This window comes from Lynx canadensis, chromosome D4 (assembly GCF_007474595.2).
Source record: "Lynx canadensis isolate LIC74 chromosome D4, mLynCan4.pri.v2, whole genome shotgun sequence".
In the NCBI taxonomy this organism is placed as follows: Eukaryota; Metazoa; Chordata; class Mammalia; order Carnivora; family Felidae; genus Lynx; species Lynx canadensis.
The window spans coordinates 8,702,535-8,846,713 of record NC_044315.2 but is presented as its reverse complement, the minus strand read 5'-3'; the positions used below and the strand labels follow the sequence as shown (position 1 = coordinate 8,846,713).

Sequence of the window (144,179 nt, the reverse complement as noted above, 5' to 3'; positions counted from 1 at the left end):
AGAATGTCCGTAGTACCAGGGATCGTTATATTGAAATAATCCAAATTTTCATAAATAAAAGGAATAAATTGTTTTATCCATACAATAAGAGTATAATTTTATAATGAACAAACTACAGCTAAGTGCAACAACATGAATTCATCTCACAAATTAATCTTGAGCAAAAGAAGCAAGATGAAAAAATATCATATGGTATGCTTGCTTCTATTCTTAAGTTCAAAAACAGGCAAAACTGAATTATACACTTCATCAACATTTAGGTTCTAAAACTATTGAGTAAAAAAAAATCATCACAAAAGGCAACATAGTGGTTACAGATCGGGTTTTGGATGAGAAGGGCATAGAGGAGTCTTTCAAAATGCTGGCAATGCCCTTGTCCTTGATCTAGGTCAGAGGTCAGAAGACTTTATCTGTAAAGGGGTAGATAGTAATTATTTTAGGCTTTATAGGCCAGATGGCTTCTGTCACAACTACTTCACTCTACAATGATAGCCTGAAAGTAGACTATAATATGTGCAGATTTGGGCCTGGAAGAGTTCAGATAAAACTCTGAGAGGGGCCCCGGGCTCAGTTGGTTAAGCGTCCAACTTCGGCTCAGGTCATTATCTCATGGTTGGTGACTTGAGCCCTGCATTGGGCTCTGTACTGATGGCTCAAAGCATGTGGCTTGCTTCAGATTCTGTGTCTCACTCTCTCTGTCCCTCCCCTGCTTCTACACTCGCTCTCGCTCGCCCTCGCTCTCTCTCGCGCTCTCGCTCTCTCTCAAACATTAAAAAAATCCTTAAAAAATTTAAAAAAATTTATTTGAAAAAATAAAAGGCAGTGGGTTGGATTGGGCCAATGGGTCATATTTGCCAACCCTTGTTCTAGATGATGGTTGCATGGATGTTTGCTTTATACTTATCTGTTTGATGCTTTTTTTTTTTTTTTTTCTGGTATGTGTGTCCTACTTCACAAAAGTGATTCAGACCCAAGAAAGAAAATTAGCTCAGGAGTTAAGCTTTAGGGCTGTGGAAGTAGAAAGACTTACCCACTCAAAATGTATTGGACCTTGGACAAATATATAATGTATACCTATAAAACTATGGTCACAATAGTACTTACCCAATATGTTTGTTAGAGGGTTAGCTGAGATGGTGAGGTTAGGGGCTTGGTAGAGCAGCTAGCATATAGTGAGTGCTCAAAAAAATTTTTTTTCTCAGCGTATAATTAAGACATTAACCACTCTTAATAAGACTTTAAAGAAATTCTTGCTGTTCATAAAAACTATCTCCTAGGGAAGGAGTTTATGGATGAATAGGAAATATACATAATCCTCTCTATATATAATATGGAAATCACAAATAAACATCACAAGCAAAAATAGTATGCTGCCTACTATTTCTTGGAGAGCACTTTTCCTCAGCATACTTTGGGTGCTCAACAGAGGACGTGTGGAAAAATTATTTTTAAATGTGTTCCAAATGTAAATTATAAGAAGGAAAAAAAAAATAGTGTGAAGGAAAAAGTTCATTCCAGATTCCCAAACCAGAATGACTGGGCTTTATACTTCAAGGAAGTCTTACTGAGGGGATAAACACCTGATTTTGTCTACGAAAGAGTAGATAGAGATTTTCATACCCTGATTTCTAGAGACTGAATATGTTCCCTTACCTGACAAGGGAGACTTTGCAGCTGTAAGTAAGCTAAGGATTTTGAGGTAGAGAGATTCTCCTGGATTACCTGAGTGTTTTTAATGTAGCAAAAGGGTCCTTATAAGAGAAGGAGGGAGATGGGAAGATCAGAGTAAGATTGGAAATTACTATGCTCTGGCTTTAAAGAAGGGAAAAGGGGTCACAAGCCAAGGGTTGGAGGACTCAAGATGCTGGAAAAGGCCAGAAATGGATTCTCACCTAGAACCTACAGAAGAAATGCAATCTGCCCTCCCTGTAACTTCAGCCTACTAAGAGGCATTTCAGACCTGTGACCTGCAGAATTCTAAATTGTGTTGTTTGAAGATACAAAGTTTGTGGCAATTTGTTCTAATAACACATGGAAAACTGGGTGGAGTATCTGAGTGGACCAAACATAACTCCTTAAATTCCTTGCAAAATTTTTGGTTACTCCTTTTTATTAAAATGAATTAGCGACTTCCTGGATGCTGAACTCTGGGGTTACAGAGCTCAATAACCATGGTCTCAGTCCCCAAAGAGCTTCTAGAACAGTGTTGGAAACAGTCTTTGGTGTTTTGGTGCAGCATGTGGGCAGAGGCACTGATGGTTTTTGGTCAAGACTCTCTTTAAAGGAAATCTGTCTGTATAGCGAACAGCCTTGGAAGATACAGTGTCTACATCCAGGGCACGGGCCAGACAGGCTTGGAGGCCAGTATAAAGGATTTAGGTTTCCTAAGCTCAGGGTTTCTTATAAGGCAACCCACTGTGTGAAAGTATCATCTGGCCCGCTTTGTGCTGCCCTGTGAGAACTGGGATTGGAAAACCAGCTCAAGGAAATGTTGATGGTCTGGCTGCTGCCATTTCTGTGAGTCAATGGTCCTTTGTCCCTGACCCCAGGGTTTTAGGTCTTCCCTCTGCATCCACGAAACTGAAATAGGTTAACTTGTTAGCTTACAAATAGGGTAAAGTGTCAGATCTTTCACAGTCGCTGACCAGCAGTAACCAGCAATGTACAAATCTCTATGGTCACCATGGGTCAGGGTCTCCAAATATATTTATAATCGATATGGAAAAGAGACACTATGTCTATCAGATTCCAACTACTCTGCTAATACTTAAATACTGGTTGAGTGTCGACAATGTTCTGTAAGAGATCTACCACCATTTTACTGGCCACTTAGATGTCAGCTACAATAACCTAGTTACTTATAATTCAGGTAAAATTGACTCTCCACATCCTAAATGCCTCATTCATCACATGTCCTTTAGAAAATCCAGAGCCCCCAGAAGAGTTCTGAACAGTGGTTCTCAAAGGAAGTGATTTCCCCCTTGCCCCACTTGGCAATGGCTGAAAACATTGTGGTCACAACTTGGAGTAGGAGTGATATTGGCATCTAGTGGCTAGAGGCCAGGAATCCAGTCACACATCCTATAATTACGGTAAGAGCTACCACAAAAAGAGAATTATTCAGTCTAAAATGTCAGTGGTGTGGGAGCGCCTGGGTGGTTCAGGTGATTAAGCTTCCAACTTCGGCTCGGGTCATAATCTCACCGTTCGTGAGTTTGAGACCCGCATCGGACTCTGTGCTGACTGTGCAGAGCCTGCTTCAGATCCTCTGTTCCCCTCCCTCTCTGTCCCTCCCCTGCTCTCTCTCAAAAGTAAATAAACATTTAAAAAATAAAAACAGGGGTGCCTGGGTGGCTCAGTCGGTTAAGCATCCAACTTTGGTTCAGGTCATGATCTCATGGTATGTGAGTTCGAGCCCCGCATCAGGCTCTGGGCTTAATAGCTCAGCCTAGACCCTGCTTCAGATTCTGTATGTCCCTCTCTCTGTACCCCTCCCCTACTCGCACTCTACCTCTTTCAAAAATAAATGTTAAAAAATTAAAAAATTAATAAAAAATAAAAATAAAAAATGTCAGTGGTGCTGAGGTTAAGAAGCCCTTAGAATATAATCCTCTCTGACTCTAATTTCCTGCCTTCATTGTTATCTTTTGCCCTGTTCTTTATCCATTGGTTTCTCTATCCCACCTTGGTGTGTGTGCGTGTGTGTCTGTGGATACAGATTTATCTCCAAATGTCCAAGGTCCCACTAATGTGGGGTTACTGCATGCAGAAGAAATCTTACTAAATCTTTATAGGTCAAAGGGAGAGGGTGCGAAATCACATTGCATAGCAAATGAGCCAAATCGTTCATAAGGTGACCCTGCTCTTGACCCCTTTCAGCCACTGCATCGTTGGAGTGAGGGGGCAGGAGGTGTCGTCATGCAACCACTTGTCTTCTTAGCACCCTGCTGGCTCCAGTCTTCTTATATTCCTTTCCCAGTCTGTACTAGGAACTCCAGATTCCTCTCACTCTTTCTAACAGACCATCATTCCATTCTTGTGAGCTTCCACATCGACATTCACATCCAGGCCTTCATTTACCTACACGAGTGGTTCCAAGTGTGAGCAAGTATCTGAGTCCCCCAGAGCCTTATGTAGGACACACCTTTCTGGATTTTAAGTCTATAGAGGAGGATGAGACGTTGCATTTCTTACGTGTTCCCAGTTCCCAAGTAACGAGGATGCCATTGGTGTGGGAACAACACTTTGAGAACCACTACATATTTAAAAAAAAAAAATCCAAAAAAAGACCCATTGATTTATGTGCCAAAGGACCTACAGAAGCCCTAAGATGAATGTCTTTCCCCTTAACCTTGATCTGCCTACTTCAGAAAGTAGTATAATTCTGTATAACATTCCCCATTCTCCTGAGTTACAGACAGAAGAGGAATTTGGGGCTCAGGGAGGTTAAGTGAGTGTGACCAGGAGAATATGACCCAGAACCAAGATGTGTCGGGTGGTGAAGTCCTGGCCTGTGTGAGTGGTATTCAGCGGGAGGTAAGCAACAGAGTCTTATTAGACAATTATAAACTGTTCAACAGTGTGACACAGGTGTGGTAGGTAGACTTCACAGATATAACGCAGAACTGCCTGTAAAATTAGTTTATATACTAGCGGTGATGATGTGAACCCTTTCTTTTAGGTTTCATGATAAATCATTCCTTAGCACAAGTAGGACAGCAGTGCAAACAAATGGATGGCACTTGGTGAGAACCTGTGGGGTGGTCTTCAGTGACAGCCTGTGGACCTACACGTGCTTGTGTTGTAGGTAGGAGGAGCTGCCCTCCATGGTTAAAATTTCTCCCAAACCTTTGGGTATTAGGCATACATGATCTTCAAAATGAAGACTGAACAAATGACAGGATATCAGGACACGATGTATCCTTTTCAGAGAAAACAGGCTACTGATGTTCCTCCCTCTGGTCCCCCAAAGAAAACCAGGTTAAGTTTATTGTCTGGGTCACTGGAGTAATTCAATTTAACCCTGACTGGGAATTTGGCTTCTAAGATCAAGATTGATAACTCGGAACACAGTACTTTTTGGAAAGTACTGCTTTCTAGGTAGTCTGATATGTTGCTTTGGATTTTTCGGAACACAGTACTTTTTGGAAAGTACTGCTTTCTAGGTAGTCTGATATGTTGCTTTGGATTTTTTTCAGCTATAGTCTTGACAGGTTTCTACATCAAAGTGATCTCATATGTAATTCTGACTGCCAAGATAAAAGTCAATTGCTGTCAACATGAAAAAGTCTATTTAATTATTAAATGGGCAGAAAGCAAAATGGCTTGGAGGTGCTTGATTATCATAGATAATGACATTATTGATAGTGCATCGAGTGTACAGAATTCAATTCTTTTTGAGGCAAATGTTTTGTATGCACTCATTTCTTAGAAGGTGCTTGTCCAAATGTGAGTTTGGATGGGCACTAGATACTACATGGATTCAAATTTTTAGAAATAAAGCAGACAGGCTGGCTCTGGTAATGGCTAAAGTATAAAGAATCCCAAAACATAATGACCAATTCAAGGGTTCTCCAGCCAAGATTTTTCTCCTCTTTGGAGGTTCACTGGGGTCTGGATTATTTCACTGAAGACATTGATCACATGTTTGACTATTCAATGCACCCAAAGCAGAGGACAGAAATATAGGTGGTCCTAGGACAAGAAAGGTCAGAGGAAAGAAGTAGGGGAAAAAAAAAAAAAAACAAACAAACAAACCTGGGCATGGAGCGTGAGAAATCAAGAGCTTGGGGAAGGAGTCAGATATATTCATTTCCTAGAGCTGCTGAAAAAAAGTACCACAAATTTGGCAGCTTGAACACCGGAAATACATAGTGTGATGGTTTTGGAGGTTAGAAGTTTGAAATCGAGGGCTCAGCAGGATTGGTATCTTCAGAGGGCTGTGAGGAAAGTGTCTCTTCCATGTCCTTCTTCCCTCTTCTGGTAGCCTCAGGCATTCCTTGACACAAGATGGCGTTCTTCTTGTGTCTTCACATTTTCTTCATTGGGTCCCAATGTCTCCTTTTATAAGGACACTATACTATAGTGTCAAATCATATGGGACAAATAATAAATCAGGGCCCACCCTAGTGACGTGATTTTCACTTCAATGCTTCTGATACACCCTATCTCCAGATAAGGTCACATTCTGAGTTACTGGGGGTTAGGAACGTCAATATATCTTCCTTATTTGTGTGTGTGAGGGGTGTGGTCGACACGACTCAACCCCTGAGAGGAAGAAAGAGGAAATTGTGAGTAGGAGAAAAGAAGAAGGGGAAGGGTGTGCTAAATGGGGAAAGAGAAAGAAAAATGAGCAGAGAAATGGGTGAAATCATGAAGAAAGAGCAATTTCCTTACCAACCGTTATCATCCATGGCACCTGGCCAGCTGCCAACACTCAGGACCACTGGTAGCCCATGTCCAGTGATTGTGCAATGTAGAGTCCGGCTTCCTCTTGGGAACATGGCATCTATACTAACTAAAACAGTACTGTGAACTCCATTTCCTAGCGGCTTAAGTGACAGAATTGTCATTTTTAAAAAGCCAATAAATGAAAATACTGTGCAGAATTTTCTAGTACTTGGATTATAAAACTTAGGACCTCTGGAGATTTTGGTTTGATCCAAGGAGCCACCACTGAATGGGATATATGGTGCTATTCATCCATCAGTCTGTTTTTCACAAGTGAAAATATATGCCAGATTGAGAGCTTTTAAATATTAATAGGTCCTATCACCGCCTATATGACAGATACATAAATAGAAGAGAAATCTCAGATTTCAAATGACCACTTCCTGGCTCACCAATTTTCAAATACACAGTGAAAGTGGGGGAAGTTCCATAGGAAGGAAATATTTATTTTTAAGATGCATTTGAAATTGTGTGAAGGGCTAAAAAGCTGAGCGCCAAAGCTGGAACAGTAGAACTGTATAGCTGGACAGACTTCCTGTGTAGGTCATATACAAAAACTGTGTGTTTTATATAGTTGTGCAAGTGTACTCTATACAAAGTGGGATCATGCTATGTGGATTGATTGTCCATTTTAGAAAGTCTGGAGAACAGCCAGAGTAGAAAGGAGTGGAAACCTATCCATAGCTTATTATACGTCCCAAAGCCAGCCCCTGGGAGTAATGGGTATATTTTCTGGTGGTCTTTCTCTTATCACACATACTTGGTTTGTTTTAATCATGATCCGACTGAGCGTTATCCCTGTTATCATTGGCATACAAATCCTATACGTTCAGGGTAAAAATTCAATTAAAAAGCAGGACCTATAGCTGAGCAAACGAAATAAAAATTACCTAAATATCTGTCCCTAAAACTACATTTGTTGTTTATGTTTTTGTGTATGTCACAAAGGAATTTTTAACATATTTTGATTTCAGCAGAAAAGGTTAAATATCACCAACACATCCGTGTAGCTTGGTCTATTTATATAAGACATCTGCATATAGCTCTAATTCTTGAGAAAAAGGGCTAACTTTCAAACCTACAATTATCATAGTTGGCACCTTAAGATCAATCCCTTCTTCCTATTCCCCTCCCCCCCCCACCGAATCCAAGAGCCTTTCAGAGAAGGGGATCTTTGCCACCTTTTCATCTCTTAGAGGTATTGTTGAGGTGTTTTGTTGGTCTTCTAATCAGGTAAAAGCAAAGAGTATATAATTACACTTGCAGGTAGATCAGAAGAAGAATTTCTGACTTGAGAGCAAGATGTTTGCTTTCACTGACTTTTAAAAAGCAGATGTCTTTTCAAGCCTCTTTAAACACCCAGATTTTTTTTTGAAATTTCCATACTGCATTCCACATAAACCCATATATCCTTTCTCACCCTATCACTAAAGTGTTTAAGGTACACTAAATAATATATTTTTAAATGTTTTTTTCTGGCAATAAACACTCATCATTTAAACATTAAACATTATAATTCATCCTAAGTATAGGATGAATTTCAGGGGCGCCTGGGTGGCTCAATCAGTTAAGCGTCTGACTTCAGCTCAGATATTGATCTCAGGGTGCAGGGGTTCAGTCCTGTATTGGGCTCTATGCTGACAGCCTGGAACCTGCCTCAGATTCTATGTCTCCCTCTCCTTCTGTACTCCTCCCCTACTCATGCTCTGTCTCTCAAAGATGAATAAATATGTTTCGAAAAAAGATGAACTTTAAAACTCCTTATTTAAACACTCATTATTATTATTAAAGAATCACCCATAATCCTACTTCCTAGGGATAATCATCGTTAATATTTTGGCGTATTCTACATGATTCAATGCACATATATGTTTGTAGTCATAATGTATACATGATTTCAAGTGCTACATAGTTTTTCATCATATATTATGAATGCTACCTTTTTTTTTTTTTAACGTTTATTTTTGAGAGAGCATGAGCGGGGGGAGGGGTAGAGAGACAAGGAGACACAGTATCTGAAGCAGGCTCCAGGCTCTGAGCTGTCAGCACAGAGTCTGAAGAGGGGCTTGAACTCACCAACTGTGAGATCATGACCTGAGCCGAAGTTGGAGGCTTAACTGAATAAGCCACCCAGGCGCCCCTATGAATGCTACCATTTTAATAGAAATTCAAAAATCAGCTGAATTAAAAAAATATCTAGCTAAACATTAACATTTCTTTGCTCAGTTTATTCCCATCCTGATGAACTTGATCAGTAGCTGTTTTTAGACTCCTCCTCTTGGCTCTTAGCCCAAAACTCTGGGGTTTCCATTTTTTTTTTCTTTTTTTTTTTTTCAACTTTTTTTTTTTTTTTTTTTTTTTTTATTTTTGGGACAGAGAGAGACAGAGCATGAACGGGGGAGGGGCAGAGAGAGAGGGAGACACAGAATCGGAAGCAGGCTCCAGGCCCTGAGCCATCAGCCCAGAGCCTGACGCGGGGCTCGAACTCACGGACCGCGAGATCGTGACCTGGCTGAAGTCGGACGCTTAACCGACTGCGCCACCCAGGCGCCCCTCCGTTTACTGTTTCAAAGACTTCAGTAGACTTTCCTTCCCATCTCCAAGCTACAGACATTGAAGGGTGTGTGTGTGTGTGTGTGTGTGTGTGTGTGTGTGTGTGTGTGTGTGTGTGTGTTTTCATTTTAATTAATTTATTTTAGAGACAGAGGGCGGAGGGAGAGAAGAATCTCAAGCTGAGTGTGGAGCCTGATACGGGGCTTGATCCCACAACCCTGGGAACATGACCAGAGCTGAAATCAAGAGTCGGTTGCTCAAAACGACTGAGCCACCTAAGCGCCCCTGATGTTTCATTTTTGTCTAACATGCAGTCTCTCTCCCGCCTACTTTTCAGTAGCAATAGCTAAGCAAGGTGTTTTTGCCTTTACCAGGGTCCTATTTATTTAACTTCTATTCCCTCCACCTCTCTCTGCAAGACTGCAGAAGAATCAGAATCCTGACTGGTCTCTGGTCTCTTCATGTCTCCCTTCTCTGTTTCATCCTCCAACATGTCTTACTGGGCACCTATGAAATGCAGGCTTTCGTTCAGATGCCCAGCTGTAGCATTAACTAAGACCCCCACCAGCTTGGTGCCTCGGGTCTGAAAGGCTACGCTACTTACCCAACTGTAAGCTGCTTAAAAACAAGATCTATGTCTGTTCCATCTGGGAGCTCCTTTGTCACAGTAGTAACTTAATACTGTAGCTATTTGCCAAATGAAGGGATGAAAGTAAATTGCTTTGGAAAATAAGTGAGTTTTGCCACAATCCTTGCAGACGTATTTCTTTAGATGAGGGCCATCCACTCCTAGTAAAGAAAATATAAATATCTCTAGGATGAATCATAGAAAAACACCTCTAGCCATTAATAGGTTAGCGGGAATAAATTTTCCAACCAACTTCAAAATTTGAACCAGGAGAGAAAAAGGCAACACCTGCTTTGAATTGTCAAGGGGTGCTTAGGAGAGACCTGGGAGCAGTTTGGGAGTAACCAGGGAACAAATCATGGTGCCTAGTAGGGCCAGAGTGAAGGGTAGGAAAGCTTAGAGGGCTAACTTCCCTAGTCTGGCAATTATATTCTCAAAATTCTTAAAAAGGGAAAGGTACCCAACCCAAAGAGTATTAAAAATGCCTGTAAAGGGCCTCTGGCAATAACAAATCCTATGCCTTGGCCCGCTTGGGATTTGGGAAGCAAAGATAAAATGAGGTTCCTTTCCCTGGTATCCTGTTGCAGAGAAAGATCCTGCCCTGGAAACACACATACTCATACTGATTTATCTTCATGGTTTACAGAAAGTAACCCACTGGGAAATTCTCTTAGAAGCAGTATTCAGCTGCTTGAATTTGGGATTTGGGGAAAGCCAGAATGTCCTCAAACTCAGAAATATCAGCAGTGGAGGTAAAAACCACAGCTTGGAGGTGAGCTACAATGTGACATCCTTGTAAATAAGCCCCATAATTTCTCCTCATTGAGATCCTGTTTGTTAATCACTCATGTAAACCTTAATGGAAAACAGATGCAGAAGCAATTTGCAAGAACTGGCATCCATTAAAAAAATCTATAAAGGTACTTTTACTATGGTGACAAAAACACACAATGATAGACCCTAAATCTTTTTAAAAATTTGGAGCAGAATTGGCATGAGAACTGAGTATGGAAAGAGTTAGAACACGTTTCCTGTAGGATCTGGTAAGTTTCCAAATGACCTATTGACTCGCCAGCTTGAAAGTTGAGTATCTTAGGTTTCATTTTTCTTTTGGAAGCTTTTGATTGTCTTTGGCCAAGTGACTTTATCTCAGTGTCTGGAGCAAGAAAAAAAAAATGAAATAAGGGAAGACAAAGAACATTTCAAATTTTTTGGAAGCATACATGCGTGTATATTTACACAAACACTGACAGACAAGAGCATACAAACATTTAATCTTGCGCTTATTAAAATGTCTTCGTATAGTTTAAGGTATCTATCTAGAGAACCAGGCCAGCTTTTTAAAATTCAGGTTTAATTACTTTATTTCCCTACTTAAATCTTCCAGGGATCCCCACTGACTTTGGATTAAAGTTTATATTCTTGACATGTTATATCTTTTATAATCTACTCTTTACCCTATCCTCATGGGCAACCCCCATCTCCACCATGGCCCTGGCTGCCTTTTTCTCCCTGCCATATATAGTACCTCTTCTGGAAAGTCTATCCTGAATTTCCATATTGGGCCGAATGCCTCCCCTGTAGATCCCCACATGACCCTCTGCATAGTCTATCTTATTTCGTAGTGATCTGTCCTCATGTCTGTCTTCACTAAGCCATGTGTTCCCTAAGAGTACAGATGCTGTCGGGGTGCCTGGGTGGCTCAGTTGGTTGGGCGTCCGACTTCGGCTCAGGTCATGATCTCACGGTTTGTGAGTTCGAGCCCCGCGTCGGGCTCTGTGCTGACAGCTCAGAGCCTGGAGCCTGCTTCGGATTCTGTGTCTGCCTCTCTCTCTGCCTCTAACCCACTTGCATTCAGTCTCTGTCTCTCTCAAAAATAAATAAACATTAAAAAAATTAAAAAAAAAAAGAGTACAGATGCTGTCTATATCATCCCTGTAGCTCTAGGGATGTAGCCCAACACAGCATAAGTTCAAAATAATTGTTAAACTGAACAGAATTGAATTCATTAAAGCACTTCCTGTATATAGGTGGCTAAAAGCCACCCAAGTGGATTGGTAGCTAGGGTGACCCTGTGATATTGGCAAGTGTCCACCTGGGCAGTCAACAGGAAGCAGACATGCACTAGAACAAAGACAGGCTAGCCACAAGGTAGAGGCAGAACTGACCGGTTCCATTTTCTTTTGTTTCTTGTATCTTGTCCTGTTCTCTCTGCCTCTATTCCCTGCACTATTTTCCATCCAAACACATGTGTATCCACAGGCATGCACCCACAGTAAAATGGTCAGCTGGCCCCTAGTCTTGGCTTGAGTGTGGGAAGAATTTAGTGACCAACTGGTTTGTATAGAAAGCTGGCTTCGATCAGGGGACATAGACTTATATGACTTCAAGAGATGAGCAGATGTGACTATGTGAAGAACATTCAAACCCAGACTTAAATGTATAAATATATATTGTAGGCTGCTTCTATTTCAATGATTGGTTGACTAGTTGGAAACTTCTGGTCTAGACTCTTGAGGAGACCTCCAACGGTAGTTGCAGGGAACTTAAGCCAAAACTCAAATCACAAATGGCAAGTATTTTAAGGCCAAATGTGGTGAAAGAAAAAAAATAGATCCTGGCATAAACATAGTTGGAGGGAATGTGCCTCCTACATATAAAATGATCCTACGTTGAGCACTGGGTGTTGTATGGAAACCAATTTGTCAATAAATTTCATATATATATTAAAAAATAAATAAATAAATAAATAAAAAATTAAAAAAAATGATCCTACGTTGAAGATGGTGATACTGGGATGGAGAAGTAAATAGACGTGATTGCTCTCCTCAAGGTCTTACAGGCTAGTTGAGGAAGACAGATATCTACGTTAAAAAGTTTATTGAGGGGCGCCTGGGTGGCGCAGTCGGTTAAGCGTCCGACTTCAGCCAGGTCACGATCTCGCGGTCCGGGAGTTCGAGCCCCGCGTCGGGCTCTGGGCTGATGGCTCAGAGCCTGGAGCCTGTTTCCGATTCTGTGTCTCCCTCTCTCTCTGCCCCTCCCCCGTTCATGCTCTGTCTCTCTCTGTCCCAAAAATAAATAAACGTTGAAAAAAAAATTAAAAAAAAAAAAAAAGTTTATTGAAATGTTAGAGGGAACAGTGGGGTCTATGGTAGAGAGTGATCATTCCTGCCTGGGGAAGTTTGGACAAGTCTCCCCAAAGGGATAATCCTTGTGTTGAATCTTTATAGATGAATGAATAGGATTTCCTAGGGAGATAGGGGCCACACTGAGAGAAACTTAAATGTAGTTGCTTAAACATGAAACAGGCTTAGAAGAATATGGGATTACTAGTAGTTCTGAAGGGTTAGGGAGAGAAAGACTAGCAAAGTAGACAGAATCCAGGTTATGAAGGTCTTAGAAGTCTAGCTACAAATTTTGAACTCTATTCTGTAAAAGAAAAAAAAAAAGAGTATTTGAGGGTGTGGCAAGATAACTTACTCTGATTATTAACTTGCATTTGCCTTTTGTAACAACCCTACTCCACCCCACTCTTCTTTCCAGAAGGTAGCCTGAGCTTTTCTCTTTCCTTACCCTGGGGCATTGGCAGGGCCCAAGGAGAAGCTATTGGAAGACCAACATTCTTTTTTTTTCCAAAGACTCCTGTCTTGGATGAGATTATGCTCATTATCCTGGGTGGGGAGGGAAAGAGAGTCCCTCTGCTGGGAAGAGAGTAGAGGTTGGACTTCTCAGTTGTTGGCTTCTGGCGCTCCTCTAGGGAAAGAGGAGAACCTCCATTAAGTATGCTGATTGAATTTCCTGCCAGCTGTAACAATAGGGGCTTAGAATTGGATTTAACTGGATTTTTAAAAATGTGATATTTCTCAAACCACCCAAGTCTGTGGAGTAACATTTAAGGAGTAAAACCACAAAGTATTTTCGAAAGGAAAATAACATCATCAGATTAGCGTGACAAAAGGATAATGATTGAGAGGATTTATCCAATATCTGAACTTTACTGCAATTGGAGAATCAGATTTTTCCACAAACTGGTAAAAGGGGACAAAGGAACAGAAGTTGCACAAAGAAAAAAATATTATTCTTCTAGAAAAGTCAGCCCTTCCCAGGTAGGGTGAGCACATCTTAAAGACTGTGCCCAAGGAATGAGAGATCAGAGATGGAGACCAGCTTTGGGTGCACCCTCAACAGCTTAGAAAATGCCACTGTCACGCAACTCAATTCAGTTCAAACTTCAAGATGTGTCTCCAGTAACATACATGTTTACATGGTGGTCAAAGGATCCAAACTTTCAGTTAAAAGATGACTAAGTTCTGTAATGTACTGTAATATAATATATCGTATACTTGAAAGTTGCCAAGAGCGTAGATCTTAAGTGTTCTCACTCTCAAAATAAGAACAAAACCAAAAGCTATGGAGAAGTCATGGCCATATTAACTAACTTGATCATGGTAATCATTTTACAATGTATAACTATATGAAATCATCACTTTGTACACCTAAATATATATAATTTTTTGTCAGCTGTACCTATATGTACCTGAAAAAACAAAATTAAAAATAAGTTTTAATAATAGGCCTTTAATAAAAATAAACCTGGCTGAGATACATATACATCACATACAAATACATGGAAGTTTCAGATGTGATCATAGATCTAAAAAAAGAATCTCAGTATTATTGGTCCAAGCTCTTTCCTTCAGGTATAAAGTATTATTATTCCCATTTTAGAGATAAAAGTATCCAGTCTCAAATATTAAGTGCATTCACTGAAGCATTTTTTCAGTGAAAGTAGACTGATCCCCACCCTCTTCTAGATACTTTACTAAGAACTGCCATTGAAGAAGTCTATAGATGGGAAACAAATGAGTAAAAACGGGTTATGTATTTACATAGATAGATATATGTAAGTCCTGAACACTTGTACACTTCCTTTGGAGCATCTGCCCTCCACAATGACCCCATTTCTCTGAGAACTCTGCTTTTACTCTCCCCTCAGTATTGACCCCTGGCAGATGTGTTTTGCAACTTAATCCAACACTCTGGTTTTAATTGTGTCTGGTGTGGTTGCTGGACTAAAGAGAGGGCCGATTGAATTCTCTCTTCAGGGAATTTAGAATTGGGCTTGAGAAATAGTGTCTTGGTCTGAGTTTGCCTCTCAGGTCAAAGATATTTTTAGCAAATTATGTATTTCTTTGAATTTCATCAAAACTTTCTAAATTATTCACACAAAATTTAGAATAACTTATCTTTTTAATATCTGCAGCATCTACACTGGTAGCCTCTTTGATGTTGATATTGGTTATGCCTTATTTCTCTTTTCCTAGACTGCTCTTGCTAGAGGCTTGTCTATTAGCTTTTCAATAAACCAATATTTGGATTTATTAATCCTCTCTATTTTATGCCTCTTCCATTTTATTAAATTCTTTCCTTATGATTTCCTTCCACTTTCTTTAGGTTTGTTTTATAGTTTTTTTTTTTTTTAATATCTTGAGAAGGATGCTTTGCCCATTAATTTTTAACCTAACTTCTTTTCTACTACAGGCATTCAAAGCTATAAATTTCTAAGTGCCACCGAAATTGCATCCCATTTTGTTATGGTTAAGCTGAAAATGTTTTTCGTATCCGTTAAGATTTCTGCTTTGACCCCTGGGCTATTGAGAGAGGTATTTTTAAATTTCCAAACATGTAGAAAAATTTCCAGGTATCTTTTTGTTACTGACTACTAGCTTTATGGCACTATGGTTAGAGAATACTGTTTTGATCCCTTGAAATTTGTGAAGAGATGTCCAGGATATGGCTAATTTTTGTGAACGTTCCAATCTTGCTTGAAACAAGTATTCTGCAATATCTAGCACAACATTCTATAAGTATCCATTAAGTCAAATTTGTTAATCATGTTGTTAAAATATTCTGAATACTTACAGCTTTAGTTTTTTGTTGATCTGTGTTCCATTAGTTCTTGATAGAGGTGTGTTAATATCTCCTAGTGCAATTGTGGATTTGCTTATTTCTTTTTGGAATTCTTTTGTTCTTTACTTCATATGTTTTAAGGCTGTGTTACTATGTACATGTACTAAAATGTTATATCTTCTTGGTAAATTGAACTTGTATTATGCAGTGACAGCTAACTTAAGTAATTCTTTTTGCCTTTAGGTTCATTTGCCTGATATTAACATACATACACATTTTTATTCTAACTTCTGTTAGCATGATGTATCTTTATTCTTTAACTCTTTAACCTTTATATATCCTTTTATTTTAGGTATCTTATAAAAAATTTGTGTTTGGATTTCTTTTTATAAAGCCAGTAGGATAATCTTTATCTTTTAAGTAGAGTACTTGGTTCATGTACAATTAATACACATATTCCTTTGTTTGGATTTATTACGTACTATCATATTTTGTGTTCTCCATTTTGTTTTCCTTTGGCTTTAAGTATTTTTTTCTTATTCTTTTTTGTCCCTGTACTTGTTTGAAAGTTGCACATTGTATTTCTATTCATTTAATGATTAACCCACAAATAACAACAAACAGATTTAGCTTATCAAATCTATATTTAATCAATACCATTACCATCTCCCTTACAAGTTCTTAGACCTTTTGAAATTTATTAGCTACCACCATCCCCTAACTGAAATGCCATTTATAGTCAATATTTGTTTAGATATCCCACATATTTCTATTTCTTTATTCTTCCCTTCTTGCACCTCAAACTTTCCATTTTAGATCACTTTCATTTCCAATGACCAGCCTTCAAAATATCCTATAGTGAAGATCGGTAATGGCATATTTTCCCAGTACTTGTTTCTTGAAGATACTGCATTTTATCTTACTGGTGGAAGATATTTGGATTGCTATAGAATTCTAGGTTGGACTTCATTATTTCTCAGCACCTTAAAGATATCACTCCAGCAGGGGCACCTGGGTGGCTCAGTCAGTTGAGCATCTGACTTTGGTTAAGGTCATTATCTCACAATTTGAGAGTTCAAGCTCTGCATCGAGCTCTATGCTGGCAGTTTGGAGCCTGGAACCTGCTACAGATTCTGTGTCTCCCTCTCTCTCTCTGCCCCTCCTGTGCACTTTGTCTGTCTGTCTCTCTCGAAAATAAGCATTAAAATTTTTTTTCTTAAATTAAAAAAAGATACCACTCCAGTATATTCTAGCATTCATTTTTACTGTTGAGATATCAACTGTCAGTCTTTTACTCCTAGAGGATACTATGTAATTTTTTTTGTGGCTGTTGTTAGATTTTCTTTTTGTCTTTAGTGTCTTACAATTTTTCTGTTCTCTTTCTGTCTATTCTCTGTCTTTCTTTTTGTGTACCCTGTTTGGGATTCATAAGAAAACAAAACAAAACTTATCAATTGTGATAAGTATTCTGCTGTTAAACCTTTAGATATTGCCACTACCAAATGCTCTTTTTCCTTCTTTCCATGAAATCTAACATAAATATGTATTTTAGAACTTGTTATTCTTCTCTTCAAGTCCTTTAAGTTCACTTTTACTTTTCCGTTTTATACTCAGTGTTGCATCATAGATAAATTTTTTGAGAATTCAAATTCATCAACTCTGCAGTTAAATTAATTTGCTATGAAATCTGACATTTTACATTTAAATCATTCTATTTTTTATTTCTAGAATCTCTGGGGGTTGAAAAACAGCTACTTGGTTATATTCTTGTTTCCTGTAGATGTTTTAAACTTTGTCTTTTATGAGGTAAAAAATAGTAGACATAATTATTAAAATTCTGTTAGTGATAATACCAATATCTGAAATACTTGAGTTCTTTTTCTGTTAATATTTTTGTTCATGAAGCATTATTTCCTTGTGTTCTTAAAACTTTTCTACATTTGTTGTAGAGTTTCCTTGGAGAAATTATTTCTGGAAATTCTTTGAGAATTGTGGTAAAGATGCATTCCTCTGGACCAAATTTGCTTTTCCTTTGCGATAAACCCACGAGTACTACCAGTTGAGGTTCCTTTAATAATGATATTTTTAAAAGGTTGATGGTTGGTGGTTATTTTGGATTTTCTTGGTGATTTGAATTGGGGCTGCATATTGACATGAGGTAGTTTATTTCCTGGCTGCTCTTATATTGAAAGTATAGCCATTTGGGGGGTATTCCAGCCTTATGGGAGATTTACCTCTTAGACTTACTACTTTGGAAAAGTCTGAGATTTATCTTCTACCCCTTATTGATGATCCCATGAATACTTAAACCGAAGTTCATTAGATCTGATAAATGCCCTCAAGGCAGAAGCAACTTTCAAGTTCCTCTTGCATCTATGGGTCTCGACCTTTACTAAGATTTAGTACTGATAAAATCTTTTTTCCTTTTTCCTCTTAGATATTTTCAAAAGGCATATTTTCTATACATGATCATTTATTTTAATGGTCAACATTAGAAGAGTTAGCCCCAATACCAAGCCAAATCTATTTACCAGAAAGAGAAGTTCCAATTTTACCTTGGAATGGTAATTTAGCTGTTAATCTTTGAAGGTAATTTTCTATTTTCTTTAGAAATCTGGGATGGCAATTATTTCCCACAAAATTGCAGATATTATTTGCTACGTATTGTTATTTATTACTTTCACTCAATTTTTGGTAATGTTTAATATTACTAATGTTTTAAGGCTCATTACTACATCCTCTGCCTAGTTAATTTTAAGATTTTTTTTCTTTGTCTTTAAAATTCTATCACAGCGCTCTTTTACCTATACACCACAAGTTTTAATATGTTTTATTTTCATCATAATTAATATATTTTCTAAAATTCATTGATTTTTCTCCCTTTTGTCCTATGTGGTATTTAGAAGTATATTGCTCAATTTGAAAACGTTTGGGAATATTCGACTTACCTTTTGTTAGCGATTTCTAACTTCCACTGTGGTAAGAAAATATACTCTATTTTTCAATTGTTAAAATAGGTTACTACTTGCTTCATGGTCAAACATAAGACTACTCTATAGAGGAGCCCTTGTGGCAAGGAACTGACAGAGGCTTCTTCTGGCCTACAACCAGAGAGGAACAGAAACCCTAAGCCTAACAGCTGGTGAGGAACTGAACACTGCCAATAATCACATTGGAAGCAGATTTTCCCCCAGCTGGACCTTCAAGTAATATTGCCCTATGAGAGATGTTAAGTCAGAGAACTCTAAGCCTTACCATGATTCATGATCTACTGAAACTGAAATGATAATTACTCTTTTAAGCTGCTACTTGCTTAAAGTACTTACTTAATACCTGCTACATCTTGGGGCCATTTGTGATACAGTAATAGATAATGCAAGAGAGATTTCATGGTGGAATTACCTACTGTATCGTGTTTATAAATTTTTTTAAATTTTATTGCAAAATCTACGTAACAGAATTCTCCATCTTAACCATTTTTAAACATACATTTCAGTAGTGTTAAGTATATTCACATTGCTGTGCAACCAATCTCTGGAGGAAAACTGAAACTCTATATCCGTTAAACAATAACTCTCAATTTCCCCCTTTCCCTAGCCCTTGGCAACCATTATTCTACTTTCTGTCTCTATGGATTTGATTCCTTGAAGAACTTTATATAAATGGAATTGTACAATATCAGTCTTTCTGTGACTGACTTATTTCACTTAGCATGTCTTGAAGATTCATCAGGGTTGTAACATATGTCAGAATTTGCTTCCTTTTCCCGTTGTATGTACATACCACATTTTATCTATTCATCTATCAGTGGGCACTTGAGTTACTTCTAGCTTTTGTTAATAATGCTACAGTGAACATGGATGTACAAATATCTCTTTGAGACATTGCTTTCAATTCTTTTGGCTCGACAGCTAGAAATAGAATTCCTAGATTATATGCTAATGCCATATAATCTAGGAAAATTTACATTTTTGCTAAGCTGTTTTTTATAGTAGCTGCACTATTTTACATTCCTACCAGTGGTACCTGAGTGTTGTAATTTCTCCACATTCTTGAAAACACCCGTTACTTTTTCTTTTTTTTAAATTGTAGCAATGCTAATGGGTGTGAAGTGAATTCTGTTACTTTTTTGCTTTATATATTTTGAAGCTATGTTAGTAGGTGCACAAACATTTATAAAGGATTTATTGACCTTATAAATTACAAAATACCCATTTTTCTCTTTAATGTTTCCTTTTTTAGAGGATACTTTGTCAGTAATAATGCTATTGGACTTCTTCTCATTGGTGTTTTATATTTTTCTATGTTATTTTCATACCCTGTATCTTTATATTTTTTAATTAAAAAAATGTTTATTTATATTTGAGAGAGAGAGACAGTGTGAGTGGGGTAGGGGCAGAGGGAGAAGGAGACACAGAATCTAAAGTAGGCTCCAGGCTCTGAACTGTCAGCACAGAGCCCAATGTTGGGCTTGAACTCACAGACCTGGAGGTCATGACCTGAGCTGAAGTCACATGCTTAACCAGCTGAGCCACCCAGGCACTCCAAACCATATGTCTTTGTGATCCAAATATAGCAGATAATGAGGCTGATACATTAAATATCTAATCTGATAATCTTGGTCTTTTGTAATTGAAATGTTTTGTTCACTCACATTTAGTACGATTACTGATGTATTTGGATTTTGTTTTCTCTTTGTTTTCTATTTGGCCATTTCATTGGGTTTTTAAACTATTACTATTATTTAAACTATTAAACTATTAACAAGTTCTATTTGGTTCTGCTTAGTCTCTTTTTATAGTATTCTCTTCTTTCACTGTGTTTTCCTTTAACTTTGTTGTAATGATTAGGAACACCTTTATTTTATAATTTCTTGAACCTTACTACCTCACTTTTTAGGGGGAGTACAAATTCCACTTCATTTTATCAATTCTTCCTTGTGGTAGGTACGTTTATATGTTTTATGGTTTATAGATTTACAAGTTTTATATTGAGTGCATCAGGTTTTTTTCCCCTTTCCTACTTTTCCCCTTAGAAAATCCATATGCACTAAACAAAAAATATTTTATTTCGGATGAAATAGGAATTTTCTTCAACCAGGACCCCAGGTTGGGTTTTATTTTACCAGAACCAATTCACACATTAACTCATCTGCTTAGGATTTTCATACCACATGGGTAATCTAAATGAGGATATCATACCTGTATTTTATATGGTGTATGTATACTTGAGCTTTTTTTTAATGTGTAATAGGAAATTTTTAGTCCAATCTCAAGGTCAAGAGAAGAGATTTCCTGCCACTTTCCTAGGCCAGAGTATAGGGTTTTTCTAATCTTTCTTCTACGAAGGGGATAACCATTTGGTATCCTTGCTTTATGAAGTTTTGGTGCAGGTTTCCTACTCCACTTGAGCTATAGACTATGTCTCCTATCCTTGCATGTATGTTACAATTCTAGGCAAGTCTATGTCTTTCCAATAGGACCCATATCATAGCTTAATACCACCTTGGGTGTCCCACCATTAACTTCTAAAGTCATCATTCTAGACATATACTCTAAGTATTATTCTTTTTATCAAGCTCAGTTATTTTCACTGTTTTTTTTTTTTTTAATCTTGCTCTTAGACATATTTGTATCAGGAAGGGGAATGGAGAAATCCACATTCAATTCATGATGATGCTGGAACTGTAAATCCCATGCCAACAAAACAAGGGATCTGTGTGGATCCAAAGTCCCTTGTATGTTGGAAATTCTATTTGTGGTGTTCACATTGACTCTGATGTATGTATATTCATGTTAAATTCTGTGGTCTTTACCTGTTACTGATTCATTAAGACCAGAAAATTTTATCTTAGGAGTTTCAACCACAAGCCTCTTAGCAAACTTAGGATAGTGTGACTGACTACCTTGTCTATCTTCCTTTCCAAAGAGGAACCTCTGTGCTGGCTATCATAGTCACTAAATCTGTTCACAGTGATTTCCTCTCTTTTGTCTTTGAAGCCTATGGTAGGATCGTTATACTCCTCTCTCTTTAGCTTAAATGTGGCCATATGACTGGTAGATGATACTCTTTCTTGGAAGCTATAAGAGTTAATGTGTGCTTTACCACATTCTTTTTCCTCTTTCATAGAAACAGACAATGGGCCAGATAGTGCTGCTGCTTTGGCGTAGGTTCCAGTATGAGAACTTAGCAGAGTTTCTATCTGAATTGACACGGAGTCTGGGTGAGAAATAAGCCTTTGTTGTCTGAGGATTTAGGGTTGTGTGTTACTGCAGCATAACCCAACCTTTCTTGATGGATTCGAGTAAGTGGGATAGCTTATTTTTCATTGTCTTTTCCGTATCCTAGCACGAGTCCTGGAACAATAAGTGTAGATTGTTGAGTCAAAGTTGAGAACCAGAGCTCTCTAAACCCAGTAGTGACACTGCAATGATGGGGTCTCTGATCTTCTGTGAGATTTGGTTGTGAATCCCCAATATATTCCATCCACCTTTCCAGCCGAAGAGAGGGATAATTATAGTTGACTTAGCCACAAATGAAAATCATTTTGTTTGGTACAAAGCCCATTGGAAAAAGCAATACAAAAGATGAGTCACCTGCTACAGTATTTCCTAAAAACACTAGATGTTCTATTGGCCTTTGAGAAATGATTCTAGGTAAGAGAAGAGGTAAGGTTTTTGTCTTTTAGCTCAAAAGAATGAGGAAACATCTCTGACTGGAGAATTATGTGCGTGGGAAACACTTGGGCATTCATTGAATCCATTCCATTCCCTACAAGTAATCTATCTCAGAAAGGGTATTTGATTTTCAGAAGATATGAGGCCATTCTTGTTCTATGAAATAAGATGATTGGATCTACCAAGAGAATGTCCTAGTCTCTTGGTCACACACATATCTTACGGATTTCTTTTTTCTCACATGGGTGGAAGAGCCATATTATTTATTTCCAGACATAGAGATGTTTGAGAATGAAAGATTATACCAGGAAAACTAGCATAAACTGATGTTTGCCAGAGTAAATGGTTAGGAACACCTTACAAACCACGACCTTGACAAATGTGAATTTCAAGACATAGAATTAAAGCATTAAGCCCTTTATTCTAAGGGAAGCCAGCTGAGGGACTGATGAGCCAAGGGAAGGAAATTTCATCCCCCGTTACCTGTTGAAATGGGTAACATCATTTTTCCATTAGCTGATTATCACTAAATTTTTTCACATATACCCCTAGTGATTTGATACCTTTGTAAAAATGCCTGAACTATTTGCCTGGCATGAAAAGCCCATTCTTGCCCAGGAATCCCTTGTGCCAAGACCCAGATGAAGTGTTACTTCCTCTGGAAAAGCTTCTCTAACATCCCCTAGATGTAGCAAGGCTTTGGCAACTGGGTTTCCCCAGCACCATGTGGATACTTCTGCATCGCACTTAAAACATTACAATTTAATTTCCCTTTTATGTCTGCCTTCCCTCATGGGCTGCTCAAGGGCAAAAAACCACATGTCATTTTCTCTTTCTAAGAAAAACCTTTTTTCCCCCCCTAAAGTAACTGCTCAGTAAATTATTCCAAGTGTGAACCCAGAGAACTATTTATTTAGGAAGAGATTATGCTTAGAAGGCCTTCCCAGCTTGAACATGAGCTAAAAGAAATAAAAAGGATGAACTAGTTTACCAGCTGTTTCCTGATTCATAGGGGAAGAAATACAGAGTGATTCTGAGCTGAGGGTGAGGGAGAAATAAAACTCAGTTCTTTCATTTTAATTACATTTGGCTGTGGCACCATTTCAGGATGAAACTCACCAAGTTGTAACTGCTTGAAGCTGTGTGTTTATTATGTAAGGGAAAACAAGGTAATGCAGTAATCGTTGAGGGTTTTTTTTTAAAAAGACTTTTGTGGCATAGCTTCTAGGAATAAAAATGAATGTAGATCATATTCCCCAAGTGGTAATTACAGAAATTAGAGATGCAGAAAATTCATCTGGTCAACTCCCCAGCACAGCGTGCATTTTTATGTAGCTCCTGTCACTTCCCAGAAGTAGGCAGTACTCTGAGGGGGTCAGAGCAAATGGCTTCAGATATATAAGGCAGATACTTGGCTCCTTATGCTAAATGGCCTTTGTGTGAGGGATCGGGAATTGACTAATGCTAAATTAGCAGAATTCTCCAAGCCAGGAGTTAAGACTGAAGCCTGAACAATTGAGAAGTCGTATATATTTAGGCAGAAGGAGAGCCCGCTCTTCTCGGCCAAGAAGTGGGTGGGTTAAAGGTACACGAGCCTTCTTAAGCTGTTGTGCAAGATTGGAAGAGCTGATCGCACCAAGGCACGTGACAGGACAAGGCAGCTCTTCTCAGAATCAGAAGTAGTATGGTCTATAAAGGATGGCATGGGCACAGAGACTCATGGGGGTTACTTTGGGTTTTGATTTGGGGCTGACATCTGAGTGGGGTGGAAGAATTAATTGTTTGTGTTTTTGTCCAGGGCTAGAGTTTTCATAGCACTAGGCTGGGGAAGGAGTCTCGGTAACCAGGGGTGGTGGCGGCAGGAGATAGCACAGAAAGGGCATCAGATACCTCTCCCTGCACTGAGCGGCATCTGCCCCTATTATCAGCCTCTTACTCCCTTCAACAAGTATACCCCAGGCCTCCACTAAGCTCGTGGCATGGTGCCAAGCTGTCATGGCAAAAATGACAGCCTTGCCTTTCAAGATCTCCCAGTCTCTAGGAGAAGGCATCTACAAAACCAGATCATCACCATTCACTGCCATGGGTTTGCTATTGGAAATGCGTACGGGAGGTTGTGAGAATATGGAGGAGGAAGTTGCTTGTTCTGTGTGGTTAATTATAGAGGAATTGAAATTTGGAGAAGCCTTCACATATGGCTCCCATTACAGACCCCAACCCTTTCGGTGGGGCATTCTAGGGTCTCCAATACGTGTGTGCTTTTCAGTTTGGGCTGCTGTAACCATTCCATATACAAATACCATTTACTGCGTGGTATAACAAATACCAAAGACCTGGGTGGCTTACAAACAACAGAAGTTTATTTCTCATAGTTCTGTGGGCTGAGAAGTCCAGGATCATGGCACCGGCAGATTTGGTATTTATTTGGTCAGGGCTTCCTGGTTCATAGACTGCTCTTTTGCCTGTGTTCTCACATGGCAGAAGGGACAAAGGCTTTCTCTGTGGTCTCTCTTCAAAGTGCACTAGTCCAGGATACCTGGGTGGCTCAGTTAGTTAAGTGTCTGACTCTTGATTTCAGATTAGGTCATGATCTCACGGTTTGTGGATTCCAGCCCCTCACTGGGCTCTGTGCTAACAGCATGGAGCCTGCTTGGGATTCTCTCTGTCTTTCCCTCTTTGGCTGCCCCTCTTCCACTCTGTCTCTCTAAATAAATAAATAAATTAATTAATATACACTAGTATTCCAAAGGCCCCACCTCCTAATACCATTATCTTGGCCATTAGGTTTTCAACATATGCATTGTTAGGGGAGACCAACATTCAGTCACTGTGTCTACCCTAGTCCAATTTCACCATCCACGATGCTTGACACAATCTCTTGACTCCACTCAGCTTGTGTTATTCTCAGTTTTGTCCTCTTTATTCCCCAGTTGGATGTCCCACTTCTCTTTACTAATCCTGAATCTTCTCTCTCAAAGATCAGCTTATGTCACACCTCCTCTGTGAAGCCGCCTTTGATTAATACAGCCCTCAGTGGTCTCCCCAGTCTGAACGCATCGTTTAGAATCCTACTTTGACACCTGGTTTTGTCCTGCATTGTAACCTCTCTTGTGTTGTTATGGAGGTCCTCTGTTACTGATTTAATAGACACACTTCCTTTTCTGTTCAACTGAAATTAAAGGCATGATGTGGCAGAAGACATTATCCAATATGCTGTATTAACTGTAGTAAAGCAGAAGACACTGCAGTCAGTAAATATTCGTTGAATGAATGAATGGGAAAATACAGGCATTTTGTTCCTTAGGGGAGATTCAGGATGAAACTCTTTTTTCTGTTTTTAGCACCCACGTTCAATATGAAGAGTCTTCCTCCCTTGTGGCTATTAATTGGCTAATGGTATATTTCCCTGAAGGCCATACATCCATTTACCCATCCATCAAATATTTACTCGGGACTTCACTGTGAGCTACTGCTTGGTTCCCCTGAAGTGAATACGCTCCAAGAACTGATGTCTAAAGGGGAAGGGCCAGCATGTAAAGGGATTTATATCTGTCAGGGTGGGGATACAGAGGACTGAAAGTCAAGGGGAAGTAATAATTTCAAGAGTCAGGGGATGTTCATTCCTGTGCTTGCCGGGGAATGATGTGATTGGACTGGGGGCTTGGATGGGGAAGAAGTGTGAACAAAGGAGGAGAGCTCTCTAGAACTTAAGGCAGCCCAGGACAACTACCCACCTCACAATTCTTACACCCAAGTGAGGAGCCTCATCGTCAGCTGGTCGCCTCAGTTTGTGGTGCCTTCCTTTTGCATTTCTGAGCTAATTCCATTGCAACCTTGCACATCTGAATATGGCTTTATTCTATCCTTTGTAGATTGATACTTTGGCAGGAGATAACAGTTCATGATGGGAAGTTTCCTTCAGAATTCTTATGGCATTGCCCACTTATTCCTGGCTTTCACTATGGGAAGAGTTATATGCCATTTCTGATTCTTCATATTTTTTTCAATTTTTTTTTCCATTTGTATTTATTTTTTGAGGGGGAGAGAGGATGAGCTGGGGACGGGCAGGGAGAGAGGGGGAAAGAGAATGCCAAGTAGGTTCTGTGCTGAGGGGCTTGATCTCATGAACCATGAAATCATGACCTGAGTCAAAATCAAGAGTCAATGCTTAACTGACTGAGTCACCCAAGAGCTCCTGATTCTTTGTTTTTTATACGTGACCTTTTCCTCTGCCATTGGCCCCATTTGTTAGTATCATCTCTTTGCCCCTCGTATCAATGATAATGTACCTTAATATGTTTAGTTATTTTGTTGATGTTGTTCTTTTTTGATTCCTGCTTTCATCCATTTTAAATTAATTTTTTAATTTGCATCCAAGTTAACATATAGTCAACAATGATTTCAGGAGTAGATTCCTTAATGCCCCCTACCCATTTAGGCCTTCCCCTCCACCCACAACCCCTCCAGCAACCCTCTGTTTGTTCTCCATATTTAAGAGTCTCTTATGTTTTGTCCCCCCTCCCTGTTTTTATATTATTTTTGATTCTCTTCCCTTACGTTCATCTGTTTTGTATCTTAAAGTCCTCACATGAGTGAAGTCCTATGATATTTGTCTTTCTCTAATTTCAGTTAGCATAATACCCTCTAATTCCATCCACGTAGTTGCAAATGGCAAGATTTCATTCTTTTTGATTGCCGAGTAATACTCCAGTGTGTGTGTGTGTGTGTGTGTGTGTGTGTGTGTGTACACACACACACACACACACACACAACATCTTCTTTATCCATTCATCTGTCAATGACATTTGGGTTCTTTCCATACTTTGGCTATTGTTGATAGCACTACTATAAACATGGAGGTGCAAGTGCCCCTTCCAAACAGTATACCTGTATCCCTTGGATAAATACCTCATAGTGCAATTGCTGGGTCTTAGGGTAGTCCTACTTTTAATTGTTTGAGGAACCTCCAATCCGTTTTCCAGAGCAGCTGCACCAGTTTGCATTCCCACCAGCATTGCAAAAGAGATCATCTTTCTCCACATCCTTGCCAACATCTGTTGTTGCCTGAGTTGTTAATGTTAGCCATTCTGACAGGGGTGAGGTGGTACCTCTTTGTGGTTTTGATTTGTATTTCCCTGATGATGAGTGATGTTGAGCATTTTTTCATGTGTCTGTTAGTCATCGGGTTGTCTTTGGAGAAGTGTCTATTCATGTCTTTTGCCCATTTCTTCACTGGATTATTTGTTTTTTGGGTGTTGAATTGGATAAATTCTTTATAGATTTTGGATACTAACCCTTTAATTGATATGTTGTTTGCAAATATCTTCTCCTATTCCATTGGTTGCCTTTTAGTTTTGCTGATTGTTTCTTTCACTGTGCCCAAGCTTTGTATTTTGATGAGGTGCCAGTAGTTCATTTTTGCTCTTGTTTCTCTTGCCTCTGGAGACATGTTGAGTAAGAAGTTGATGAGGCCAAGGTCAAAGAGTTTTTTGCCCACTTTCTCTTCGAGGATTTTGATAGCTTCCTGTTTTAAGTTTAGGTCTTTCATCCATTTTAAGTTTATTTTTGTGTATGATGTAAGAAAATGGTCCAGGTTCGTTTTTCTGCATGTCACTGTCCAGTTTTCCCAGCACCATTTGCTGAAAAGATGGCCTTTATTCCATTAGATATTCTTTCCTGCTTTGTCAAAGATTAGTCGGCCATACGTTTGTGGGTCCATTTCTGGGTTCTTTATTCTGTTACATTGATTTGAGTGTTTTTTGTGCCACTGAGTTCTCTAATTCTTTGATCATGCTCTTTGATCATGATCTTCCTCTTTTTTTCAGCTTCATTATTCTCCATATGTTTGTCCTCTGTATCTGTGATTCATTGCTCTACTTCATCCATCATTGACACCCTGGTATCCATATGAGATTGCAGCTCAGTTATGACATTTTTTTATTTTATCTTGACTAGCTTTTACCTCCACAGAAAGGGATTCTAATCTGTTTTCAACCTCAGCTAGTATTCTTATCATAGTGATTCTAAATTGTGGCTCAGACATCTTGTTTGTATCTTGCTTGTTGATTAGGTCCCTGGCTGCCATTTCTTCTTGTTCTTTGTTTTGGGGTGAATTCCTTCATTCTGTAATTTTGAAGGAAGAAAAGGAATTAATAAAGTTTTAAAAAATTAAATGCATAAAATTTATAAAAATAAATTTATAAAATTTATAAATTTATAAAAAAATTTATAAAAATAAATAAGAAAATTAAATACATAAATAAATAAATAAACAAAGTTAACACACAAAAAAATCAAAGGATGCTTTATCCTAGGTGTATTTCGGTCTGGTTGTTGAAAGAAGCTTGATAGATTAGAGAAAAAAGGGAAAGATAAGGGGAAAAAAGGAAAAAAAAGGAAAACATTTGAAAATTTGAAAACATGAATACAATAAAATAGAATAAAATAAAATGATGGAAGTAAAATAGAATTTTAAAAATTTACAAGAAGATAAAAAATGTAGAAAAAAATGAAAAACCTTTTTGATAAAAATGAAAAATAAAAATAATTTTTTTCTAATTCTGTATTCAAGAATAAGACAAGAAAAAAAAAATTGAATAGATGGACCAGCAAACAGAATGAAATACTATTGAAATTACAACCGGTTTCCCCTAGAAGTCATACGATGAAGTACCTTATCGTCCATAAACTAAGCAGGCAGAGAGACTTGTGCTGCTCCTCAAGTGCCCAGTTGGCCCAGTTGGGCGGGGCTTAGTGTAACAGCTCCGTTCTCCACTAGATGGCGCTGCTTAGCTTACTGGGGTGGATTGTTGTGGTGCATGTATGTGCCTATGCACATGAGCGGGAGGGGTGAAAATGGCATCACCGAGATACTCAGTCTCTAGTATCAGAACTCTGTGCTCTCCCTGACAGGCAATCAAGCGCTATTCCTTTGTCTCTAGTTTCTGTCCGCTCTCTGCTTCTACACTGTCTGTGACCAAGCCCTTAGGCTGCCAGGAAGCATTTGCCTCCTGAGTTTTATCTGTGTTTTCTGACCCCTCACTTCTGAGGGACTGTGGCTTTGACCTGTTCTGACCCTTTGGGTCAGGTCTCACTGAGCAATGGCCAGGTGCCAGCCCACCCCCAAGAATGTCCATGAGACTGTGCCAATGCCCAGAGACTGTGGCTGGGTGCCAGCCCACCCCAGAAAAAGTGCGATCGTGTAGCAGCAGCATTTCAGGGATTATGGCAAATCACACCTTGTCTCTGTCCTCTCTCCAAAAGCAAAACAGCTCCCTGCCCTCCATGAGGTCTCTCTCCCCCAGTTCACCTTTGTGCACCATGTGTGTGCTGAGTTCTGTGGTTCAGGTTGTGCAGATTGTGTTAATCCTCAAATCAGTTTTCTAGGTGTGCAAGATCGTTTGGTGTTGATCTGGCTTCATTTCAGGGATTAGAGACACACAAAAAAACATTCCATATTGTTCTGCCATCTTGGCCCCCTCCCTCTGTTTAGTTGTTTTTAAGTCATGACTTTAATTCAGTTAAATTAAAAATTGGATTTTTTTTTAAAACTCTTGATCAGCCCTTTGAAAATTGAGATTCATGTTCTTATTTTGTTTGTTTCAAATAATTTACCCTTCTCCATTTTTCTCCCTTTTTCTTCCTGGAATTTCTATTGGGTAGAGGTCTAATACAAACTGTTTCTCTAGTTTTCAGCCCCCTTTCCTATTTTTCATCTCTTTGATCACTTGTTCTTTCTGAGGTTTCTTTAACTTGGCCTTCTGATCATCTTACAGAAGGTTTTCTGTTACCCCATTTTTTATTTTGTATTATTTCTTGCTCTGAATCTTTTTTAAAAAATGATGCCTCATTGTTTCCTTCATGCAAAACCTTCTCTTATTTCTCTGAGATTACTAGTTAAAATTTTCCTGAAGGTTTTTCGTAGGCCCTTTTATCTTTTTCTGTTAATTTTGGGGTCTCTCTCCCATTTTTGAAAGTTTCCCTAAATATCATTCACCCCTGGTGGCCCATCCCTGGCTAAGAATATGGTGAGAAGCAGAATGAGTGATCTATCTGCAAAGGCAGGGCTTGGCTGATGGCAGGTAGTATGGTAAAGCGATAGGTCAGGGATCCAGTAATTTTCCTGTGAATTGCTCGCAAATCAGTGGATGTTTTCCCCTAAGCTAGAGTACTGGAAATCTGAAGGAAGGGAGTGGGCATCTTAGCATTTGCGGTGTGGACCTAAGTATTGTGTTTTCAGCAGTATTGTGTTTTCTTCCATGCTTTTCTGTGCCTGATGTGTTCAGCTACAAAGCCTATCCTGTTCCTGTCCTCCAATATACCTGCCAGTTCCTCTGAGTTTGGGGCAGTGAAGGTGTCTGGGCATGACTCACTTCTAGGCAGACTAAGCCTTCCCCACCCCCAATGCCTTCTGAGGCCCCTGGGTTCCCCTAATTCCTGGACTTTCTAGATTTTTTGCAGCTTTAATCAGTTTCTCCCCCTGCAGGCTTTATCCACTATGTAGTCAGTTACCACTATTACTGTCTATCTCCTCCAATTTTTCAAAATCTGTCATCTACTGTCATGCCCTACTCTATTTGCCTTCATAACTTGGGGATTTTCTTCTTTATTCTCTGTCATTGTGAAAATTTTCCTGGACAGAATTGAGATAGACTTGCAATGTTCAGATGGCCATATTTAACTGACAGTTCTTTTCCCTACACTGACCCCTGGATTTCTACTCCTGACTGTCTTTGGAGGCCCCCCTCATCCTCACCTTCCACCCCACACCCAGCGCTATGGAATAGAGTTGACAGGTTTGGCAAATACAAATACAGGATGTCCAGCTGAGTTTGAACTTTAGAGAAACAAATACTGCATAGAACATAGTTCAACTAAAAAAAATTATTGTTTTCCTGAAATTCAAATTAACCTGGTCATCTTATATTCCATTTGGCAACCATGCTAGGAATGAAGCTTCTCACTCTGGCTTTGATGCTATAGAACCCAGTCCTTCCATCTAACCACTTGGCTGGCGCTCACATAACACTCCCTTGTTCTGCCTGCACAGAGGGCAATGCTAGACCTCTCTGTGTTCAGGGCCTTCTGCAACCTTCTGAAACAAGGTGGGCAAAGGTTGGCTCTTTCCAGATTGCATACTCAGCTAAAGAGTTTGAATTTTAGCCTTAGAGCTTGGGAGAATCTCCAAATAGTTTTAGCAATGAAGTGACCTGATCAGATTTGGATTAAAAAATTATCTTAATGCTATACCTTAGAGGCTAACAAGCCTGGGGAGCAGGGAGACCTTTGGATCCCTGTTGTAGTGAATAATTCAAGCAATAACAATATGGCATCCTGAAGCAGGGCAGAACACATGAGAATGGAGAAGAGACATGAGTGGAATATTAAGGAGGTAGGAGCTGCTGGCCTGGGAAATTGAAATCTCTGGTGAAGGGACGGGGAAGGGTTGGAGACGTTTGCTGAGTTGCTGGCTTAGTAAAATGATGGGGAGTAGAGCCTTTCACCAAGACAAGAAACCCAGAAGAACAGATTCTGGGGAGTAGATGGCTTTGCCTTGTCTCCTAAATGATTCTCATTTGCACAGGGGGAAAGGGTTTTCTTCTGGGAGTCATGAATGTGCTTGGACTTGTCCCAAACTCCAGCAAAAAGAAACCACAAGGATGCACCCTGCTTCGTGAAATCATTTGCAAGTTGTCACTCCTACCCTGGCTGTGAACTCAGCTATTGAGGAAGGCTGCTGATTTCCCAGATACAAGCATTAGCGGGACCTGCTCACGTGATGGTCCTAGCCAACCAACCAGTGGGTGACAACTGTGGCCAATTGTCAGCTCAGCAACTTGGGGAAAGAGTTATTCTCATGTTACCTGAGCCCATGATGAAAGCACAGGGATGGTGGGAGCTGTTCTGTACTCAACCTGAGTGGAGTAACCCAGCCTAGACTGAGACCTGTTAGCACCTGAGGGCGGGGCGGGGCACAGGACCGACTCTCTCATGGGACCATTTTCCTAGCATGTCAGCAGCCTCACTTGCTCTGAACTTTCAGATCACGTCCTTTACATCCAGTTCTCTCCCTGCCCTAAATCATCTGCCTGGAATAATTGTGGCCGAGACAGTTTATCAGCTGCCGTCAGCACATGTCACTCCCCGAGGCAGTGGAAATCCTACGGACTCCTCCGTGGGTGTTCATTTTTTGGCTCACACCAAATCTTATTATTGAATCGAGATGGTTGTGAGTTGAACATTAACTTCAACACCAGTTCTTGGCCCTGTTAATAGTCAAGGCAATGAAGGCAACCGCTCTCTGTGTTAAGCTAATGAGGCAGGGGAAACACTGAGGATGGCAGGTGCGGCCAGCCTTCATCTCTTGAGTGTCTGCGTTGCCCAGGCAACTTCTCCCACAACTGCAAATGGCAGTGTTTTGCTTTTCAACGTTCTTCCGTCTGTCCTGTGTTAGCAAATCAACTGGCCTCTCGTCTTTATTGTCTCAAAGAGGATATAGAATGAACTTGAACGAGCCATCATCTTGGCGATTCAAGGCATGGCTTCCCTTTCGATTTCTGTTGCCATTGGTTTAATGTTTTTGTTGTACAGCACAGAAAGCACAATTCTGCATGTGAAATTACCAGCAGAAAAGCGACAAATTGCCACAGGGCCCAGGAAAAGGAAAGTGGAGTGTTTGGGGGGGGGTACACTTTTAAACTTGTGGGCTGGGGGAAGGTAGTTCTAAAACTCAGGTTTCCAACTGAATCACTGAGCCCATCGAGAAAGGGAAAGAGAGTTTGCAAAACCTGAAGCACAGTTAATTCACATAAGCATTACTGTGCCTGAGTTTGTGTCATTAGATTGTTCATCTTAAGTCAAAGGACAGGGGAATAATAGGTTATCAACAGAGTAGATTGTTCTAAATGGAGAGCTGAGCATACAGGACTTGAGTGGAAACAGGGAGACACTTCACCTTAGGTTATATGAAAAAACATTCATGAACCATGTGAGCTTGCTGTTGTTTTTTTTTTTTAATTTTTTTTTCAACGTTTATTTATTTTTGGGACAGAGAGAGATAGAGCATGAACGGGGGAGGGGCAGAGAGAGAGGGAGACACAGAATCGGAAACAGGCTCCAGGCTCTGAGCCATCAGCCCAGAGCCTGACGCGGGGCTCGAACTCCCGGACCGCGAGATCGTGACCTGGCTGAAGTCGGACGCTTAACCGACTGCGCCACCCAGGCGCCCCGCTGTTGGTTTTTTAATGGGACCACCGTTCTTGAGTAATCATGGACTATGATGAATTAAATTCAAGGTTCAAATTCTTAATGCACACATACACACACACACACACACACACACACACACACACACACACACACACACACACACACACACACACACACACACACACTTAAGCATGTTCTGAAGCTAGCCCACTGGTTTCCAAGAAGTACTATCAGGCAGTGGTGAAGAATCTGGCCTCTAGAGTAAAAAGGCCAAGAGGCATGTCCCAGGTCTGTAATCAGCTGAAGGCTTTGAGGGAAATTATTCAGTGTCTGAGCCTCGGCGTGTTCCTCTGAAAAGTGGGTGTGACGAAAAGAGAAAAAGCCAGGAGGCATTCAGCAGGGTGCCTGGCACGGCCAGCTATTTTGGGAGATATACCTACATCCTTTCCATCTCTCTGACTCTGCAGCACACCATCCCGTTTCCTCTGTTTCCTCTTGGGAAGTGCTTTCTACATCTCTGCCGCCCCGTTTCGTTGTTGCTGGCCAGGCGGGAGGCCTCGGGGCTCTGGGTCTGCAGAGGAGGCTTGGTTACTTGCCAGGCTGCGAGGACGGGCTCCCCTTGAGGACTGTGTCTGAGACACTAATGAGATCTCTGTTTAACCGTGGCTGTGAGCTCTGCCGGCAGGTGGGGGAGAGCAGAAACACCTTGCACAACAATTAGCTTTTCACAGCCATTAGCAATTTGTAGTCATTAGCACCATGGAAACATTGCAACTAACACTCAGGAAGCAAATACCACTCTGAGCTGGAACAGGGCTTCCCAGCCACATCAGTCCCTAGTGAGTCAGGGGTCTTACAGTGTGACACCCCTGTGCTTGGTCACTGCTGCAAAGGGGACATACGACCCAAAGTGCCTCTGTTCCTTCCCATCACATCCCTGAAAGCGGCTGCATCAAAGCTCATGATTTGTTGCAGTGAAATACAAATCTTTCAGAAGGAAAGCCCAGAAGATGAAGTGCATAATAAGGCAATTCTGAACTCCTGCACAGACCCAGAAATCTAAACTGCATTGGAATGAATGGTATGAATAATTGAAATGCAATTTGAACGAAACCCCAGCGCTGTGCTACGATTTAGCCCCAAAGCTGTTCAGGGCCACACTGCCCAACACTGGAACCACCTATGTGTCTTACAGTAGGGGTTGGTTAAATAATTGTGCTGCACCTGTTTAATGGAGTATAACACAGCCTTTAAAAATAATAGCCTGGAATTTGGATACCATTAAAAAGGTTAGAAAATGCTATTAACGTAGGATTTTTTTTTCTTTGTAAAAACAATTCACACCTAAAAGGGTTGTTTTTGGCTGCCAGGAATGATAATGGATGGGTTTTAATTTTTGTTCTTTTGCTTTTCTATTTTATACTCTTTTTCCAAAATAACTGTGTATACATGTGTAATCCTTTTGAATCAGAGAAAGCAAGAGAGAAAAGGAGCTGAGTGAGGCAGTATGCTTTGTCTGGCAAAGAGGATTTAACACAAATGCAAAAATTTTAAGCAAATACCTTATTGAAATCTAACATGTATGGAAAAAAACACACAAATACTAAATACACAGTTTGACTCTTCACAAGGTGCATAGACCCAGATGCAGAATGAATCTTAAATACAGTGGTGGTTCTGCTTGTCGTTCCCCACCATGAATCTGGATGGCGAACAATTAGAGTAGGAGAGGAGTGGACAGGGGGTCAGTGATCCACGTTGGCAAATTGGAAGCCGGTGATGGTGACTCTGGGAGGAGAGGTGGTGAATCTGTGTTTTACAGAAGCCGTCACGGAGAGAAAGGGAGTAAGAGTAACCTGAATCCCGAGTGGAGAAGCTCAGGGATGTTGCTAGGCTGTCAGGCTCTGGAATCAGTGCTTCTCCAAGAAGAAGAAACAACAGCTGGGCAACCAGCAGAAGACCAGGACATTCCTAAGGGCTTGATGACTAGACGGTAGGAGAAGGGATGGAGAAAGGTATATAAGGGAAGTTGGGAAGGCTTACAGGTTAGGAAAGAGTGATAGAAAAACCAGTTCCTGGCAACATGTATAAAAGGTAGAACAGCGGATGGGGCGCCTGGGTGGCGCAGTCGGTTAAGCGTCCGACTTCAGCCAGGTCACGATCTCACGGTCCGTGAGTTCGAGCCCCGCGTCGGGCTCTGGGCTGATGGCTCAGAGCCTGGAGCCTGTTTCCGATTCTGTGTCTCCCTCTCTCTCTGCCCCTCCCCCGTTCATGCTCTGTCTCTCTCTGTCCCAAAAATAAATAAACATTGAAAAAAAAATTAAAAAAAAAAAGAAAAAAAATAAAAGGTAGAACAGCGGAGAAATTAGAAAGTCTACATTTGTGCACTGAAGGGCCATGTGGAACTGAAAGTTGCTCTTGGGGCTAATGGACCAGGGCTGCAGAGCACAAGAGCTCTAGCCTTGTTCAGAAATCACAGCTATGTAGGAGAATGGGATCTGACCTGTTTTTTCTTTACATTTACTGATGCATAGGCAAGCACGGCACTCCTTATAACCCCCTTCACCTAGAAAAACACCCCTACCCCAAATCTTCACAGAGTTATCAAACTTATTTCCCCCCGTGAAATAACTACCCTTTGTGAACCGTGCAGAGGGTGTATTCTGGGCAAGGGGTGCCTCTGGAGAATAGGTGGTAAATGTTGAGGACTTTGGGTGATGATGGCATAAAAGCCACCCCCCTCACACACACCCCAAAAGAAAGTCAGCTGGGGAGAACCATGTTTGGGAAGTTTTCATGGACGCCATTTTGTCAAAGGCATGCGCCTACGAATTGATTTTCTTAATTAACTCAGTGGTGGCAAGTTGGCATGCATACTCCGTGATCTGCTGACAGCTGGATGTGATACTTTGCAAATACCTCTGGTTAGGTCGTAACGTCCTGTCTTGTCACTTTCAGATTTGCAAGGATAGGGGCTCTGTGGTAATTCATTTCTACATCCCAGTGCATCCTAAAGCGCCTGGCAGGTACAACACGTTGACTAAATGCTTACTAAATGTATAAAACACACGTCCTGAATTTTCCAGGACAATGCCAATTTAAATACTCCATTGGTTATATACGCTGATTTAAATTCAGAACCTTTGATCCCTGTAGAGTTTGATCTAACTGTGGTTGGAGAAAACTGCTGAGAATTCTCAGGAAAGACTTCTCAGTGATAGCTGCAATACCAGTCAGTGTTGATAGTTCTTCTCTACCATTCTTTGGCTCTAGTGAGGGTCAGACAGAAATAAAGAAGTTCCTAGCAGGGAGGGAAGCAAGAATTTTGTAAAACCTAAAATTGAATCCTAATCTTCATGCTTCACCAACTTCAGAAATTTGTTTGTTTGTTTTTAATTTTTTAAGTATAGTTGACACACAGCGTTTAAATTAATCTCAGGTGTAAGCATAGAAATTCAACAAGTTTATGCTTTATGCTATGCTCACCACCAGTGTGGTTACCATCTGTCACCCTACAATGCTGTCTCAGTCCCATTGAGTATATTCCCTATGCCGTGCCTTTCACCCCCATGGCTTATTCATTCCATAACTAGAAGCTTGTATCTTCCATTCCCCTTCACCCAGTTTGCCTGTCTCCCTATCCCTCTCCCCTCTGGCAACCGTCAGTTTATTATCTGCAATTATGGGTCTCTTTCTGCTTTTTGTTGACTTACTCCTTTTTTGTTAGACTCCATATATGAGTGGAATCCTATGACATTTGTCTTTCTGACTTATTTCACTTCGCGTAACACCCTCTATGTCCATCGATGCTGTTGCAAATGGCAAGATCTCATTTTATGGCTGTGTGATATTCCACTGTGTGCATACACACGTTTCAGAAGTTATTATAACCAAAACACCTCCTACACAAACATTTAGTGACTCTTCCTGAGTGCCAGGATCATACCCAAAGTTAAAAATACAAAAGTTAGACACCGAATCTACAGACATGAACTAGAAAAATGGTAACACAAGTTGGATAGTGTTTGTATCATGTAAGATGTGTTTGGTTACAAGTAGCAGGAAAAAAATTGTGGGTAAAACAATAGAAATTTTTAATCATCTCACGAATTATCAAAGTCTAGAAGTCATTGGTTCCAGATTGGTTCAGCAGTTTAATGATATCATCTAATCTAATGATATCATTCTGTCTTTTCACTGTTTTATCCTGTGCCCTTTGGCTTGTTGCCTCATGATCACAGAATGGCTGCTGTAGCTCCAAGTATCATGTTCCCATGCAATTACATTCAAGTCAGGCAGGAGGGAACTGGCTGTTACTCTAGAGTTGTGCCAGGTCAACATACCTGATTTCTCTGATTTGATGCCCTGTCTTCAGCTCTAAATCCCTTTTCCAGAGTCAGGCAAACAGTCCAAGGCTACTGGCAAACCCTGGCCCTTCACGAACACTGGCCTGAGTGCTGTCAGACTCTGCTTTGGCCCCATTCTTCTTTTTTTGGTTGTTTTTAATTTTTTTAATGTTTATTTATTCTTAGAGACAGAGCACGAACAGAGTAGGGGCAAAGTAAGAGAGGGACACAGAATCTGAAGCAGGCTTCTGGCTCTGAGTTGTCAGCTCAGAGTCCAATGCAGGGCTCTAACTCACAAGCCATGAGATCATGACCTGAGCCGAAGTGGGACACCCAACTGACTGAGCCCTCCCAGGCCCCGCCAGTGCTTTGGCCCCATTCTTGAGCTCTCTTAACCTTAACTGCTCAGTCTCAACCAACTCTTTTTTTTTTTTTTAATTTTTTTTTTTCAACGTTTATTTATGGGACAGAGAGAGACAGAGCATGAACGGGGGAGGGGCAGAGAGAGGGAGACACAGAATCGGAAACAGGCTCCAGGCTCCGAGCCATCAGCCCAGAGCCTGACGCGGGGCTCGAACTCACGGACCGCGAGATCGTGACCTGGCTGAAGTCGGACGCTTAACCGACTGCGCCACCCAGGCGCCCCTCAACCAACTCTTAAAAATGCAGCTGGTTGATGTGAGTGGGAGCCTGGAATGCTGGAGGGGAAGGGTGAAAGTCAGGTCAACAGAGGAGATCGAAGCTGATTTTCTTCCGCAGACACAGAGCTCCCTTGAGGATTCTGAACCCCCATGACTTCTGAGTGGGAAGACGGAGAAAGCCCTGCAAGGCAGCCAGGATTTGCCACGGATGCAGCTGAAAAGTCTGAGAAGAAGGACAAGTAGATTTTCTTCGTGACGAGCACTGCGTTCTACTTCGTAGAAGCACCCAACAGAGAGCTAAGGAGTGGTCTTGAGTCTGGGGAAGAAAGTCAAGAAGCACTTAGAGGACATATTTTTGAAGGGTGTTTCTTTGGCCAACACACCGATAGACACAGGTTCTGCAAGGCAGTGTAAATTTACTAGTACTGTATGTAATATGATACAATACAGCGCCAGGCAGTGCAATAAACGCAATACGCAATAAGGTAGGGCATGTAATAGGAGGTAATGTAACCTAATATAATCCTATCTATCGATACAATATAATATAGCAGTAACTAAATTTTATTGAGCACTCATCCTGTGATAGACCTGCTACAATGTACTCTCCTTGCATGACTACTTACGATATTCACAGTGCATGTTCCATTATGACCCAGAGATTGGTAACCTGCCCAAAGCCACTTCATCAGATGGTAGACTTCAGACTCTAGGGCCCAGGGCTGTCTGCCTCTGGTTTGCCTTTTCCCTACTGGGGTGTTAAAGGAATGTTGTGGTGACAAGACCAGGTGGTGGCAGCAGGCAAGACGGGGAGAGAGTTGAAGTGAAAAATAGCTCATTCGGCTGGCTAGGGAAATAAAAGAAACAACACCAAAGAGTTATTTTAATTCTGCCCAAATGTTCAGAGAACAAAATAGTTAAAGGTTTTTTGTTAAACACAGTTCAGGAGAGTAAAGAAGAGGAAATGCTGTACCGATAGGAATTATACAAACAGATAAACTTCTTTTTCCAGCATAGAATCATGCAAATTTATGCATGCATTATGAAGGTCTTGCAATTCATTTGTACATCTCCACAGTCATTCTCTGCCTGGATAGGTGGTTCATTTCGTCACTAACTCCAACGCTCACTTTATTCTTTCCTTCCTTCATTTATTTACCTAGTCACTTGTCAAATGTTTATTCAGACTCTTTCATGCACCCCTACCAAAAAGGATAATGAAGGTTTAAGACTTAAAAACAAACAAACAAACAAACAAACAAACAAGCAAATGAACAAAAAACAAAAAGCTGTGTCCTCTTGACTTAGATGGGATGGAATTAAGAGATAGAGATTTTCTTCTTTAGTTCTGCTTTCAGCTCTCCAGTATTGGGAAGGGCTGTCTGCTCTGGTCAGACCTCCTTTAGTTCTCTGGCATTGCCATACTATAGAGAGTTGCCTGTCCCTGATTTGTGACCGGGACACTGTGAAGAACAGAGGACGTATCTAATGCCCGGTGTCTGTCTGTCTGATTGGAGCATATCCTGGTTCAGGGACCTCCTGTGAGTTTCCATAGGATCTCGAAGACATCAGAGTTTCCCGGAACTAATGAACACAGGTTGGTCCCTTTAAAATTTCCCTCCCCAGGGGCACGTGTGTGGCTCAGCCAGGTAAGTGTTCGACTTCAGCTCAGGGCAGGATCTTGCAGTTCAAGAGTTCAAGCCCTGCCTCGGGCTCTGTGCTGACAGCTCAGAGCCTGGAGCCTGCTTTGGACTCTGTGTCTCCCCCTCACTCTACCCCTCCCCCGCTTGTGTTCTGTCTCCCTCTCTCTCAAAAATAAAACACCAAAAATAATCAAAATTTCCCTCCCACCTAGGGAGAGCACTAGACTAGGGGTAGGGCAGGTGCCTGGGAATTCTCTAAGCCCATTCAAGAGCTACCTGTGGCAACTGGATGGCTGATGGCCATGTCCCTGATCTGGCCTTTTGTCTTGACTCGCAGATCCGAATGAAGGTCTCATCTCTCCAGAGCATTGCTCTCTATACTGAAAACCTAGCAATGAGCAACATTCTTTACCCTCTAGAATCGTCCACACTTTTTTTTAAAAAAAAATTTTTTTTTTCAACATTTATTTATTTTTGGGACAGAGAGAGACAGAGCATGAACGGGGGAGGGGCAGAGAGAGAGGGAGACACAGAATCTGAAGCAGGCTCCAGGCTCTGAGCCATCAGCCCAGAGCCCAACGCGGGGCTCGAACTCACGTACCGCGAGATCGTGACCTGTCTGAAGTCGGACGCTTAACCGACTGCGCCACCCAGGCGCCCCGTAGAATCGTCCACACTTCTATTTGGCCTCTCTTAGAGTTCCTGTTACACAAATTCCTCAGACTAAGACGCTCCCCCCACCACCCAAAAATCATCCCACCCTGAGAAGGTGTTCCAGATCACCCAAGAGGATCTATGTCGAAATGGCTTGCTACAGTGATAGCAAATGCCCTAAGCAGGTTTCTCCATCTGAGTCAGGCAATCTCCATAAGTGCCATCCCATTACAGCGATGCTCTAGAAAAATGTGTATTGGTGTGATGGAAAGGGCACTGGCATGAAACTCAGAACACCACCCCCACGACCACCACCACCAAAGCCTGGGTATTTCTTCCTGCCCTTTGCTGTGCCCGGAATTTCTCTACAAAATAAACAGTTCAGATTAAGATAAGGCTCCAGATCCTGTCAAGCTTGGAGAATCTATGACTTTTCGAGGGCTTTGTACATTACCTGCTTTGGCCGTTTGCACTGAGAACCAGACTTCAGAGACTTAGCACACCCTAACGTTCATTCAAGTGGCCAGTGTGTTTGGGCTCAGTGGTATACATCTACCCAGCGTCTCTGGCCTTCGGAGTGCAGGAGGTAGATGGAACTCCCACCCTCGTCCTGGGGGAGACACAGCAGTTACTTTATAAAAGGACGCTATGGTCTCTGTGGGAGCCAGTCTGTCCTCGTGGCAGAGGGCACCCTGAGCAGAGGACCTACATCCATGAGTGCTGCACCTCCTGGGCAGAATGCTCTGCAAGCCCACAAACTCAAGCAACTAGGAATGGAGAGAGGGCAACAGTCAGTTGTGGTGTGCTTGTTTGGAATCCTAAGTCCTATTTGATCTCAGAAATTCGGAAGCCTGTAGGACCTGGAAATGCTAATGCCCACAGGCAGTGCAGTGTGGTGGAAAGAGAACTGGCTTTGGAATCAGTTCTGGTTTGAGCCTCAGCCCTGCCCTGACTGGCTACGTGACTTGGAGCAGGTCTCCTCAACCTGCTGACTGTGGCTTTTCTTGTCTGTCCAATGAGGAGAATTGGGTCTTCCCTGATAATCTCACGCACTGGTCTTGGTTGGTTACTTTTCCTGCACACAGTGTACATCCCCTCCCCCAGTAGTCTCCGTCATGGTCTAAGGACATTATTAGGGCAGAATAATGATAAAATTGATACTAGTTTCTGTAGCAAATACAACATTAATAACTTGCTACCAGCTGTTAAGCTCCTAATACCAGACACTCTGCTAAGGATTGTAGAAACATTATTTCGTCGCCTGAGGTCATCTGGCTATGGTAAATATTTGGGCAGGACTTCACACAGACATCCTGAGTTCAGAGCCAAGATCTTAACCCTATGCGTGCTTCATTCCTCGTGACCAACCAGCCAGATTTCTTTGTAGTCCTGACTGGCAGAGAACGAGATGTGCTGGGTTCTCCACTAACATCAGTAAACAAAACCAATTAAATCCTTTAAAACAGGCGAACACAGCAACTTTAGAATATCGTATGTTAAAAGCTGTTTTGTGGAGAAGAATGAATAGGAAAAAAATGGGATCCTATATTCACTAACAGTTAAACAACACTGCCTACTATCTTAAGTAAAGCTTTCTCTTTGGCTCATACAAAATGGGCATCCAATCCAACCATCCACCCCCCTCCACCATCTCTAAAAGAAATAATTTGTGAGCACCTGCTTTGCTCCAAGCCCCCAAGCAGTGGTCAGATCCAACAGTGAATGAGGTGTTTGTGCCCTCCGGGATTGTTCCAGAGGAATATGTTAATAGGTATACAGTTAGATCATGAACGTCCTGTGTTAGGGCATGAGCAGGGTACTAAGGATAAGTAGACAATAAAAAGCTAACACAGTCTGAGATTATTAATGAAGGCTTCCCAAAAAGGTGACAGCTAAGTTGAGTTAGAGTCAAACTGTTGCAAAGGAGAAGATGAGGCCTTGGTTGGGAAGGACGAAAAGGAGCAGCACACTTCAGGACGTGGGAGCATCCTATACGATGGCTAAAGAGGCAAGAGAGGCGAGATCCAACCAAGGAGCCAAAGGAAGTTCCAAATGGCTGGGGAACAGGGTCCAAAGACAGGGTTGGTGAGAGCTGAAAAGGAGGGCCATATATCCCGCCGAAGAGTTTGAATTTCATTGCAATCACATCTGGAATTAATTGAAGGGATTCATGCCATGGGGGATGGGGGATAGAATGTAGGTCAAAATGGGATTCGTGTGTTTTGAAGGTGATTTTGAACACAGCATGGAGAATGGTTTAATATGGGGGAAAGGAGGAGGATAGCATACAGAAGATAGAGCCCTTTCGAGAGCTTTTGGAATAGTCCAGCCCAAAGATGAAAATGACTCAGCCTGGGGTTCTGGCAATGGGGCTGGGGAAAAGTGGGTGACACTGAAGGAGGTTGAGAGAGGTGCTGTGATCAAGACAGAGTGAAGGTGTGGTGAGGGAGGGCACAGCTCAGGGTGGCTATGTCTGTGCCAGGCTCTTGGTCCCTGAGAATAAGGGCTGATATGTTTTGTTCCAGGTTCTTTCTAATTGAGGTAGAATTGCTTTGTGTCCCCAAATTTATGAATCCACCCTCATATATATATTATATATTTATTTATATTATATATTATACATTTATATATATATATATATATATATATATATATATATATATATATATAATTTGTCTTTAAGGGTGTTAACTAGGGGAATGTGAACTGCTGTATCAAACTCAAAACTTACAGTGGTTTATCCTCATAGAAGTTTCTTTCTTGCTCATGTGGGACTCTTTGCAGGTAAGCCAGTGGCTTCCCTCTGCATGCAGGTTCAAGAAAGCAGACTTCTTTCCATTGTATGGCTTTGCCACTCCCTAGGGTCCCAGTGTTCTTAGCATTCATCTAGTAGAGGGGGCAAGAGAGAGTGGAGAAAGTGTCTTTGCTGCTTAGAAACCTCATTTATATATCCTTAGTGAGAGCGTGTCACATTTAGCTTCTCCTAGTTGACAGTTGTTGACCATAGGAATGACACAAATGTTTCATTTCTCTGGTTCAGATAGTGATGGAGGATGACATTTCTCGAAGACACAAAGGACAGGGAAAGGACAACTCAGGAGCTTTCCATCACAGGTGAAGCCATGACCATTGTACTGTCACTGAGCAGAGGGCATGGAGATATGAAAGATGGAAATTGTGGGTTTAAGTTCTGGCTCCATCGGCAACTTATAGCATGACTTGTGCAAGTCACCTTGCTTCTGTGGACTCCAGTTTCCTCATCAGTGAAACAAATGGATTGGGCTATACCAGTGTTGCCCCAAGTGTGTTCTGTAGAACACTAGTTCCATGAAAATCTATGGGAAAATCTTTTCTGGGAGAATAGTTTTAAGAAATACGGTGAACTTGAAACTTCTCCTTGAGGGTCGTCAAGACTTACAGGCATACTGAAGGATCTTGGAAATCCTGTGGTAAGGAACCTTGTTTGGCTTCCTTTACATTGACTTCTTCTAACCTTGAGATGTGGAATTTACATTATTAATTTCCAAAATTAATGTTTTACCACGAATCATTGGGGGCTATAGTACAGAGAGGTTTGGACTGATGTCAGCAGAATGAGTTCTCTCAGTAGCTAAGCCTCAATAAGGTGAAAAGGAGAAGCTGAGAACCGCGGTAAGAAGGTAGGCACCTTTCATGTGCCAAGAAGCTATGAGGACACTGACTCCACACCTAAATGTCCCTTTTCTCTCATTATGGACCAATCTCTAGACAGTGGAGTCCCTGCATGTAAGTGAGGTTTGTCGCTGCCTGGGAGACTCTGCCTAGACCCCTCCACTGTTCTGCATGAATCCATCTCCTATAGACAAGCTACTGGTGGAGGTCCTAGATGCTCATCAGTCCCACAGGTCAGAAAAGGACTTTGTCACTTGTGGGGTGATGAAACTGAAGGGAAATCCACCTCCTAATCAGGATGGGGCAGGAAAGGTGAATTGGAAATTCCCTTTTGAGCCAGAGCAGTGGTGGAAATCCCATCCCTCTTATGTGTCCTTTGTCACAAGAGACTGTAGTTGATGTTGTTTGTCCACCTCTCAACTCCACAGCCCACCTAAGCTCACTCAAAGCTGTAGAAAGTTCCAGAAAGCTGACGGCTTTCCCCTCAAGCATCTGCCTTGCTTTTTCTAAGCCTGAAGGATTTCTTCAGCAGAAGCTTCTTCTATGGCAGGCAGACACAGCCCAGACGTGAGGGAGAGTTAACTCTTCGACACCAGTCCCCAACTAAGAGGACATGTGAGCTGGTGGTTACATGCCTCAGTCTCCCTATACTCCTCTGGGGCAATTTTGAGACATATTGTACATATCTTCACACAGTGTCCCCAGTGGGATTGAGCCCCCATTGCCCACTTAAGGCAACCCATGTTTCATCATATCTTTTATTGGTTTTTCTTCCTTTTGTGTCTTTCTCCACTTATTAGTTCTTCCTGCAATTACCACTTGAGGAAACTATCAGAATCCAAGCCCTTATTTGCTTTGGTAGAATCCATAGCAAGATAAAAATTTGTTCATGGGATGCTTCTTAGCTGGTCACTAGACCCCCTTCTTGCTCTAAAATTCAGTGATCGCTTATTTGGCCACTTGGAGTGGCCAAGTCCTGAGCCTAGCCCCCATTTTAACAAAAAGGCTGAGAAGGGAGAAGATTTACCACCTTCTGAGTTTAATTATTCATCCAGAGAAGTACTTTTGTTTAAGACTTAAAACAGTCTATATGTCCGGAACCATTTTTTTTTTTTTTTTTCAGAGCAGCCCAAAGCATTGGGGAATTGTGAGCTGGTTTCTGGGACATTTTAAGAACTTAAAATAAGGAATGAACATATTTATATAAGTTAAACATGTTATAATGATCTTTTATAGACAATAGCTTTATTGAGATAAAATTCACATAACCATACAATTTACCTCTCTTTAGAATACAGAATTAAATGATTTTTAGTATATTCACCAAGTTGTACAATCATAATCAATTTTATATTTTTTAAGTAGGCTCCACACCCAATGTGGGGCTTGAACTCACGACCTTGAGATCAAGAATTGTGTGCTGTACCAACTGAACCAGCCAGGTGCCCCACAAATCAATTTTATAACATTTATATTACTTCTAAAAGAAACCCCAGGCCCATTAGCAGTCTCCCCATATGCCCTCAAGGCCCCGACCCCTAGGCAACCACAAAAGTACTTTCTGTCTCTCCATTACTTGGCTCAACTGGACATTTCATGTGAAGAAAATCACACAATATATGACATTTTATGACTGGCTTCTTTCATTTGGCAAAATTTTGTCACGATTCATCCATGTTGTAGCAGGTATAGTATTTCATTCTTGTTTGTGGCTGAATAGTATTCCACGGTATGGGTATACCACATTCTATTCATTCATCAGTTAATGGACACTTGAGTTCATATCCACAAGGATGGCTAGGATTAAAAAGGAAAAACAAGTGTAGATGAGATTAGAACTCTCATACACTGCTCATGGGAATGAAACATGGTACAGTTGTTTTGGAAAACAGTCTGGCAGTTTCTAAAAAGGTTAAACAGTAGTTGTGTTGCCCAGAAATTTGATACCTAGGTATACAGTCAAGAAAAATGAAGACATATGTTCACACAATAATTTGCACATGAATGTTCATAGCAGCATTCTTCATAATATCCAAAAAAGTGGAAGGAAGTGATATTGCATTGTAATTTTAATTTCCATTTCCCTGATGACTGCTAATGTCAAGTAACTTTACATGTGCTTACTGGCCATTTATAAATCTTCTTAGGGAAAATGTCTATTCAGATCCTATGCCTACTCTTTAACCGGTTTTTAATTATTATTGAGTTGTAAGAGTTCTTTATCACTCCTCAAATATATACTTTGGAAATATTTTCTCCTATTTTATAGACTGTCTTCTAACTTTCTTAATGGTGTAGCACAAAGGCTTTACATTTTGATGAAGTCCAACTTATCTATTTTTGTCGTTGCTTGAGCTTTTAGTCATATTTAAGAAAACCTTGCCTAACCCAAGGTCATGAAAATTTATACCTGTGATATTTTTCTAAGTATTGTCTACTTTTAGTTCTTACATTTATGTTGTTGCACTTTTATATATAATGTGAGTTAGGGGATCCAACTTCTTTTGCTTATGATTATCCAGTTGTCCCAGCATCATTTGTTGAAAAGACTATTCCTTCCTTTGTTGAATATCTTACTACCTTTTTTGAAATCAATGGACCAGAAGTGTGAGAGTAAAATCTGGACTTTCAATTCTATTCACTTGCTCTGTATGTTTGTCTTTATGCTGGTATCACATTGTTTTGAGTATGGTAACTTTGTATTTTATTTTATTTATTTTTACATTTATTTACTTTTGAGACACAGAACACAATTGGGGGTGGGGGTCAGAGACAAAAGGAGAGACAGAATCCAAAGCAGGCTCCAGGCTCTGAGCTGTCAGCACAGAGCCTGACATGGGGCTCGAACTCACAAACTGTGATATTATGACCCGAGCCGAAGTCAGACGCTTAACTGACTGAGTCACCCAGGCACCCCTTTGTAGTTCATTTTAAAATTGGAAAGTGTAAGTCTTTCAGTTTTGTTCTTTTTCAAGATTGTTTTGGCTCTTCTAAGGTCCCTTAAATTTCCATATAAGTTTTAGGATCAGCTTGTCCATTTCTATTTAAAAAGCCAGTTTCGATTTGATAGGGCTTACAGATCATTTTGAAGAGTATTGGTATACTAACAATATTAAGTCTTCCAACGCATGAACACGGGATACTTTGTTTCATTAGGTCTTTAATTTCTTTCAGCAGTATTTTGTAGTACTCAGAGTATAATGTTTGCATTTCTCTTGTGAAACCTATTCCTAAGTGTTTTATTCCTTTTGATGCCATTGTAAATGAAGTTATTTTTTATTTTTTTTATTTTTATTTATTTTTTTTTTAATTTTTTTTTCAACGTTTATTTATTTTTGGGACAGAGAGAGACAGAGCATGAACGGGGGAGGGGCAGAGAGAGAGGGAGACACAGAATCAGAAACAGGCTCCAGGCTCTGAGCCATCAGCCCAGAGCCCGACGTGGGGCTCGAACTCACGGACCGCGAGATCATGACCTGGCTGAAGTCGGACACTTAAACGACTGCGCCACCCAGGCGCCCCTGAAGTTATTTTTTAATTGCATTTTTGGTTTATTCATTACTATTATGTAGAAACACATTTGATTTTTGTGTATTGATCTTAGAGCCCTGCCACGTTGCTGAACACCTCTGCTAGTCCTAATGGTTTTTAGTGGATTCATTAGTATTTTCTGTATACATGACGATGTCATGGGCAAACAGAGATAGCTTTACTTCTCCCTTTATAATCTGATCACTTTTTTCTCATTTTGTTGTGTAATTGTCCTGGGGAGAATTTAACTGTCTAATTGCCCTACACTAGTATGTTGAATGGCAGTGGTGTGAGAACTTGTCCTTGTCTTGTTCCTGATATTAGGAGGGATGCGTTCAGATTTTTTCTTCTCATGTTTCCATGATGAAACATGGACCAAAATATGGCTCACCATGAGTGAATTGGAAATGTTAGACATTCCTTGGTTTAATGTAGGGCAAGGGATTCGAAGACTGGGAGAGACTGGAATGTTAGAGTGTATTTGTCATTTCAGACCTACTCACCTACACTGGAAGGGGCCAAAATGTACACCTTGCACCAGTGCTCCGAGGAATCGATGTGTGAGGGGAACTGTGCTATCACTCTTCTCTGTAGGCCAGCCATCCCCCATAGAAACTGAAGTCACTGAAATGGAAAACTGATATGCAGTGAGAGTGAGAGTAGCTGGAAACCCTCACCACCAAAGGCCAAGTGGGATGGCTACTGCAATGGACAGGAGAGTCAAAGCAGCAATAAGTAGTCTGACTCGTATAGGACTATGGCTCCGGATGATCAATTAGAGTGAGCTAGAAGTAAAATAAGTAGGAAGCCTACTAGATTCTTTATTGGTAGAAGCAGAAAAATTTTGAGTTGAATGAACCAAAAAGTTCAACCTGAATCCTAAAGGCAGAGTCATGGCCCCTCAATCAATTCCCAGACTGGAGCCAACTTACAGACCCAGAACCAATTAAACAAGTTGGGGGGGGGGGGATTTCCCCTTGAAGAAAGAATTTAGGACTACCAAAAGGTTATATTGTTAATCTTTCTTCCAGTCTCCCTAGAGGGACCTATAGCCTTTTTAATACAGTAGCTGTATACTTGGGGGAAAGAAGTAATCAGACCCTTTGGGGACTACTGGACAGTGGCTTTGAACTAAGTACAAGACACCCAACATCTGTGACTGTGCCCCATCAATCGCAGGAAGAGCTTATGGAAGTTAGGTCAATGGAGTTTTAGGTCAGGCCCATCTTGCAGTGGGTCCAGTGGGTGGTGATTTCCCCAGTTAAATAATGCATAACTGGAATAGACCTACTTAACAGATGGCAGAATTTTCCTGTCAGTTCCCTTTAGCTTTGGTGTTTTCATAGGTGTTCTTTTTTAGATTGAGGATGTTCCTTTCTGGTCCAAGTTAGTTAGGTGTTTTTTTTTTTTTTTTATCACAAAGGGATGTTTGATTTTTTTCATTTTTACCTTTTTCAGCAGCTATTGAGATTATGATGTGTTTTGTCATTTATTTTTATTAATATGTAAATCATTTTTGGATGTTGAACCAGTTTTATATCTCTTGGGGATAAATACTACTTGCTCATGATGTATAATCCTTTTTATATCTTGATAATGACATAACTTTTTTAACATGTTGCTTGATTTGGTTTGCTAATATCTTAGCGATTTTTGTGTCTATTCATAAGAGATGCTGATCTATAGTTTACTTGTGATATTTGTCGGGTTTTGGTATCAAGGTAATACTGACCTCATAAAGTGAGTTGAGAAATGTTCCTTCCTCTTCTATTTTTTAGAAGAATTTGTGAAGTATTGATACTGATACTTTTTAAATGTTTGATAGAATTCTTTAGTGAAGTTATGTTTTTCTATTTTCCATTTTATTGATTGTACTGTAATCTTTATTATATGTCTATGTTTGTTTGTTTTAAAGTTTGTGTGTCTTCTTTGTCTAGTGTCTTAAAGTGGAATGTTAGGTTATTGTGTAGAGGCATTTCTAACATAGGCTATAAATTTCCCTCTCTCTACTATTTTAACTGTCCCATATGTTTTCCTATATTGTATTTTAATTTTTATCCATCAAAGTATTGTTTGATTTCCTTTGTGATTTCTTCTTTGACCTATTGGATATTTAAGAGTGTTTTTAAATATCAACTAATTTCTGAATTCCCCTAATTTCTTTCTGTTATTGACTTTAAAGTTGATTCCATTGTGGAGATGGTCATTTTTGTAATTTCAGTCCTCTTAAATTTATCAAGGCTTGTTTTATCATTTAATGTATTTGTGGGGATTGTCTCGTGCACTTGCAAAACAAACACATACGATGTTGTTGGTAGAGAGAGTCTCCCTTAGGTCTAACTGGTTTGTAGTGTTGTTCAACTCTTCTTTTTGTTCATCTTCTGCCTATTTGGTTTATTCATTATTGAAATTGGAGTATTAAGGCCTCCAACCATTGTTGATTTTCAGTGTCTCCCTTCATTTCTGTTAGTTTTTGCTTCATGTGGTTTAGGCTTTGTTTTTAGGTGTGTATGTGTTTGTAATTGCTATATCTTTCTTGGTGGGTTGACTCTTTTGTAATAATTAAATGTCTCTCTTTATCTTTATTAACACTTTCTGTTTCAAAGCCTCTGTTGACTGATAATACTATAGCCACAACAGCTTTCTTATGGTTACTGTTGGTAAGATATATCTTTTTTTCCATCCTTTTACTTATAATTTATTTTTATCTTTGAATCTAAAAGGTATCTTCTATAGATAGCATATAATTGGGTCTTGTCTTTTTATTCAGTTTGACAGTCTCTGCTTTCTGACTGGAATGTTTAATCCATTCATACTTAATGTCACAATTGATAGAGTTAGATTTACATCTGCCATTTTACTTTTTGTTTTCTATGTAGACATTATTTTTCTAAGGCAGTCATAACAAAGTACCACAAACTGGAGGGCTTAAACAACAAAAATTTGTTGTCTCACACATGGAGGCCTGAAGTTCTGAGATCAAGTTATCAACAGGGTTGGTTCTTTCTGAGAGCTGTGAGGGGGGAAGGGTCCATTCCAGCCCTCTCTCCTTGGCTTTAACTTAGCTGTCTTTGCCCTGTATCTACTCACATCATCTTCCTTCTGTGTATGTGTGTCCAAATTTTCCCTTCTTATAAGGACACTAGTTGTATTGGATTAGGGCCCATCCTAATGACCTCATTTTAGCTGTACTCCCTCTATAATGGCCCTACCTCCAAATAAAGTAACATTCTGAGGTATCGGGGATTAGGACTTCACCGTATGACTTTTAGGGGGATGTAAATCAAGCCACAACATTTTGTTCCTCTATTCTTTCTTTCACATTCATGATTTTTTTTTCTAGTGTGACATTACACTATACATATTTTTGAGTTATTTTCTTATTGGCTGATCTAGGACTTACCATCTGTATCTTAATTTGCAGACTCTAGATCAGATTTCTACTGAATTGCAGTGAAATACAAAAAAGATGCTCCTATATAGCTCTGTTGTTTCTGCCCCTTCTTTTGTGCTGCTCTTGTTATGCATTATGCATACCATATCTAGGTAACCACTTCCAAAATACATGTTGTAATTATTACTTTACATAATTGATGTCTTTCTAAGAAACTGAGAGAGGAAAGGAGAGCAAGTACATATTTGTAGAGTTTGTTTTATCGACTATTTGATTTGTCATTTCCGGTTCTCTTCATTTGTTGCTCTTGCTTTCAGTTAGCATATGGTGTCGTTACCTTACTACATTATAGCTTTGCTCCCACCTCCTTTTTGCCATTAGCAAATAGATTGCATTTCTACATTATAGACCACCAAATACAATTACATGCATATTGTTTGTCACAGCTGCTTTTTCTATTTTATTTTTATTAAGATTTTAGTTTTAAGTAAGCTCCACACCTAACATGGGGCTTGAACTTACAACCCCCGGATCAAGAGTCACATGCTCTACCAACTAAGCCAGCCAGGCACCTTGACACAGCTGCATTTTATATTTTTAAAATTTTTTAAATATGTATTTATTTTTGATAGAGACAGAGCACAAGTGGGGGAGGGGCAGAGAGAGAAGGAGACCCCGAATCCAAGGCAGGCTCTAGGCTCCAGGCTCTGAGCTGTCAGCACAGAGCCCGATGCGGGGCTCGAACTCACGAACCATAAGATCATGACCTGAGCTGAAGTCGGACGCTTAACTGACTGAGCCACCCAGGTGCTCCTACAGAGATGCTTTTTAAATAAGCTAATAGAGAGAAGAAGAAACATGCATTTATATTGTGTTTTACAATTATGTTATTATCTCTATCAGTGCTCTTTTCTTTTTCACATAGATTTATATTACTGTCTGTGGTCACTTGCTTTCAGCCTGAACTTCCTTTAGTATTTCTTATAAGATATTGTGAGAGCAACAAATTCTCTCAGTTTTATTTATCTGGGAAGGTCTTGATTTTGCTTTCGTTTTTGAAACATTGTTTTTCTGGATATAAGTTTCTTGGGAGACCTATTTTTGAAATTTCAGCACTTTAAATGTATCATGCCACTGCCTTCCAGTCTCATTGTTTCTGATGGGAAGTCAGCTGTTAATCTTCTGGGTTCTCTTGTACTTGATGAGTTCTTTTTCTCACTGCTTTCAAGATTTTTCTCTTTGTCTTTTAACATTTTAGTTATGAAGTGTCTGGTTGTATATCTTTCTGCATTTATCCTTCTTGAAAGATGTTGAGTTTCTTGGATGTCTAGATTACTTTAAAAAAAATAAAATTTGGGAGTATTTCGCCATTATTTTATTAAACACATATTTTTTACTCCCTTCTCCCCTTCCTGTCATTCTCCTAGTCTCATTATGAGTATGTTGCTGCTCTTTATGATGTCCTACATTTCTCTAAGGCATTACTCAGTATCACTGTTACTGAGGTTGATACACATTATACAATCCATCTTCAAGATCTTTGATTCTGTCTTCTACCAGTTCAAATCTGCTTTTGAGTCTTTTTAGTAAATTTTTCATGTTAGTTGATTTTTAACTTGGAAATTTCTATTTGGTTTACTTTTATAATTTATATATTATTATTCCTAATTTGCTGAGACATTATGATTATACTTATTTTTGAAAGCATGGTTTCCATTAGTTCTTTGAGCATAGTATAGTGGCTGCTATAAACTTGTTTTAGGTCTGTTATCTGGGCCCTCTTAGAGGTGGTCCTTGTTGCCTGTTTGCCCTTACCCCCTGTATTGGTCACACTGGCCTGCATCTGTGCATGTCTCATAATTTTTTGTTGTTACTGAAAACTGAACATTTGTGGTAATATATTGTAACAACTATGGATACTGATTTCTCATCTCTCATCTCTCAGATTTGTTGTTGTTATTTGCTTATTTGTTTAGTAACTTGGCTGGAGAACTTCAGTGAAATTTCCCCTGCGGCATGAGGCCTGTGATGTCATTCTTGAGAACTTGCAGCCTTGGGCGTGGGCACAGTCACCTTTGGATAACCAGTTTTAGCAGGGTTCTCTTTGGCTATTTTCCTGATCTCGCTGCTAAGTCCGTTTTGTCTGTTGGTATCACGTCCAGCTTAATTAGGCTCCCCTTACTGCTGGCTGATTACTCTATGGTTTTTGATAATGTCCTTATACATACAGTGCTCCACAGTCTGATCCAACTAATTTGGGACCTTTTATAGAGCTAGTCTTGGAGGTTTTTTCTGACTCCAGAAGGGCTCATCTTAGCAGTTATCTCTTTACCTGATTTTCTCTGGTAATCTAGTTGGCTTAAAGTTTTTCCTTGTTGCTTTCATAGAGATATCAGCCTCCTCTTAATTGTCTACCCCCAAATCATCATTGTTCTTTGAGAATCTCTTAGGATTAAACTTACATTCTATTCCAAATACATGTAGTTGGTCTGGTAAGAGCTTCTACATCTTTTCTTCTTTTTGCCTCTCTCTATGCAAAAACATCTCAGAGTTAAACTGCTTTGGGTGTGGGAGCAGAGACAATGACCCACTTCTCTTGGAGCACCATTTTTCCTCTAATGAGCAGGGCACTGGGCAGGAGCAGTAGCCTCTGGTCTTCCCAGCTTGCCTCTCCCAGTGTGGAATATCCTCTGTATGAGCAAACTGTGGTGATGATAATTGGCTCTAGTATTTTCAGCTACCTTTGCCTGGAGTAGAACCAGTGGGACTAACAGTGGGGCTAGAGGGAGGAACAGATCCCCTGACCTCTTGGTCACCCTTGTTTAGAAATTAGTTTCACAACAGGCAGCTGGAGAGGATGAGAACTGTTGGCATATGTCCATCCCAGGGAGAAATAGCACTTGACTGGTAGCTTGGGGGAGAGGGACCCCTCTCTGGAACAGAACCTCAAGCATGCTGAGTTGGGGGGAAGGGTAAGGGATGGAGTAGATCATGACTCAAGTGACATAGGCTCTCACTGTTCTTACCACAGTTTATTACATTTTGTTGAATAAATGCTTCTTCATTTATTGTACTCTCTTAGGCACTGCATAGAGATTTTAAATAGTTGTTGGTGTTTTGGTTTTTACTAGTTCAGGTTGTTTTGTTAGGAAGTGAGTCTTCAGAGCTCCTCATACTACCATTCCAGAAGTTATGTCTAACGATATTTAGATGAAATGTATTAGGGTAAACAAAGTAGTGTAAAAACAAAGAGAAGAAACCTGACGTCTAATTAATTTGCCCATTAGTGGTGGTTTTTATTTACAGATAGATTATGTGTAGCTCATTAACTGCAAACTTCATTTCTGTTGTAACTCATTAATAAAAAAAATAGGTTGAGTGATAAGGCTCTAATGTAGGTTGACTTTTTAAAGAAATCCCAAGATTTGGATACCAAATTCCAAAAGAGCATTAAATAAGTCCTTTAGAAGATTGAAGAATGGGTGGTTATATGCATTTTCTATGATACACATATTTTAGTATCTTAAATGTCAGTTATCTACCCAGAGTCTGGGTGGGTTTCAGGATGTCTTCTCTGCACCCTCTCTCATGTTTGCAGAGCTGGCACAATAAGAAGCAATTTTATCTCATAGAACACATAGTCTTGGATTTAATTAACCAGGAAATATTTATAGAGTATCTACTGCCTAAAAAGTCACTGTGCGAGAACTCAACAAATGTGGTACAAAATACCTGTCTCCAAGAAGATAATATCTAAACACATTAAAAAATTACTTGTAACACAGTATAGCATAGTTCAATGATAGATGGGTACAGAGGGTTCAGAGGAGGGTCGCGTGCTTTAGGATCAAAGTCATGTTTTAGTTAAAATGGGCTTAAAACATCAGTATTTTTTTTCCTCATAAATCTTTAATTTCGGCAGGGCTCAGTGGGGTAAGGCTTGTCTCTGCCCCATGCAGTGTTAGCTGGAGGTAGTTGGTGGTTGCTGGTGATTAACTGAGGGCTGGAGGATTTGCTTCCAAGATGGCTCCCTTGTGTGACTAGTAAATCGGTACCGGCTTTGGGGGAGCAGCTCAACCAGAGCTCTTAGTTTCTCTCCTGGAAAGTTCTAGAAAGAGAGGGCAAGGAAAATGAGGATTTTGAAAGGTCATTGGAATTGCCTACATTAGAATCCAAGAATATTAGGGTTTGGTGAATGGAACCACACTGCAATGAGGAAAGGGGGTTATTGAAGCAGGTTTATCTCTAGTCTATAAAATAAATAGTAAAAGGCAGGAGAGAAATGGGTTGATAGCCAAAGAGACCATTCAATCAGATAAAGCTTTCTTTCAAGTCAAGAAAAACTAAATTATCATTGAAAGCAGATGAAAAAGAAAAATATCCCATATGTGGCTTGCTTTAGATTTGGTTTCTAATAGTATTTGATTAATCTACCTGGAATTACTAACGTATTTCTCGGATTCTTCTGGGGTCTTGCTTTGTTTAGATGCTTCTGTACCCCAAGAAGGGAGAGTCTGAGATTTTTATAGCATTACATCTTCATATAACCTGAATCCAGGTACTTCCAGAAAAGAGTAAGTGGCTCCCTATTGCTGTCTCCTTGGAGAATAGTCTCCTTTGCTGATGCAGAGATGGGTGAGTACTTCCTGGCATCAACCAAAGTGAAACAGGGCTGAGGGGGCAGACAAAAGTATGAATCAGAGTAGAAATGTGCATAGGAATTGTTAACATTTTCTCCAAAGAGCTGTGTGGCTTTATTCATAATTACCTATTGGTAGCCAAAGCTACATGAGACTGGAAGACCGGTAAAGCACTATGCTGATGGTTTGTCAATAGTAGTTAGAAGGATTATTGGCTGCCAAGGGTTCCCATTGTTAGGAATGAAGGCAAGGGTTGGCAAGGAGGCAATTTAGAGCCACCGTTGAGAGCCACCATTTCTGAGAACAACTGCCCCTGATAAGAGTTCTTGCCACAGAACGCTCCAGGGTATAGCATTCAGGGGAAACCAACTTGTGCTCCTGACAGCATTGATGGGAGCAAACTCAGCTGGGCTTTTCTTGAAGACACTGCAACCCTGACTGGCAAGGTCAATACACACTGCTCTGAGCCAGAAAGGAAACCCTCCAGGGAGCTCAATTGAGATGAAAAAAACTGGGAGCATTCTTTGGAGGCCAGTGACCCAATCTGCCCTCCTAGCAGACACTGGTCATAACACTGATGAGAAAAATAGGTTGACACTCAGTAGAGATCAAGTGAAGAAGAGATAGTGTAGTGGAAAGAGCATGAGCCTTGGAGCCTATTTGAGACAGGTTTGTGTACCTGCTCTGGTACTTATTAGTTTGTGCTCATTGATGATGTGTTTCAGTTTCCTTGTAGCCAACATTTAAAATATCCGATCATGGTGTTAGAGCGCTGAATGAGATAAGACATGTAATAGATCCTAGTACATTGCAGGTACTGCAAATATGACAGCCAGTAGTGTTCTTTTCTATCTGGACCTACTTGAAATGAAGGTCATGAGACTCCAAGGGCATCCAGCCAGTTATTGAGTCCTTGAATTGTAGCCTGCTTTTTACATTCCTATGGAAATAATCTAGGAAGCTGTCATTTGGAAAAACCATTAAATAAAGGACTAGAGGCAGACACTGTGCCTGTGAAATTCAGTGCACTGTCACATGTATGTGGACTTGCGACTGATCCTAGAAATGTCATGCACTCAGGGGTCAGCATGCCTGTTCTGTGCGTTTCCAATGTTGATTCCAGGACTTACTATCATGAGACTGCTCAAGGGATCATAGTCACAAAGGATTTTGTTTTTGGAAAAAAGTTTTCAACTTGTTTGCTTCTTATACATAAAAGATGGAAGCCACGGTTCTCTTTTAAAAACCCAGTGCTTGATTAATTTCTCCCTGCCCAGCTCTAAGCTTCATAGCTGGATCATTTGGGCATCATTTTGCAATTCAAAATCTTAGCTTTCCAAAGATGCTTCTTGATTTGATGTTCCAGGTGGCTGAGAAGAAACGGACATGAAGTGATTGCTCATGGCTTCGAAAGGTCATGATCAGCTTTGTGCAGGCTAGAGAATGTCAATCTGCACCTGAACTTTAAGCCTCATATTTTTCTGATTATGGATATAAATCATGTGACATTGGCAAGTAGCTTATTCTCCTGCATATCCAATGCTCAATTAAGGCAGAACTCAGAGCTGATGGGCACTTCTGCGACTGCCATTTCAGAGGTATATTTATTTCCTTTCTCTCTGAACTCCAGCATCAAAGGAATTTGCACCGTTTGGCTGGTGGGCAAAAGAGAAAGCAATTCCTCACTTAATGTGTAATCATTTACACATTTAGAGCCCTCAAAATGTGTCATTCTTTCCTAACTTAAATTATGCACATAATCCGTTTATTTAGGATGAAATACCTGGCACGCTTCCAGGAAATATTGTGAGAATTACAGATGTGAGCATTTAAAATCTGTAAAGTTCATAGATATACTGCTATTTTTGGCATAGCATCTGATAATTGATCTAATAAGGAACAATTTTGAACATTATGAAATATTATTTGCATCTAGTATTCGGTACAGATAAAGATACTTTATGGTTAAAATGTTTCCTGCATATACTGCATCATCAATACACTCAAGGTTAATGAAATAGATTGACCTGTTTGTTTAATAAACAAATGTTTATTAAGAGCATTCTGTGCAAAGCCTTGCACTAGCATTTTAAAGGGTATCATTATAGCTGAATATATAGACAATATATTTTATTTATGTGTGTATAAAATTTAGAATGTTATATGGGTTATCAAGGAAATAGTGTGCAGCGATGGTGAATTTTAAGAGGTGATCTACTTAGATAAAATGGTCAAGGAAGGACACCCTAGGATTTAAGTAAAATAACATTTAAGCTGAGATCTAAGATGAGAAGTCACCTACTTAGTGTATATTAGCAGGAAGGATATGTTAGAAGAAAAGCAAGTACAGAATCCCTTCAAGGGAGTTTGGCATGTTGTAGAAACTCAATGTAGTGTCACTAGAGAAGCCTGAGCAACGAGAAGAGTAGAATGATACCAACTGGGTTTTCTGATCATCCCTATATAAGATGTGAAGAAGATGGGGCTCAGAGAGCACCTGCTTAGGAAGACAGAAGCAACAACCAACCAACCTGCGCATGATATCTTGGCCTTTTAATGGTCAATCCCAAGCCTGTCTTGCTCTCCTAAGAACAGGGAGATAAGGGAAAAGATGGATAAAGGGCACAAAAGTCATTGTACCTGGGCTCTTGAAAATTTGTGGTAAGGCTACACGTGGATTTACTTTATATTGTATCATATCGATTAATTTATCAATGAGCCCTGACAAAACTCTAGTACAGTAAAAATGAGGAAAAAAGAAATTATGGCAAAGCAAAGTAGAAATCAGCAGTCCTTAAAAAATGAGAAAGTCACTACCAGGAAGGCAAACGTAGAACATAACATTATAAGAGCAGTTCTGGTTCATCTTCCTTAGCTTCATCCACTACTGGAAGCTGTTGGGGACCTTTTCGTTAACTACATTTATCATTTACTTTGTAAAACACAAGGGAATTGCCATATCTAGGCGTTCTGGCTTCTGTATTTCATGACATTTTGTCTTGACTTGGAAGTAAAATTATTTTAATTCTAAGATATAGCAGGTGCTTCTGGAATTGGATATTGTCTTAACTGGAAAAGATGGCCCCTGGAGGAGAGAAGTAGAGTGGGGTTATCCCCAGACTTGCCAAACATCACAGATGCTAAGAATCTTACCTGGGGTCCAATGGGTTGGGATACTGGCATTCGCACACCCAATAGCGCTTGAAAGATATGGTACCAACAGTAATTATAAAGGCCGTTGACTTGGTGGGCTCAACATAACCAACCACTAATTCAGGGCATAATGTGCAACCCTAAAGCCCTCTCTTGTGGCCTTAAAGAGGCCCCCCCACTACTGGAGGCAGAAGGCAGATTGGGCTGAAAATCAGGCCCAGGACCTAATTGTGAGTCAGACTGAAGAGAAGGCTTGACATGCAGCTTTACCAAATCTCGGATAGTAAAGCAGAAAACTGAAAGGAATGGCATAGGGCCATCTAGATGGAAGAATCTGAGAACCCCACATTATCAGCATCACTTTTGAACTCTCTGTGCCTTCAGAAGTGGTCTATGATTTCTTGCCTAAAAAATACTACAAGGCTCTCCTTGAGGCAGATGTTTATAAAATAACATTACTTCCTTACGCTTTGTCCCCCACCTCTCTTATGGCATCCAGGGCAATAACCAGGATTGACTCACTAAGTTTCCCAACCGGTAAAATACTGTTGTGAGAATTCAAATAAAATGTGTGCATTCTAGTTTCTTATTGCTGCTGTAACAAGTTATCACAAATTTACAAAATAAAATTGTACAAATTTGTTAGCTGACACTTTCGTAGGTCAGAAGTCTGGCACAGTCTCCTGAGGCTCTAAAATCAAGATGTTGGCAGTGCTGCATTCCTTTTGGGAGGTTCTAGGAGAACATCCATTCCCTTATGTTTTCTAGTTCCTAGAGACCACCTGCATTCTTTGGCTCATGGTCCCTTCCTCCACCTTTAATGCCGGCCATGGCCGGTTCAGTCCTTCTCACACTGTATCATTGGGATCTTCTTTTGTGCTTTTTTCTTCTGCCTAACAGGACGCTTATTATATTGAGCCCACCCAGATAATCCAGTATACTCTCCCTATTTTATTTTTTTAAGTTTGTTTGTTTATTTATTATTTTGAGAACGAGAATGCACAAGCAGGGTAAGGGGAGAGAGAGAATCACGTGACCTGAGCCGAAATCAAGAGTTGGATGCTTAACCGACTGAGCCACCCAGGTGCCCCATACTCTCCATATTTTAAAGTTAGTTGACCAGCCATTTTAAATTCATCTGCAACCTTAATTCTTCTTTGCCATGTATAACGTACCACATTCACAGGTTCCAGGGATTAGGATTTGACATTTTGGGGAAGTTGTTACTCTGCCTACCACACAACATAAAGATGCTGAAATTAGTGTCTGATGTATAATAAATGCTCAGGAAACATTTGCTACTATTCCCTGCCTCAATCTCTGGGCTTCTGCTTTCAGATGGAGGAAACCACAACCATGTGAATCAGAGGCATCTCAAACCCAGTGCTCTCCCCAGCTTTCAGTAATACTCTTCTTCTTCGTTCTCTGATGTCCCCAAACTACCATTTTCCTCCAGGCACTTCCCCAGTCCCTATGTCCTCAGCAGCAGCAGATGATATTTTGTTGCCGACTTTGAATAAAAAAACTAAAGCCATCTGCCTTTGAACTACATTAACTTCTGTTGCTCCCACCCATGTATTTACCTACCCCTGCTCCCTTTCTTGGGTCTTTGCCCACTGTCTTGGAACACTGGAGCTCCTCCCTCTTAGTCATGGTTATCTCCTCCACCCATACTCTTGGTGCCCATATCAGCTTCTCTACTCTTCTCACTTCTCTACTTTTTCTCTGCATGTTACCATGGACTATTGACTCCCTCCTTGAGATGCTGTCTGTGATCTCTTGGACAACAAGCTTCTGTGGCACTATTCTCTCCTGGCTCTTCTACCTTTCTCCTCGCTGCTTGATCCCCTGCAAAGTCTCCCCTTCCTTCACTTACCCCTTCGTTTGTGGGCTATCCAGATCCTGTCCTTGGTTCCTCCTGCTCTCATTTCATTGTAAGGAGGAGCACTGTCATCTCCATCTCATGCATGGTACTCATGTTTTTCATCTTCCAAGGCTCAGCACTTTGGGGAGGGCTTCCTGTGAGCTCTCATCTTTGCCTTTCCTCTGAGAGAGATTCCAGAGCACTCATGACCACCTGTATCTAAGAACTTATATCATAATGTATTGAAAGGATATCTTAGCTGGTCTGTCTTCCCTAGGATACTGTATATTACACGTGGATAAAGATTTTTAGTGATCTTTCTTTCTCTAGTGCCAACTACAGAGGCTGTCACACCATTCTTTTTATTTTAGAGAGTGAGCATGTGTGCACACGGGCAGGGGAGGGGCAGAAAGAGAGGGAGAGAATCTTAAGTAGGCTCCACACCCAACCTGGTGCCTGACATTGGGCTCAATCTGACAACTGTGACATCATGACCTGAGTGGAAATCAAGGGTCAAATGCTTAACCAATGGGGCGACCCAGGCACCCCCACAATTAACACCTGATGGAAGTTTGATGAATTTTTTAATAGAAAAGTAGAAAAAATAATGCCAAATTTATAAAGTCCTGCACTTTATCATGTGGAAACTTTACTATAAATAAAATAACTTATTTCCCAACAAAAGTTGGTAGTGTGATTTGACTTTGCATATGTACCCAAAAAAGCAAAAACAACTTTTTTTCTAGATTGGTTAATATATAAACAATATGATATAAAGTAACTTTTCAGATACCAGCTTCCAGTTTCTGTATTCAGAATGCTTTCATTGATCAACACATTTTTGGAACTGCACTTATGGAAATTTTGTAGATTTGTGCAGTGCTCACGTTGGTCTGAAGGTCCATAATATGGCTTTTTGTGATGGATGGCTGATTAAAAAGTCTCAAAGTCCTGAACTGAGGTCAGATTCACATAATACTTACTGTAGCCTTCACCCAAATAGGTTGTTTGAATGACAATGAAATTGGGTAACTTAGTTCTTAAATTTTCTATTTATGTCAGGAAATCAAGGAGGAGTAGCTATCTTTTTTTCCCTGACCCTTCTCTTACCTCTGCTGTAAAACTGCCAAGTTCCCTTGGGACAGTTGCTCTGTTTTACTTGTAAGGGGGCATGTGTGTTTTACTGGCGGATGAAGTGATGTATCCACATGCCAAATATAATTTTGCAAAGTCCTTTGACTTGACGGAGGTTGCATAAACAGGAGAAGACACTTGGAATAAGTGGCAACATGCATTCTTTGGAGCTTTTCAAATCCGGGAAATACCGAGTTAAGAAACAGAGTTCAGTAGAATCAGTTAGTGGTTCAACCTAACTATGTACTGGGCCTCCCTTTTCTATATCAAACCATATTGAGTAATCCATTTCCACAGATCTGGGTGGCTTCAGAAAGTAATGGAAGCGTATTTAGGTCACCTGTGGAGTAACTCATGTGGTGTTGTTGTTTTTAACCTAACATCACAGGAAGGGAACTGTCCCAACTTGCTTTGTCTGTACAGGATGCACTCAATAAATATCTGGTGTAATAAATCCAGGTCAGACAAAGTCCCCGATGCTGGAATACAAAGACAAATAAGACAAATTTCTACCCTGGAGGAGTTCACAATGTGCCGGGGCTGGGGGCTGGGGGGGAATCAGAGAAGCTAAAAAGGAGATATTAAGATCTGGTAGAAGCAAAGTGTTACTGGACTCTAGTAAAGGGTAAGATTAATTGTTAGGTGAATCAGGGAAGGATTCCCAGAAAAGGTGCCATCCTTCAGGACCCAGTAGGCAGAGAAGGTAGAGGAAACAGGAAAGGGTGTTGAGGAAGCATCTACGGGGTCTCAGTGAGTGTCTTCATGGAACATGCTGGAGTTTAGTTGGATGAAGCATGAAAATGCTAAAAGGGAATTAATAAATCAGGTGTGGAAAAGCAGGCTGAGGTTGGGTTGTGAAAAGCATCATAAATCACACAAAGGAGTTTGAATTTCATTTTTCCCATTGAAAGTTCCATTTTTAAAGCTCCATGTTGCCTGTAAGATGGGTTTCCCAGAGGCTGTTCCTGGGCACGCAAGTTCTATCAGATGTGCAAAGGGGTTATACCACAATACCTATTCAGCTTTTAGTTAAAGATGGAAAGGTAATCATCCAGAGAAGATAGTAGGGAACCTGGTTGTGAGAAATAACATTGGTGGGGAATCTCCTGAAACACGTACAGTCCATCTATCTCTTAGATAACTGAAGTCAAATCAAATTAAACTGTATACCTGGACCTAACAGTTCAGCCGCCTCCTTGGATGGATATTATGATCATATTTTTCAGTGAGAAGAGATTGGTCTGTGCTGAGAAGTGTAATAGGAGATGGTTTGATGAGCCATTCATGTGTGCTTCGTTTGAACAGAGGGTTGGTCTTTATCTCAGAGGCAATGGGGGTGTTCGAATTGTTATGTGTCCTTCTCTGTCACCAACAGTGGTAAGCCTAGAGTCAAATTCCACTTCCAAAGGAGGGTCTTTAGGGCATGTGTTCTTGGGTGATGACAGAACTCAGGATTTTGTTTGACTTCCTACATTTGTATTCCCTTGGCTTAATCTACTTAGTTAATCCTATTGCAAGCTTTTGCAACCTCTCTCTGATCCTTTTGGGGGAGAAGAGCTGGGATTAGGAGACTACTGAATGTACATCACTTACCACCGTGCCATCACTTACCAAATAAGGACTTTTTTTTGTTATTGTGGTTTTTTATCAATCCTGCCTCTGTTGCACAGTACCCCATGTTGACAGAAATGGAAAGGTAACATACAATGAGCAGAAATGATTTTCAAAATCTTTTTCTCATGGTTTTAAGTTCATCACACGGCAAAGTGGACAAGTATGAGATGAAGAATTAGTGATTGCAAGTCTCCAATCCTTGTGCTGTGAAAGGGACAAGTCCCTAAGTCAGAGCTGGTAAACGGAGCTTCTCATCTAATTAGGGAGCTATGGTATCACTATGGCTCAGAATCCTCATCTATAAAATGGGAATAACAATCAAACCTATTTTATAGAGTCATTGTAAGGATTCTGACTTTGTATATGTATATGTAAAGTGCTAAGAATAAAGTCTGGCACGGAAGCATTCAGTTAATACTAGCAGGGGCTCTAGAAAATGAGACAAGTGGGAAATCACTTTCAGAGGAAGTCATCCAGGAAGGCTACCCAGAGGAGATGGGATTTAAACTAGGCTTGGAAGGATGGAGATAATTCAATTGAGCAGAGAGAAGCAGGGGTGTTGATCCTTTTGGGAGCTGAGTTTAAAAAGGCAGAGAAGAGGGGATATCCAGTGAGAAAGAGACCTCAGAAAGGCAGAGAATAGGAGAAGGGGGCTATTGGGTGGCAAAGCATGCAAAGGCCCTGTTTTCTGTGCCCTCTTGTGTCCTCCTTGGACACTGATGCCCTGCCATGAGGGGAGCCCTCCCCAACCACCTCCTGAAGGAAAATCCATGCTCTTCTCTGAAAGACACTCTGAGCACTCTTCTGAATCTGTGATCTACCCTGTAGCCAAGAGGAAAACTACCTCAAGGTGTGGTAATTACAGGGAATGACAGAAACCTGGGCCATTTCCCCCACTAAATCCCTACACACAGACTCAAAAAACCATGATTCTATTTTGGGCAGTCAAGTGCTCAGGAAGAAAAGTGCAGGAAATGTGAAATGAGAAGGTGGCAGCAGAATTCCCATCTGTGCAGACACTGAAAGGCTTTTATTTCAGAACGTGAGAGAGAAACTCGGTGAGTCCCTGCAGGGATGGGTGGACGGGCTCCAGTGTGCAGGGCCCAGAGAACAGCCAAGATGGCCATGGCCATTTCAAACATCCAGGGTCATCAGGCTCCTTTTGTACATGTATTGGTTTGTTGAAAGAGAAGGAAATGTATTTTTAAACATGTCCCCTAGTCTGGGTATTTCTAGACCCTTTAAAATTTGGAGGGGAAGAAAGATTAATGTAGATAATTTATCTTTGTACCAAGAAGAAAACCAATTTTGAAATGTAGCAATGAAAGGTGAATCAATAAAGTATATAGAAGGTGTGATTGACGTGTGCAGGTCAATAAGCCTACGCCTGTTGGTGACAGAAACCTTAAATACAAAAGGATGAAGATACAAAGAGTGAAATGCCAGTTATAGTTATTTATATGGTGATACAGCCCCAAATTATTTGAGGTTGCCAAAATTCAAGTTGAGAATCCCAACTACCCAAATGAACACCTGGTTGACACCAATGAGCATCACATTTCTTAAAGCAAATGCTAGACCCAGTAGAGGAAGACATTTTCACTTAAAAATTTTTTTTTCCATTCTACCATGTGACACCATCGTGAGTGTGGGGAAAAGAGCATTAATCAAGCTGGCAATTCACTTGAAGCAAACATACACTGCCCATTCTGTCACTGTTCAAAACACCAGAGAGACATGTTTCACAAAGGGAACTTTCCTCAATTAAAATTTTTATTAGGGTATGATAGATATGTGCACAAATCATAAATATACAGCTGGATGGATTTTCTTGGTGTGAAAATGTCCATGAAACCAGCATCCAGGTCAAGGAACAGGACATTACCGGGATCCCAGACGCCCCTGTCAGTTCCCCTGTACCTTCGAGGGTAACTACTCACATGATTTCTAACATAAACGGAGTTATAGATCATTTATTCTTCTTTCTGCAAATGCTTTCACTCAACATTATGTTTGTGAGATGAATTCACAACATTCATTCATTCCTTCTCATTGTTGTATAGGATTTATTTACTTAAAATGCTGTGATTTACTCAAAATGCTGTGATTTACTCATTCTATGGTGAGCAGGCCTGTGGGTTCTTTCCAGTTTAGGACTAACTCCATCAATGCTGCTGTGAATGTTCTTGTACATGTCTTGGATTTGTTGGGTTTATACCAGGAGTGGAAATGCGCGATACCTTTTTGAGTGTTAGCTATTCACTAGAAACTATGAAAGTAGGCTAGACACTGGAATAAGACTACAGGAAAACCCAGTCCTTGTTTGCAAGGACCTCACAATCCAGTGAAAGACAGAGCTGAGCTGCACATGTAGGGGTCAAGCGACAGAGCACCTAGGACAGAGGAGGAAGACAGGCGGTGAGAGTCAGGAAGGCTTCCCAATGGGAATGACACTCAAGTTGACTTTTGAAGGATGAAAAGATAGTGAAGGAGGGACAAAGTAGAGAAGGCTATGGAATAGTATGTAGAAAAGCAGAGATAAGTGAGGAAGTGGGTCAAGGCCACAGACTGCGAGTTAGAGCAATAGAAGAAGGTTGGAAATGCTTGGTGAAGGGGAAGGCTGAGTAGGTAAGTTGGAGACACATCATGAAGGACTTTGCTTTCCATCTATGGAAATACATACATTATCCTGAATGTGATGGGACGCTGCAGAAGATTCTACAGCCATGGAGGTGCGAGATCAGTTCATTCACGTAGCTATGTGGAGACAAGACAGGAGAAAGGCCTGGAAGCTGGAAGGAGAAGGGAATGTGGTATCGTAGCAGATGGAAACTAGGTGATTCTTTGAAGTCTGGTTTTGGCCAATATTCAGGCCAAGAACCTGGATGGGTTCTAACGGAATATGTCGTATGTGTGTGGGGAGGGGTGTGTTTGTGGGCCAAGTTTCAATGTGCAGAAACCACCCACAGCAATTCATACGAAAGCTTTTGGGGGCCTGCAGGCCACTTTGCTGACATCCAGACTAGTTCAGGCAAGGAGCCCTCTGCTCGAAAGTGGAGAGGCAAAGCATATGTGTCAGGGACTGATGCCAGAAAGCAAGTGTCCTACAACATGGGGCTCCAGCAGTGGTGCCCAGATCTCATTGCTCTCCGCCCCCTCTGGAGACCCAGACAGAATACCGAATGGAAACAAACAGGTTCTGATCTCACCCAGCTTCCTGATAGGCTCAGGAGAGGATTCTAGAAAAGTCTCCCAGCTTCCTTTGATTGAAATCATAACTTCAGGAGTAATATTTTATGCAAACTTAGCTAAGACAGTGGCCTGGACGGAGCCCAGAAAATTGGTGTTAGGACTCAGAATGGCTCCTTGCTATGGCAGAGAGGTGTCTAAAATGAAATATAATGGGGAAAAAAAACCTGATTATTAAATTTCCTTCTAAGTATGAAATTTGTTAATAAATTAGAAAGTATGAAAAATTCATAAAAGCAGCAAACATTTGTCCCACATGCCCCTGGCCAAAGAAAACCGTTATTAAGAGAGATTTTTCTTCCCCTCTTTCCCCCACTTTTCTTCCATCTACACATTTCTATATAGTTGTCATCATAAGGCAACCTTCATTTTTGCCATTATTGGCATTATCTCATATTGCTTAAAAATTTTTGACCATTTTCTCCTTATTAAAAAAATTAAAATGTCACTTCAAAACTCAAAGAAAATTCTATACAAAAAAACCCACCCATATGTTCCTGCTACCCAGAGAAAACTATTATTCACTCTTAGTACGTCTCTTTCTTGACATTGTGTGTTAACTATAAAAATACTGCTTTACCTTCAATTTTCCAACTTTTGAGTTACTACCATGTATTATGTAGTGTCCTTCCTAACTGTATTCCATTGTATAGCACCAGATCTTATTGGCATAATTCCTATTTTTGGACACTTAAGTTTCCAAATATTCTTAATATAAACAATGTTATGCTTGTTCAATTTTTAAAAATATATAGTCTTTACATGGAACTGCTCAGCAAAAACAAAAACAAAAACAAAAAAAATGTAAAATTTTAAGTGTCTATGTGTCACCAACTTTTGATCCAAGAATTATGGACCAATTTATAACACTAGCAGCAAAGTAGTGCCCATCCCCCAAATTAATCTTATAGAAGAAAATGGAATTTTATCTTCTTTATTACTAATGAGGTTAAATATTTATGTGTTTATGGTACATTCTTATTCTTTTGTGAACTATCTGTTCAAAACATCATTTTTCTACCAGCATAGTTCTGTCATGTGGATGTGCTACTGTTTACGTAAGCATTGTTTATGAAAAGGGGAAAAGCAAAGTATGAGGAGTTCCGGCCAAAAAGCAAACAAATTACTGCATGCGCATAGGACACTGTGACAAAACCTCACTGCCCTCCATCCTGCTGGAGTTTTCCAGGTTTTTACCTACATGTATATAATACTGGAATGAATACCTCTGAGTATAGAGGTTTAGAGAAAATAAAGCCTAGTATTAATGTAGAATTAGCTTTTTTTACAGCAGTGAAAGCCAGTAGTCTGAAAACAGATGTCCATAAAGGCAACGTAGGCTAAATTTCTGTGTCGTAAGGTATCTTTTTGGATGTAATATAAAGTATCAAGTATGTTGGGAATCGTGCATCACGTAATGCTCTCCTCACATATGCTCTTGGGATTGTGGAGGTCTGATGGAGAATGAGGTGTCCTCTGATGCTCATTGTACATGTGCTGGGGGAGACGGAATTGGGAATGTGAGGAAGTGTGAGGTCAGAGATGCTTGCACTCACTCCTTCACCTAGTTCTTTGGAGATCATCTTGCACCATTTAGCATGAATCTCCTGGAGACTGCGTGGAGAAAAATTAGAAATTATCCTTGGTTTTGGATTAAACCTCTCCATGGTTTTTTTTGGGGGGGGGCATATTTCACTAACACATACTTGTGATCCGTGTGATAATGTGAATATAGGTGTGTGCTTATGTATTTGGTGCTCAGGAATACAAGCGTTTTAAACCTCCTTGAAGTTTTTTTTTCTTTTTTTTTAATGGATATTCCTGACCACCACTCAAAGCATTTGGGATAAAACCAAATAGTTTCATATGCTTCTCAGGTGATTTTGATGATCTGAAGGTAGATTTGTTTTCTGGTCTCTATTTTGCTGATGTCTGCTATTCTAATGATCATTCCCTTGTATGTTATCTGTTTTCTCTACCAGATCTTCAACTAGTGTTTGCTTCAGTGTTCTCTTCATTCGATGAATCCACCAGATTTGTACATGGTATGCATCACTCTGCCGATTCACTGTGAGGTTTCCGGACTTTCCTTAGTTTTGGAAACTTCATAGCCATTTCACTTAAAGCATTGCGCCTTCCCATCTTCTCTTGCTGAAGTTCCAATTAGACTTAAGTTCAGACTTCTAATTTAATTCTCCCTATCTCCAAACCTGTCTTTTTGATTTCATACCTCTTTGTCTTTGCAGCACTCTGGGTAATTTCCTCAGATACATCCTCCATGTTATCAATTCTCTCTTTAACTGTGCCAATCTGCTCTCAAAACTGGTCATTGTTCAATTTTATTTACAGTGTTTCACTTTGAGTTGTTCTACTGGGTTGTCATATCTGCCTGTTCTTTTTATGTTCTTTCATGAGGGTTTTTATGTCTCTCTCTCTTTCAGGATTGCAATTATACTTAAATTTATAGAGAGCTTTAGACTGTTAGTTTATCTTATTCTTTTGGTGCTATTCTTCCCACATGTATCTGTCAACTCCCCCATTTTTTGGACTGCTTCCTTAATCTGTACTTTGTATTTTTTCAGCTAGGATATAGTGTCCTTGTGGAATGCTGTGTACTTTAAGATTGGTAGTAGTCCTACAGAGAAGTCTTACACTGGATTTTTCTTGTGGAGTCCCGGAATTTCACTGGCCAGAAATATTTAATATCTACATTAATATCTCCACTTGGGATTCCTCTGCTATGAGAATGGTCTAAAATTTGAATTCTACACTTACACTGGACATAGATGTTTATATTGCCATTTGTTGTGGGATCTTTTTTCCATATCTGATCAGTGAGAATTTTGTCAGTAGCTTTAGTAAGGGAATAATGCTTTATAGTACCTTAATACAGTGAGAACAGGTCTTTCTGGGTTCTAGCTTTGTGTGAATTTCAGTTGCAAATCCTTATCTTTCTTAGACCTAAGGGCCACTTCTGTCTTCTAGACATGTGTAAAAAGACCCAACCCCTGTATGTCCCTTAGCCATGTCTGATGTCCTCTGTTCTGGCCTCAATTCATGGGCTCACACATTAGTTATGAGATTCTTCTTTATTTTTGGCACATAGAGACCAAGAAACTAAGAGACAAAATTTCTCCCTCCATTCTTCCTTGCCTGTATGTAAAATAGTCTCATTATATTTCATCCAGCATTTTTATGTGTCTGTGACATATAGAGGGATGTCCGTGTTAAGTAGATGGAATTAGAAAGGGTTATATCAGTCAGGTTTGAGAATCACCACCAACAGGTGTGGTAGAGAATTCATATCTTTGAAACTGGAACCAGAGTTTGAACTGTGGTTTCACCCCTTTCTGAGTAAGTTAGGCTGAGTGACTTAAGCCCTCTTCAAGTGGTAGGTTTCTCCTCAGGAAAATAGAGGTAATGTTACTAGGGATCTTCTTTAGATGTTCTTCCTTTTTGCTCTAAATTACCTCCATTTTCTCCATCCTCCATTCCTACAAAACCTGGGGAAGACTGCAAGTTTCTCATTCAACATTTTCCTTTAAAAAATGTCCTTAAAAAATTCCTTAAAAAATAGGGGCGCCTGGGTGGCTCAGTTGGTTAAGCGTCTGACTTCAGCTCAGGTCATGATCTCACTGTTGTGAGATGGAAGCCCGCACTGGGATCTGTACTGAGCATGGAATCTGCTAAAGATTCTCTCTCCCTCTCCCTCCCGCATGTACTAGTGCACCCCCCCCCTCAAAAACAAAACAAAATAAAAACAAAAAAGCTAGTTACCATGGGATGCAGTAGAGGTCATTAGGACAATGATCCCATTCAAAGCAATAGGCCAAATAGCCTGCTGTCTATGTGATCTGTGGCAAGTAGGTTTACTCTGTTTTTCTCACTTCTCAAGTGCCTTTAAGCCACCTTATTTGTCTGTTCATTCAACAAATAGCACTGAGTGCTTATTTAGTGCCCGACACTCACGATACTAAATTGAATGACGTTGATAAAGTCACTGCCCCCAAAGAATTTACATTCTGGTGGGGGCAACAAACAGAAAATAGACAAGTAAACAAACTATATATATATATATATATATATATATATATATATATATATATATATATATATATATCAGATAGTGGTAAGTGTTTTCCACAGAATTAAAATAGGCTGAAGGGAAAGAAAATGGCTGAACACTCTTGGTGGATACCCGGGCAAAGATTCTCTGAGGTGGTGACATTTTAGAAGGGAATATAAGCAAGAATATATGCCATGTGTGTGGGCAGAGGAAGAGCTAGTTTAAAGACTCCAGAGGAGGGAATAAGCTTGGAGTGGTGAAGAACCAAAGAAAGACTTGGTAGGCAAAAGCCAGAGCATGTATCTTCCATAGTCATAGAGACTTGTAGAAAATTTTAAACTGATGGTTGATCTGATCTATGGTTCAAGAAGTTTGCAGTGGCTGCTATGTGCAAGACTGAAAGCAGAAATGGCAGGTTAAAAGCCATTGTAGCTGGTCAGAAAAAAATGTTTTTATCTGAGGCAAGAGTCCTAGAAATGCATAGAACTGGGCAGATTCAAGGTGAATGTTGGAGTAGGATCAGTAGTGTGTAGATAAATGGCTTTTTTGAGTTGGGTGAAAGAGAAGAATCAAGGAAAATTGTCAGATTTGGGGCTGGAGCAAGCGGCTAAATGTTGGCACCATTTTCCAAAACGGGAAGAAAGAGGTGTGTAAGGGGTAGACCGGGTGTGTGAAGACAGCACAAGCAGTATAGAACTTCTGAGTCACTGCTAAGCATGTGAAAATGTTGCAAAGGCAACTAGAGTCAGGAGTCCTAGGGATACAACATAGTTAAGGATAAATGTCTGGGATTGATCAGCATAAAACTATGGGCTGGTTGGAATCCCTTAAAGAGACTTGGTAGAGAAAAGAACAGGTGAGTACAGAATCTCAAGGCAGTCTTACATCAGAGGTCAAGTTGAGTACATGGACCAAAGGAGAATGGAAAAAGTGTGATGGGGGACAGAAATGAAATCAGAAGAGTGTGGTAAGCTTCAAGAAGCAGAAAACAACCCAGTGTGAGGCCAGAAAATTAAGTATTTGAAATGCCACATGAAGGAAATCATGTTTAAGGATCCAGCTGTATCTACGACTACTAGTTTCTACAGCACTTAAGGGCTTGGGAAGGAGTCCTTAATAATAAGTTTGCCAAGAGGTTGAGAGAGTTCCATTGAAACTCAATAGACGGGACTTACAATACACAGGAAGATAACGAAACACGTGGTTTTATCAGAGTCACTGCAACAAGGAGATTAATGTGCTTCAAGATAAATATAATAATGAATGGATCTAAATGCAATAATTACACATTATAAGGAAATAAGGATCATATGTAAGCTGGCACCAGTCCAGAAGTCAAGTTTATCCACAGCTATCACAGAACAATTAGAGTTTTTCACTCCAGAATTGACGCGTTTGGGTTTATGGCACAAATGGAACAGTAATTCATACTATCATTTGATAGCACCATTTGCATTTAGGAAATTTGTAAAGCTGATAAGGGGTCCTTATCAGCAAGAGTCCTGTAGGGGCACCTGGGTGGCTCCGTGGGTTAAGCATCTGACTTCAGCTCAGGTCATGATCTCGTGGTTGGTGAGTTTGAGCCCCGTGTCGGGCTCTGTGCTGACAGCTCAGAGCCTGGAGCCTGCTTTGGATCCTGTGTCTCCCTCTCTCTCTGCTCCTTACCTGCTGGCATTCAGTCTCTCAAAAAATAAACAAACATTAAGAAAAAGGAGAGAGAGAAGAGCCCTCTGAGGACATGGGTCAGCATGAACCAAACCCCTCTACATTAAAATGTCTCAGAAGCAAGTAGTGGGGAAAGAAAAGACAAGCAAGATGGCAGGGAAGTAGAAACCAAGTTGCAGAAATAGCAGAAGAGGTTTTAGGAACCCCCACATCTAATGTTGAATTTTAATAAATTCAGCACACAAAAAAAAATACCTCATGTGCCTGGAGACAAACCTATACGTACACACTTAGAAACCTCCTAATGAAAAAGACAAATCTTCATCCAGTCACGTCCAGTGCACCTGACAAGCCATGCCCAACTCCATAGAGTTTCCCATCAGCATTTACTCACTTTTTCAAATCTTGAGAGAGAGCTAAAGATTACTTGGCATGTGAAGAAAGTCTCTAACATAAAAGATGAGACATCAAAACAAAGGAGGAAGAAAGGAAACTCAAAAAAAGTTTAATAAAACTGTGTAATGACCTCAGAGAGAGAAGCTATTTATCCTTAAAAAGGTCAGGATGCTATTAAGAAAAAGAAATAAGGAGAGATTATTATTAGGATAAGAAAGAGTTCTTAGAAATTTACAGGTGAGAGCTAAAGTTATATTCATAAATATAAAATTTGTAAAAGATTTGGACAATAAGGAAATAACTCAAAACCTTTTTCTAAAATATAGAGGAAACCTTGTCTCCCTCTATCTCAAAAATAATAAATATTAAAAAAAGGCGGGGGGGGGTACTTGGATGGCTTTGTCCAACTTTGGTTCAGGTCATGATCTCACAGTCTGTGAGTTCTAGTCCCAGATTGTGCTCTGTGCTGACAGCTCAGAGCCTGCTTCAGATTCTCTGTACACTTTGTCTCTCAAAAATAATAAACATCAAAAAAATTTTAAATACAGAGGAAACCAGGAGGCCCAACATCGTACTAACAGATCAGAAGAGAAATATTCCAAGGACGTTTGAACGCCATACCCCCCACTATCAAGACAGAATGCAAACATTTTCTGAGATGTCTTCTAAAGGATGGTTCCACAAGAAAGAAGGAACGATACCCCAAAAACCTGGAATCTATGCAAGAGGGAGAGGAAGGAAATCTCCTGGACAATAGTGAGAAGAAATCCAGTGTGAGCAGTGGGCATAGGCATAAGTGACAGCAAGCAATTTGGGTGAAACCAGAGGACACACAGCAGAAAGAGCTTCATAAAAACTTTAGGTTGATTTATTTATTTTGAAAGAGAGCAAGAATGAGCACAAGTAGGGAAGGGGCAGAGAAAGAGGGAGAGAGAGAGAATCCCAAGTAGGCTAGCATATGGAGCTTGAACTCACAAAGTTGTGAGATCATGACCTGAGCCAAAACCGAGAGTCGGACGTTCAACTGACTGAGCCACCCAGACGTCCCTATAAAAACCTTTAAATGACCTGGTGGATTTTCTTGAGCTTGGGAGAGTAGATGTAGGAGGCAGAGGGCCTGGGTTCAAATCCTGACTCTGGCACTTAGGATCTTCTGCTAGTCAATTACTCTCTGTGCTGTACCTTTCCCATTGATAACGTGGATTGTACTGGGCCCACCTCACTGCGTTACAGTAAAAATTACATGAGTTACTCTACTCACTGTGCTAAAAGAGTCTGCTTTGGATTCTGTGTCTCCCTCTTGCTCTGCCCCTCTCAAAAACAAATCTTTAAAATATAAAAAATTTGGGTTTGAAATGCTATTTTCTAAAACAAAGTCATGTCAAGTAAGATATTTAAAGGCAGATAACTGATATATAAACAAAGGGATAAATATCCCTGGGGTGCTCTGAAATTAAAGAGTATCGCCCCAAAGATGAGCCAGCAGAATGAGAGAGAAGGCATTCAGGTTGCCCATGCAATGACAAAGTTTAAGTGATACCTGATTTTTGTCTGATCTTTGATGTTTCATTTTCTTTTAAGGTTTATTTATTTTGGAGACAGAGCATGAGAGTGTGAGCAGGGAGGGGCAGAGAGAGAGGGAGACACAGGCTCCAGGCTCTGAGCTGTCAACCAAGAGCCCAATGCGGGGCTGGAACTCACAAACTGCAAGATGATGACCTAAGCTGAAGACGGACGCTTAACCCACTGAGCCACCCAGGCATCCTTCCATTTGATGCTTCAAAGCCAAGGTAAGCCCTGAGTACTCTGAGCGCAGCCCCCAGGTATCAACGTGGGCTAGTACTTTTCTACCTCAGTGACCATCTCTGGGGCTTGCCTCCCTCTCTGGCTAGGCTGGTGTGTAGTCCTCAGCCCCCACACTGTCCTTAAGGGCTGAATAAAATCACAGGACTAGCCAGCATGGAGGAAGTCACTTTATTAGGCATTTTCCTGTCTGGGGACACAGGTGTTTGGGTTTCAATGAAGGAACTGAAATTTCCACAGCTGAGCTAGAGACAGCTGCTCCAGAAACCCAGAGGGGAACCATGGAGTCTTGTCTTTTTTTTTTTTCTTTTTTTTTAATATATGAAATTTATTGACAAATTGGTTTCCATTCAACACCCAGTGCTCATCCCAAAAGGTGCCCTACTCAATACCCATCATGGAGTCTTGTCTTTTATGCTGTATCTTGGCAATACTCCTTGGTGCTGCTAATGCACCGTGGAGGCCCCGCTCCTTTGTGATGGGCCTGGAGGCGCTCATCTTTCCAGCCACGTCAGGCAGAAACCAGGTGATAAAGGCACAGGGACCCCTTGCTCAAGTCACAGAAACACCCAGGCACCAACGGAGGATGAAATCCCATTCAAAATATAGATGAACTGATATTTGATGGCATGCAAGGGAAGTGAGGTTTTTCTTTCAAGAAACAAAAATAGGCACAGATAAAATTTTTTTAGACCATCTGAAATTCTGACTAAATAGCCTTGAATGTAGACTGCCCAGGGAAAGTGGTGCTTTTGATAATAACCAGGAGTGCCGAGTTTTGGATTTTAATTCGTTTTAAACTTTTTCCTATTGAAATGATTCATCCCAGCCATTTTTTTGGAGAAAGAATTCTTCCTAGGCTAGAGTTATGGTAAAAAGAAGGGGGATTTGGGAACAAATATTTATGAAGTGCCCAGAATGATAAGTGGCCCACATCATCACTTTTAACCAAGAAAAGGCTAATGCTTGGTTGAAAATAACATCTAAAATCACAAGGCTAACGAGCAGTGGAGGTGAGATTCAAATGAAGTTCTCCTGATCTGAAACGGTGCTCTTTCCTTCACACTACGTTCCTTCTCCCAAATCCAGACACAGAGCTTTGTTTTGTCTTCTGCTTAGCCACTAACAAAGATGTTGCAATCCATCCACTCACAGAAGTCAAGTAGGACAGTCCTGTAATTTCCAACCGTGAGAATGAGTGCACTTGTCTCTACTTTATCAATTAAGGTTCCTGCTGTGATGTGTTTCCCCATCTTGCCAAGCTATTTAAAAATCTCCATGATGCATTGCTTCTTATCTTGCCCAGTGAAAGTTGGCAAGCACTGTGATCCTTACTTAATAACTCAGGTTACCCAGGGAATAGCCTGGATTAGAAGCTATGATACCCGAAGCTCATGGATAAGCACTCTGAGTCTCTTGTCTGGACTTGATGAATAATTCAGAGGTCTGTTTGGTGGAAATCCAGTTAGGGGTCTGGCAGATTTGATGGCTTCAGAGCTGTGGCATGGGGAATGCTACTCTTGCCTCAGTGTCCTCCTGGCTCTCGGACTGCTTCTCCTTAGGGGCCAAGGCCTAATTCCCCTAGCCTTTAAAAGTTGGTATAACACAAGGTTCTGGTCCTGGCCCTCTTCGTTCAGCCAAAAATTATGTGAGCTCCCATTACTTGTGCATGGCAATTGCCTGTTGGCGTTCAGGTCTATTTCTGGCTCTTTCCCTGGTGTGGCCTCAGGTCTTGGGACCCAACTGGTCACCTCTCTGGGTAGCTCCTGTCCTGTGGTTCTAGCTCCTTCCTTCCTCCATGGTTCCTCCAGCTCCAGGGTTGATGGTAGCTTCCAGATGCTACTGATCTGTGGGTTACCTCATTGCTCCCTGGTTGGCTTTCCAGATCTTCCATCATCTTCTGTATTAAGTCCCAACTGCTTGCAAGAGGCAGAGGACTGTTTTCTTGGTTCTGTCCTGACCCACACAGACCACCTTCTTAGGCACACGCTACAGGAACCAAACGTGATGGGTTGGCAGGAAAGGAATTGATCACAAAAGGTACTGGAGAGATCTAAGAATCTCTGTGAGGACAAGAGAAGTAGAAGCTCGGAGGTTGCAAGGAAAAGAGCAGGGCTCAAAAATATCCAGGTACAACCATTCAGGGAAGCCATGTTCTGTGCGTGGTGTTGTGCCTTGAGTGCCAACAATGGATGCTGGAAATGCTCATTCAGGTCGTGGTCTCTGCGACCATCTGTCAACAGAATAGATTCTGGTCTTTTCCTTCTTCACGACATAGGGAATGGAGTACATGCGTCTGATTAGCAGAGTCCAGGTCAAGTATCCATCCGTTGTTGCAAGGTTATCTGACATTTTCAGTTCCCATTATGAGATGGGCTCTTTACAGGCACCAGAATTATCTAGATAGAAGATAAAGATTTGGATGCCGTGTGGACATTTTATTTTGGGCAGAGGTTTAGACAAAGATTCAAATGCAATTGGTGGAGTTGGGGGACCCCCTGAAATCATTGGTTAGGAATTGGGGGGAAGAGCGCCTGGCTGCCTAGGTCAGTTAAGTGTCCAACTGTTGATTTCAGACCAGGTCATGATCTCACGGTTCATGAGTTCGGGCCCCTGTATTGGGCTCTGTGCTGACAGTGTGGATCCTGCTTGGGATTCTCTCTCTCTCCCTCCCCCCTGGTGCTAGTACCTCTCTCTCTCTCAAACTAAATAAACTTTTAAAAAAAGAGGGAAAACAGCCAAAGAAGGGCAAATTACTAATCAAGCTATTGCCATGGGGGTAAGTATAATTCCTCAGAGGGGGTAGGATGTGGGGCAACTGGATGGGGCTTAATTCCCCATCATACCCCCAGGTGTGGCCTGAGTGGGCTTTGGCAGCTATAGGAGACCTTCTGGCAAATAAATGCAGGGTCTGGCAGTAAAAAGTTGGGCAGGTGTGAACTGAAAAGGTGAGGGAGGGCATGGGCTGCATCTTTGCAGCCAAGGTCAGCTAGGAACTGCTGAGCATTGAACATACAACAGCAGACAAGAGAGAAACAAGCATTCCTGGCTTCCCTAAGCTGGTGCTCTTGAGATGCAGACAGGTGAACAGGCAAGAGTGGGGGGCACAGCAATAATACAGCAGCCTCGGAAGCTAGGGCTGGACCTCTGGCCTGTAAGACCCATGAGGATGGGGACAGCACCCTACTCATTTTTGAATCCCGGTTGCCTGGAATGCTATCTATTCAATATATGTTTTCTGGCTCAATAATGAACGGCTGGGCACAGCTCTGGGATGTTACATTCATTGTTTCGGTCTCTCACTCTAACCCAACAAGGTAGGTGTGTCACCATTTACATGGAAGAAAGTTAAGGAACTCATAATTATTCCTGTCTCAGCTTTGAGGTAACGACACCAAACAGTTTGCCTGTCCAGCATGCCCCATTTCCAACCCTGGGCTCTCCCTATCAGAGAACTGACCTTCTGGGTTGCAAATGGTAAGTCTTTGTTGTATATTCCCAGAAGCAGAGTTCTTTGGGAACAGAAACTATGTCTGTTTTGTTGAACACTGTATGCCCAGCATCTGGGCTAGGGCTGACACATGGATGATTTTCTGAATGCCTTGGATAAATGAATAAGGCTCAGTGGTGGTAACTTCACTGGTTACAGATCTAAGAGGTGGTAGACCTGAGGCCCAAACTGGGTACTTTGCTGAGCATTACACAACTTATCTGTATGCCACAGATATGTGGCCACTAGAAAATTTACGTTGGCTTGAAGACTGCTGTTTTAAGGTCAGAATAATGGGACAGGAAGTGTTTGAGGGATGACCAAGCACAACTCTAAGCCTAAAGGGTGGAGAAGATTCTTCAAGGACGAGGCCCTATTTCCAAAGCTGTGGCTGGACTGGACAACCTTTAAAATTCCCCATAGATTTACATTCTAAGGTTTTTAACTTACAATCTAGCTAAAAGTCAAAGTGTTTGCTCCAGCACTAAGAACTAATTGACCTTATTAGCTTACTAAATCAAAATAATTTTAAAATATTGGAAATAAAATATTCATCCAGTACCTGAAGACCCTGTGGAACAGTCATCTCAAACTTTGCACTGTAGGATATACAAAGAGCCACATTCAAAATGGAGGGGAACTGGAAGATCTCTTCTGCCTTATTTATCATGGTCTTATTCTCTTCTTTTTGCAAAATCAACTAGCATGGAATTAATAACTAGTACCAGGGGGAGGGAATAGGAGGTGAGAGATGAACAGGAAATGCAGACAGAATTTACGATGCACACATCCTGATTTTAGCTAAAATGTGTTCCCCCCAAGAAAGTCCACGAATTGAAAAAAAAACATGTTAATTAAATATAAAATCTTCAAGCAGTATTATTCAAAAGCCTACATATTGTTGTCCCCAGGAGATTGTTGGGCAGAACTGAAAGACAGTGGGAACAACAAAGAGAGGTTTCACATAAATTACGATTTTGAGCAGGTAAAGACACATTTTAAGTTTCTTTGAAGCATGTAAAATATTTGCATTGGTTTATTAAAAAATTATTCACCTGGGGTGCCCGGGTGGCTCAGTCAGTTAAGCGTCCAACTTCAGCTCAGGTCATGATCTCACTGTTGGTGAGTTCAAGCCCTGCGTCGGGCTCTGTGCTGCGGGTGCAGACCCTTGAACCTCCTTCGGATCCTGTGTCTCCCTCTCTCTGTCCCCAGCTCACTCTCTCCAAAGTAAATAAACATTAAAAAAAAAAAATGCAAAAAAAAATTCACATCATGCAAGTGCTTTGATAGTGTGAACTTTTCTGGTAAACACTGAAGTAGGATCTAATGTCTACTTTAGCTATTCATCTTCTGGGAAAAAAAAATTAGGGCTGTGCCCCATCAGCTTTTAAATGAAAATATATACATGCAGCCAATCAGATTAATACTCAGTCATCCCTTTGACTGGATCACTGATTCAGAAATTCAGATGTGAACATTAGGGTGTATTTCATACGGTTCTCACCACTTAATTATGTTCCAGGACAGTCCTGCCAGAGTACCCACCGATAGGGTTAAAATGACAACCAAAAGCAAAAGCCCCTTGTCCACAGAGTCAACATTTCACGACTCCCTCAAGGATATCAAAACATATTCCAAGATATCACAACGAGAATCATGAGCAGGAAAAAGACACTGAGCATATTTATATGCCTAATTAAGAGAAGGTATGAAAGAGAAATTATGGGGCCCTGATACTCTGTTGACCCTTCTTGTGAGCCCTCATTAATCCCAGAGCCAGATGCATCCTCAGAATCTATCTAAACACATTTCTTCAAAAGGCCACTCCGGACAATTAGGAACAGAACTTTAGAATTCTTTGCTTCCATCACTTAGGGCTGAATATTTCCAGCCATGGGTATCTCCCATAGCTATTGTACCCTGGCTGCACTGAGCTAATCACCTCTGCTTGAGTGTGCCAAACAAGTTCAAGCATTTGTGCCTTTGTTTATTCCATTCCCTCTACCTGGAATTATCTTTTATCTACTCTTCTACTGTGGAAATCTTATTTATTCTTTGTGGCTCTACACAACAATTGCCATTTTTGTGAGGCATGCCCCATTGGTGACTTCTAACCAAAAACAATAGTTTATAATTGTTTATTTTAGGAACTCCAGCTGAAAGGGCCTGAAGAATGTAAAAAAAAAAAAAAAAACACACACACACACAAAAACTTGTAGCCAATAATGACAACCATCATCATATAGAACATTTATATATAAAAGAAATATTTCAGCCCAAACACAAAGCTAAAGAGGGAAACAATGATTTGTGAACTGGAATTCTTTTCCCCCATTTCTTTCTCAAAGCTATAGCCTCTACTATAAAGTGAGTCAATATATAAAAGTTTAGTGGAAACCTGAGTTCCTACTCTAAAATGTTTACCAAGGATAGAAATTGAATCATAATACTATTTTGTCCTGAGCCACAGTAACTTCTATCAAGGCAAAACCCTCTTCACAAAAATTATTTTAGGAGTTAGCAAATATTCTAGTTCAATCGGTCCCAGGCTGGGCTGGTACCCAGAATCATAAGGGGAATTTTCAAGATTCATATGGGCCTGTGAAACAGCATCTTTGGGGAGTGAGCCCCAAGCTCCCCCTAGGCGAACTGAAGAACCACCAGGCTATCTTCACTGATCATTTTTATAATTAACTGTCTGAGCTGGGGATATTAACAATGTTCCTCACAAGTATATGTCAAGGAACAGAAATATCTGGACACACAATATTTGAATTCCATTGAAGCAGGGACAGTATTGGCTGTCAGTACACTCATTTTGCTCATTTGGCATTGTAGTTACAGGAGAAAAGGGACTGCTAAAAATGTCAACAAATTTCTGCAAAGCAACTGACTTGTCTTAGCTGAAATACCTCATGGTTGTCTTCAGCTTAAACAAGAAAAGATTGGGGACAAAACTTTGTTAAAATTCCATTTGATTTATCCAGCCATGAACCATTTTGTTTTAAATGTGAATTGCCAAAACAGCTTAGTTTTTGAGACCTCTGTTACACAACGACCTCATCTTCTTATATTAGGAAAGAACTTGGATTGGTTCAGAAGTATAAAATTATAATAATAGTGTCTTTAAAAATTAGAATCCCTGAAGGTCTAATACACCGCTGGTTTGGGGCTACCAATTCATACCATAAATTAAGATTCCAATTGAGCAGACTGCATTAACTGGATGTTTTCTGACAATTCTCTAAGTGCTACTCTATGGGCAATCCATACATATCTGGTAATTACCTGTTAGTCTCCTGTTAATATGTTCTATTTATGTATGCCCCAGTGGGGAACCAAGGGACACTGAGGATACAAATGAATGAACCAACTCCAACCCTAGTAAGTAGATAATACGAAGAATGCATTGGACCCTCAAGCACTACATGAAGTTCAACACAGCCTTATCCATCGTGTGGCTGGCAAGCATAAGGACACCTATATGCACTGAAGAATCTCCTAGCTGTGCTCTTTGAGAAAGCTTAGAGACAACAATTAAAATACAGAGCCCAACCAAGCAAAGGTAGACTTCCACCATCCCGGTCATGAGTTCATCTGTTTTTTTTTTTTTTGCTTAAGCTATATTTGACAGTTCACAGGGAATTTAAAACTCATGGCTCTGCTAGGCATGGGAAATACAACATGAAAATTTGTTGGGTTTCCCAGCTAAGCACTGACAGCTTACACTGTGCCTTATTTTTGGCGTGAAGAAGTTGCAATGCTCACGTGCAGCTGGGCAGCTGAGAGAATCTGGCTCACTTTTCACATTTTCTCTGCAGCTACAGCTGGTACAGATGACATGGAAAAGGTGAGAATTTCTTGGAGCAGTTTGTCTTTTTCCAAAAATGGCCACATTAATATTCCAGTCCCACACCTTCCTGCAGAACCTGCGTAGAGAGAGAAGTACAATCTAATTTTCCTCTCCTTGGACCTGGGTGATGCTTTGTGACCCACCCCCACCTCCACCGCGGACAAGAATATGGAGAAGTGATGGTGTAGGGTTTCTAAGGTTAGGTCATAGAAGCTGATATAGCTTCCACCTGGCTCTGTTTTGGGACACTTACCTTGGAGAGACAAATGACCCCCATTGAACTTCAGTCCCAGCCAACAGCCAGCATCCCCTGCCAACACAGGCATGCCCCTTCAGAGAATTCTACTCGGAGCCTTCCAGTCACCCCACCTGATGCCAAAGAGAAGAGACACAATGTGCCCACCATGCCCCACCAAAATTGCAAACCTGTGAGCAAAATAAATATCGTCATTAGCTTAAGCGACTGATTCGGGGTGACTTGTTCTGCAGCAAATTGAATGCTTATCTTCTGTGAATAGTTTAAGTCACTTCTCACCAGGAAGACAACAGTCATTTATCAGGGATTCACATATTGTGATATGGGACTTGGAATAACGGTCTTATATCCACGATGTGGTCACATCTGGCCAGAATCATGTGAAAGCCATGCTTGGTCACTTGGGCACTGTAAATTCTTTCTTTAAAGGTTATAAAATACATACTTCTAAAAATGCACATCTTACAGATTTTAAGTAAAAAATAAAAAGGAATGTCCCTCATCTTTCAGACCCTTCTCCACACTCTCCCCTGAGCACATCTTAGACTCTTCCCCTGTAGGTCATGAGCTTCTTTTTATTATGCTGTCAAAGCAAGCCTAATGATGATCAAGATAGGAACATGATGATGGTGGCCAGTTTCTATGTGCCAGGCACTGCAGAACTTGGGGAGCTTGAAATTGGCTATGGTGGGAGTAATTAGAGCACAGGCATTGCAAAATATGAAACATCAGAGCTTTTGGTTCAAAAAAACCAGTTGTTAAATTTACCATCAGGGGGGCGCCTGGGTGGCTCAGTCGGTTAAGCGTCCGACTTCGGCTCAGGTCACGATCTCACTGTCTGTGGGTTCGAGCCCCGCGTCGGGCTCTGTGCTTACTGCTCAGAGCCTGGAGCCTGTTTCCGATTCTGTGTCTCCCTCTCTCTCTGACCCTCCCCCGTTCATGCTCTGTCTCTCCCTGTCTCAAAAATAAATAAAACGTTAAAAAAATTTTTTTTACCATCAGGGACCATGTTTCTCTCTGCTAATTAATACATCTCCAGCACCTAGGACAGTGTCCAGCACATGGAAGGCTCTCAGTATGTGTTTGCTGACTGAATGAATGTTCTAAGTGCAGGCTCAGACAATATTCCTGCTGATGCACTTCTAAAATGAACATGACCTACCAGTTTTATGAATGAGCATGCTTCTAAAATGCAACTTCTGATTATTCATTGTTTTCAGGCATTTCCCTATTTGGATAATTGGATTACTCTCTCTGTGGGTCAACAGAGCCAGGGACGTAGCTGAAGCGTGCAATTCACAGGGACGCACAGTGCCCCAATAGTCAACTTGTCACGGCAAAAATTATTTCAAACTCCCTAACCAAAAAGTATCATCCTTTTCATCTCTTTTACCAGCTTTTGTCATACTCCAATGTTTTTTTTTTAGGAGTGATCTAGTCAAGAAAAAAAAATTAAAAAGAACATATACAGAAGTACACATGCACTGTGGGTATATGTGCATGTGCACGTGTAGCATGTAGACCTTTTGGGATGGGTCTACATACATATTAAAGATCTTCTTTAAACAGAAATGGTGGGAGGATTGGTGAGAGATGGGGAAGAATGTGTGAATAATGAAATATAAAAGCGAGAGCAATCCAGGCCTTGTCTGTCAGAGGAAGGAAATCAGATCTGCAAAATGGTTGCCTCCAAAATTAACTACTCAGATAAACAGAAGCAACATATGCACTTGAGGCATAAAAGACCCAAGGCAATGTGGGAATGATCAGGTGGGGACAAAGGCTTTCCCCAAGAGCAACACCATGGACATTATTTAACCATCATGATCTGCTCCAGGTCTCGGGTCACTGACAATAATTATGACTTGTAGAATGACAGACGTCTACATGGCACTTCCCCAAATTCCATCTCCGCTTAAAATGCAAATGCTTTCCAAAGCAGATTTATATTTTCAATTAACCTTCTTGTTGGTTCCAAGAAAATCTTTGGGGGCAGGCTGGACATGAAGGATAGTGGTATTGGTACTGGTTTACTCACCAATTACTCTTTAATGCCAATGCGTGCCAGTGATGGGCTAACCAATGGACATCTCCTTGAATTCTTTTTTTCCTTCCTTTTTTTAAAAATTCCAGGAAGTATTAGGAATCTCAGTTCTGTTTCTATGAAAAAAACTAAGGGTATTATAAAAAATGTTGTGGCTTTGGTGAGTCATACATCACTACTGGAAAGCAGATATTCTGTGATTCCTTGCTTTTGAGACCTATTGATAATTTCCACCACTGAAAACACAGCCATCTTGTAGCATTTCCAAAAGAAAGGACCCTGGAAAAATTCACACAAGTCAGGAGAAATCTTTATATTCCCCCTGTAGAAATCAAAGAGAATGAAATTAAGGGAATGTCTAAGAACATTTCTTGCATGACAAAGCCTTTTCAGATCAGCAAAATAAATTAACTTACCAAGAAATCTTAAATGAAAGAGTACAAAAATCAAAGCAGGGCACAACGCATGAGTCCAAGGATGAGTCAATATTAGAAAAACCTATTAGTATAATTCACTCATTTACAAGTCAAAAGAGAAAAAAAAAAAACTCCTCCTCCTCCTCCTCCTCTTCCCCTTGCCTTCCCAAATAGTTCAGCCCAAAAACTATTAGCTGAGTCCCAGAAGAAGTGGGAGTGTGTTGGGAAGTGAGTGGTGTGAGGCAAATGTGCATAGGGAAGGACAACAGTGATGGATAGACGATTGGTTTTACCCAAGGGTTTGATCACACAGGTAACTGTCTTAAGGATATGAGAAGGTAGGTTTTTTTTATTTTACTTCCAGGGAAGGGAGTTATAAACATGGAAAGGGAAAAAACTACAATCTACCTATGCAACTGGATTGGAGTAAATCTATCATGCTGAACTCAGAGTTTTCGATGGATGGATGGACAGAAGGATGGATGGACAAATGAGAAAATACATAGACATACACGTACACATAAGCATACATATATTCTCTAGCTCTGTTCACTAAGAGGGGCTTACAAGCAGTGACACCCAAAGAGTAGTCAACAGGCCAAGATGATGGAGGACTCTAGCAGAAGCAGAAAATCAACAGCCAAGTAGGTAATAGGCCCATCTTACTCTCTGATGTTTAGACAAAGCAAGACTGCTGTGCTCAATTACAAGAGGTACACTTAAAGAACAGATTCCCAGGACAGCCCAGAGGGTCCTATGATTAACAGCGAAAGGAGATGAGATTTAATGTACTGAAAAGAATTAAGGGAAATATAAAAATACTCTTCAAATTTCCAAATGGCTGTCATGAGAAAGAGAGATCAGGTTCATTATCTCTGTGGTTCCAGAAATAGAACAAGGACCAATGCATAGAAATTTCCCAGATAGCGTCTAGGGACAAGAAAAACTGTTCCAACAATTAGACTTACTCCACAAAGGAGGAGGAGGTGAATCACGTGATAGGTCTTCCCTCAGAGGCTTCTAATGACTCATCAGGGCTGTTGCAATGCAGTTTCCAGCCGTGGGTAAAGATTTGTACTAAACTGACGCTGAAGACTTTGTAACTCAAAGTGAGGTCCATGGACCAGTAGCACTGACATGACCCGGAAGCTCAAAAAAAATGCATATTGTTGCTTCCACCCCTAAACCTAATGAATTAGAACCAGTATCTTCGCAGGATCTGTTTGATTCACGTGCACGTTAAAGAGTGAGAAGCAGATGTTGAAGATGGCTTGTCACTCTCCAGCTTCTCCATCCACTTAGGTTTTCAGCCTCCTTTGGTACTCCTCTTTCACCCTGCATGACCTACTAAATGTCCATTTAATAATTAGTTATTAAAGGCAGAAGACCTGAGGGTGATTTGGGATAGAGTGGATATAATGAGCTTCCAAATTAGTGTAATCTGATAAATGATTATACAGTTGACCCTTGAATAATGGCAGGGGTCAAGAGCAACAATTCTCCATGTCGAAAAGCCATGTATAACTTCTCACTCCCCCCGAGATGTGTCTAATAGCCTGTTGACTGAAGCCTTACAGATAACCTAAATAGTCAATTACCACATATTTCATGTATGTATTATATACTGTATTCTTAAAGTAAGCTAGAGAAAGTGTTAAGAAAATCTTAAGAGCAAATACATTTACAGTACGGTACTGTAAAGAAATCTGCATGTAAGTGGACCAGTGCAGTTCAAAGCTGTGTTGTTCCAAGACCAATTATATTCCTTATTGGTGGGAATTTGGGGGTGGGAGGTAGTCCACTGAAGGTCACTGACATAGAGATGGGTGTGAATGCAGTCATGTATACTCTCCTTGGACCCAATGAATGAGAGCATACCAAAAGCTCTCACCTTCCTCTAGGTTTCTCATTCATTAGGTCTACACTTGAAGCAGAAATGTGAGCCTGCTATCCACTCCAGGACTGTGTACAGAAGGGAAAATAACATTCTGCCTTCCGAGTAGCGTACGTGCATGCCTTAGTTTTATCTTCCAGGATCGTCTTATTCTTGTAGAGACAGAAACCTCAAACTTTCAACAGCCAATAGTCCACAAAACTTCAAACAAAGAGTGGACACACAGACCTCAGGTGTAAGACAAGAACCAGGGCATTTAATGACGACTAGATGTTAAATGGTAGGAAGACAGGCCTCACTTCTCAGGCAGCTTCATCATCTTCCAGTCCCCAGCTCCTAACACTTTAGGCTGTGTAACAACCAACTGTTCCCAGGGCTCCTCCCCAATGGCACACTTTCCTTGGGCCTTCCTGTCACCTCAATCCAGAATATCCTCAAGCTGTGTCCTTCCTGGGTAACCTCTGCTCATCCTTTAAGACTCAGCTCAGGACGCATCTGGTCCTCCAGGAAGCACTCCTTTACCCCCTGACATGCTGCCCTTCTGAGTTGGTTCCCACAGCACCCTCTATCACCGTAGACCATTGCCATCCAACAGAAGCACAACAGGGGCTGCATAAATTTAAGTTTTCTAGTACTACAGTTTTTAAATTAAAAAAAAATTTTTTTTTGAGAGAGAGCACATGCACGTGAGTAGGGGAGGGGCAGAGAGAGGGTGACAGAGAATCCTAGTCCTGACACAGGGCTCAAACTCATGAACCACGAGATGACGACCTGAGCAGAAATTGAGAGTTGGCTGCTTAACTGAATGAGCCACCCAGGAGCCAATAATAATAATAATAATATAATAATAATAATAAAGAAGTTTAACTGTCACTATTTGTAGATGATATGATGCTTTACATAGAAAACCCTAGAGACACCACTAAAAAACTTACAAGAATTCTGGGGACTGTCAGCACAGAGCCTGCTTGAGATTCTCTCTATTCCCATCTCTCCTCTGCTTGCACACAGGCTCGCTTTCTCGCTCACTCTCAAACAAACATTTAGAGAAAAGGAATTCTGTAAAGTTGCAGGAGGCAAAATAATACCTGGAAATCAACTGCATTTGTTTTCTTTTTTATTTTATGTTTAATGTTTGTTTATTTTTGAGGGAGAGAGAGAGACAGAGACAGACAGAGAGAGGGAGACACAGAAGCCAAAGTAGGCTCCAGGCTCTGAGCTGTCAGCACAGAGCCCGACACAGGGCCTGAACCCACAAACCACAAGGTCATGACCTGAGCCGAAGTCATTCGCCTAACCGACTGAGCCACCCAGGTGCCTCAGTTGCATTTCTATACAGGAAATAACAGAGAGCAAAATTAAGAAAACAATTCCATTTACAATCGCACCACAAAGAATAGAACACCTAGGAATAAATTTAACCAAGGAGCTGAAAGACCTGTACTCTGAAAATTATAAAGGTTGATAAAACAAACTGAAGATGACACAAGTAAGTGGAAATGACACAAATACGCTCCTGGATTGGGAGAACCAATATTATTAAAATATCCATAATGCCCAAAGTAATCTACAGGTTCAGTGTAATCCCTATCAAAATACCAACCTCATTTTTCACAGAAAAAATAATACTAAGATTTGTCTGAAGCCACAAAAGACCCCAAATAGCTGAGGCAATCTTGAGAAAGAAGAATAAACCTAGAGGTACCACGTTCCCAGATTTCAAGATATAATACAAAGCTCTAGTAATCAAAACAGTATGGTACTGGCACAAGTACAGACACATAGATGAATGTAACAGAATAGAGAGTCCAGAAATAAACCCACAGTTGTGTGGTCACTTAATCTACAACAAAGGAGGCAAGAACATACAAGGAGGGAAAGAGAGTCTCTTTGATAAATGGTGTTTGGAAAACTGGACAGCTACTTGCTGGACTGCTTACGCCATACAAAAATAACTCAAAATGGATTAACGACCTAAATGGGAGACTTGAGACCATAAAACTCTTAAAAGAAAAAAGGCAATCATATCTTTGAGATTGGCCTTGGCAACATTTTTCTAGATCTGTCTCCTCAGGCAAGGGAAACAAAAACAAAAACAAACTATTGGGAATACACCAAAATAAAAAGCTTTTGCACAACAAGGAAAACCGTCAACAAAACAGAAAGGCAAACCACTGAATGGGAGAAAACATTTGCAAATGACATATCCAAGAAGGGTTAATATCCAAAATATACAAAGAACTCATGCAACTCAACACCAAAAGACCTCAAATAATCTGATTTAAAAAAGGGCAGAGGATGTGAAGAGACATGTTCCCACAGAAGACCTACAGATGGCCAACAGACACACGAAGAGTTGCTCAACATCACTTATCATCGGGGAGATGCAAATCAAAACCACAAAAAGGTATCACCTTATACCTAACAGAATGGCTAGAATCAAAAAGGCAAGAAATAGCAAGTGTTGGTGAGAATATGGAGAAAAAGGAACCCTTGTGCACTGTTGGTGGGAATGTAAACTGATGCAGCCACTGTGGAAACCGGTATGGAGGTTCCACAAAAAATTAAAAATAAAAACCCTATATATCCAGTAATTCCACTACTGGGTGTTTACCCTAAGTAAAAGAAAACACTGATGTGTAAAGATATATGCATCCCTATGTTTATTACAGCATTATTTACAATAGCTAAGATGTATAAGCAACCTAGGTGTCCACTGATAGATTAATGGACAAATAACATGTAGTATGTGTGTATGTATATAAATGTGTGTATATATATGTATATATGTATGAATATATATACATATAGCAACATATGGTCCTAAATATACAACATAGATGGTCCTAGAGAGCATATGTTAGGTGAAATAAGTCAGAGAAAGACGAATACCATATGATTTCAGTTATATATGGAATCAACAAAAAGGGAATAAACAGCAGAAATAGACCGATAAATGGGTAAAGGGGTGGTAGGCACAGGCTTCTAGTTATGGAATGCATATGTCACAGGGATAAAAGGTACAGCGCAGGAAATGTAGTCAGTGGTATTGTGATAGCATCACATGGTGACCGAGTAGCCATACTTGTGGTGAGCACGGCATAATGCATAGACTTGTTGAAGCACTACATTGTGCACCTGAAACCCATGTAACATCGTGTGTCAGCTGGGCTTCAATAAAAAAAATTAACCACGTATTTAACCCACCATACCCCAAATGTTATTTCAACAGGTAATCAAGACTATACTAACAAGTAAGTAAGACTGAGCTACTCAGCCTCCCCTATACCAACCATTATTAATTAGATATTTTACATTCTCTTTTCAAACCAAGTCTTCAAAATCCAGTATGTAGTTTATATGTAGAGCACATCTCAATTTAGTTTCAGCAGCTGCATGCAGCTGGTGGTGAGTGTATAGGGCAGCCCAGCCTTAAACCGAAATCATCCACTTACAGGTTTGCCTTCCCTACTAGAAGGTAAGCTACCCAAGGGCAAGGTCAGCATCTTACTTGTAGTATCATCAGTGTCCTATCAGTCCCCAGCATGTACTGAGCACTCAGTAAATGTTTACTAAACTAGAGTGACCTGAAGGTATCTTGAGAACAAGTAGAATTTCAGCAGCTGCTCAAGTCAAAATATATACTTGTAACAATTACAACAATAAGAATAATAGCTAATATTTTATCTTGGACCATGTTCTGTGCTATCTATCTACCTACCTGCCTACCAAGAAGGCTTCACACCTAGTGTGGAGCACAAGGTGGGGTTGAACTCAAAACCCTGAGATCAAGACCTGAGCTGTGATCAAGAGTTGATGCTCAACTGACTGAGCCACCCAGGTGCCCCTGTGCTCTTTAGATACTTTATCTCCTTGAGCCCTCCCAACAACCCCAAATAACTATTTGCATTATTACTTCTACTTTATGGGTAAAGAAACTTGCCCCAAAAATATATAGCTGCTAAGTGGAAGAATGAGGACTTCTGGAAATCATTCTGGAAAACAATGGAAATGGCCAGTTAACACACACACACACACACACACACACACACACACACACACTAAAGAAAAAGTTGAAAAGAATTTATTTGCAGATGGGATAAACCTGCTCCAGTAGGTAAGCCTTCTCTGGAGTCTCCTTCACCAGCCCCCACTGGTGTCTTCTCCGGGGCTCAGTGATCTGCTGAATTTTGCCCTATACAGGGTGTGCCATTCTCCAAGGTTTTCAACCAGACTTCTCTGTCTTCAAATTTATCTGTCTCCTATTTGCCTTCTAAGTTGTGTGCATTCTGTCTTGTCAAACAGACAGAGATTTCCGCAAACGACTTTAGTGAGTCAAGTCACCTTTCTCAGTGCTCATCCTCTCCCAGTGTACGAGGCAGAGGGGCATACCCTGCTTCCTTGCACCCCCTCTCCCCTGAGGGCCCCCCAGCCCCACTGCCCTGGCCTGAGCACGAGGGAAGCAATCCCTGCTGATGTGTGTTTTTGTTTAGGGAAGTAGGCTCAACTGTACCGAAGAAAAATGCTGCAGATTTTAAATTTTGGGGGTGGGGGGTGATGTGTGCCCCCAAATCCCATTATCTCTAAACCACAGGACCCAGAACCACATCTGGCAAAGGAAATAAAGCCAGAGAGGTAAGGAAAGAATAGATTAAGAGAAGCCTTGAAAACAGGCTGGCATTCGGATGTGGTGGAGAATGAAGATCCCCGGAGAGTTTCTCAGCATGGGTGTGAGGTGATGAAAACAGTGATTAAGGAAGATGAAATGCAGGCAGGACGGATTGCAGGGAGGGGCTGGGATCTGAGAGGAGGCAGTCATGCAGGCAGAGGAGACAGAGAGCAAGCCTATGAAGGAATCTATGGGTCTACATCAATTACCATCTGCCCACCCCGAAGTCACTTCACTACCAACTTACTACCAGGCTTTTTTTTTAATGCCTTTACTATTATCGGGAAGGCAAAAATAAACCTGTGAGGAGCTCAAGAGTTTCATTAAACTGATAATAAAATTCCATCTCTGCGAATATAACGATTAACCATACGTGTACCCCGCTGAGTGCATGAGCCTTACTGTGAGCATGTGCGACACTCGGTGTGGCAGAAATGGAGCTCAGAAAAATGTATCTTAGGCCCTTGGTCATCACAGAATCAATAAGCATGATAAAAACAGAAGTTGTTTTTAGAGCAGCCCCATGTGGGTGAAGCCCCTATGACAGAAGAGAAATGGTAGCCCCATCTGGAGTGTCCCAAGCCACTGCCCTCCAGGACCTACCACACCCTGTCCACACCAGCTCCTAGAGTGACAGGAGGGACAGTCCAGCTCTTGGGCGGGCCAGCACTGCTTACCAGAACTGTATACCCCAAACCGTCATGTTCTTTAGTTCTGGTTGTAAGTTTAAATGGTCCAGGGATCCCAAAGTTATTTTGATTCAAGTTTAGATCTGGAAAGAGCCGTAGAGAGCATCTAAACCTATCACTTAAGAATATTTTCAAGGGGCGCCTGGGTGGCACAGTCGGTTAAGCGTCCGACTTCAGCCAGGTCACGATCTCGCGGTCCGGGAGTTCGAGCCCCGCGTCAGGCTCTGGGCTGATGGCTCGGAGCCTGGAGCCTGTTTCCGATTCTGTGTCTCCCTCTCTCTCTGCCCCTCCCCCGTTCATGCTCTGTCTCTCTCTGTCCCAAAAATAAATAAACGTTGAAAAAAAATTAAAATAAAAATATCTATTTTCAAGCTGCACACCTTCCCCTGCCCATCTACTCATTCCGTCCCCTTCCCTGCTCTGATGCCCACCCCCAGTTTGCACACCCTATGGCAGTCCCTGAAATCTTCCCCAGGACCCTGGGGCTGAAGAGAAAGCAGTTTGCAAAATACTGAAAAGTCCAGTATTTTTGTTTTGTTCTGGCATCTTGTGACATATGAAAAATTAAAGCTCAGGAAATTAAAACAGGACTTCTATTTCTAAACATACGACATATAAAATAACCCTAAAAGCCTCCTTCTAGAATGCTAGAAAGCCTCCTTTAGCTAGAGTGCTAGCTATATGCAAACGTCCATTTCAGTGCATAAGAAGAACTCACAAAAGCATCAACTCCTCACTTTGAAAATGGGTCTAACCTATGATCCAGCAATTCCATGTGTAGGTACAGGTCCCAGAACACGGTTTACCCAATTCTTCCTGGAAACGGGGGTCAGAGGATCACTTTAGTAAATTGCAACCAGGATATTTTTTTAGACCAGCCTAAACTGGATTATACCTGAATACAAAATAAGGGTCTCATTTTGAGGAACTTTTATTCCACATATATGTGCGCACACACACAAACATAGCCTGTGCATGTGCTGGGTTTACATGTAAAGTATGTCCTTAACTGTGGGTGTAGCCAAAATATTTTGAAAAAATGCTATCTTAGAGAAATTGTATGTGAGTGTAGGAAATGGGTAAGGACACTCACTGAAGCGTCGTTTATCATGAAAGTGCAAAATTCAAAGCAGTCTAACTGCTCAACAAGAGAATGGTGGTCTGTTCACGAAACACTATAGCAAAGAGCAGTTAAAATGAATGGACTAGAGCTATGTTGCTGAAATCTAATGCTAAATTAAAAAAAAAAAAACGAGTCGCAGAATATATACAGCGTGTTTCCTTTCATTTAAAGTTTTCAAACATGCAGAATGTACGCAGCAGCCACAGCTGAAAGTGTAGGTGTCTACAGAAGAAGTAGGCAAGTTTGCAGGTTTAAGGCAGCATTTATCTTGGGGGCAGGAGGAAGGCAAAGAGAATCAAGGAGGGAGCCACATAGTACTCAGCCAGGTCTGAAGTGAGCTGGTCAAAACGTCAGGATAGCCCGGGACTCAATGGTGGCACACAGGTTTGTTACTGTGTTGGTCCTATGCTTTTGTTGATTTATTTTTAAATTTTTTTTTCAACGTTTATTTATTTTTGGGACAGAGAGAGACAGAGCATGAACGGGGGAGGGGCAGAGAGAGAGGGAGACACAGAATCGGAAACAGGCTCCAGGCTCCGAGCCGTCAGCCCAGAGCCTGACGCGGGGCTCGAACTCACGGACCGCGAGATCGTGACCTGGCTGAAGTCGGACGCTTAACCGACTGCGCCACCCAGGTGCCCCGCTTTTGTTGATTTAAAAAGAAATGTATTTGTAGGGGTGTCTGGGTGGCTCAGTCAGTTAAGTGTCCAACTTTTGGTTTTGGCTCGGGTCATGATCTCGCGGTTCGTGGGTTCGAGCCCCCTGCATGAGGCTCTGCATGGACAGTGTGGAGCCTGCTTGGGGTTCTCTGTCTCCCTCTCTCTCTGCTCCTCTCCCGCTGCTCACTCTCTCTCGAAATGAGTAAACAAACATGAAAAAAACGTATTTGTCAGTCACACGTACTCACCAAGACCAGATGGCTGACGGGTGGTAGGGTCACCTGGAAGAAACCCAGGGCAGGACACTAGCTCCCAATCCGGTTGTCTTTCCACACAGCTCCCAGTTCATGATCTGTCTGCGAATGAAGGATATGCATCATTTTGGTCCTTATCTACGTAATTTATTTTTACCTGAGAGATACTGTTCCCTGCAGCCCACCAAGGCCACATCTGCTCTGGCCAGAAATAGCACATAGTGCACTCACTATGTGAAGCTGAGCGGCTGATTCATAGTTTGCATCTTGGCTCTGTTTTCCAGCCTCACTCGTGCATTGCAAAAAAAAAGAAAAAAAGAAAAAAAAAAAAGGTAAGCCACTGAAAGGTCAGTAGAGAGATAATCTAAACAAAAAAGTATAAGCAAAAAAAAAAAAAAGAGAGAGGAAGAGAGAAACACAAAGGGGGGAGGGAGAATCAGTTCTGTGTGAGGAAATACACAAATTCACAGGTAGCGATCAAATTAAAGAATATTATTGAGAAAACTTAAGCAAACAGGGGATGTATTTTAGATGACAGGACTAACTTGAAACAGTACCCTTTTTACAGCCTTTAGGCATGAATACACAATCTAATAGCGGTGGGTTCATTAATTTTTTTCCTAGTCTACAAAAACCAGACGAAGGATACCTTGCCAAGGACCGGAGGATCGTACGCAGCGATTGATCGTGCTTTGCAAAAGTTCAGGGCACTGGTTTTTATCACTGGATCTTTCCTACTCTTCAAGTTACATAAGAGGCTCTGACTTCTCTTTATTCTGTAAGCAATATAATTCCAGGCAAGCTTTAGCCTCTCCGGTGGGTGAGCCAGAAACTTCTGCTGTTGGAGGGGTGACAGTGACAGAAAAAGAAAATACCCTTGTAGTAGAGGGCCTGGAAGAGATCACTCTCCAGAGTCAAGCTGTGAAGTGCACATGACTGTGTCTTCTAGATACTTCTCACCCTGGGATGTCTACCAGTCATCAGGAACTGTGAACACACTCTTCGTACCGCTGGAGAAAATGCAGAATTCTGTAGCAGAGTTTCTTCTGTTGTGTGGAGAGCAAATGGGGGCAACAATGGACATTTACTGAGCACGTGCCTTTTCTGAATGCTTTACCTCTTTCACCTACCTTCCCAGGAAGGTACTACTGCTAGCCCCATTTTATAGCTCCAAAAATTGAGGCAGGGCAAGGTTAAGTGAAGGATGCCTCCAGTCACCTGAAGTGCTGGAACTGAGCCTGCTGGTTCTAATGGACTGGGCTTTTACATGCCACACTGTGTCCGGGAGGTGGCATTTAACCAAACTATTGAGATGACAGCACCAAGTTACGTTAGGATCCGTGGGGGCCCTGCCTCAGATCTGGGGGCTGGAAGAGGGAAGTGTCCACCCGCCAAGGTAAGGGGTGGTTCACTATAAGTCACAGCCTCTCCTTAGAGCTCTAGCACCTGAGAACACCGGCTGTGCACCCCATGCTGCCTGAGTTACAGCTAATTTCTGTTTTGCCCCTCCCCCACCAAGGACAAAAGTAGAGATGGACTTGGGAGGACCATTAAATAAAAACCAAGCTGGAGTTGAGTTTTGCCACCTACTAACTAAATGGATTCATCCCCCTCACTTTCCTGGCCTGTGAAATGAGAAAATGGCCACCACATAGGATGGGAAGTCAAACCAGACAGAGGCACGGGGAGCTTTATACAGGGCGTTGATGCGTGAGGTTGTATTCTTTGTTCCCTTAAGTCACGGCGAATGTTACGACAAGATGCTGTAAACATCTGAGAAAGATGCTTGTGGGTCCCAAACAGTCTTTCTCCGTAGTGTGAATATTAACCTCCGTCGGGCCATTCCCCCTTTATCCCCATCTGTAAGAGGAGGGGTATTAATCACCAAAGTGTCTTTCAATTTTGGTATTTTGGGATTGGTCCCAGATCTAGGAGAAGTGAACCTGGTTTCAAAATGGTAGTTTGGGCACTTCCTCACCAGCTTGCCCTTCTAAGGTGAACAGTCATCACAATCCTGGGGTCCCGCTAATGACACAGGTCCCTGGAAGAAACCTAACAGCCCAGGGAGATTGCAACAGTGGTTCTCATTGCCCCCAAGTTCAAGTGTTAGAGAAAAGAGAACTGGATTCTCTACCAGAACTAGGTGAATATCTGGTTCCTCAGGCAACCTGCCACTTTTGTTCTGGATACTGACAGATACATGAGGTCCAGAGTGCAGTGCAGGAGGACCTGTGAGGAAGCTTCTAGCCCTGTGACCTCAGGGGACTGCTTTACTGATAAGTATCCCTTGAAAATGATGTCAGGTCTGGTTAAGTGTCCGACTTCGGCTCAGGTCATGATCTCGCAGTTCCTGAGTTCGAGCCTCACATCAGGCTCTGTGCTGACAGCTCAGAGCCTGGAGCCTGCTTCAGATTCTCTGTCCCCTTGCTTTCTGCCCCTCCCCAGCTCACGCTCTGTCTCTCTCAAAAATAAACTGGGATGGGATGGGGGATGGGGGATGGGGGATGGGGGATGGGAAGGGAAGGGAAGGGAAGGGAAGGGAAGGGAAGGGAAGAAAATGATGTCAGGTCTGACCAGCCATGGCAGGCTGGGAGCCACAGATGGTGGGGAGGGGAAGGTACCAGGCTTCCTACTTCTCTGCATTGGCCTTTCCACAGGGAAACGTCCAGTGTGGTGACGGTAATTCGAGGTGACTGTGGCATGGTGCTGAAGCAGCTATGAGCCCTCTGGATGCTATGCCAGTCTTTCCAGAATGGGGTGGACCCCACTCCAAAGGAAGTCGGGCCCCCGGGGAGCCTCAGTGCTGTGGCCAAGCACAACGGGTCCATTCTCGAAGGGAAAGGACAGCAGTCCCTCTGATCACAGTCTATTACACAGACCCTCCCCAGCCATCCCATCCCCCGGGCTCTCACAGCCTGAAGCAGAGGCAATGGGAAAAGTCACCTGTGCCACAGGAAATCCTGTCGGCAGCCTTGAGATATATCACAAGCCCGAGAATCCAGCGGCCAGAGGGGTTGGCAAGAGAAGAACACGGGCAGCCCAGGGGACCCCTGTTAAGGATGCATTCTGTGTCTCTAGCAGGCATGCTTGCTCCTGCCCAGGACTCTGCACCAGCATCCCTCCCGAAGCCTGGGTCTCTTCTCACACGGCTGACTCCTTTCTGCAACTCAACTTTCACTTCAAATATCACCACTTCAGGCTTGCCACGCACACACCTCCTATAAATTCCCATCGTGACACCCCTTTCCCGTTTCATACAGCACCTCCCGCTTCCTCAAAGGACTCCCTTGGTTTATGATTCTTGTTTAGTGCCTGTTTTCCCTTTAGAATGTCAGCTTAATGAGAGTCAGCACCTTCTCTGTCTTCTCCAGTCTATCCCCAGTACCTGGAAAAACACCTAGTAGATAGCAAGGGATCAATAAAATCAGTACAATTAGTTAATTAACGAGTTGAATAATTCTATCTAGGACAGGTGTTCCGGGTTCTGCAGCCGTGGTGAGATCTCAAGGCTCCAGGTGGCTTTCGTAGACAGTTTTGACTCTCTCTCCCTTAAAGATCTGAGACTCCTGCTCTGATCATGGGGACTTGGCTCCCACCATCTGTATTTATACTAACTAATTTTTCACCTAGAAATGGTTTTGGTTGCAAGTATATTAGGTAAAGTGTACTGTGATTTCAAGTACCAGGGTACCATTTTTCTCGAATAAGCACAAATCAGGAGGTGTTCGGTCCAGCGTCACTGTGGCGGCTTCGCTGTTGAAGGACCTTGCTCTTTCTCCTTTGCACCCTCTGTTCCTAGCACAGAACTTTCATCCGGTGCTTGTCACTTCATGGTCTCAACATGGCTGCTGCATCGCCAGGCATTGGGTCCAAATGCCAGAGACGGGGCAAAGCAAAGGAAGAAAGAGCCATGTCCCATGATTCTGTTGCTCCTTTTTATTGAGAAGACAAAAGCTTTTCTGGCATCCGTATCCAGCCTCTTTCTATTTACATCTACATTAGTCTTGGGTCACATGGCCACCCCTAGACCAGTTACTGACAAAGGGAAATTACATTACTGTGACTGGTTTAGACTGTCACCATTCATCCCCTGGGGCTGGAGAGAGGACAAATTTCCCTCAAGATCAAAGTGTTGCCACTCTCTCCCAAACAAACAGATGTGTCATAGCTAAATGGACCAGAGTGGACGTCTACCCAAAATGAGAGCTGAGCCTCACAAAAACAGAGTTAAAGGCAGATCCCTGGAGCTCTCATGCTTCTGAACTTTCTTAAGATGTGGCTGTTCAAACCGTTTCAATTCCATCATGTGCTCAAATACCTACCCAAAATATTTTCTTTTTTCCTTAAGCTAGCTAAAAATCACTTCTGAGGGTCTTTGTTGTAGCCGCATCTAACTATGAGCATCCCGTCCAGTCTATTCACACCTCCTTCAACCACGTCGCAGCCCTTTATACTCCACACTCTGCGCCTCCGGAGGTGACCCAGACACTTAGACATGATGTCATCAGCCTGACAACCTCCTTCTCCCCCTCTTCACCTTCAGGCAGGCCTGCTGGGTACGGAAGGCCTGCCTTATGTCTGAGGGGTACCAGGCTATTCAGTGGCACCCACCCTGACCAGAGAAGGGATAGAACTGTGAGAGGTCACATCACAAATCTATGGCAAAGGCCACAAACACTTCACGCCTTCTGATTGTTATCCCGATACTTTTTTCTTTTGTAAGCCATCTGATTATCCAGTCCACACACACACAAGCACACACACAGTCATCCACACCCTCACAATAAAGAAAGAACCTAATGAATGAAAAGCCTGGCCAGCCCAGCTTAGTGTTCCATCCCCACCAACAGCCACAAGGAATCTTTTGTGGGCGAGTATAAGGACTGTCACACGAGTATCTACAGGGATATCTCTGCAAAGCTCTTGCCCGATCATCTACGAACTTATCTACATTCTTTTCCAGTATATACATGGTGCTTCAATAGATCTCTTCAATTACGTAAATCATAGACAGTATTTCTCAAAAATGTGTTGTGTGCAACTTATAGGTTTTACGTGAACAAATGGTCCCATGATCAGATGACTCTGCAAACACCTGATTAAAGACAGTTAAATGGCTTCTTCATCACAAGGCATCACAAAAGCCTTCAATATTCCAGTATGCGTGATGAGTCAACTCTTGGTTCTGGCTTGGGTCATGATCTCACAGTTTGTGGGTTCGAGCCCCATGATGGGCTCTGTGCTGCAGTGCAGTCTGCTTATGATTCTCTTTGTCTCTCTCTTCCCCTCCCCTCTGCTCTATCTCTCTCAAAATAAGTAAACATTAAAAAAAAATATTCTGGGGTGCCTGGTTAGCTCAGTCAGGTATCTGACTTTGGCTCAGGTCATAATCTTACAGTTTGTGAGTTCAAGCCCCGTGTCAGGCTCTGTGCTGACAGCTCAGAGCCTGGAGTCTGCTTTAGATTCTCTGTCTCCCTCTCTCTCTGCCCCTCCCCTACTTGTGCTCACTCTCTCTCGCTCTCTCTCAAAAATAAACATTAAAAAAATTAAAAAAATCCCAATATGCATGATGAATAGCTAAGAGGGGGGGGTGTAGAATATGACATCTTCCAAATTCATTTAAACACTGAAATTTTTTCCCTTGGTATATTTGAAAGGCTGGTGATGCTTTGGGAAACACTGAGAATCAGTGGGATATAGAGGGCAAGTCCTAGAAACTACTACCTCTTTTCAGTGCCAAGAGGCATATTCTGTGACTTGGTTAAGTAGGCTTTGTCCAAACCTAAGTATACTCCTTGTGAAGGTCCTAGATAGTTAGAATGGCCCCTTAGTCCACTGGGTCAGAGTCATACATCACCGTTGCTGCCCTGGGTGAAAAGCACCCTGGTCTAGAAGGGAGGACATCTGAGCTGATGATGTTTTTTTCTGTTTCAAAATGAGCATGGTGGGCCACATCACAACAGGGAAAATGTGGTCATTATGGAAGAGTCCAGCATCCTGCCATTTTTCTTCTGTTCCGACCTTTAACGAAAGCAATTTTCATTAACGCAAGCCACACTGACCTTGGTGACACAGAACACGAACTAAAAACTTTTAAGTTTTTATTGTTATTTTTTAATTTGTCTTGTTTAGATCTGCCTTCTCTAAAAGACCACTTGGCAAAACATAACAAAAATATCTTGCCTACAAATGTGCAAACACTTCCCTAAGATATCTGGCAACAATGTGGCTCCCTCATAACATTTAGATGCTTTCAGCATCTTGACAATGACAAAAGGATGTTAGGAGAATTAAATGCAGGGTTGGCAATGGTTCTACCAAAGCCTCGTCATGGGACCTCCAGAAGGAAAGTTTGCTCCCTGGAAGCCTTTGCTCCAGGGACAGAGAGATCCACATCAAAGAGGAAAATTACTGGACAAACACATTTATCATCACAGTGTGATAGTATCAGCTGCAGTTTGTGGAACAAGTCTGGGAGAACTTCATCTCTCGCTGAAAAGGTTCAACACCATCAGCCACAGAATACTAAAAAATTCATTGCTTACCCCCAAGATGATTCTTTTTGGGCTGTGTTAATAAGCATCCTCACTCCTCTGAATTTAACTCGACCTGATATTCTCCTAAACTGAATCACTTGAAATGTCTGAGAAGATGGAAGCTTCTGACCACACCCCTGTATCCTGCCTCTGTGCAAAAAGCAAACATCTCCTCCACAGGAATGACAATATGAAAGGGCACGTGGTGCAAGAGGGGAAGAAACGGACAAGGGCATCAGAAGACCGAGGTTCTAGCTACTGTTTAGGCAGCTCTTGTTATGGGGTGAATTGTGCACCCCCAACCCCCTCCACCCCGATTCCCATGCTGGAGTCCTAAACACCAGCACCTTGGAATGTGACTTCATTTGGAAATGGGGTCTTTATGGAGGTAATCAAGTTAAAATGAGGTCATGAGGATGGGCTCTACTCCAGTCTGACTGATATACTTGTAAAAAGAGAAGATTGGACAGACACACCTTTCCTTCTAGATGTCCTGTGATGAGGCTTTGGTAGAGCCATTGCCAATCCTGCATCTAATTCTCCTCAAATCATTTTGTCATGATGATGTGACTAAACATGGGGAAAAGACAGCCATTGACAAGGCCAAGGAGGGACACCGGGAACAGCTTTGTCCCTTCTCGCCCTCAGAAGGACCCATTCCTACCAACACCTTGATGTTGGACTTCTAGCTGCCGCAAGTGGGAGACATAAATTTCTGTTGTTTATGCCACTCGGTATGCTGTCCTCTACTATGGCAGCCCCAATATACGAACACAAGCTGTGTTCTCAGCAAAGTTTCCCATCTAATATCTCTGGGTCTCAGTTTCCTCTCCTATAGCATTAGGGGGCAAATGACCTTTGAAATTGCTTTTATCTCTAAAGGTTAATGATCAAGGATGAAGGCTCCCCTCACCAATTCCCCTGAGGGGTCATCACACACTATCTTTGGAGAAAAGTTTCCCTCGTACCTACGGATCAATGAATATACAGGCTGAAACTATCTCTGACAGTCTGGTGTGGCCATCCTAATTTTATTTCAGTAATGGCTTTGGGAAGCAAAATGAGGAAGAAAGGAGGCTCAACGTAACTCCTAGGAAAGGCCACAAACTTATAAATGTATATCTTTTTACAAGACATTCATCAACAGGAAAACTTGGCTTGTGACAGATTTTTGGGGAGGTGCTGGGGTGGGCTCACATGAAAAGATCAGTAACGAACGAATACTGGTCATGAAAGGAAACATGTTCTAGGCAGCTTCCAAGTGCTCCTATCCTGTTCTATCTCACCCATAAAACAAGGTAATGACAATGACTTTCTGCAACATTTATCAGTTTCTCATCAGCATGTATCTTGTTGGATTAAATCCTGGGCTATTAATGCATCTTCAAAGCCTGGAATATAGTATTAATGCCAGAACTGTAATGGGTAAGAAGACTGCTTTGGCAACTGAAATTGCAATTCCAAATGCTATTAAACAGACCTGATGTCCCAGTTCCCCATCTCTTTCCCTCACTGAGTAGACACTCTCCTGCCAATGGAGCTACCAAGATAAGCATTCTATGCAGTGATTTTGTCATTGCTAACCAGGGCGACCTTCTTAAGCAGCAGCTAAATGGCTGGTTTAGCGTCCACTCTATTAAAACAAAAATCAACCTACCAGACAAACATAAACCCGGCATTTATTTAAGTGAACTGTGCTTTTATTAGTTAAGGTCCCATGACTCCTGCTCAGGTTCAGTCATTTGCCAGAACTCAGGAAAGCTCTCTACTTTCTATTACCGTTTTATTATAAAGGATGTAACTCAGGAAGAGCCAAATGGAAGAGGTGCATTGGGCAAGGTACAGAGGGACAGTGGTGAGAGGTGCGGGATCCAGAATTTCTATAGCTTCTGAGTGCCCACCCTCCCAGCAAATCAATGTCTTGTCCAACCTCAGAGCACCTCTAGCCTCATAGTTTCGGAGGCTATGAGGCTCCAAATTGGAAACTCTAGTTTTGGATTTCCTAAATCACAGGCTACTGGGGATTGAATTAAACCTCCAGCCCCTCTCTTCTGCCTGGGGTTGGAGGTCAGGCTGATAGCTGGAGCTCTCTCACTGGTGGGTTCCCCACCCCCATGCTATCTAAGGACCCGTATTTAGTCACCTCTTTAGCACACAAAAGACACTTAGCACTCAGGAAATTCCAAGGATTTTAGTATAGTGATGCCAAATGAATGCAATTGCAAGGATTTTAGGAGCCCTGTGCCGAGGATGGGGACAAAGACCAAATATATTTGTTTTCATGCCACATCGCCACAGCCTACCATATTGTCTGGTGCATAACAGTTACATTTGCTAATGAATGACGTAGTTTCAGCAAGCCACTCTGGAGTTCTTTTCCCTTCTTTCATTCCTTCCTCCTTCCCTCTCTCCCATCCTTCCTCCCTCCCCCCTCCCTTCCTTCCATCCATGCTTCCTCCCTCTCTCTCTCCCTTCCCTCCTTCCTTCCAAGAGAGTAGTGAAATTTTTAAGCCAAAACTATACATGCTTTAAGATTCTCCTTCCCCTTTTAGTTGGGTATTCTAAAAAGACAAACCCTATGGGTTTCTACAACCTTAGGGCATTTCATGCCTCTGACGTCTCCAGCCCTGGAAAACTCAAAGGAGAAACAACCACAAAGACTCCGTAGAGAAGGAACCAAACCTGCTGATTTACAGTCTGTTCCTGTCTCCTGATTTCATACCTTCTTTTCACTTTCACAAACGACAGTGCTGCTGCCCTAAAGGGATGCAGGAAGGTAGGGTTGGACATTTGCCGGGGCTGCTGGAAGGTTTCTTGCTTATGTCATATGTTGTGCAACATGCCATCAAAAGGACTTCATATTCTGGATAGGTTCCCAGTGATAGGAGTCCCACCTTATGCTTTCAAAATCCCAAGTGATCAGCGTTTTACTTATCGTAGGGAAAACTGGATTTCTGCCAAAGGAAAATCTGAACTCCAGGATGAGGAAAATACGGACTGGAGTAGGGCTATTTTATATGCATCGGGGCATCTGGGTGGCTCCGTCAGTTAGGCATCCAACTCGTGATTTCGGTTCAGGTCATGATCTCACAGTTCCTGAGGTTGAGGCCCATGTAGGGCTCCTTGCTGACAGTGTGGAGCCTGCTTGGAATTCTCTCTCTACCCACCACCCCCCCCCCCAAAATAACTAAGTAAGTAAGTAAGTAAGTAAATAAATAAATAAATAAACAAACAAACAAATGCATTCCCAGAGAAAACAAAAGTGAAAAACGCACAAAGGTTCCTTCAGAGCTAATATGCTTTGAAAACTGGAGTGAAATTTCAGTTGTTTTTTTTTTTTTTTTAGAGAGAGAGAGAGAGAGAGAGAGAGAGAATGAATCTGAAGCAGGCTCCATAATCAGCACTGAGCCCAACACAGGGCTCGATCCTATGACCCTGGGATCATGACCTGAGCCAAAATCAAGAGTCAGTTGCTCAACCAACTGAACCACCCAGGAGCCCCTTAAATTCCCTTTTAAAAGAGGGTTAGGATAAGGGTGTTGAAGTCTTCCATCCGTCATCAGAGCTGGCTCTCAATCTGATGGAGTGTTAGGCTTCTCTATAGTTAATAATAGCCTTCTAATCTTAACAAAAATGAGCTGAAGTCTAGGACCAAATTCTGAACTCTCAATGTAAACAGATGTGCAAGGGGTATTTTTCGAGAACATGGTTAGCCCCATTCACACACCCAGGGCCCAACTTCCTGTGGAAGTGTTCCCTTCAAACCTGAGCAAAAAATACAAATGGGGCTCCTGAATTTCCTTACCTGAGTGTCCTCTCTGGCCCCTGCATCCTCTGGGCACATGACAGCGGCATACCGTATCATCACTTCCAGCACTGATAACAAAATGCATCCAGGACCAGATGGTGATACTCAGCTTGCACAGGTTTGCTGGAGACAGATACCTGATACTGGAAGGAAATGTCCCAGGCAGTTGTTCCAAAGCCAGTGGATCATCCTAAAGGTCTTAGAGGGAAGAGGTAGCCGGGAACAACCAGTGAGTCTTTTGAAAGAAGGACAGTGAGAGAGAACAGGCTCACCCAAAGGGCACAGAATCCTATCTAGAAGTGGAGCCCAGAGATCTTTTTTTAAGCCACACACCCCCATCACACAAGGGAAAAGAGGCAAATTAATTATTTATCTTTAAAAATATTTTTTTAATGTTTATTTATTTTTGAGAGAGAGAGAGAGAGACAGAGCACGAACAGGGGAGGGTCAGAGAGAGGGAGACACAGAATCCTAAGCAGGCTCCAGGCTCCGAGCAGTCCGCACAGAGCCCGACGCGGGGCTCGAACTCACAGACTGTGAGATCGTGACCGGAGTCGAAGTCGGACGCTTAACCGACTGAGCCACCCAGGTGCCCCAATTATTTATCTTTAATATCTCTAAAGAATACTCATCTAGATTGGGTACAGTGGACTTACACGGGGAACATTGTGAAAATATACGTGTGCAAGACCTTCCCTCCCCAACCACCCGCCCCACCATTCTGGCAAACCCTACGTGGGGGCAACGTATGCATTTTGTAGGGGCTCCCAGGACTTTCCGATCCTCCCTCCTCCCTGACTTACCCCCAGTTAAGATCCACTGAGCGTTAGTGTGCTATTACACTCAATTACTAGAAAGAAATATATTTGGGTCACATATCTTAATTCCCTGCTGACATACCTTAATGGAATTAATATTTAACAATACACACTTGACTTAGATCAGAAATGCCTTACAGAGGTTATCTACTTGAATTTTACATCGTTACGCCTTCTGGAAAATCAGTTTCAATCATCTGATACATTACCCAGCATCCATTACAGAAACCCTTCCCCAAATTGCCTGTCTGACAAAAGATGGTCCCTCCCAACAGAACATGTCTGTCTTTCTAACAGACAATGACGAGATCATGCAAAGCATTTGCCCTGGTGCCTTAGCTGCTAGAAAACAAGCCTTTTTTTTTTTTTTTTTTAGCAGTAACTGTATACACTGGCAAGGATCTTTAGAAATGGCTTATAAGGCAGGGCTGTTCAGTAGAACTTTCTATGGTAACAGAAATGTTCTTTGTCCACATTGTCCAGTTCAGTAGCCAGTAGGGACATGTGGCTACTGAGTGCTTTTAATATGACTGGTGTGGTTGCAGAATGAATTTTAACTTTTAAGTAGCCACATGTGGCTAGTGGCAATATTGAACAGCATCGTTGCAGGGCCACTTTTAAAATTTAAACTTGGGGCGCCTGGGTGGCTTAGTCAGTTAAGCGTCCAACTTCAGCTCAGGTTGTGATCTTGAGGTTTTTGAGTTCGAGCCCTGGGTAGGGCTCTGTGCTGACAGCTCAGAACCTGGAGACTGCTTCAGATTCTGTGTTTCCCTCTCTCTGCCCCTCCCACATTCTCTTTTTCTCTCTCTCAAAAATAAACAAACATTAAAAAAATTTAAACTTATAGTTAATACTTACACATGGTAAAACAAAAGAAAAGTATCATAGTAGTTTCAACTTCGGAGCCAATGTTAGGTTTACATTTTAAGAGTGTCACTGACTTTCAGTAATATTACAATTGACCCTTGAACAGCAGAGTTACGGGGGCAGAATTTCCACACACTCCAAAATCCTTCAGCAACTTCTGACTCTCCCAAAACTTTACTAGTCAACAGAAGCCTTATACAGATAACATACACAGTCGATGAACACGTATTTTATGTTATCTATGTTACAGATAGATAAAGCAAGTAGCTTTATAGATCTATTGATTGATCAATAAATAAAATAAGCTAAAGAGAAGGAAATGGTCCTAAGTCAGTCATAAGAGAAAATACATTCACGGCACTGTCCTGTGTTTACTGACAACATCCACGTATAAGTGGCCCCGTGCTGTTCAAAGGTCAGCTGTATTTGACTAGCCTTCTGCACATTGGGGGCTGACTGGAAACCTGGCTGCTTGCAGCAAAAAGGAGAAGGGCTCAGGTCATCTGTGGAACAGCCAGACTTAACTGGACATGCCCTCTGTCCTGTGCCGTCACAGTTAAAATGCTGGGGCCTGACGACAGAACTGATGACCATCCTCTGAAACAGGGCCACCAAGGCCCACCTGGATGGCATGGCCCATACCCTCTCTTCACCCCTTAGCTACGGACCTTCCCCTGTTCCAAGCCTACTGGGGAAAGGGAAGGCAAGGGGTGGCTTGAAGGCTTGCTTTGTTAATTTGCACCTGCAGAGTGCTCTTAAGGAAGAGCCCATTGGGTTTGCAGGGTGTCTCAGTCTTGGCACTAGTAACATTGTGGTTCTGTGCTGTTGGAGGGTGTCCTGTGCACTGGAAGATACTTAGCAGCATCACTGGTCTCCACTCATTAGATGCCAGTAGCATTCCCCACCCATCTCAGTAGGGCCAACCAAATATTTCTCTGGACACTGTCACATATCCCCTAGGGAGCAAATCATCCCCAGTTGGGAACCTCTTAGACAGTAAGTTCTTGGACTACTTAATAGGCCTTAATAAAGGAAATCAATCCTAGATTTTTGTTTCTTTTTTTTTTTTTTAATCTCTAGTGTCCAGGGGCGCCCGGGTGGCTCAGTCGGTTAAGCGTCTGACTTCAGCTCAGGTCATGATCTTGCAGTCTGTGAGTTCCAGCCCCATGTTGAGCTCTGTGCTGACAGCTCAGAGCCTGGAGCCTGCTTCGAATTCCATGTCTCCCTCTCTCTCTGCCCCTCCCCTGCTTATGTTCTGTCTCTCTCTCTCTCAAAAATAAACATTAAAAAAATTTAAATCTATAGTTACTGTTACTCAATACACACTGAAGCATCATTTAGAGGAAAGAATAGAAGGTCACTATCAGTTTTTTTAGGGGCACCTGGGTGGCTCAGTCCGTTGAGCATCTGACGCTTGATTTCAGCTCAGGTCATGATCTTACAGTTCATGAGTTTGAGTCCCACATTGAGCTCTGTGCTGGTAGTGTGGAGCCTGCTTGGGATTCTCTCTCTCTCTCTTTCTCTCTCTTTCTGCCCCTCCCCTGCTTGTGTGCTATTTCTCTCAGAAATAAACATTTTTTTAAAGGCCACTATTATTTTTTTTTTTTAACTTTTTACAAGTCTCCCTCAGTGCCTAGCATAGTGTAAGAATCAATAATTATTTTCCGGTTGGTTAATATTTCTACAGGTTTTTAAAAAAAGAAGAAATGTCTACTAACGACTATTTCTGAGGAAGAAAAACGATGGGGAAAATAAATCTTTTTATCCCTTTATGTACATGAAGCAATTTCCTGGCCTGTTATGGTTTTAAGCAAACAGTGCAAGTCTGAAAATAAGTCTCACCATTATTGATTAGCACCATGATTGTGCACGAGGACAGGATGCCTCTCAAGCTCCGTCTCTTCCAAAAGAGGTTGGTCTAGGTGCTGGGTCAGGAGGATCCCTTCCTTACCGACTGGGGGAGCCAATCATCTCCAGCACCAGATGAGACCCCCCCCCAAGAACCTTTGCTGCCAGGTTCCCTGCAAAGAAAACCAGACAGGTGGCTTCAGTTCACAGTCCCTGAGCCCTTAAGCCGCACTCCCCAGCAAGTGACTCTTTTATCGTACAGGTCACAACCAAACCCTGGAGAATAAGCCTGCTATCTCATGAAAGCCAAACCCACGGCACCTAAAACTTCGGGGACAGCTTCCCAGCATGTACACACGGTGCAGCCCAGCAGAAGGAAATGGAAGGCATTCCCACCGTGCCCACGTTTAAATGGACAATCTGTTTGGTACAGTCTGCCCTTCACCACTTTCCTAAACTGTTTACGGTACTTAAAGCTTCTTGGACAAGATTTTTCATTTAAGGAAAAGTATCACTTTCCAAGTTCCAGAACACTGGCTGTCTGCTTAAAGATCTGCTCTATTCAAACAACCAGAATCATTAAGGCACACTGCTATTCTACAAAGCACAAGGTCAGAGCATTTATTACAATTAGACAAGAAAGGAGAAGGGAAATTCCATCCCTTCCTTTAGAGTACTTTGCTGGAGGCATACTGGAATCACCTGGGCAGCTCTTTAAAGTCTTGAGGGTTGGGCCACACACTAGATGAAATCGGAATCTCAGCGTAGTATAAGGCATTAGCCAATTCTTTTCAATAAACGTTTGATTTTAGAACAGCTTTAGGGTTATGGAAAAAATTGCAAAGAGACTACAGACATTTGCCATATACCTTCTAGCCATTTCCCCCTATTATTAACATTTTATAGGAGTCTGGTACATGTGTTACAATTGCTGAGCTAATACTGATACATTTTTATTAACTGAAGTCCGTACTTTTTTCACATTTCTGTAGTTTTTCCCTAGTTTGCTTTCTGTATCCCAGGATTCCATCTAGGATGCCACATTACATGTAGTTGTCATATTTCCTGAGGTTCTTGTGGGCTGCAAGAGTTTCAGAGACTTGCCTTGTTTTTAATGACCCTGATAGTTTTAAGTACTGGCCAGATATTTTGCAGAATGTCCCTCAGTGGGGATTTGTCTGATGTTTTTCTCATGATCAGACTGGGGTTATGTGCTTTTGAGAAGAACACCGGTGAGATGAAACCATTCTCATCGCACCAGATCAAGGGCACATATGTTGACCTGCCTTGTCACTAGCAACGTTGACCCTAATCTTTTGGCTGAGCTAGTGTTTGTCAGGCTTCTCCAGGACAAAGTTAGTCTTTTGTCCCTTTTTTCTTACTGTACTCTTCTGAAGGAAGTCACCATGTGCAACCCACACTTCAGGGTTATATTCCAGCTCCTTGAGGGCTTAGGATTTACAAGAAAATTTTTAGAGTTCTTTGATAGAGGAAATTTGTCTATTTTCTTCCATGTATTTATATTCTAGAGGTTCATTTATTTTCTACTTTGGATTTCAATCCAATACTACTTTAATTATTTTGCCGCTCCAGTGTTCCAGCCTTGGCCATCGGGAGTTCGTTCATTGGCCCTATATCCTTTTGTGGTAGTGGTGGTGTTTTTCTGAGCACTTTCTTACTTTTGGGCACTATATGATGCTCTGTGTTCATCTTATTTATTTCCTACCCTAGTCCTAGAATCAGCCATTTATCTAAGTCCTGGTTCCTTTTGTTGAAAAATGGTATTAGAAGCCAAGATCTGTATGCTGGATGTGCTCACTGCTACAGAGATGTCATCATTCCTAAACTCTTTCCATTGACAAAACGAGGAAATTATGTGTGTGTATAATAACCGATGCATATATACTTACCTGTAAGTACTTCTGTGTGGAACTGTCTTCCTCTACATTAAGCTAATATGAGTCCATATTGATGTTTCCAACTCTAATCCAATTATCACATGGATGTTTCCACTCTTCCTCTTGCTTTTCTGTAATTTCCTACTCCACACTGAGAAACTTGGCTCCCATCGTTGTCTGTTTACTTCACTGATGAATTTCAGTATGTAGTGGTATCAGAATTGTTAACCTGGACCCTCATGGGAAGTTTATCAACTACAGTACAGACTTACGGACAGTTCCTTCTGCCTTCAGTATTACAGACTTCACTCATTTCCAAGGTTATTTAGGTCAGCACCTCTTCTCCTCCGTACCTTCAGTGAGGCTGTTCAATGTATTTGTAATTCATTGTTTCGTCACAATTCTGCACTTCATCCCGGGATCCTAATCTACTAAATAACTTTTTAAAATTTGCATAAAATTTCCTCTTTGTCCTATAAAGTCCTATGGGTTTTGACAAATGCATAGTATCATATATCCACCATTATAGCTATCAGACAGAATAGTCCCACTGTCTTAAATAGTTTTCTGTGCTTCCCTTATTCAACCCTTTCCTCTTCCCCTAAAAAATCCTCTGGAAACCGCTGATCTTTCTATCGTTTCTATAGTTTTGCCTCTTCCAGAATGTCATAGAATTTGAATCATATAATATGGAGCCTTTTCACTGGCTTCCTTCACTTAGCAAGTTGCATTTAAGATTCATTCATGTCTTTTTTTGTGGTGTGATAGTTCATTGCTTTTATTATTTTAATAATATTCCATTGTATAGATGTACCCATTCACCTACTGAGGGACCTCTTGGTTGCTTCTAGCTTGGGAAATTATAAATACAGTGGCTATAAACATTCCCATGCATGTTTTTTTGTACGGATATAAATTTTCTTTCTTTTTTTTTTTTTACACTTATTTTTGAGAGAGAGAGAGAGAGAGAGAGAGAGAGAATGAGCAGGGGAGGGGCAGAGAGAGGAGACACAGAATCTGAAGCAGTCTCCAGGCTTGAGCTGTCAGCACAGAACCTGATGCAGGGCTCGAACTCATGGACCACGAGATCATGACCTGAGCCGAAGTCGGACGCTAAACTGACAAAGCCACTGAGGCATCCCCAGGTATAAATTTTCAAAATGGTAACTTAAGTTTTCAAATCAGTAAATAGTGGTAATTCAATCACTAAATGATAAAGACTACACCTATCTCTGTAAGAAAGTGTCAAACTATCTCCCAAAGCGTCTATACTATCTTGCTCTCCCACCAGCAGTGAATGAGACTTCTTTCTTGTTCCATATCCTTATCAGCAATTGATGCCAGGTTTTAAATTTCAGGCATTATAATATATGTGTAGTGTTATCTCATTATTGTTGTAATTTGTAATCTCCTAATGACAAACGATGTTGAGTATTTTCTCACATGATCATTTTCCATCTGTTTCTCTTCTTTGGTGAAGCATCTGTTCGGCTCTTTTGACCATTTAAAAATTTGATTGTTTTCTTCCTGTCACGTTTTAAGGGTCATTTGAATAGTTTGGATAGAGGACCTTTATGAGGTATGTGTTTGGAAATATTTCCTCCCAGTCTGTGGCGTGTCCTTAGCTTTTCTTTTACAGTGCATTCACAGTTTTTAATTTTAATGAAGTCTACTTTCTCAATTTTTCTTTAACAAATCATGCTTTGCATCATATACTTACAAATTCATCATCAAACTCAAGGTCACATAGCCTTTCTCCTGCTTTTTATTCTAACAGTTTGAAAGTTCTGTATATTACATTTAGATCTATGATCCATTTTGAGTTTATTTTTATAAAAGTGTAACATCTGGGACAAGGTTCACTTTTTTAAATTTTATGTTACATGGACGTCCAGTTTTTCTAGTGCCATTTGTTGAAAAGTTCATCTTTAATCCATTCCATTGCCTTTGCTCCTTTGTCAAAGTCACTTGATTCTATCTGTGTGGGTCTATTTTGTGGTTTTCTATTCTGTTCCACTGATATATGTGTCTCTTGTTTCACCAATGAACACAGTCTTGATTACTGAAAGTTTACCATAAGTCTTGACATTGGGTAGTATGAGTCGTCCAGTTTTGCTCTTTTTCAGTATTGTGTTGGGCATTGCTATTTTTTTTAAGGTTTCCAAATGAGTCCAATGTATAGCTAATGTAAGAATCACTGCTTTGGAGGCAGCTGGGAATAGAAGGAAGAATATGGATCTTAGGGGCGCCTGGGTGGCTCAGTTAAGCATCCAACTTCAGGTCATAATCTCGCGGTTCATGAGTTTAAGCCCCACGTTGGCCTCCGTGCTGACAGCTCAGAGCCTGGAGCCTGCTTTGGGTTCTGTGTTTCCCTTGCTCTCTGCCCCTCCCTCACTTGTTCCCTCTCTCTCTCAAAAATAAATAAATAAATGTTTTTTAAAAATTAAAAAAACAAACAAACAAATGAACATGATCTTCAAGTCAAGCAGCCCTTTGTTTAAATTCTTGGTGTTCAGGCAAGCCATCTGAAATGTTGGAGCTTCAGTTTCCTTTTCAGGAAATGGGGGATTAAAATGCTTACTGGCAGGGTTTTTTGTTTGTTATTATAAAAGCAATACCTTGGACAACCCCAGCATAGGGATGAACAAGCAGCAATTCACTGGTCAAGATGATTTCCCTTTTCTTCACTTCCAATGCCTTCTTGACTGTTTTCTTAGTGTGCTCTTAGACCATTGCATTCCAAATATTAGGAAGGACTAGCATAGTTTATTATTATGAAATATCTCCCAATAGATATGTAACCATATAAGATGGGTTATAATCCAGTGTTGCTTCCCCCGGAAACCGGCAGCCTGAAGAAATAAGCCTGTTTGACAATCTTTTTTAGAAGGAAGTGATTCATGTTGAGCCCATGGGGAATTAATACTGGTCTATTTTTTAACGATTTGTTGAAGGGATAGGAATTTACTGCCTGCATGGAAACAATAATGAGAATAAGTAGCAAATGGCACAAACGATTAAAAAGAGAGAGAGGGTGAGGAAAGTGCCCTTTTTAAAAAATAAACAGGAAAATGACCAGGAAGGACATTTTGAAGCAACAATGGGATCTCTTTATGACTATACACCTTTGTACTTTTAATAATTGGGGCCATTGTTACAATACACATTCCCCTAAGTGAGATTATTGGGTAAAAAATACAGTTTCAGATATTCGTATAAACGTCTTATTTTCCAAAAAACTCTTCCTTTATTCTATAGAGTAAAAAATACTGTATGTAAGCAAGAAATCAAGCAAACAAGCAAAAAATAAAAGTCAGGAAGGGTGATAAGAAGGAAACATAAAAGAACTCATTTACCATCTACATCTATGCTCCAAGCATGCTAAGAATTATACACGTTTAAACAAATTAATCCTCATGGCAAATTTAATACCATTCTCACTGCATAGATAAGAACCGACGTCTTAGAAAAGCTACTCCATGTGCCACAAAGCATACAGTTCACATGTCAGAGCCAGGAAGCCATCCAAGTATACCTGAAAACCAGGCACCCTGGCCCCATCTCAAAAACCATTATGCCATGATGCTCAAATTCTTTAATTTCTGAAAAGGAGAAAGAGTGTGAAAACATTTTTAACTTCCAAAAAAGATGCCCCAAATTACTAGATGTTTTATGAGCGGAATCCTAATTTGGACTAATTTTCTAATATAGCTATCCTAAGAAGTCTGGTAACTGGGCTCAAACGAAAGGATTCTTTCCTTTCTTGCAGGACACAGACAGGCACATTTTTACAATGGCCTCCCCAAGACAGTAACCCTCCTCTGGCACCTCCCCAAGAGTCATTAGAGAGTCCCGGAGCCCCCGGTACCTCCTCTCAAAAGATCTGCCAGCCCAGCAGAAGCAGTACTAATGAGACTCTGCCACCGTGTAGCAGATGCTGGTGATTCACAGGAAAGAGGGGCCATGTCTGGCTGTGACTCTCCTTCCTGCTGCAAACATTAAGCCGATCCAAATAAAACTGACAACAAAACTCAAAGAGAAAATGTCAGGGGTCAGAAGTGGCCACAGAAACCACCGTAGAACCCAATTAAAAGCTGGTATTTCCCGGCTTTGCTTGTGACAGGTGTTTTTGCCTGCCTGCATCCCTCCTTCCTTTCCCTGGGGTGATGAGACATACACCAGCAGAGTGGAAAACAGTGCCCCAAGAAAGGAACTGTTCTAGAATTCACAGTAGCAGGTGCACAGCAATTTAGGAGTAATTAAGATATTCTAAGAGAAAACAACCCTCTGTCATGTAAACTAGAAGGAGGTGGGGACATGGTAACTTCAGTTTCAGACACTTTATTTGTAAGGGAGACATATGGCTGTCGCCTTGCAGCCATGCGGGGAATCCCAAGCGGAGTGTCTCAAGATCACTCGTGTGGGGTCTGGTCCTCCACATTCCAAGTCCAGAAACTACATTTTGTCTACTTATTCAGAGACTCAGGGGCTGCCACGCTCCCTGGCTTAGAAGATCCCCAAACACAAACCAGAATGTCAAGGTGCGCTGGGTGTTTTTCATTTCTAATATTGTTGTTTGGATTCTTTCATTTACAATAGACACATTTTTCTGTTAGTTATTGGGCTATTATCAGGGAGCCGTCCTGTGTCGGTTAGCGGTTGCTGTGGAGGAAGGATGCCCAAACTCAGAGGCTGAAAACCATCAGAATTTGGTTTTGCTCACATATCTAGGGTAGCAGGGCAGCTCAGCTGATCTCTCCCGGGCTCGCTCAGGGTCTCATGCTCACCTGGTGCTTGGGCCACAGGCTGGCTGATGTAACATGCGTCTAGCACAGTCTGGCGATCGGCCAGGACGGTGTGAGTAAATGAGTTTTGTTTCTCATCACTGAGCAAGTTGGCCTGGCCATGTTTCCATGGTGGCTGTGCAATGCAACATTCAGCGAAATGTTAAGAGAGAGAGAGAGAGGGAGAAAGTACTTAAGGCCTCTTGAGAATCTAGGCTCAGAAGAGGCACATCACAGGGCACCGGGTTGGCTCAGCCGGTTGTGTCCGGCTCTTGGTTCCCTGGGTCTGGCTCTGTATTGACAGCATGGTGTCTTCTTGGGGTTCTCTCTCTCTACTCACGTGAGCACACGCGCTCTTTTTCTCAAAATAAATAAATAAACTTAAAAACACCTGGCACGTCATGACTTCCACCACATTCTATCAGCCAAATCAAGTCACAAGCCAGCCGATATTCGAGGGGTTAAGAAGTCTCTACCTATTGACAAGCTGAGTTGCCGGGTCACATACAAGCAATAATTACAGCTATTGTGGCATTAATCTTTCATGCCTCCCTCTGTGGGGCTCTTAAAAATTGAATTCATAAGCAGAGGTCACTTGATGAAAACAAACTGAAGGGCGCCTGGGTGGCTCAGTCGGTTAAGCGCCCAACTTCAGCTCAGGTCATGACCTTGCGGTTCTTGAGTTCGAGTCCCCATCGGGCTCTCTGCTGTCAGCACAGAGCCCACATCAGATCCTCTGTCCCCTCTCACTGCCCCTCCCCTGCTTGCTCATGCTCCCTCTCTCTCAAAAAAATAAAATAAGCATTAAAAAAAATCAAATATAATTGGATACGACTTAGGGGTTATTTCACCTAGGCTTCCAAACACTCTGATGAACTATACTTGCTCCAAACCCAGAAGGTACCCAACACTAGATTGCCTCTTTCCCTCTCCTACCCACACCACCCCCCACCACCCCATAACACCTCCTACACACCCTAAATGTCCACTTGGAGCTGTTCTCTCACAGTGCATTCTTTCTATAGATGCCCGCCACCAAACCCTTCCATTACACATTGCTTTTTGCCGGTTTCACTCTCATGGTGGCATCTGTTTCCACGTAGTAGATTTACGTCTGGCAGCCTCTGCGGTAACTACTATGTCTGGTTTTTAGTTCATAAAAATTTAATTGCTGCTGAAGCTGTTTCAGGAAGAGATAGAGGAAGACACGGTCTCTTCCTCTCCTGCCCCCTACTCAGGAGCAGAAAGGCAAGGGCATTTGCAAAATCTGGGAGGAGAGAGAACCCTTTTGTCTTCCGTCAGCTATCGCTGTAATAACCAGAAATTTATGGCTCTGTGGTTATTATCCAAGTGGGGGAGCCCAAACATCTGTGGGCCACACAGGTTTACTGCATTCACGGGAACATTTTCTGAAGTATCCTGGAAATGAAACCTAGTTCTTTTGCAGAAATTCAAGGAGCCCGAACTCTCTTAGAGTAAATTAGCACTGAGATATTCAACATGGCTTCAAAATGCGTCTTTCTGTGGAGATGAAGTTTCTAGGTCGCTATTCCATTACACAATGCCCTCCTTATGAGAGCCCAAGGGAGAAATTTCTCTCTGCTCTCAGAATGGGAAACAGCTGGGCTGTTTAATACTTGGAGTGATTTTGTGGTGGCTGTTATTACAGATATTATGGATCATGTATGTGACGGCCGTCTCTTTTTTGGGCAGTTTAACATCAAAGCAGAGACTCAGCTCTAGAAACTCTATAGGACCTTTTGGTAGGAATATTAGATATTAACCTCACACTTAACTTTGCTTTATCTTTCCTAGCTCTGTAGACTCTCTGTTTTGCCTTCCTCACTCAATTATTTTTGTTTATTTTGTCCTATTTAAGATACTTATTAAGCAGACTTTAATACTTTTTAGAGCCTAAGAGAATAAATAAGCAAACAAATAAATGCCAGTTTCTCAAGAAAGCTGTAACCTTTCTGAATACTTAAAAGAATTCTTCAATTTTATCTATCTTGACGGAACTCTTGTCTTTTCGATTTCAGATACTGTGGTCTGAGTTTATCGTACTTCTCAATGGTTCGTTATCATTTTTTAATCTAAGAAGAACCCTCTCAATTTCTTCCTTCCTTCCTTCCTTCCTTTTCTTCCCCTGACATTCTTCATGTGCCCCTGGGCAACCATTTCAATACTGCAACCCCTTTTGTTACTTTGTGTTCTTATAAAACATATGGTTTAAAAAAGTTTTTTAAGTAAAAAATGAATGAAAAAAATAAAAATAAAATAAAAAATAAAACATATGGTTTTACATGCATGAGTCTTAATGGCATGCAACCATTGTTGCTTTTCTTGTTATAAACCTGTTTCCTTTTTCATTCAGTATATCTCGTGTGTACTTCTCTCTAAAGAGCATGAACCCAGGACACTCTGCCATCCACTCCCCAAATTGCCTCCAACACCCACCCCCAAAAGTATGTCTTGAGGGCAATCCTCGTACCCAGACTGAACACATTTGAGGGTGACAAGGGTGCTATGAGTAATTTCACCAGGACAGCAGGTGCGCCCTGTGATCGTCCTAGGGGAGCTGAATTCAGGACCTTATTCAGACAGGACCCTTAGGAACTCCGTGAGAATCCCTTCTTGATATGTACCAACAGTGGATTTCCTGAGTCAGGAGGTACTCATAGGCCTCATCTGCTCTTACCACCAGAGTCCCACGCAGGATTTCTACACCAGTTTACATTCCCATCAGCAGTGCGTGAGGGCCCCCATGCTCCCGTATCCCTGCCAACACTGGGCTTATCCCGGTTTTGCCAGTCTGGCACATGTAAACAGATACCTCATTGTCAACTTACATCTTTCTGGCAACTAATGCGTTTGAGCATCTCTTCATATTCTTGTTAGCTTTTTGTACTTTTTCCTTTCTGTGAATTTTGATCTTGTATCTTGGCCCCTTTTCCATTGGGGTCTCTGTCTTACTGATTTGCAGAAAATGATAAGTTTTCCAAAATGAGCACACATTTCTTTGTCTTCTTAAACTGTATGACCAGCATGATTATTCTTTCTTGCAGAACCAGGGTCACATGATGTTGAGCATATGTAACGCTGGGGTTATTAGACACTATGAAACAGAGTTAAACAGGTACCAACAGATTGCAATGGACCGAATGGTGCCCCGCCCCCAACATTTCATGTATCCAAGTCCTAAGCCCTGACGTGACTGTACTGGGAAATGCGGCCTTTAAGAAGATAATTAATGTTAAGTGAGATCCTAAGTGTGGGGCCCAAATTCACCAAGGCTTGTGTCCTCGTAACAAGAGACAGGTAGTAGGTGGCATGTACATAGAAAAATTTACTTTAGGTGGACTTCCAAGTCAGATACTGGGAAAAGTATTCAACACACTTAAACCGCTTACCTCTTTGGGCAATCGGAAGCATCAGAACTTGCTGTCTGATGCATGGAATGGCTTATAAAAATCAACCAGTTGCATTTCTAGGAAACTGTTCAGGATATGGACTGTTTTCAGCAATCAGGTATTTCTTCCTCTGAAAATATCAGGAATTCCTCTTTCTCGATTTTCTTTCTTTCTTTCTTTTCTTTCAACTCATTTTCCAAAGTGATGTCCTCCTCTGATATCACCAACTTCCCTAGAGGAAAATACATGCGGCTCAGACACCTGTGTTGTTCTTAAAAATGTTTTGCTTCTGCTATGTACAATGTCTAAAGATACTGGAGGGTCTATGATTTTCCCAAATGGGAAGAATTTGTCCTAGGTCCTATGGAATGGTTTCAGGGACCCTGCTAATGATTCTACTGCTTAATTGCATATTATCTGCAACATACCTAATCCGAACACTGTGATCAGTTCCCACAAATGTGCAGGCAACTAGCTGCAAGCTGCCACCATCAACTCCACTAGAAATTATTTACAATACCTGATGGAACACCATGTGGCTGCATTCTACAGACCTGGGCTTATCCCGCTGGACTATTCCCCATGAGACTTCACCTCTCCAAGGTACCAAACCTTCTACAGAACTCGTTTGAAGTCCTAATGCATGTTCTGTGTTCCATAGAAGTGAACAGAACATGGGCGCCCGGGTGGCTCAGTCGGTTAAGCGTCCAGCTTCAGCTCAGGTCATGATCTCGTGGTTCGTGAGTTTGAGACCCACATTGGGCTCTGTACTGACAGCTCAGAGCCTGGAGCCTGCTTTGGATTCTGCGTCTCCCTCTGTCTCTGCCCCTCCCCAACCTGTGCTCTGTCTCTAATAATACACATATACACATATATATATATATATATATAATACATATATTACATACATATATAAATACATATATGTACTTAATATACATATATATGTATGCTATATATATATATATGTATATATATATATATATGTATGTATTTAAAAAAAGTGAACAGAACTTGGCCCAACTTTTACTAAATTGTCCCCTCCTCCATGACCACCTTCATCATTCCCACTCTTCATTGGAGAGCTGACTTCTGGTCCTTTGGTGGGGGCAGAGAGGGTACACTCCCTGTATCTTCAGATACCCAAAGGACTGTTTATCTTTTACCCATCATAGTATTGCTTTTTCCTTTTCATTTCTCTTTGCCAATGTGTTTCTTTTTTACTATTACAATATTTGCTGCTTACAACCATTTTCCTTTCCCTGTCTGCCACTCCCATTTGTATATTTTTACTTTCTCTTCTCTTTTCTATCTCCTTCTCCTATTGCTTCTTTCATGCTCCCTGGCTTTGGCTGAGCAGAGCTTCCATTCATTCTCAGTTTGGCCCTATGGGGCATGTCTCCTTCTGTCCCTAAAATTGCCTGGAGAAGCTGTGTGTACACACACACACATCTGCACACGTACGTGCGTTTTCCTGGAGCGAGGACTGTGGCAGACCCTATGGATTATCTACACCCCCAACGATTCCCAATTCCCTATGCCCTTGACTTCCAGTGCCACACAGGCCGAGAGGCTGATAATTTTCAGTTTGCCACCTCTCCTTGCTTTGCTCAACGAGAAGGAAAATACCCTTTGTTGAACAAAAAGCAAAGACTCACTAGGAGAACACCCTTTGCCCTTGATTCTTTCCTGTGATTCTTGCCTGGAATGTAGATTATAAAGCATGGCCATAAGCAGCCAGCTGGCAAACATGAGGCTGTGAGCCTGAGAATGAAGGCCTGTACATGAGGCACAAGAGCAGAAAGTTGGAAAGAGCTTTAAGTCTCTGATGGTAACCTTGAGCCACCATCCCAGCTCTGGACAGTTCCACCTCCAGACATATTCTTACATGTTTTGAAACACACACACACACACACCATTTTAAAAAGAAGAGGTAAAAATATCAAGAGAAATTCTAAAATTTTCTTCCTGTTCCCAGATCGATTGCTTTGTAGATGCCCTAGAGGCAAGCATCCTATTTTGACAACCTCTGTTGAATTGCTATTAACAGAGATCAGCAAAAGTTAAACCAGCAATGATGTAGAAGTGGGGGCGTGTGGGTGGGTGGGGGGGGGACACCTGAGTGAGTATAGTCTAAGATAGGGTGGTAGTGTTATAGGTCATTTGTGTTTTATATGTAAATGGCTGGAAGGATGTACGTAGCTGATGGTGACAGCTTTCAACTATTTTGTGTTTGTAGCTCTCTACATCAGCCATGTATTAATTTGCATTAAGAAAAACAAAGAAAAGGAAATGTTATTTTAAATATCCCAGTAGCTCAGGGCGCCTGGGTGGTTCCGTCGGTTGAGCGACCGACTCTTGGTTTTGGTCCTGGTTATGATCTCACGGTTTGTGAGATGGAGCCCCACATCAGGCTCTGTACTGACAGTGTGGAGCCTGCTGGGGATTCTCTCTCTCCCTCCCCCCTGTCTTCCCCCTCCCCTGCTTGGTACACTCTTTCTCTCTCTCTCAAAATAAACAAATAAACTTTTAAAATAAGTAAATATCCCAATGGTTCAATACAGGACCCTCCCTCCCACAATTTCCTTTTTCCTTCCAGGTGGCCCTGTCATGGTGTGGAGTGTCTACCAATCCTGCAGAGATATTCTCCAGGGCCACCCCTTGCTGGTAAGGACAGCCAGGCAGGTGTGGTGGGGGGGACTAGAGAGGAGGGCTCACTGCAGGTGGCCACCAGCCTGCTCTGGGGGGCAGGGGGTGGAATGAAAAAAAGCAACACCCAGCGGAGCATCACCCTTGCTGGCGAGACCACCCTGCCCTGTATCAGTGGGGTTTTCCCCACATTTCATTCTACTTATCACAGACTTGTCCCAATTCCTAGTCTGTCACAGGATGATGGGCGCTTAGCCCTGGAGCACCATCTAGCATGCTCCTGCCTTTCCAGAGACTTAAAGAGCAAGTGCTGAAAGTTAAGGGTATGTCCAAGGTCCAGGAAGTCACATTGGCAGCAGAGTGGGGATCAGAACCCATTTGGTGGCTAACCAGCACCATCACTACCACCCTGACTGCCTTGGGGAATCCTTCTTACAGGCTGGGCATTGCCCTGGGTGCCATCTACATCGTCTCTTAACCTTCTAAAAGCCCCACAAGGTTGATGTTGTCTTCTCCGTTTCACAGTTTAAGAAACTAAGGCTCAGACAGATCACTTGGATTTCCAAGGCTAGAACAAAGCAGAACCAGGAGTGGAACCCAGTTCTTTCTAGCCCTTTCTACCACTTCAGCTGACTCAAAACAGTGTTCGTGTGATCTCTTACACATGTGCCTACAAAGCAGTTTCCCAGAATTCCTCTAGAGGGGTCTTTAGCTATTGGAGTCTCAGGAAATCCATCTCAGGGCCACCTCCCTCTCCCCTTCGGTGCAAAGAATGCTTCCTGAATGAGCCTCTTCTCTCGGCAGCTGGTGATACTTGATTTGATTAACACCCGGGGACCCATCACCAGACGTAAAGATGATGTCTAATTAATTGCTTACATTAAAGAGCTGGCATTTCCTGCATTCGGTTCACACTTCCAGCTTCAATCATGTTTTCGTTTCAGCAATAATATTTACATGATTAGCAAATAGTCGATTCATACTCCAGTGTGGACCTAAGCTGTGTGTGGGACTTCCCTAAGCAGATGTCCTTGACAGGTGTAAAGAAATAGGCTTTTTATTCACAGCAAGAGCCACAAGCAAGCTCTTCTGCTTGTTTTTAAATAAAAAATCATGCTTGGATCAACAAATATTCATTGAGCACTGACCTATTCTGTGTCAGTCATCCCATTTCCAAGGCCCCGCAGGGGCCAAAAAGAAGCACACTCACTAAGAAGTCACATTACACTTAACTGTGTTTTCTTTCTTTCTGTTCCAAGATCTAGATGCATAAATTAGGGAAAGCCACTCTGCATCAGACATCTGAAGCTTCAACAGGCGTTTGCTGGCCTCTCCTGAGATCTTATCAGGCAAGAAGCAGGGGAGTTTGAGATGTGAAATGACTCCCAGGATGTGAATGGGGATCAAACTGAAAAGAAATGATGCGTCACCAGGCTGTCCTATGCAGTATCTTTAATCACAACATGGAAATGACACAGAAAAGCAAGATTCTATCTTCAGACAGCAGGAGATCAGAAGGGCTAAGGCAGCATTTTGGACGACAAAGTTCTTGACAAGGGGTCGAATTCTAACATCATGAAAGTGAGTAGGAACAGATGCCCCAGAACCACCAAAAGCAGTACCACCCAGGGAAGATGTGGCTTCATGGAAGAGGCTTGACTGCAGTCAGCTACAAGCTCAACAAAGGCAAGGGCGTGATGTGTGCCCCGAATCACTAATACGTCCATCTGACTGCATTTTATGAAGTATCTACACTTAGGATTGGGTGAGCCCTGCTCTAATTTTCCCTGGCCCTCCCACAATTATGCAGTGCATTCAACCTAAGGAGGTTGACCATACATCATATTGTTCTAATCAGGACACTGATTTAGAACGAAAGGGATTGCAGGTGTAAATTAAGCCTGGAAAATAGGCATCAGTGAAGAATCCTGGACAAATTGGGGTCCATGTTACCTAGTGGTAGCTAACTGACTTCCAACAGAAGAGGCTTTCTGAGAGCCTATCTGCCTGTACCCATCAGTTTCTGGTTTACACGCCTATTTGTTTTTTGAAAAATTCCACGAAGATAGCAATACGTCCAGTGAAACCCAGCTTCTTTTCTTTGAAAGTGTTATTATTGTGTAAATATATGGTGGCGGCTCTCTTTTGAGAGAAAACTTATTTTATTCAAGTTTGCTACACAAGGATCTGTGTTTCCCTCGGCCTCCTCTGTAGTTGTATGTTTTATATATGCTTTTTCAGGGGACTATTTAGAGGAGAATTCTATCCAGTATTCTCCTTCGTACAAACCAACACAAACACCCTATTACACTGAACGTAAGACACCAATGGTTATAAGATGTATCACTATTATCTGCCATTAAGGAAAAGAAAAAAAACTCCTCCAATTCAACTATACTCCAAACTCCTTCACATCCAGCTCTCCTGGATCACCTTTCAACTCACAATTGGCATGTAGCTCCCATTTCCCATATATTTATGTCTGTGTCATCAAGAGCATCATGAATGCAGCATTTCTATAAAAAAAAAACTCTCCACTATGTTCTCCAGAATTTTCTTCCAAACAAGTAACACTTGATCTGAAGGTTTGATGTTACTTTTTTTTATCTAACCAGCAAATGACAACAGTAGGTTTTCACACAACAACCAGGATTTTATTCTTTCTTCAGATAGTACTTAAATTGTTTGCTGACTGAAATTCTGTCCCATTCTGCCACCATAGAGAACAACCAAATCTGCTCTGCATGGACAATGACAACTATATCCCAAATGGCACTGGGCCAACAGATGCCTGGGATTTTACAATGTGAAGTCTGGATGTTATGGAATAAAATGCAGTAACTCAGTCTGCCTGTGCCCTTCTGTCCCGGGTTATACCCTTTCCCTGATCATCCCCAGTCTGCTTTGCCAGCTGGCTGTGATAACCTCTCTTCTTCTTTATGCTAGCTAAGATTCTCCTCAAGAGCTCTCCTGAGTTTATGCCCAACCTTGACACCCAAACTTTTTACTCTGGAACTCTTCCTAATCTTTTCATTTCAGCTAGCTTTCTGTTTTATGCCCATCAACTGATGCAAGACAAAGCAAAAATGGAAAGGTCAACCAAGATTTTCCATCTCAAAAAAAGACCTGCTTCATCTTTTTTTTTTTTTAACGCTTATTTATATTTGATAGAGAGAGAGAGAGAGAGAGAGAGGCAGAGATTAAGTTAGGGAGGGGAAGAGAGAAAGGGAGATGCAAAATTCGAAACAGCTCCAGGCTCTGAGCTGTCAGCACAGAGCCCAACATGGGGCTCGAACCCACGAACAACGAGATCAAGACCTGAGCCAAAGTCGGATGCTCAACGGACTGAGCCCCCCAGGCACCCCTGCTTCATGTCTGTTTTTATGAAGAAAAGCCACAGCTTGAGAGTAGAGAGGTAGTTCTTAGTTCTGGCTGTGAAGTAAAATAATTTGTAACAATTTTTTAAGAGTAGATTCCAGTGGGCTATCCCAAGACCCACTGACTCAGACTCGAAGGGTTGGGAGCAGAATTGGGGGAAAGAAGGCACTTGTATTTAAAAAGAGCTCCACAGATTGATGTGATATGTCATGTAGGTTGTGAACCATTAGGAGGAGGAGAACATTAGGAACTTTTCAGTTTATGCAGGGACAAGTCTACTGACATCCACCAACACAAATGTGCAGTCAAGAAGACCCAACTCTAAGTGTGCAGGAGAAAACAATTTCTATGGATGGACCCCAATTCTATTCAAAGCATAATATTCACAGCATCCTGTACTCAACATGATTAAACCAAGGGATAGGAAGGATATTGCAAATGACTCGGCATGGGATGGACACGTCACAGTAAGGCAGGAAATAAAGGATGAGATTTTCTTTTTCCAACCTTCCAACAACCCCAAATGCTGCCTGGTCTGAGGCCATAAGGAAGGTGACCTCATCCTCCATTCTCAGGCCACAACTGTATAGGCCCATTTTAGGAAAAAACAACCTGAGCATAATTCTGGTTCTCTGATGGGGAGACAGTCTGTAGCCTTAGAGTGGAAAGTTGTACTGATGAGGGCCTCTCCCCAGAAAATATGCAAAGCTCTGCACTAAAGGACTCAGGAAGAGGTGTTTATGGCTGTGGGAGACACTCTCCCCTTACCTCCATTTTTAGCAAATGTTCTTCTGAATTCTAGGTAAGGTATTACCCCTTCTCGTCTCGGGTAAGTAAATACCCAGTGATTCCACTCTTAGATCTGTGGTTTCTACACTGTGCCAGGGAATGCACAATGCAGTTTCCACACCAAAGCCCAGACCACCCTTGACCTCTTAGGTCCGGGGACCTCTTGCTTATAACCATGAAAGAGTCTGAGACTCTGTCTCCTGTGAATTTCAGCCCAAAGCAGGGGCTGAAAGCAAGAACACAAGAGGCACACATCATTGCAAATCAGTGCTAATGGTTGACATAAATATTTACACTGTACTTACTCTCTTGCTACTACATGAAACACGCATTGTGTGGCAGGCCCTTTATCCACATTATCTCATTTTATCCTCACCATAACCCATGAAGTAGGTTGCATGGTCCACCCCAGTGACAGAAACAGACCCGACTTAAGCCACACCCCCAGGGTCATGCAACAAATAAGGGCTGAATTTAGGAATTAATCCCAGATCTGATCCCCAAGTTGAAGGTCTCTCAAACACTGGTTGCGTTGGAAAGGCAGTGAGGGAGAAGTAATATGGACTGATGGATGGGTAGATGGATAAATATATCATAAATACGCAAAGACACATTTAATAATAGAGTCTATTATACAAGCTAGGTGGTTGTTACATGGGTATTCAGTGAGTGATTCTTGCTGTTTTGGATGTCTGAAAAAGTTTGAAATAAAGCTTTGGAGAAAGAAAAGCAGTGAGGGAATCAAAGCCATGCCAATTAAACATTCTTTCAAGGATGTGTCTCATGCTTCTCTAATTATGAGTTTTGGAATTTTAAATTTAGTTTGACAAATATGTATTGAAACTCTATTATGTACCAGGCCCCAAAATACCTGGCAGCTTAAAATGCTACACGAACGGCAGGTGCCGTGAGGACACAAGACGGAACCCTCCTGGGTTCACACTCAGCAGCTGACACTGACCCAGTCTGCCACCCGAGGCCAACTTCGATAAAGGGCCATAATCAACGCGTAAAGTGCCAAAGGAACACAAGGATGGAAAGGTGGCTGGGAACAAATGACATCTGAATTGGACCTTGGGAGAACACGGAAGAAGTCAAAAGATCTGAACAGTGTTTACTCAAAACACTTCTGTCCCCAAACATATGGGTTTTTTTTCCCTCCACACCAACCAATTCTCTGATACCACCTGGATGTCCCACAATACAATTCACTTCTTTTTTTTAAAAGTTCATTTACTTATTTTGAGGGGGGCGGGCAGAGAATCCCAAGCAGGCTCCATGCTGTTAGCATACAGCATGACACAGGACTCCATCCCACGAACCGTGAGGTCATGACCTTAAAATCAAGAGTCAACACTTAACCGACTGAGTCACCCAGGCGCCCCTGAATTCACTTCTGACACTGTGTGGACTTATCCAGAGCCCACAGGTTAAGGGCTCAATCTCACAAGACTGCCCTCACTTCAGAGGCCGATGGAAGGCTGTGGGGTCTTTGTTACCACGCCAGTGGCACTTGTGAGCACTGGGGATTCTTTCTAACGCCTGCACGCTGGGCTGGTGCATTCGATTCCCACAGGTTCCTTGGACACCTGTACGTTGGACGCCACTTTGCCATTTCTGTTCTGGGAGTTGGCAGTCTCCTTGAGCCCTACAGGAAAGGGAAGGCGACCCAAGGCCTCTGGGGTTTCTGTACCTACTGCTTTCCTCCCCGCACAAAGCCTCTTTCCAGAGGAAGGAGGGGCTCCCAACTTCCAGGAGCTTTCTCTGTCGCTCCTCTTCCCCACCACTTTCTTTCCTTCCCCCTCACCTCCCTACCAACAACTAGGAGCTCCTGCCTCACCTGCATCGAGATGTCTCCCCACCTCCCTGCCTGCACACCTGCAAACCTTCACGTTCTACCAGAGGCCAGCTTTGCTCCAACTCATCTCAACTACTAAGTGCCCTTAGGGTCTTAGCTTTTGAAAATCATAAGACTTCCCTCCCCCCTATTCTTTGGTAAAACTCCATTTTTCCCCATACAGTAAATGATGCCTATATAGGACCTGCGGGTGCAGTGGGGGAGGGGAGGAGGCAGAAGCAACAGCAACTGTCAGAGAGGGAGCATCAGTGAAGATCTTAAAAATGTCATTCCATCAGTGTTCTTACCACCGCCTTTAAATTTGGCTCATCCCTTGAGCAAAGAAGGAAAGGCTCACTCCACACCCTCCTTCCTGCTCTTGTGTCTCAGGAGAATTTCACTTCCACGTGACCTGCTCTAGACTAGAGGTTGAATCCCAAGGTGACTTGAATTCCTAAAGAAGCTGAACCTCACACCTTGAGAGCTGCCTCAGTCTTAGTTACTGCTGACTTTCCAGAGGTTTTCTCAAGAAATGCAGAAGAAGGGGCGCCTGGGTGGCGCAGTCGGTTAAGCGTCCAACTTCAGCCAGGTCATGATCTCGCGGTCCGGGAGTTCGAGCCCCGAGTCAGGCTCTGGGCTGATGGCTCAGAGCCTGGAGCCTGTTTCCGATTCTGTGTCTCCCTCTCTCTCTGCCCCTCCCCTGTTCATGCTCTGTCTCTCTCTGTCCCAAAAAATAAACGTTGAAAAAAAAAAAAAAAGAAATGCAGAAGAAGCCCAAAGCTGCTAATCACCGAAGCATAAAACAGTTTAGAAATATAATGATTTATTTACGTTCAGTGTATGGCTGGTGTGCCCGTGTGTTCTTTAGACAATTATAACACAAGATCCTTAATGTGGGGCCATGTACTTCCCGAGTTTCCTGTACCAGTAATCACCAAGGGGATTCACTATTTCCCATACTGCTACCTGTCCACGTGTGGCTTGTCTCTTGCCCATTTGCAGAAATGTCTCCTTTGATCCCCGTGGCATGCCTTTGACTAGATCCTTTCTTTGGTTTTAGTTCTCTCTCTGGTTCATGTGACAGTCTTGTGTGTCAACCATGAGGTCCAAAGGAGAAATAACTTGTCAGTTAAAAAAAAAAAAAAAGCCAAAAATGCAGATGTTTGAAGAAAATATTAACTGGATTCTTTTCTCCAACAACTACTCACCCCAAATGAGGACTCTATATTAAAAAGGCTCCTGGTTTAGGGGCGCCTGGGTGGCTCAGTCGATTGAACGTCCAACTTCGGCTCAGGTCATGATCTCACTGTTTGTGCGTTGGAGCCCCGCGTTGGGCTCTGTGCTGACAGCTCAGAGCCTGGAGTCTGCTTCGGATTCTCTGTCTGCCTCTCTCTCTCTCTCTGCCCCTCCACTGCTTATGCTCTGTCTCTGTCTCAAAAATAAAAATAAAAACATTAACATATAATAATAAAAAAATAAAAAGCCTCCTGGTTTGAAGTCAATAAATACCCATAAGGCCTATCTCCTACTATACACCCATATAGGTAGGAGCCAGAGATGTCTCTCTCCGTTTAGCAGAAAGAAACTTTCCTGATCACAAATTAAAACTCTCCCTTTTGGCTGTACATTTATCAGCAGACTTGCTCACAATGGTCTCATTAATGATGACTGGGAACAATAAATCATTTCTTCCTACTACAAAGGCTGCTCAAATTAGTTCAAAATGGCAGACCTCCTGTTGAAATGAACCTTCCCTGAGTCAATGATGTTTCTTGGAAAAAAGTATAAGAGGAAGGTTTGCAGTGGGGTGGGACCCACATTTCTAGGATTTAAAGGGGAATATTTAGCAGCATGTGGCTTCATCATCTTACATATTTTTTTAATGTTTATTTATTTTTGAGAGACAGAGACAGAGCATGAGTCAGGGAGAGGCAGAGAGAGAGGGAGACACAGAATCTGAAGCAGGTTCCAGGCTCTGAGCTGTCAGCACGGAGCCCAATGTGGGACTCGAACTCACAAACTGCGAGATCATGACCTGAGCCAAAGTCAGACGCTGAACTGACCCAGGAACCCCTATATATGTTCTTTTTGAAAATTTTTTTAAATGTTCATTTATTTTTGAGACAGAGCAAGTGGGGGAGGGGTAGAGAGAGAGGGAGATAGAGAATCCAAAGCAGGCTCCATATGGTCAGCACAGAGCCTGATGTGGGGATTGAACTCACAAACCGTGAGATAATGACCCGAGTTGAAATTAAGAGTTGGATGCTTAACCGACTGAACCACACAGGCACCCCTATGTTCTTAAACAATATCCAGAAGAAATATTGACCCAAAATGTATTGAATTCTTGTTTATTTTCACCCCAAGAGTTGAATACTGATTATTCCTTTGAGCTTTTATTATTCAATGAAAATAATACAAATACACAGAGTATACATGTGCTCAACACCATACCCTCTCTATTCTTCCTTTCCCTCAGTGATAGAGGAAGCTTCCTTTTATTTCAAGAATACAAATTTAGATCATATGACCAACAAATTCTAACTTGATGTAAACAATACATTGATTGGGCTTTGCAGTTCTGACAACAATAAATCACCAAGAGCTCAAGCAGTGATCATTTTGAATTAGATCCAGAAATCTATCTATTTAACTTGGTAGTCTTCTCCACTGCCTTCTTGGTACTGGACAAAATGCCCAAGAAATTTCCCTCGCAACATCCTCCTCCACGAATAATGCAGATACTTGCAAAAAGTATCCCTCACCTAAAAAGACATTTTGGGAAGCACATGAAGTATTTTAAACTCAAGGCAACATTCAGACCTGTTAAGTATTTTTCAACTCCTCTGAAGACTTCAATAAAGCAAGAAGAATCCATATGCCTCACTCCGTCAGCCTGACTTAAAGGAGTATGAGGCAAGAATCATCCACATGCAGAGTTAAACAATGCAATTTTCCAAGTATACACCTGCTGTGAGAATCAGTAACTTCTTCTCAAACCAGCAAATTGGTTTCAAGTATTTGGTTCACTGGTTTCATCCAACAACCACGGATAAGAGGCCACCTCCGGAGTGAAAGAGAAGGGGGTGATGAATCCTGGCAAAATGTGTTCTCATAAGAATTCCTATGCTTTTTACTGCACGGATGGTATTTGCAAAACTCTTTGGAAAGAACACTGGGTTTAATTTCAGGCAATCCTCTTTGCTGGAATTTTCACAAAAAGCTTTTGCGGAGTGTTCTATGATCTCATTTCAGGAAAACAACTCGTGCTATGGAGCTCTTTCTATAATGTGGTATTTTCTGGATTTTAGATTTTTCTTAACGTTGCAGCCAGATTATTCTTTCAAAAATAAAAGTGATAGTCTCTAGAAAGGTGTATCTGAAGTAACTGGCCTTTCTCCTGAGCCATGCGCTCTGGGAATATTTGTCAGAAAACCTGGTTCTTGAATTAAGAGAATATCTGTGTCCCTTACTCTCAGGCAAGAAGTCTGTGTTTTCTCTTTTCTCCCTTCCTGCCTTGTCATTCCCCAAGCACCATGCACCTTCCTCTTCAGCCAACAATATCTAGTATCACTTCCACAAACTGACTTCACTCTCCTGCTCTCTGAGGGCTTCTGGGCCAATCCCTGCACCTTGGGAAATGCCTTCCCTTTTCTTCCTCTTAGGATAAAATGCTCATGTGGAAACTCGAGCCCAAAGTACAACTACTTCTGTGGTCAAGAGCAAAGAAAGGTCTTTGTCAAGCAGGGTCTTCTGCTTAAGAGGACACACTTTCAAAGGGGACATACACAAGAGGAAAGGGGACCTATCCTAGCCAGTCCTTCCAACCGGTTATGAGCAACTTAATCCCATGGATGGTCCCCAGACCTGCCCTCCATTCCCATCTGCCTATCCCACACTTACCATGAAAATGGCCGACCTTAGAACATGTCTCTCAGAACATCTTGCCTCCACTAGTAACTGGAGTCCTCTTTCCTTCATATTGCCTGTGTCCCTCTCAAGACACACCGAAGCTTAGGAGGTTTCAGGACCTAAAACTACTGTTTTAGAGACACTATGGGTTAACCAGGCCTTTATGGGCTGGCCTAGGAGTCCTACTAACATGAATTATATTTTAGGTACTGATAACCTTATACTCCTACTTGTAAAGGGAGCTTAGAGTTAATAATATTGTTCATCACTAGCCCAGTATCTAAGAGAAACTGAGTTACAAACAACTGAATTATGGAAAACAAGTCTTTGAAAAAAAAATGAGAAAATTGGACTGCTTTTTTGGGGTTTGCTTGCTTTTTCTTTCTTTTCCTCTTTCACATATGTATTCACTCATTAAATATTCATCGATCACCCTCTCAGGGGCCAGGATCAAAGCAGAGATTCCCTGCCCTTGTGGGGCTTACAGCCTACAACAGAGACACAACAAAACAAGGAGAAAAAAGGAAAAGAGAAACCATATCTAGGGCATGTGGGAGAAAGGATGGGAACACAGTGCTCTGCTAGGAGTAACAGGTCTAGTCAGAGAAGCCAAGGAAGGCAGAAAGGAAGGTTCCAGTAGAGAGGACAATGCGTACAAAGTCCCCATAGCCAAAGAAGACTGGTGGGGCCAGGAAATGAATGGAAGCCCACGAGGAACACAGACAGGGAGGGGAGTGGGGGCCATATGAGGCTGGTAGCTGGACAGCCAGGGTCCCTTACAGGGCTTTGTGGGGCAGAGCAAAAGAAAGCCTCTCCAAGTCTTACCTCGAGGAGGTGACACACCAATTGGGCATGTTTAGCAGGCTACTCTAGTCACAGTGTGGAGAAACAATGGTGCCAAGACTGGCCTCTGGCAGTCCACTTACAGAAGGTCATGGCATGAGTCCTTATGAGAAATAATGGCCGCTCAGAGTGGACAGAGACAGACCAAGAGACCACTAAGTGGGAAAAGAGACAGGATTTGGCAGTGGGTTGGATAGGAGGGCTGAAGTTTGGGAAGCACAGAGGAATGACTCTTGGGTTTCTTGTGTATCAATTTGGGCCTTGGCTGTATCATTGACTACTATCTATAATTTTAGGCACTTTCTGTTTTTCTCACCTCATGTTTTTCACCTTGAAGGAAAAAATTTCCTGCTACTTCAAAACTAAAAATGCACGGAAGCCCCTCAGCATTATCCTACCGATCCCCTCAAATCTGTTTTTAATATGGACAATTTCCAAATGATTTCTGTTTATAGTTTTTAATTTTTTTCCATGTTTATTTTTGAGACAAAGACACACACACACACAGAGTGTGAGTGGGGGAGGGACAGAGAGACAGGAAGACACAGCATCCGAAGCAGGTTCCAGGCTCCAAGCCGTCAGCACAGAGCCCGACGCGGGGCTCAAACTCATGGACCGTGAGATCATGAAATGAGCCTAAGTCAGACACCTAACCGACTGAGCCACCCAGGCGCCCCTCTGTTAATAGTTTTTAAACTAGGGGCGCCTGGGTGGCGCAGTCGGTTAAGCGTCCGACTTCAGCCAGGTCACGATCTCGCGGTCCGTGAGTTCGAGCCCCGCGTCAGGCTCCAGGCTGATGGCTCGGAGCCTGGAGCCTGTTTCCGATTCTGTGTCTCCCTCTCACTCTGCCCCTCCCCCGTTCATGCTCTGTCTCTCTCTGTCCTAAAAATAAATAAACATTGAAAAAAAAATTAAAAAAAAAATAGTTTTTAAACTAAATTTGGTCTCTCCCCTTTATCTGGCTTCTCTACATGGTGCGGTTTCCTTCACTGAAATGGGAAATCTGAAATTTTGATATAGTGGTGGAGGATCTTTAGTCACAAATAATTCAATCCAACTCGGACCAACTTTAACACAAAAATAAATTTACTAAGAAGAACACAATCGCGTCTCAAGGCATCGAATAGAACTGCAACCAAGACTCAGAGGCAAACTGAACCTGCCCAGAATTTCTCTCCATATTGTCTGCTCTTCTCTACACAGTGGCTTCAGATTTTGAGCATGTAACTTGAGCTTTCTCCAACCTTCAATCCGTACGACCGCTCTGCGCCAGTCCCCATATTTACATGTTCTGGGTTTTGCCACAGAGACTGACCCTCAGTCCCTCACTGTCTCAATTCCAAATCTCCAGGATGGGAATCGAGCCAGCGATGGTCAGGTGTTTGACCCTGGCCAATGAACTATGGCTGGGGGTGGGTGGGTGCAGGAATTCGGAGAAGAAACAGCCAATGCCAATTCTGAGTTCACAGAGAAGGGAGAATTGTTACAGACTTGGCAGACACCCCATATAGAGGAGGAGAGAAACAATAGCTCCTTTACTTCAATAAACACGTATTGAGCGCCAATCATGTTCCATGATCAGTCCAGGCCTGTGGATACAAAAATAAGCGCAGCAAATTCCTTCTTTAAGCAGCATAACACCCAGCACTGCCTGTGAACACCTTGGCCTCTACTTATATGTGGTCACTTACCTACAGCACATGCCTAAAAACTCACAGCGTACTACAGAGAACCAACACGTATGGCATTCATACCGTGCAACCAACACTTAGCTCTCCTCTTGCCCCACGCCAAAACTTTTGCAGACAGCGGGGCGAAGCTACAAAATTTTATTTCCAGTTGCTGACAGATGCCAACAAGTGGGCAGGAAATAAAATGCAAAACCTATAATGCAGATAACGGTGGCCGTTCCATCTACCATCATTTCATCCGCCTTCAAGGTAAAACGTATCTACCTGTACACTCACCGGGAGAAAAAAATGTTCACCGAACATCTCCAACGCTTCAGACAAGTTTCCAGAGAGGCCCATTCAGCCAGAGCAGACAGCACATCCGACCCCGAGGCCAAAGACCTGGAGCCTGGACACCCCAGCTGTGGGACCCAAGGTGGGTTGTGCACTTGTAAAGTGAGGCTCACACCTACCTCTCAGGGTCAGCGTCGGGTAGCGGGGACGAAAAGGAAGAGTCTGAAGGGAGCCCGGATGGAATAGGAGTTACAAGCAAGAGTATGGAAGTAGGAACCCACAAGGATCGCAGGGAGGCTGGGAGATGGGACTGAAAGAGAGGATTTACAAACGGGAGGCGGGGAAGTAAGGAAGAGCAGGAGTAGATGGACACGGGCCAGGCAGCATGAAGATTCCTTCCAGACCTGCACGGGATGACCAGACAGCTAACGTACAGCTTAAGCCCCAGTGTTCCCTGACACGAGACGTGCCCCTCGCCTTGCAGACATAGTTGTACAGAATCCTGCCTTTTCGTACACATCAGAAAAAAAAGCTATCTAGTTATTATAGTACCTGTCACCTACAAAGAAAAGAGAACATGACTCCCTTCAGCTTCCTTATCCAGCAGTTTCCCCTCCATTCTACGCCTCTCAATCCCCCGTTTTGTTTCCTTTTCACGGTAAGCTTAGATTCAGATTAGCAGCCTCTCTAGAAAGTTCTCATCTCTTCAGTGTGTCTTCTATATTTGTCCTCTAGCAGATCTTATTTTTGCATTTGCAGATTTTACTAAATCCCCACTCATTTGTACGAGCACGTATTTTAAGTTTATTTATTTATTTTGAGAGAGAGAGACAGAGAGAGCGTGCGCACGGGGGAGGGGCAGAGAGAAGGAGAGAGAATCCCAAGCAGGCTCCATGCCCAGCATGAAGGTCCATGTGGAACTCAATTTCATGACCCTGGGATCACGACCAGAGCTGAAATCAAGAGTTCATCGGTTGAACCACCCAGGCGCCCCAAGACTACAGGCATTTTAAATCCACGGTATTATTTTCAAGTCTCCTATTGCTGTCTCAATGTGATTCCAAATACAAAACAGATAATAACAAGCTACTTTTAATTTAAGAAGTAATCACAACATCACGGAAAAAAAAATACTTCTGTTTTCAGAATTCATTCCCTTTTATTTAGGACATGCATTCTCAGCGGTGGGGATAGGGCCACAGAGGGGTGAAATTGGTTCTTCTGACACACACACACACCTTGCATATCATAGTGGCTGTGGCTCTCAACCCTATCGGACTTCATAGATATCCAGCATACCTGTAGTATTAACATGTCATGATGGGAGGAAGTAATTAGGGGGAAAAATGTCTAAAAAGACACTTCAGTGGGAAAATGAAAAAAAATTTTAAGGTAAGGAAAACAATTTAGAATGAACCTATACTTGCACAGTATCTGAGTTTACAGAAGAGTTAAATACAGTTTTTCATTTGATCTCCACAAACACCAGGTGAATCGAGTGCTATTAACCTCTTTTCCAGACATGTTAATTGACCATCAGAGGTTACTTCCTAATTGTGTGACTTTGGTGGCAAAGTCACCCCCTCCATCTATGACAGTCCAGCATATACATCCTTTTAAAGCAGAAACGCAGTTATCTACCCTATCGGCACTTGGGGCAGGATAATTCCTGGTTATGGGGGGTGTTCTGTGTACTCTAGGGTATGCGACAGCACCCATGGCCTCTGCCCAGTTGATACCAGTAACACCCCCTTCACTACCACCCCCTCCTTCAGTTGGAACAACCAAAGATGTGTCCAGACATTGCCAAACGTCCCCTGGGGAATGAGGTGAGGGGAATCACTCCTGGCTGAGAATCACTGACTTAAAGCCTACTTAAAGGGAGACTACCACCTACAGTTTTTTAATTCATATGTGGTGTCATGATAACTAATAGCTATTGAGCATTGCCGGTCACCAGGCACTTCCTATGTATCGGCTCATTAAATGCTCCCAACAGCTCGGTGGGGTACATACTAGCCTCATGCCCGTCTCGCAAAGAAGAAAAACTTAGCCCAGAAAGACTGCAGTTAGTAAACTATAAAGCTAGGATATATAAATGTTGGCCTTTTATTTATCACAAAGAAGTACTTGGGGGGGGCATCTGGGTGGCTCAGTCAGTTAAGCCTCTGACTCTTGATTTTGGCTCAGGTCATGATCTCACGGTTTAAGTTCGAGCTCAGCGTTAGGCTCTGCGCTGACAGCATGAAACCTGCTTGGGACTCTCTCTCCCTCTCTCTCTGCCCCTTCCCTGTGTTCTCTCTCCCTCAGAATAAATAAACATTAAAAAAAAAAAAACAAAACAAAAAGACTTGAACATGTGACCCAACTATAACTATTTTATTCATGCAAAATAATCTACATTGTGATTATGATTATTAGGTTGATTGAATTTAAACTCAGGTCTAAGCACTAACAACCACGTCTGCTTCAGACACAAAATGCCCTCAGCCATTCTCCTCAATTCTGCATTACTTCCTCTTTGATGTCCTGTTTTACATACAGGTGTAAGTTTCTTGTAGGTGTTTTTTTATTCATTCACTTTTAATCTACTCTTAATAAGCTCAAAAGGAAACCCTAGCAAAAACATGTCCAACATAAGGATGGATATGTTAATACATGAGTTTTTTAAATTATAGCCCTATGTTTAGGATCCCGTTGTTATAAAAGTGTGTGTATATTGTAGTCAGAAACACACGTACAGAAAAAAGACTGGAAATGCACATCTCATCTTAGTAGGATGTCTCTATGGGAAGTAAGATAACAAACATTTTTGTCTTTTTGTTTATCTGGCTTTTCAATCTTTTCTATGATAAGTACATTTAAAAATCATACAAGTAATGGGGCACCTGGGTGGCTCAGTCGGTTGAGGGTCTGGCTCTTGATTTCAGCTCAGGTCACGATATCACAGTTTGAGTTCAAGCCCCACATTGGGCTCTGAGCTAACATTGAGGGGCCTGCTTGGGATTCTCCCTCTCTCTGCCCCACCCCTGCTTGCATTCTCTCTCTCTCTCTCTCAAAATAAGTAAACTTTACTTAAAAAATCATATAAGTAATCATTTTTTAAAAGATAATTGGATCAGTTAAGTGTTTAAGAGTTTAAAGGGTAGAAAAAAAGTTTTATGTTACACGAGGTCCCTAAATTCAAACTGCTTACAGAGTAACAAAGAAGGAATACCATGCCCAAAGATGATCAGAGACAAGACCAGTGGTTCTCAAAACCAATTCTCTAATAAGACTGAATGATAACTTTTTCAAATGTTCAAGGATAACAAAATTCTAAGAGATAATTTAAAGTTCCTTACCTTTACATCTTCCCTAAATCTTAGATATCTGCTTCTGCTTGTTTCCAGTTAGATTATAAAAAGGTGAAATATGAACAAATGAGTGGACAGCAAAATTTAGACATCTGAGTAGCTTAAAGTACTTATTTGGTGAGATAGGTAATCACACGCATATTTTTTTCATGACTTACCAATACTCTGATAGCTAAGAGTTGAGCAAGATTGGATTCCAGGGAGGGCCCTGTACCTGATTTTTCTATGCAACTTCCATCAACTGGCATGTTGTAGGAGCCCATTATGGTATCAATGGGTTTATCAATGAATGAATAAATACAATGAGCAAAGTGTTAAGCATCTAAAGAAGAATAAAGGAAAACAAGTGATATGAGAATTGAGAGAGAGATGCCAGGATGAGCTAGTGAGGCAGACTGGCTAGTTGTTCACCAAACAATTGCCCTTTTTTCTCATGGGCACACTAAGTTAGACATTTCCCAGCATGCCTTGCGCTTAAGGGTAGAAACATGATTGTTTCACTTCCAAGAGAATGTGGGAAGAAGGCAGCAAATCAGAGCTAGACGAGGCCCGTAAGCTGAAGGGAGAGGATTCTGAGGACCTGGAGGTGGGTAGAGCCACAAGAGAGAAGAAGCCTGAGTCCTTGAAACAGTGTCTCAGGGAGAACTGCCCAACCAGGAACACTGCATTGCACTGCATTATGCTAAGTCTCTGGATTTGGGGAGCTGCTATGTTAGTTAGCTTCCCTAATACACGTGGTTCAATGTGAAGCCATCCAAGTGCTCAGAACCAACCATGGCACTTGTTCAGAATAAAAGCTTTTTCAGAGAAGCTGCTTCATAAAATCCCTAACACTGCCACTCATCTGTTTTGCCTCTAGAGACAGCAGTACCACCATTAATAGGATAAAGGTAGATATATAAATAAAATACCTAAGGTCACATCTGAACTAAGACATGTAAAACAAAAAAACTCCCCGCGAACCAAATGTGCTTACAAAGGTCTTCATTTCCAAGTACCTTTAACTAGTATAACAAAGGGCATGCCTGTTTTCACCACGGGTGGGAGATAAACATTAGCATCTGAAAATATGGCAAGAACAAAAATTTGTGTGGAAAAGTATGGATGGTGGATGTCCAGCAGACCCAAGGTAGCCATCTTGGATCCTACCCTGTCCATTTCCAGTTAATGTTTATTGAGCACCTACTATATATGAGACACTGCCAGTGGAGTATATAAAGGGAGATACACTTCACACTCGCCACTGGAGATATAAAGGGAGAGAAGGCAGCCGCTGTACTCAGGAAACGATCTGTTCAGGAAACAGGTGTGCACACCATCAATTTATAGTGTGAAATAGGTATTTCTAGTCTATTCAAATAGGACACAGTGGGAACACCAAAGGGGAAGTGCTTACCTCTACCTGGGATAATTTCACACAGGGATCCTTAAATGTCCCAAATCTCTCCTTGAAGGGGCAGCTTCTGTGACTCTTCTCCAGTTTTACATAAATTAACAGCTTTGACCAAATACTAGCTAATGACCCAGATGTGAAAACACAATAAAAAATTTGGAGATCCCCTTATCATCAAGAATTTGAGGGGTGCCTGGGTGACTCAGATGGCTGAGTGTCTGACTCTTGATTTCGGCTCAGGTCATGATCTCAGGGCTATGGGATCAAGCCCCACGTTGGGCTCCATGCTGAGTGTGGAGCCTGCTTGGGATTCATTCTCTCTCTCTCTCCCTCTGCCACTCCCCTGCTTGCACTCTCTAATAAAAAACAAAAAAGAAAAAAAGAAGAACTTGAGCACGTACCATCTATGTATATGTATTCGTAGTCAACATCTGCTAATGCTATGTAATATAAGAAAAATAAAGAAATGCAATATTAAATTTGAAGTGAATATAAATTTACTGCATTTCCCCCTGTAGTAAGTGTCTTCGGGCAGATACCTTGAAACTATGCAAATCCCTTTGTTCTTCCAAGATTTGCCCACTGTTGTAGCATCCCTTGGTGGTCCATCTGCAGCAATGGTCACTGAAGGGGGTGCCTGGGGGGCTGGCCATTTGCTGTGCCCTTCAGTCTGTTCATTTTTTTTAGAGTTCTACTGCCAAGAAGAGTGGTCAGTTCTCCCCCATATACAGTCCATCCTCATTATTAGGAATTTCAGAATTCGCCTTCAGGCTGAAATTTATTTGTAACCTCAAAATCAGTACTCATGGCACTCTCTTGGTCCTTCATGGGCACGTCCAGAGCAGGGAACACTTTGAGATTCACGAAGTACACACATTCCCCACTGAGGTCCAACAAGGCAACATTCTACCTCTTTCTTTTGGCTCTCCTACTGTAAAGAAGTGTCCTTTTTCTGACCAATCGAATGCCACACTTTTCACATTTTTGTGCTTTTTGTTGGTAGCTTCACTGTTTAAAATGTCCCCCAGTCAGAGTGTTGATGTGCTGTCCGGTGTCCCTATCTCTGTGCCCTACAGAGAAAATGTGTAGTTAAATGAGCTTCCTTCAGGCATGAGTTATGGTACTGTTGATGAATGAATCCACAAATGAAATTAAATAGAGTCTTTAAACAGAAAAATAAAACCAGGTTATGTTTGGAGCAGCTGATAAAGAGGTTCTGACCCAAGGCTTACAGGAACCTAACCCTGTATTTCCCCTAGGAGCAATGGTTCAGTATGAGCTAGTTCAGATTCACACAGTGACGTCATAGAACTTAACCACAGCAAATAACAAGACTTGACTGTACCTATTTTATCAGTTACTTATTTATATCACCATTAACTCATATTTTTTATTTTATGGGTCACAATCTAATACCATCATTATCTATCCTTTTGCTCAAATTGTTCCGTTGTGGCCATTGGGACAGTAACTTTATAGTGGCAAAGTCTGAGGTGACCATCTTGACCAGGCGATTGATACCAACTTGGACATCATAAATGCTGCACTTTGATGTACTGAGAAGGATGAGGAACCACTTGTGTGGTGCTTCTGATGGGGACGCATGGCCTCAATCCAACCCTACGATTCCAGACAGGCCTCAATTGCGGGACACGTGGTGAAATAAACCAATCAGTATTCTTTGGAAGCTGTCAAGGTCATAAAGGAGAATGAAAGACTGAGGAGCTGTTGCAGATTATGGGAGGGCAGAGAGAAAGAACAGCTAAATGCAATATGGAATTCTGAATTGCATCATGGGAACAGCAGCGATAGAAAAGGACAGGAGTGGAACGTCTCAAAGTGAAGTTCAAATGACGCCTTTAGTTCATGGCACCATACCAATGTTAATTTCCTGGTTATGATAATTATATTACAGTATATAATATGTTAAGAACAGGGTATACCGGGACGGGGACATCTAGAAACTCTTGGTACCATTCTTGCAAATTTTCTGTAAGTCTGTAAGGAGTTCAAAATTTTGACCATTGACTGGCCTTGCATACCCTGATTGCAGAAATGGTGGGAGAGTGGGGCAACCCCATTTCAGATCCTATGAGTTTGCAAAGCGTTCACTTTTCCAGGTCGTTTTTCAAAATCCAAAACCTTTGGCAAGCAGTGAATAAATAAGTGCTTTCTGCTTTAAGATATTATAGAGGATTTGGTTGCACATGGGCAGGAGACTTCCCTCTTAGCTGTTAACCTTGGGCCAGCCATAAACTCAGTTTCTTCATCCATAAAAAGAAAAGGCTGACATGAATCATCTTACCTTATATCTCATATCTGTTACAACATAACATCTTATTGTTTTAAATTAACCTTGTTATTCAGTACTTGAAATCAGGAACTGCAAAAATACCATTTTGGATGCTTATTTATTCTGCTTTCTTAATAATCAGCAGTAGTGTTGACATTTCATAGGAAATCCAGGAATCAAATGACAGTGGTTGGAAGAAATTCTGCAGCAGTGCCTCCTGAAGCTCATTTATAAAAGAGATACAGTTGACAGGCTCACAAACAATATAAATATATCTAAAGAATCAAAATTATGCATTCCTTTCAAATGTGTAAGTCTACCAACCATTACGCGGAAAAGCAGATTAAAAATTTGCACGTGTATAATGACTTCCGATAACATTTTCCACACAAGTGTCTTTAGATGGAGATGAGGTAGAACTTCTAATTAGCCTCTGGTAGAATATTATTTAGGAGGACATCCATCACTGGTAGAAGAAAATGCACATCACATAATGATAAAATATCACGTTCAGAACAGCAACGTTTTACATACATTTCATCCACCTTCTATTATGAAGGAAATTCTGTCAGATGTTGCTATGTCAGCTGAGAACTTCGACTTCTGCCCATTTTATGATTAATGCCACTGGGGAAATAGCAGGAGAGTGAAATGAGAGAGAAAGCAACGAACGTGGTGTTCACGGTACTTGTCACTCTGCCAGGGCAGCAGAAGGGCTGAGCGAAGAAGTTGAATGTGAATCCTCTGGGGGCTAACAAGATGAATTCTTCTCTTCCTCTTCTCACCTGACAAATTCATCAGTTCATTCAGAACAGTAAAGAAAGAATTAGAAACGAGGAAAATGACAAGAATGGGGTTCAGTTTAGGGCATTTTGCATGGGTAATAATTCCCCACCCCATTTTAGAGAAGGCAAATGGTACTCTTAAGAAATTAAAATGTAAAGGGGGCACGTGAGTGGCTCAGTCGGTTGAGCATGCGACTTCTGCTCAGGTTATGATCTCATGGCTCATGAGGTCGAGCCCCACAGTGGGCTCACTTGCGTCAGCCTGTCAGTGTAAAGCCTGCTTCAGATGCTCTGTTCTGTCTCCCTGCCCCTCCCCCACTTGTGCTCCCCTAAAAAAATATTTTTTTTTCAACGTTTATTTATTTTTTTTGGGGGACAGAGAGAGACAGAGCATGAACGGGGGAGGGGCAGAGAGAGAGGGAGACACAGAATCGGAAACAGGCTCCAGGCTCCGAGCCATCATCAGCCCAGAGCCCGACACGGGGCTCGAACTCACGGACCGCGAGATCGCGACCTGGCTGAAGTCGGAGGCTTAACCGACTGCGCCACCCAGGCGCCCCTAAAAAATATTTTTAAAAAAGAAATTAAAATTTTGAGCCATCATTAATATGCATTTATTTTTTCCAAGATAATAACTCATCAGGTTTTGAAAGTTGATCCTCTGATCACTAATAAATTTAATTTTAATAATGAAATCTAGTATCAACGGAGCAGAATGGTAACCAGAATAGCATGGAGTTAATATCACAGATTCTTATCTATTTGTTTTCTTCTTCATTCACCTGGTCAAGTAATTTCATTCTCTGGGCCCTATTTCCTCATCTTTAACATGACAAAAATATAACCATACTTCATAGGGTGGTCACGTAAAATGTTTAGCACAGTATCTAGTACATAGTAAGCACTCTACATAGACTACAGAAGAAGACAGAAAAGAAACACAACAAAATATTAAGTGTCTACCCTGCAGAATAGGATTACGGATGATTATCTTTTCCTGTTAATAAAGGAAACATCCCATATTTTGCCAAATTTCCTAAAATGGACAAGCATTTCTTCCATAATCAGGAAATGTGTTGTTTTATTTAATGTTTCTTTATGTGTTTTGAGAGAGAGAAAGTAAGCAGGGGAGGGGCAGAGAGGAGAGAAAGAGAACCCAAGCAGGCTCTGCACTGTCAATGCACTGTGAGGCTGACACGGGGCTTGATCCCATGAACTGTGAGATGGTGACCTGAGCCAAAAGCAAGAGTCAGATGCTTAACCGACTGAGCCACCCAGGCATCCCAGGAAATGTTATTTTAAAAACCAAGCAGGGTAAACAAGAGCTGTAAATTCACATATACGTTATTTTATGTTCTCCTGTCTTTTCCATACTACATCATCTAGTGATTTCGGACCCGGGAAAAACGATGGGTGTAGACAGCTCAATTTCACTTAATCCAAGTTAGGCTGGGTTTGCAAGGAGTCTTGAAGGACAGAAATGAAAAATGATCAAATCAATGGGAGAAGGTGGAGAACACAGAAGTGAGATCTGGAGGCAGCAGCAGAACTTGAAGAAATAACAACACAGGAGGGGAAGAAATCCGAGAAGAGGCATCACCAAAATTCTCACGGACCAGATTAGTTGCAAAAGGAGCGTCAGAAGGAAGGACGCACCGGATATCTGATGGGGAGCGTTTTGAACAAGAACTATCCATAGGATAATTAATTTCATCTGTCAAGTATCTGAAAAAGAACCTCTACTTCGAGTTCACTGTGGTGACCGGATCTGGCCGCGCCACTCCATCACCATCAATGGCTCTTTTCCAGGCCTGCCTCTGAGGTTAATCATTACCTGTGCAATGATTTCGAAATTCTGTGAAGAGACTTCTGACAGCGATAAGGATACAAACGACCAGCAGATTAGACAAGAAACTTTTTATTCACACTTCCTACTCCTAATTAAACAGCCACTTTATCCTTGATGACTGCCATTCCACGAAACTAACTCCTCATGGAAAACACTGCCAACACCCTCACATAACCCCCAAGGTCGACTGGGGAGTAACCTCCCCTACACCTCTCTGAGACTGTAGACTTCTTTTAACGAAATGTGACGTTACCTACCCACCACTCATCACTGGGATGCATTTTCCAGCAGGGCTAAGGTCATATCACCCCTCCATTTTCCCGGCAGTCAATTGCCTCCATGGTAAGGCATACATCCTGTGGCCATAGGAGAAAATTAAATTGGCAGTATGACTAGGGGTTGGATCCATGACTTGATTTCATTTACTCTGAGAACCAGATGGCTGCCCATCCAGTCGGGAAAGGGTCAAGGTGAGATGGATGATCCGGTAGGCTGTGAACAGAACCACATACCCAGTTCAATTCCATGGACTTCTATTTTTATGAATGGCTAGAGACTATTTACTGGTAAATTACTAAATGCATTATTAAGGGTTACTCAATTTGTTATTAATAAACTAAACTTGGTCTATTTATTTATTCTATATTCTCCTAACATGGCTTAGTGCCCGGCAATGCTTGCCAACGTTCCAAAGCTCCCACTGGGCATGCCTCATAGAAATAGAATTCTTGTAAATTTTTAGAAAGGATATTTAGGGAGGATCCTCACCCCTACAGATGTGAGTTGGTCAGGTTTTCAGTTATTATTCATTTAATTATTAATTATTGTTAATTTAATTATTAATTCCTTTTTAATCATCAATTGCTCTTGGTTTAGCATCTTCATTATGAGTTTCGTTTATTGTGGAGTGTTTGGCTAATAAATACTGTATTTTTGTTAGTCCAG

The 144,179-nt window shown here is 41.7% G+C and overlaps 2 long non-coding RNA genes across 8 annotated transcripts; both read right to left on the bottom strand.

The window, feature by feature from the left end:
• Window positions 1-46,066: 46,066 nt before the first annotated feature.
• LOC115499306 lies at window positions 46,067-63,880 on the bottom strand. Its single transcript, XR_003964111.1, has 3 exons — window positions 63,689-63,880; window positions 60,956-61,125; window positions 46,067-46,158 (listed from the first exon to the last, which is right to left on the bottom strand). It is a non-coding gene; the product is annotated as an uncharacterized LOC115499306 (long non-coding RNA).
• An 11,392-nt stretch (window positions 63,881-75,272) lies between these two features.
• On the bottom strand, window positions 75,273-128,128 carry LOC115499304. Of its 7 annotated transcripts, XR_003964108.1 has the most exons (13): window positions 128,048-128,128; window positions 118,187-118,418; window positions 117,626-117,891; window positions 108,089-108,267; window positions 104,559-104,759; window positions 95,093-95,263; window positions 94,867-94,993; window positions 94,449-94,506; window positions 94,212-94,319; window positions 82,467-82,582; window positions 82,162-82,289; window positions 79,416-79,580; window positions 75,273-77,269 (listed from the first exon to the last, which is right to left on the bottom strand). It is a non-coding gene; the product is annotated as an uncharacterized LOC115499304 (long non-coding RNA). The 7 variants fall into 7 exon arrangements; XR_004344342.1 differs by having other exon boundaries at window positions 82,129-82,289; window positions 94,867-95,263; XR_004344343.1 differs by having other exon boundaries at window positions 79,416-79,576; window positions 82,129-82,289; window positions 94,867-95,263.
• Between the last annotated feature and the right edge of the window lie 16,051 nt (window positions 128,129-144,179).